Genomic DNA, 112,788 nt, shown 5'->3' on the forward strand with positions numbered 1-112,788 from the left:
GAGGAAGCCATGGCACCCCACAGAGGATGGTAAGCTACGGGTCGTCATGGCAACAGAGGAGCTGGAACTGGGTGTGAGCGCCCCAGCTGCGAGCCAGCGTACTGTCTCCTCCTCCTCTACCGGGGTCCTTGCTTGGCGAGTCCTTCTTACCGTTGGATCGGTTTCCTGGGTGCGGGTTTTGGCTGGAGAAGAACAAGCAGATGGAAGGGGGCTGCCGGGCAGGGGAGAGGGTAGTAGAAATACTACAGATTCGGATAGAAAGAAAAGCTGAAAAGGGGACCGCTCATTGGCCCCTCCTCGTGTGCCAGGCACTGTGCTATACATTACAGCGGCTTCTCAGCCGATTCTCGCGATACCACCGTGTCCTTCCCCCATCAAAGACGCAAGGAAACAGGTTCAGAGCTAAGGTGGGAATCTGGGTCTGTCTGATTCCCACGCCTGGGGGAGAAACGCCCACGTTGAGAAAAGCCAAAAGGGAGTAGTTCCAAACGGCAGGTGCAGTGTACCTGGGGGTGTGGCCACAATCCAGATTCCTAGGTGTGGCCCCAGACCTGCTGAATCAAAATGTCTGGGGGTGGGGTCCAGGAATCAGAGCACCCATGGATCTTGGAGGCTGCCTGGTCTGAGAGAGGCTTAGGGAGGACGTGACTTGCCCTCTGTCCCAGGGCTAGTTAGGACCAGGATCCCGGTCTTCTTTGCCCGCCTGGAGGTGTGGAGGGGGCGTGTTCACAGGGAACCAGAAGAGGGTCCGGTGGGCCCAACCACTGAAAGTTACCCTTCACTTATGATGACGAGGCTCCATCTAACCGATGCTCCAATCAAGAAAAAGAGAAGAGAAAGAGAGAAGCCCTAACTGGTGCTTATTATATTTTCTTTCCAGCATTTCTGCCTGCAAGGCCAACCCACTTCGTCGCCCGGTCACCAGGGTAACCATCACTCCCACCTTGACAGTCAAGTGCGCACACGGCTTCTAGCACCCACATCCAGGGCCGCGGGACCCAGCCCTATAATCAGCCGCCCGCCGCCTCTGTAGACAGCCAGCAGCAGCAGCTCCCTGCTCTCTGGGCCCATCACCCCATCGCAGTTCTGCAGACACCCCTCCCCACGCTCACACGCCGAGTTCTGCTTCCCTCGCCCACTGCCTCCCAGGAGACAAATGTGCAATCTGCTCTCAGCGTGTATCATCACCTCTGGAGGGAGGAATCTGCCCTCGAGTTGGGACACAACCCAACACACGCGGCCCACACAGGAGGAAAAACACCCCCTCCGGGAGAAAGGGAGCGGTGGCAGTGAACGCCCTCTCTCCCTCCAGAGACAGTGGAGGGGGCAGCTGGAGTTTGGCAATGGTTTGTGAAGTGATGATCAGAAGAGGGGCCGCAATGGCTAGGGGGGAGGACTGGGGGGAGGCTGGGTGGCAGATCCCGCGGCTAAGGGAGCAGCTCCCCGCCTGCTGAGACCAAGGGCTCCCTGCCCAGGACATCAGAGCCCCTGTGTCATCACAGACACCTGGAGTCTGAATCGCAGGCGATGAGTTTGCAAGCCCGTCTTCAAAGACCCCATCAGAACAGTTCCATGAGGCTGGACTGCTGGGACCATGGGATCCCTGTCAGGACTTTAAAGGGACCAGTGGTTTCCCTCCTCACTTACTCCTTCCCTCGGCCCTCCTGTCTCCCCTGTCTCCTCGGCCCTGAGCCGCTTGCTGAGCCCTCGGGACCAAGGATTGCTGTCCTGCTCACTCTCCTTTCTGCTTTCCCTGCAGCCTGAGGCCAACGCCTTCAGACACCTGCTTCATTTCCTGACTGGGCTGAAGCCTTCCTCCTGAGGGCCTGGGCTCTGGCTCCCCCAGAGCCTGCTGGAAGAGTCCACTGAGACCATTCAAGTGCAAGAGTGTTCACTCCCCAAGGAGCCACCTTTGACCCGTGGGAAGTCAAAGGCATGAGGAAGGCTTACTGCCTCCTTCCCATGGACGGTTCCCAGGCCTGGGCTTCTTCATAGCCTGTCTGGAGAGGTCCCGTATGGGACCTGGCCGGGCCTCTCCCTGAACTGGGGGCCCTCCTGGTAGCACGGTGCTGTCTGTGTGCTCGCTTCCTCTGCTGCCCCACCTCACCTCACCGTCTCTCACTCTGGCTGCCCTGGGGTTGTACCGCTTAAGGACGTGTTAGCACTTAAGCGTCCCCTCAGACTTTTCTAGAGAATCTGGGCTAAGTTGGCACTAAGATTCAAACAGAGCAGCATTCTTGTTCTATATCAGCTAGCCCGATTCCCTCATTTGTCAGAGGGAGCTGAGGCCCAGAGAAGTTAAGTGATTTCAGCAAGGTTACAGCTGGTTAGTGGAGATTTGTGACGCCATTATTCCTTCATGCCTATTCATTATTTTAGCAAATAATTAATGAGCACCTACTATATACCAGGCATTATACTAGGCACTGGGAATACAGGGGTGAATAAAATAGGCAAAATCTTTGCCTTTATGGAACACAGCATTTGAATGGAGGATTGGAGAAGAAAAAGCCTATAAATGAGATGAACAGGTAAAATATTCAGAATGTTAGACTTATCAGTGCTGGTGGTGGGACTAGTAGGTGTTATGGGCTGAGTGGCGTCCCCCCAGCAAATTCATATGTTGAAGCCCTAACCCCCAGGACCTCACAATGTGACCGTATTTGGAGAGAGGGCCATTAGGGGTGCTGAAATTAAAATGATGCATTTGAGTGGGCCCTAATCCAAGATGACTGGTGTCCTTATAAAAAGAGGAAATTCAGACACACAGAGAGACCCCAAGGATGGGCACACAGGGGAAAGACCATGTGAGGACAGAGCAGGAGGGCCGCCGTGTGCAAGCCCCAGGAGAAACCAACCCTGCCTACACCTGATCTTGCTATCCAGCCTCCAGAACCCTGAGACAATACATTTCTGCTTTTGTCTAAGTCATGAATCTGTGGTATTTTGTGATGGCCGCCCTAGCAGACTACCACAGTGGGATTTTAATTTCATAAAAGGCATCCCGAGCTGGCCTCACTGAGAAGGTGACATTTGAGTAACATCCTGAAGGATGTGATAGAGGGAGTTACCTGACAATCCAATGGAAGAACATTCCAGGCAGAGGGAAGGGCAGGCTCCACGGCTCTGACTCGGATCAGACCTCAAGTGTTCAAGGAATAGCAAGGAGGCCAGTGGGCCTGGCGAGAGCAGAGTGAGTGGGGGAGAAAACGGGAGGATGAGGTGGGAGAGGTGAGGGGGTGTGGGAGGGCGTCCTCTGTGCGAGGTGGGGAGTTACTGCAGAGTTTAGAGCAGTGGTTCCCAACGAGGGGGGGGGGGAGGGCATTTTGCTCCCAGGGGGCATTTGGCAATGTCTGAAGACATTTCCATTTTCAACTGGGTGGGGGGGGCGGGGGGGAGGTGAGGAGAGGTCAGGATAGGATACGGGAATCTAGTGAGGAGAGGCCAGGGGTGTGACTAAATAGCCTGCCAGGCACAGGGCAGCATTTCTCTCCCCTTCCCCGACAAAGAATTCCCAGGGCCCATGGAGTAACAAGGTTGAAAAGCCCTGTTTTAGAGCATGAGGTGACTGCGTGTGACTTTCTAGTTAACAGGATCACTCTGGCTGTGTGTATAAGGCCTTTAAAAGTCGTAGGGCAGAAGCAGAGGCTCTGTTATCCAGATGAGAAATAATGGTGGCTTGGACCACAGTGGTTGACCTCCTCTGATGCCAGTTTAGTGCCCGTGTTCCAGCCTCCCTGCCTCCTGCCTCTTTCTGTGTCTCAGCAAACATTAACAGAGCCCTTCCTGGGTGCTGACCAACCTGTCAGGTGCTGGATAGATTCTGGCAGACGTGGCCCAGTAGCTCACCCAGAGCCAAGCTGAAGAGGAGGGAGCTACAGGGAGCAGCTGCTGACTTGGGGGGCAGACGCTGGCCAGTCCACTTGGGGCTGTAGGTGGAGCTCTGCTCTGTGGCCGTCGTCAGAAGTTGATTTCTACTCAGACACTGAAGAAGGCACAGAGCGAGCACTGGGTGGGTGATGTCTCCATCCATCCAGCTGCACAAGCCAAAAACATGGAACTCATCCTCGCTACCTGTGCCTCCTTGAGCTCCGCCCATGCCCCAGTGCATCATGGGTGGAGCAGCCCCGGAATATGTGAACCTGTTCACATCACTCCATTTCTGTCATGGTGACTCTAGTCCAAGTTACTATCATTCCCCACCTGGTCTCTCTCTTGTCACTCTTGTGTCCCTAGGCTCTTGTTAATCAGTGTAGGTGGGTCATGCCGCAGGAACAGAAGACACTTAGGCAAAAGTGGGGGGGGGGGTCCTTCTCTGTCAGTATCCCAGCTCCTGTATTTTGTCCATAGCAGTTATCATAGCTTGTAATCAGATATTTAATCACAGTAGATGATTATTGGATCAATGTCCATTGTTCTCCTTAGGATGTGAGCTCTGTGGTGGAAGGGCCTGTACCTGGCTTGCTTCGTATCTGTAGACCTAGCCTAGACCAATGTTTTATCATATAGCCAGAGTTCTTGAAATATGTTTTAAATGAATGGATGGATAGGAATGCTAAATTAGAGTTGGAAACCACATAATCTCCTTGACGTAAAAACTTCTAAAACATTTCATGCATAAAACATTATACGGAATACATATGTATAGTTGAAGCCTAACAATAAAACAAATATGTATCACTACCCAGTTCAAAAAAGAACACAACACCTATGACTTCTGTGTGCCCCTCCCTGCTCACGTCTTGGTTCTAGAAATTAATAGTACACTATTTTTTTAAAGACTTTATTTATTTGAGAGAGAGAGAGAGAGAGGGTGCAAGCGTGAGTGGGAGGGGCAGAGGGAGAGGGAGGGAGAGAATCTCAAGCAGACTCCATGCTGAGCGTGGAGCCCGACGCGGGGCTCGATCTCACAACCCTGAGATCATGACCTGAGTGGAAGTCAGGAGTTGGAGGCTTAAATGACTGAGCCACCTAGGTGTCCCAATAATACACTATGCTTTTGTGTTTATCGTGTCCTTTTCTTTTCTTGGCCATTTTAACCACATTGGGATATTATATACATATTACTGATTTTGAACATTATGTAAGAGTTTCATGCTGCAGATAATCTTGGGCAATTTGCATTTATTGTTCAATATGTTCATGAGATTTATCTTTATTGAATTATGTACTCATGGTTCATTTTCACTGTCATAGTTTTCCATTGATTTGAGTATGCAATAATTAATGTATCTATTCTCCCGTAGAGAGGCATTTGAGTTGCTACTGGGATTTTGCTATCATGATTTGTACTGCTGTGGACCTTCTCCTACAGGTCTCTTTGTGCAGGTGTGCTAGGGTATATGCCTTGAAGAGATTTTTTCCATTTGGCAAATTAATGCCAAATTATTTTCCAAAGTGGTTGCATCAATTTGCACGAGCACCAAACACTTGATGTGGTCAGACTTCAAAATTTTTGCTCCCTTGCTGGGTGTGTCCATTTACCATTCCCTGATTATTAAAATAAGGTAGAGTTTCTTTTCATCGGTTTATTGGTGATTCCCCTTCTGTAAGGTGGTTGTGTATTTGCCCATTTTTCTACTTAGTTGTCTTCCTACTGATTTTTTTAGAGTTCTTAATTCCGGACAGCAATCCTTCTTTGATTAATTTGTTACAAATATCTTTTCCCAGTCGAGTGTTTGTCTTGTCACCCTGTCTTTGTGGTGTCTTTTGGTGAATACCAGTTCTGAATTTTCAAGTAGATAGATTTATCAATCTTTGTATTTAATAGTCTATGTTTTTTGTTTTGTTTAAGAAAACTCTCCGTCTTCGGATGTCATATAACTGTCCTCATGTATTTTCTTGGAAAAGTGTGGAACATCTGTCTTTCATGTTTTGGTTTTGCTGTTGCTGTCGTGGTGACATAATGAACTCGCTTAGGCTAGTGCTGGACCTTCAACGGGTCTTGTAACTGATCACGTCTCTGCGACGGCAGAAGAGGTGCGGTAGGTCCAGGTACCACTGACTACCACTTTCATGCAGGAACCACAGGGCCAGATCCCCACAGCTCGTCTCTCTGTCTTGATTTTGCCACAGAAGGAAAGAGTGCATTCGGTGTGCTAGCTCATTTCTATTTTCTTCACCATTTTCTTGAGGGAGGTGCCCTCGTGGCTCCTGTATATTTACTGACACTTCTGACCTTCTTGGTGCATTTAGCTCTGTCGCTACCCATAAGTACAAGCCCAGAGAGCCACGTTTAGGTTTTTGATTCACGTGATTGATTTTTATCTGAGGTCTGAGGCAGTCCTCTAATTAAAAGATTTTTCTCATATAGATAATTGCTTAGTTTTAGTTTTGCTGTTGCAGTAAATTACCACCCATCTAGCAGCTTAAAAGCACACAAATTTATTATCTTACAGTTCCGGAAGTTAGATCTGGGTTTCAGTGGGCTAAAATCAAGGTGTCATTGGGGCTACATTCCCATCGAAGGGCCCTAGGAGAGTTTATTTATTTCTCGTATTCCTTTTCCGGCTTGTAAAGGCTGTCTTCTTGTGGGCCCCTTCTGTTTTCTGAGCTCGCAATGGCTGGTCAAGTTTTCTCAAGGTCTGATGCTGACTTTTCTGCCTCCCTCTTTCACTTGTGAGGACCCTTATGATTACACTGGGCTTACCTGGATCATCCAAGATAATCTCCCCATCTCGAGATCCTTAAATGAGGCACATCTTCAGAGCCTCTTTTGCCAAGTAAGGTAACATAGTTACAGGTTCCAGTGATGAGGACCTGGACTTCTTTGGGAGAATATTATTCTAGAATCACAGATTCAACCACAAGAATCAACAGATTCAACACACAGTGTATTACATCTCTTCTCAGCCCGGGGACAGGAACACTGGTCTGATGGTAATAATGCTTGCTATGTGTTGGGAATTCCTCTAAGTACTGTGTGCATATTATCTCATTCAAGTCATTTAAGACGTTGTGCTGAGTACTACTGCTATTCTGATCTTAGACTGAGTAAAGTGGGGGACAGAGTGGGGAAAAGACTTGCCCATAGTAGGAAGTAGCAGAGCCAGGATTCTAGACGGTTGCCCAGAGCCAATCTAGGCAGTTGGACTCCGAAGTCCATGCACTTAACCACCATGCTTTTGTTGAATGAATACATGAAATGAATAAATTCAGCTTCTCTTAGCTGTGTGCTCGTGCCTAAAGTCATGTAACCTCTCGGCGCCTCAATTTCAGTATCTGTAATATTGGAATAGTGGTGCATCTCGTCTGTACTTCACAGGGCTGCTTCTGGCACACATGGAGACAAGTCATAAGAAAACAATTCAGATAAGAAAAACAGGGCTCCAAGACTCCTTCCATTGCATGTCACTGGCAGAGCTGGGACTGGGACTGGGACTAAGGTTTCCTGGCAGCCACGCTGGGGCAGGCTATTTCTACCACAGGGTAGTAACTACAGCCATTACAGATTCTAGTCACCAAACTGACTTCATCAGTCTCCTGCCCTGTAGCAGCCAACATCAAAGCTATGTCTGTGTATTCTATCCGTTTTTCATTTAAGAATATCATCAAGTCTCAAATGATGGTATTACAAAATCTAAACATGAGATAATACTTCTTAGCTGAAACAGGGTAAAGTTTACAAGTATTATTTAGTATCAGTTACAAACCAAGGGGAAAGGAGGACAATTTCAGAAATTGACAGACAAGGGAGGCTGCAAGGTATTGCTAAGGAAAACTGCCTCTTCTGTGTCTCTGCCTCTTCTCCATCCTGATCTCTCCAAGCTCCCTGCCTCTTCCATTTCTTCCTTAATGTGGAACAGCGATCAGAATACCTGAATTTTAGCTGTGGGGTAACCACTGACATTTTTGCTTTGAACTTCAGAGGCAATACTGAATAAAAAAAGAGCAGAGTGAGGGAGGACTCATGCTACCAGATATTAGGACATATAACAAAGACTTAGCAATGAAATCAGTGCAGCATAGGTATAAGAACAGATCTAGACCAACAGAGAAGTAGTGAGAGCCCAGAAATAGGGACGTGTGTCTGTTAAGAGTTGGTGTAGGACAGAGACGCCGTCACACAACAGTGGAGAAAAGACGGATTGGTTGGTGGGTACTGCTGGGCAAATTGGCTCACCATGCAGAGAAAATAATATTGTATTCCTGGTTATACCATATGCCAGGTGAACTGCAGATGAATTAAGACCTAACTGTGATAGATAAAGGTATGAAGTTATTAAAGAGGGGAAGGTGTGGGAGAATATTTTGAGTAGGAAAAGATTCTTCAAGGAGACCCAAAAAACCCCACTCCACAAGGCTAAAATTAGATGTACTTTTTTATATCAAAATAAGGACTTCCCCTACACTGGCCAAGCTACCAGGAGATGTGAAAGATCGGGAGAAATACTTACATTGTCCAAGACCGACATAAGATTAATATTTAGAATATATAGGAAACTCCTTTAATTCATTCAGAAAAATGATAGGAAATCTAGCCAAAAAATAGGCAGAGGATGTACATCGTTAATTCACAGAAGGAAAAAAATCTCAATGGTTCTTCAGTATACGGACAAACGGGTAGCATCGGTGATCAACAACGAAATCATGAGATTACAATGTGATACTACTTTGCTATCAGATTGATAGGTTAGGACGTCAGATAATACCAAATATTAGCAAATGAAGCGGGAAAACAGGAATCTTTCTGTCTTAACGTACCACTGGTGGGAGAGCAAACTGGCAAAGCCACTCTAGAGGGCAGCTTGGCAGAGTGAAAACAACCATTGTAGGCTCCATGACCAGGCATTCCTTTTCTTTCTTACGATCCAACAGGGGCACGTCTAATATCGTTCCGGTATTGTCTGTGGTTACGAGGAACTGCTGGCAACCTAACTGTCCATTTTTTGAGGAACTCATAAGTAAAACGTGTTAGATGCACAAACTGAATACTATTAGTGGTCAGGACTAATGAACACCTAGAATATCTAGGTCGCCCCATGGTTACATCCCTAAGACTAAGTTATGTTGAGGGAAAAACAAGAAACAGAACGAGTTCTTAGCAGAGTACCTTCCAGGTATTTTAAAAATAATACAGAAACCAACAGTATCTCTGGAGGATATACCCATGAACTGGGACATATCTTAAACATAAAAGAGAGGGTGCGCATGGCGCATAGAGAAATGGGACTGTGGAGAGGGAACGAGTGGGAAATAACAAAATAAGATTAAAAAGACCTCTCCTAGGAGCTGAAGAGTATGGTCAACATAACTTTTGTCTCCGAGGCCCAAAAAAATCGCCCAATCCCCTTCCCATGGCTTCTTATTCTTAACAGAATCAAATGCAAAGGAGTCAGTGTGGCTGCCCAGAGCAGGGCCTTTCTCTAAAAATGACCTGCCTCTCCCTTCCACCCACCTCGCCACGCGCTTGCTTCCCCGCACTCCTAGCGGTATGTCCCACAATCAAAACAAGCCCAGATTTCAATTCGAAATAGGCGTACTCTTATTTCTCTAGGAAAGTCTGATTAAGATTCAATTTAAGTGTTTCCCCTCTGGCAGTCCTTTTCTGGCCGCTGCCCCACCCAAATGCTAGCTCCTCCAGGACTGTATTTCCATACACCCTTTCCCCCATCGCCCGCGCACACACCACGCTGTAATTGCTGATTGTGAGTACACATCCCACCCCCAGGGCTAGAGCTGAGCTAGGGTAGTCTCCACGTGCACAGCTCGCCTGCTGGGGTGGGCGAACACACGAATTATCAGAAGGCTATTCCTGCAGGTTAAATACGACAGCAGCCCACCTCCCTCTCCTTTGCTTCCCCTGTCATTGGTTCAGCCTCTCCGCTCCCGGCCCCCGCCCCCAGCCCGCCTCCGCAGGCTGCAGGAGGCGGAAGGTTCTGCGCACGCGCCATAGGGAGGGGCTCCCTCGGCAAGGGGCGGGGCAAGGGGAGAGGAGGGCGCAGAGGGGCGGAGGGGGCAGCCACAGCGGGCGCGGCAGTTGCGTCTGACTCGCGTGCGCGCGGAGCCTGGGGGGGCGGGGCTGAGGCGGACTTGTGGCACCGCCCCCGCCTCTGGCCCCGCCCCCGCGGGCCGCCCGCGCGCCTCGCCCCGCCCCCTCTCCTTGCCCGCCCCGCCCCCCCCGGCGGCCGCGCTCCTTCTCCCGCCGCCAGCTACCCTCCCGCCCGGCTCCGGCGGCCGAGAGCGGGAGAAAGTCCTGCGGGTGGGCGGCCGCGGGGCTGCGAGCGTCCGGCATCCCGGGGCCGCTCCGGCCCGGGCGGCGAGGGGGCCCGGCGGTCCATGCATCCGCCGCCGCCCGCCGCTGCCGCGATGGATTTCAGTCAGAACAGCCTGTTCGGCTACATGGAGGACCTGCAGGAGCTCACCATCATCGAGAGGCCGGTCCGCCGGAGCCTCAAGGTGCGCCCCGGGGAGGAGGAACTGCCCGCAGGGCGCCTGGCGACTGGTTCGGGCCCCGACCCCGTCCCGTCCCCTTCTCCTTCCTGAGGCGGCCCGGGACCCTCTCGGAGTCGGGCTGGACCCTCAGTCCTCCTCCGGTCGCCGTGTCACCCTAAACCGGTCTCTGTCGGTGCCCCTGCTTCGACGCAGCTACGATTCTCCCAGCTCGGACCCCCATCCCCGAGGGACTGGCCACTCGGACGCCCTGGGCTCCCTAGTCCCCCGGTCCAGCCCGGGCCCCTTCCCCAACCCGCCCCCAGGAACGGCCGGTCCAGCGTAGTCCCCCGAGCCGCCCCTCCCGGACGGCCGTGGCCCCTCTTCTTCCGCCCTGAGGGAGCTGCCCCTCGAGGCCGCCGCCGCCTTGTCCCCTCCTGAGTGCCCACCCCCGACCCCGTCCCACTCCTCAGTCAACACAGCTCCGCCCCCCCTCCCGGAGACACGCCGGATCCCACTTTCCCCTTCCTCCATCCGAGCAAGCTCGAGTACCTCTGCCCCTTAGTCGGCCAGGCCTCCCTTCACCTCCCACCCAGCACCCCGGCTACGGTCGTCCCGCTACGGATCTTCAAAGCCCCCTCGACCCTTCGCCCCCATCCTGAGTCACCGCACGTCCTTTCTTCCCAGCCCCTCCAGGACTCCAGCTGGGACCCTGATCCCCACTCCCCGCCTTGAGGGAGTCAACCTTCAGTTCGCTCCCCCACCCCGCAGAGTCATCTTCGTCCCAGCCTCCAACCCTCACTGCCTGCAAACCTAGTTTACGGACCCCCCCCCCCCCCCAGCTGTCCTCTCAAACGCTCTGTTGAGCTCTTCTCACTCCCACCTGCCGCAAGATCGCGAATCTTTGATTTCCTTCCAGCCCGAGTTTATTCCCTTCCCTTCCCCCACTCCACATTTCGTCTTTCTCATTCTCTCTCGGCTGCTGTTTGCCTCCATCCCCCTTGTAGCATTTCCTGGGGTGGAAAATGCTGGAGAAACAGCTTTAGGGTATTAGAGATTTAAAAGTACGTAGGTATTTTATATATGCATATAAAATCGAGTTCGGCAATGTTACGAAGCCACAATGTAATTCTCAAGCCAGAACAGTTTAAAAAAGAAGAAGAAAAAAAAAAAAAAAAGCAACTCCAAACCCCCAAATTCCATTACCCCAGCAATTCGAGACGGAGACCTCTGTGGTTGAGGTCCGCACCCAGAGTCTTCAGACTCTTGATTGTTTTCAATGATACTGCTTAATTGTGAAACTTTTTCATCAGTCTGTACTCATATGGGGTTCCCGGAGGGTCACTGGGGGGCAAGACTAATCCACGTTTGTGTGCATAATTTGTATTTTACACTTGACAGACACCGGAAGAAATAGAAAGATTGACAGTTGATGAAGACCTCAGTGATATTGAAAGGGCTGTTTATCTGCTCAGGTATTGCTCGAAGTCTTTCTGTGAATTTGTTGCTCGTTCCCTGTAGCAGCATGGATGAACGCGTTGTGAAATGTTACAGTTACGTTCAGATTTACTGAACCGCTTGAGCAGAGTACTCTGGCATGCGTAGCACTTAATTATAAGTTAAGATTTGGGTATGGACTTACATGTTTGAGAACTGAAATCAAGTAAGACAACCAACTTAAAGAATATTTCTTGGAGGAGGAAGAACAGAACAGCTAAGGATTTGAATTGGATCTCATTCTTTTTTTATTTTCCAGTTTTGGTTGTTCTCCCAAAGATCCAGTAAATTTAGATGAGCCTTAAAGAGTGTCCAGTGTTTAATTTTAAGCTAATCATAGAGTTTGAACTTATATGCTATTTACTATATAGAACCCCCCCCCCCCCCCAGATAGAGTAGCTCAGTTTGATGCTCAGGATATCCTGTTTGTATTACTTTTGCTGTGTAAGCCTTGTAATTTTGTCTGAAAGATTTTAAAATTTAATTGAGCCTATTCTCGTTTAAGTTTAATCTCACAAGCTCTGCAGAATTAATGCAAGTGGTTATTGCATACATTTATAAAATTTCTTTCAACTAAAAAAACTTCAGATTTAACTTCTTAAAAGCTAATGCAGTGAACATTAATGAACTTATCTGTGAAAATACTTCCGAAGCAGAAATTTTCCTAAGGCATTTTGTGTATATTTGTTTAAAAATTTCTCTTTAACTTATAGCCACATGTTTTTCCTTTGGCAAATTAGTTTTCACTTGTGTTTTTTTGAACAGATTTTGAAAACTGGTGTTATTTACTTCCTGAGATATTTATCATCCTTGTTTCCTTAGTTTGGGTCAGCTTTGCCAGTTTCAAGTGCTGTCAAGTTTCCTGTTCTCCTTTCTAATTTATAGGTCATGCTTCTAGTTCCAGGTTATTCAGTGGAGGATCCTGTAAAAAAAAAAAAATCCCTCCCCATGACTTTTTTTTAGCCTATTCATGACCTCTTGGGTTTCTGTTCTTAGTGTAGTCAGAATTGTAGCATGCTTATAATTTAGACCATTCTAGTAATTCTATCACTTGAAAATGTTTCTGGGTGTTAGACCTTATGTTAGTGTTCTTTCCCCTCCTTTGGTGATCTTTGGCAGTATGCTGTCGTTATTTCTCCCTGTTTATTTAAAAGAAAACTTTTATTTATGTATGAATTAACAGTAATGTGTTCTTGATGTTTACATAGAGAATAATTCAGGTTTAACCTTTTTTGATACTTCATTATGTTATATTTGAAGTACTTTATTCCTTAGTAATTAACATGTCTAATACAGTGAACAATAGCTGTAAACTTCTGCCTTTTCCCTGAGTTCTTTTGTTTGGAGTAGACAATTGAGGAGAGTTTAGATAAGTTTTGTTTTAACATACAGCAGTTGATGATTTGTAATAAGTTCCTACTCGATACTTCCACTGAATTCTCTTCTTTTGCATAAACGCTGGCTTACAATCAGGAAATTAGGAAATGGAGAGTCTTGTTCTACTTACCTGCGACCGCAGATACCTTACTCTAGATATCAGTGACAAGGCTTCTTTTTTAAGGAGAGCTTACTTGTTTTCTATTTTGCTTTTATTGTTTGGTAGTGAACCGGCTCATCTAAGTTGTCTGTATTTCTCAGACACAGAACACACGTTTCATCCAGTTCTGGAATTTACAAAGCCCTTCAGAAACAGATGGGTCCTCTCATTCTTAGATGAGAGGTTTTTTTTTTTTTTTTTAAAGAGATCTGATATCTCCTTTAGTTTCTTGTGCCTCATCTACCTTGAAGGAGGTTTGCAAGGTGACTCAGAAGGCGAACACTAGTTCGGTTGTGCATAGGCTCTCCAGTGGAGTTCTTTGTATTCCTACCATCTCACCACCTCCTGGGGGAAACTGGGATTTCACCTTTAGGCTAGCTTCCGAAGGGATAAACGGCACACTGCCTGAAAGGTTCTTTCTTTGTTGGAATTCCGGGGAAGATGTGGGATTGTCTAATAGATGAGCTCCAAACTTTGCCTCTGTTACAACCTCTTCTGCCCTTATATCAAACCTTTTATTTTAAATGTACGGTGTGCCTTTTTTTTCCATCGTACTTCCTAATGCTATAGAACCTCATACTGAGACCTGTTTTTTTTTTTTTAAGATTTTATTTATTTATTTATTTATTTATTTATTTATTTGAGAGAGGGAGTGCAGGGTGGGAGGGGGAGGGAGAAAGAGAGAGGGAGGAACAGAGGGGGAGGGAGAGGGATAAGCAGACTGGGCTGAGCAGGGAGCGCAGATCCTGTGGGTTAGATCCCAGGACCCTGAGATCATGACCTGAGTGGAAACCAAGAGTCAGATGTCAACCCACTGAGCCACCCAGGTGCCCCCTGATTTTTTTATCTGCTTTTCAGATTGATTTTTGAGTGCTTTGCCTTTTCCTTTGTATTGGATATTTAATATCCAGATGCCAGCCCCCCCCCCAATGTCAGATTTATCTCTTTAGTTTTCTTATTTTGTATAGTAAATCTCTTTTGGAATCTTAGGGTAAATTAGAATTCAGACAAATGTGTTTGCATCACACATGCTTTATACCAGTGGGGTTCTGATAGCTTTTAAATTGAATCTAATATATAAAACATTATCTGTAGGGTACTGTCATCCAATGAAAAACAAATTACACGGTTCATCATCTCACTCTAAAATATGGCAGATCAATTGTTAATGTAGTTTTCATAATTAAGCTTAGAACATTACGGTATTTGAAGACATGACACAGATGAATTTGTGGTTTTGCATAAATACGATGCTGATACCAGCCATCTGTGGCATTTAGTGCAGAAGCAAAACAGCTTTCCTAATAGTCACAGCTTGTGGCTTCGTCAAAATCCCATCGCATCATCTTTTTCCTCTTCTCTGTCGTCTTTGTGATTTTGGCATATATTTTAGGAAAGTACTTAAAATATGTGAATAATTTTGTTAGAGAAGAGCCCTAAATTTGTATACTATGCTTTCATTAGGTAAGTCTTTCTTACCTATCTCTAATTGCCTACCACATAAATTCCAGACCCTCAAAACTTGGCATAAGGGACTCCATCTTAGCTGTGCAGTGTGATATTCCCCCAGGCCCTCAACTCTTTTTTTTTTTTTTTAAATGGCTTGATTGAGCTGTAGTTTCTTTGCCATACACTTCACCCATTTAAAGTGTGCCGGTCAGTGGATTTTAGTGTATTCACAGAGTTGTGCAGCCATCGCCATGATCAATTTTAGCACATTTTCATCATCCCCCAAAGAAACCCTGTACCTATAAGCAGTCACTCCTCACTTCTTTCCACCCCTTCCAGCCTTTGGGAATCACTAGTCTGCTTTCTGTCTCTACGGATTTGCCTATTCTCTGGACATTTCATGTAAATGAAATTATACAGTATGTGGCCTTTTGTGACTGACTTCTTTGATTTAGCATAGTGTTTTCAAGGTCCATCCATGTTGTAACATGTGTCAGTGCTTGCTTTCTGTTGTTGAGTCTTATTGCACTTCGTGGGTGTATCATGTTTTGGTTATTCATTCATCAGTTGATAGACACTTGGGTTGTTTCCACTTAGTCCTTTACTTCTTGAAGCAGTCCTGCTGGCCCCTTCACTGTTACTCACATTCATCGTGTTCATCCTTACCTCTGCTTTTCCCGGTCCTGGAGGGCCTTTCATTACACCTGTTCAACATTTTCCATCTCCAGGATCCAGGTATGATCTTGCATCTTTCATAAAGCCTTTCTCAACTGCTGAAACCGCGTGGATCCCAGGCTTCTCTGAGCTCCCATATCACTTATGGATGGCCTCCCTCAAGGAGTGATTAATCACTACACTGTATTCCTTTTTTTTTTTTTTTAAAGATTTTATTTATTTATTTGACAGAGATAGAGACAGCCAGCGAGAGAGGGAACACAAGCAGGGGGAGTGGGAGAGGAAGAAGCAGGCTCATAGCAGAGGAGCCTGATGTGGGGCTCGATCCCATAACGCCGGGATCACGCCCTGAGCCAAAGGCAGACGCTTAACCGCTGTGCCACCCAGGCGCCCCATTACACTGTATTCCTTAACCTGTGTGTGCGTGGGAACATTTTCTTTAATTGTAAGCTCCTGGAGGGCAAGCATCTGTTATGTTGTGGCTGTTTTGGTCTTTCTTGTTTTGTGCTGTGATATAAATATATACCTCTTAATAAAGTGTATTATTTAATTTAAGATGGCCAACATGCCAGATGAATTAAGATACTTCTGGTTTTTTTGTATTATAGGCAATATAGAATCAGACAGATTTAGGTTACAGCCTATTCTGCTGTTTATTATCTGTGTAACCAGAAACACATTATTTATGATTGTTAAGCTCTCTTTTTTCATCTGTAAAATGGAAATAGCAATTCCTGTTTCCCAAGGTTGTGTTATGGGTGGAGCTCTACCACAGCATAGGTACCCAATTCATGTTAATTTCCTTCTGTCTCCTTCCCCCAGTCCCTACTTCCTTGTTACTTAGGTTCTCAGGGTACCTTTCACACTTTTAAAAGAGGATAGCAATATTAATTTTACCTTCCAATAATTTAGGAAAGTAACTGGCAAGTAAAGTATGTCAACTGAAGTTTATGAAAGATACCTATTAACTTTCTGTGCTAGTAGTATTTATCAGAAACCAGAATCTTCACAAATTATAATTAAGCATTTTAAAACTTGAGTGATAAGGTCGACCTGTTTTATGGATTTATATTTTCTTACCGAATGACCTTATCTTAAGCAATATTTGCTCTTAACGTTATGCATGCGTTGTGTGGGTTGGTTAGTGTTAACCTCACTTTTGTGTCGAATGCTTTTATAGTCACTTTATACTGTGAATTTTTTTAAAGAGTTATTTATTTATTTTAGAGAGAGAGTGCATGAGATAGGGATCACATGAGCTCGCATGAGCCAGGTGAGGGGCAGAGGGAGAGGGAGAGGCAGAGAATCCCAAGCAGATTCCCCGCTGAGGGCAGAGCCCAGCGCAGGGCTTGGTCCCAGGACCCTAAGATCATGACCTGAGCTGAAATCAGGAGTTGGCTGGGTAACCAACTGAGCCACCCAGGCACCCCTACGCTGTGAGTTTTAAAACATTTTGCACCTTGCCTTCCAGGGACGGTCAGGTAAAATGCATCTTAAATTAGGAATTTTTACCCTCTGCCCCCAACCCCCAATTTTTTTTTAAAGAAGTAAATACTCCCCCTGGTGATGTCACAGAGGGAGATTTCTGTAGCCAAATCTGGAAATGAACAAAAGTACTGTAAACTGTGGCTTCTGGAGACCCTTGCATTCAAGACTAGAACAGGACGGCAGTAAGATAGCGGGGAAGAACTTCCCTGATAAGCTTGGCTACCTGGCTAGGTTTTGATTGTTTTGTCTTTCAAAATACCTATCACGTTGTGAAAAGTTGTGTGAAAACCTCCTTTGTATGCCCTTCTTTCTAAGATCGTCTATATTCCCATGCTTCTTTTATTTTCACTATTGTCTTGATTTCTTTTTTTGATGCCTTCTGCCTTTTAATACTATTTCAGTTAAGTGGGTATATAAGGGATGTTTATGAGTGTGTGTATGTATGTGGGGGATGCTTGAGTGTCTAGTATTACTTTGCCTAGTTTTCTTGAATGATGTACAGAAGAGCCTTTTTAATCCCTCACAAGTGGAATGGATAGTTGGTTAATCCAAAAAAATTGGTCAGCATGGGGAATCATAAAAATGATACCTACATTCAACATTTTATTTTCCTGTAAAAAAAATATGTATTTGTTTGCTAGTCTTTTGTTGTAGGTCCACTGCCTTTTCTTTGAGTAGAGGTCTGCTGATTACAGTTCAGGATCTGCTTTCTTGCATCGATTACCCCCATAATGCCCTTATAATGTCAAGTTTATGTTTCTTTAAAGCTGAGTGAGAATTGGAAGATGGTTTAGGAAGCATTTGGACAGCATGGTCCTAGAGTTTTTGATTTTCTACTCATCTTTTGCAAATTGTCTTGTTCTTCCTATTTCAATGGCAATTTTCTTTGGTAAGTTATCTTTATTGAGTGTTTTAAAACTCTCAATTTAGTTTTCATAAAAATGACTCCCTTTTTGCATCATGTTTCTGCAGTATTTAATTAAATTATGTAATTGCAATAGCCAGTGAAAATGGGATAAACTGGTCTGAGAACAAATCTAGCCAGCTCTTGGTTACAAATCCACTAGACCAGAAGCCTGTGAGCATTCTAGAAAGTAGCCTATTAGCTTTGAGCTTTCAGCCCGCCTTTGGCAAAGAAGTGGAGAGTGTTGTTTAGTTGGAAGAGTCTTTTAACACCATGTCGAGGGAGATACTATCCTTTTCAAAGCATGCGCTGTGATGACCTTTCTTCGTCCTTGGTTACCCATGATATTTCTCTCTTGTTTCTGCATTGAGTTTGTACCATGGTCTGGTCTGTTATTCCTTTACTTTTGTATACTTAAAAAAAAAAATTAATGAATTAGGAATCTCAGTTAAAGAGTTTCTTTCTTTCTTTCTTTCTTTCTTTCTTTCTTTCTTTCTTTCTTTCTTTCTTTCTTTCTTTCTTTCTTTCGAGGTGGGGGGGAAGGTGGAGGAGCAGAGGGCGAGGGAGAGAATCTTAAGCAGGCTTCACACCCAGCGTGGGGCTCAGTCTCACGACCCTGAGATCATGACCTGATCTGAAATCAAGAGCCAGATGCTTAACTGACTGAGCCACTTAGGCGCCCCAAAGAGGTGCTTTTATAGGCATATTTTTAGTCTTGTTTTTTAAAACAAGCTTTTTGAACATCTGCAGAAATGTGCACAAATCCTAAATACATAGCTTGTTGAATTTTCATGAGTGAATACACCCATGTAATCAGCACACAGATTAAGAAATAGAACACAATCTACCGTATTAGCCTAGTACCTCCCTTCTACCCCTGTCTAGTTTCTCCTGCTCCCTGCAAAGGGTAACTACCATCCTGACTTTTAACATCATAGATTAGTTTGCCTGATTTTGAACTTTGTATAGTAGGAACCATGGAATGTACTGTTTTGTGCTTAGCTTTTATTGAACCTTTCAAAAAGAGATTTGTCGATATTGTTGCATGGAGAAATAGATTGTTCATTTTTATTGCTGTATAGTATTCCATTATAAGTCACAATTTATTTATTCGTTCTACTGTTGATGGACATTTGGCTTGTTTCCAGTTTTATGCTCTTAGGAATAATGCTGCTAGGAACATGATGTATGTGTCTTTTGGTGAATATGTGTGTGCATTTCTTTTAGTTATCTTCATAGAAGTAGAATTATTGGTCATTAGTATATGCATATGTCCGGCTTCAAAGATACGGCTAAACAATTTTCCAAATTGTGCCAATTTAAACTTCTATCAGCAGTGTGTGAGTGGTCCAACCTTTATTTTTAAGGAAACAAAGTGACAAACCTTCTAGTTTGTAAATTTCTTAGCATAGTGATGATGAACAGCCAACAAATAGCCTGAAGAGGTTTCTGTTTTCGTGTGCCTGATTTACTTATACCACTGAACATTATTCTTTTTCTATAAGAATGTTCCCTATGAGAGGTCCCATTTAAAAAAATTGCCCAAATGATCATCCTCTGTGAAGGTGATGCTTGAATGCCTTTCTGCATACAACTAGGGAGCACCTTCATTTTCATGTTTTAGGATAGAGGGACCAGTGCCTCACCTATAAAGCAGAGTATATAATGGATTCCAGCTGTATATCTTACATTATTGCTCAGGCCAAATTACTTAAGAAGTCCTTGGCAAACCTTGAATTCCGTTTTGGAAAAGTACTAGGTCACTGAATGTAAGGGGTTTGGTGATTATTTCCACCTCCTTTTCCTTGCTTTTTTTAATGAGCATAACAATGGCATCTGCTTCTTTTTTCCTATTTACTGAAGCTTCAGAAGGCTCTCTCTGTGACATCAGTAGAAAGCAGAATGCTCTCATGGGGTATGTAGGAAAAGCTTAACGAAAGAGTAAACTATTTTCATCAATGTAAAAGTGACCCACATCATGTCGTTAGAAAGATCTGGAGCTCACTAACATGATGCAATTATGAGAGATTTGGGCACTTTTTATCTTGTTAAGTATAGTCAGAGATATTAATAATGGAAAAGATTTGTAATGCAACTAATGGTTACTTTAGAATAAATCTTACGAGTTTAAGTTAAAAGGTACAGAATATTTATTGAGTACTTGTGTGTGTTAGGCATCACCTGGGGAACAAATGACATTATACCAGCAGATACTTGTGTTCAAGGAAGTACTTGTTTAAGGAAGCAAAAGCATTTTTCTTGGAGTTCGGTAGAACAGAGTTCATCCCCTGTTAGCAAGTGTGTTGGGTGTTGAGAAGGCAGGACATTGTGTCAGAAATACTTTATGTTAAGACAAACCCAGATTTATTCTTAGAGGCGGGGGCTCACTCATTTACTTACTGAGAGACCTTGGGTAAGTTGCTTAGCTTCTCTGAGTCCAAGCCTCCTATTCTAAAATGAGAATAATAATACCTATACTAGAGGACTGTAAGATTGGAGGAGATGTATGTAGAGGGCCCAGTGCTTGGTGCAGAGTTGTTTTAGGAAAGGATAGTTGTTATTGGTCTTTTTATTTTTTATTTTATTTTTATTTAAATCCAGTGAATTAACATATAAGGTATTATTTGTTTCAGGGTTTATTGGTCTTTTCAATCACCTTTGCAATTCAGAACGTATTTTATAAGTGTATGTATAGAGTGTATGGGAAAATTCCCATCCGGAGACTTCCTGTAGTTGTAAAGTGTTCTCTCCAGATGGTGCCCCTTTGCAATTAATCTTCCACCGTGACCCTAGGCAACCAGTGATCTGCTTTTTGTCACTATAGATTGGTTTTTCCTGTTCTAGAACGTAGACATATGTTTTCATGTCTCTTGGGTGAATGCCTAAAAATAGAATGCTGGGTTATGTGGTGAATAAATATGTTTTTTCATTTTTTATAGTTTTATTGAGGTATAATTGATATTCAATAAACTGCACATATTTTAATTGTATGATTTGATGAATTTTGACATATATATGAATTTTGACATACATATATACACACACGCACACATACCCCCATAAAGCTATCATCCCAACTAAGATAATGAACATGTCCAGTTACACAAAGTAACTTTGTGTCCCTTTTTAATATCCTCTCCCTTTCCTCTGATCTTCCATCTAGTCAACCACTGATCTACTTTCTGTCACTATAGATTAGTTCGCAATTTATAGAATTTTATAGAAATGAATTATAACATCTAGTATTTTGTCTGGCACCTTTTACTCAACTTAAGTATTGTGAAGTTCATGTATAATGTTGCATGCGTCAATAGTTTATTTCTGTTTGGTATTGATAATTATTCCATTTTAAGGATATAACATATTTTGTTTACCCATTCATCTGCTAATGGCCATTTGGGTAATTTCCAGTTTTTGGCTACTACACACTTAAGTGGCTATAAATATTCATGTACAAATCTTTGGTGGACACGTGCTTTCTTCCTTCTCTGTCATACAGCTAGGAGTGCAATGGCTGGGTCACGTAGTAGATGTATATTTATGTTTTTAAGAAACTGCTAAACCATTTCCAAAGTGAACTTGTAATTTTACATTTCCAGGTAGTGTGTGAGAGCTTGAGTTGCTCCATATACTCGTTGACATTTGGTATGATCAGTCTTTTTAGTTTTAAGCCATTTAATGGCATTTCTAGTGGTCTAGTATAGTGGTGTTTCATTGTATTTGTAATTTGGATTTCCCAAATGATCAATGGCCGTTGAGCATTTTTACATAAGCCAGCCATATATCTTGTTTAGGGAAGTATCTGTTCAAAGCTTTTGCTCTATGGTTGGATATATGTTTTGCAGATATTTTCTCCCAGTCTGTGGCTTTTTAATTTTTATAAAAGTATTTTTCAGAGAACAAAGGGTATTTGCTTTGTTGTGGTCTAATTTTGATGAGGTCTAATTTATTGATTTTTTTCCTTTATAATTAGTACTTTCTGTGTCGTATTTAAGAGATTTTTGTCAACTTCAAGGTCATTAAGATTTTTTCCCCTTTGTTTTCTTTTAGGAGTTTTAAGGTGTTGGCTCTTATTTTTATGTCTCTGATCCATTTCCAGGCAAATTTTGCATATGGTGAAGGTAAAGTTTGAGGTGAATTTGTTTGCACATGGCTATAAAGTGCAATAGAAAGGGCCAGTTTGCGAGTGTAAAAATCAGGGGTCGTGGCATTTGTGTCTGTGATCACATTCAAGTCACTTAATTTCTTCAGGCACCGTTCCCCCCACTTCTCTCCATATAATACAATGGGTTGGGCCTGATAGAGTTTAAGGCTCCATCTTGCTTCAGCAGGGTGTCCCTCAATTCTAAGACAAAGAGATGTTGAATCCCAGTTTATTATTTCATCCACTAGGTGGTGCTAATGGTCATCCCTGTAGGACAGAAAGCCCTTGGGGAGGTGAAGTTTCACAGCTTTTTTAGAAAGTGTCATTTGCTAGGTAAATAGTCATAATTCAGAAAGTGCCCGTGTTTCATTAAGGATTGGATGCAATAATATTATGATTAAAGAAAAAATACTGTTCATTTTCCTGAACTAAAATCAGAAAATATTTTTTCTTTAAAGAGTTCTGTACATTATAGATTTGGTTTGAATATGCTTTCGGCAGAATGAGAGTAAAATGGCTAGCATAAAAATATTTACATGTTCATGCATGAAAAATCAGACTGAGAAGTCTGACTGGCTTAGAATTGTCATATAAATTCTCCTGGTAAAAAGTTTATAAACCGTGTTTGCTTAGAAATTCTCTTGGTAATAAAATTAAACTATATTTGCTTGAAAAGTAGGTAGTCTTGAAGAGGGAAAGGATTCACAAAAATACAGCCTGGGCTTGTGGGGGAGAGGACACCTCTCCTTGCAGCTCTGATAGTGGTGGGGAGGGAGGGGGATGGTTTGTACATGTGAATGGTATATATGCGTACCTCACATGATTTTACAGTTATCTGGGGGATTTTCCCAGATATCTTTCTGTTATTGGTTTCTAGTTTAATTCTGTAATGGTCACAGGACATACTTTACTTTGCTTGACCTCAGTTCTTTTAAATTTGCTGAGGTTTGTTTTATGGCCCAGAACATGGTTGATCTAGGTGAATTTCCATGTGTACTTGAAAAGCATGTGCATTCTGTCATTGGGTATAATGTTCTATACATGTGAATTAGGTCATGTGGGTTGATGGTCTTTTTCAGGTGTTCTATATCTCTGTTATTTTCAATGTACTTATTCTACTGATTACAAAGACTGGAGTATTGAAGTCTCTAACTATAAATGCGGATTTGTCTACCCCTTTCAAATCTGTCAGTTTTAGTAGTAGTTCAGGTATTTCGATTTCTGTATTTAGGTACATACAGTTAGGATTGTTATGTTTTCTTGGTGATTTAACCCCTTTATAGTTATGTAATATTTGTCTTTATCCCTAGAAATATTCTTTGTTTTGAAGTATATTTTATCTGAAATTAATATACTCACTCCAGCTTTCTTTTGGTTAGTGTTTACACAGTGTATCTTTTTCTGACCTTTTGCTTTTTTTAAGTTGAATTTAATTTTTTTTTAAAGATTTTATGTATTTATTTGACAGAGAGAGAGACAGCCAGCGAGAGAGGGAACACAAGCAGGGGGAGTGGGAGAGGAAGAAGCAGGCTCACAGCGGAGGAGCCTGATGTGGGGCTCAATCCCGTAACACCGGGATCATGCCCTGAGCCGAAGGCAAACGCTTAACCGCTGTGCCACCCAGGCGCCCCTAATTTTTAATTAATTTATTTATTTGAGAGAGAGAGAGAGCCCAGAAAGAGAGGGAGAAGCAGACCCCCCCCCCCCCCCGAGCAGAGAGCCTGACATGGGGCATGATCCTAGGACCCTGAGATCATGACCTGAGCCAAAGGCAGATGTTTAACTGACTGGGCCACTTGGGCACCCCTTACCTTTTGGTTTTTTTAAAAAGATAGTTTTGGAGGGAATTATTTTAGGTCTCCAGAAAAGTCACAAAAGTAGTTAAGAGGGCTCCCATATACGTTTCACCAGTTTTCTCTAAAGCTAGTATCTTACATAACCTTGGTACTTTTGTCAAAACTAAGAAATTAACATTGGTACATCACTATTAACTAAACTATAGACTATTTGGATTTTATCAGTTTTTTCACTAATGTTCTTTTCCTCCAGGATACCACATGGCATGTAGTTGCCATATCTCCTTAGTCTCCTCTTGGCTGTGTTGCTTTCCTAGTCTTCCCTTGCTTTTCAAGATCTTGATAGTTTCGATGAGTGGTCAGATATTCTGTAGAATGTCTCTCAAGTTGTATTTGTGTAATGTTTTTCTCATTATTAGATTGGGGCTATGGGCTTTTGGGAGGAATACCGTAGAGGGGAAATGCATTCTCATCTCATAATTTCAGGGGGGTACATGCTATCAACACGATTTATCACTGGTGATGATAATCTTGGTTACTTGGTTAAAGTAGTATCTCCCAGGTTCCTCCCCTGTAGGTGTGGTGAGAGAGGACCTCCCTTGTTTTTGATTTTAGGGGGAAGGCATTCAGTCTCTCACTATTAAATATGATGTAAGTATTCCTAATTTGCTGACAGTTTTTGTCATGAATGGGTGGTGAATCTTGTAAATATTATTTTTCTGAGTCTATTGATTTGATGTATGGCTTTTCTAACTTAGTTTTTTTAATATGCTGAATTACATTGATCAATTTTCAAATGATGAACCAACCTTGCATTCTTGGGATGAAATCTACTTGCTCATGATATATGAGTCTTTTTTCAGTGTTTCTGGGCTCTATTTGCTAGTATATTTTTGAGGATTTTACGTCTAATGTGATGAAAGATATTGATCCTGTAACTTTCTTTTCTATGGTTTTGGTTTTAGGAAGATGCTCATGAAATGACTTGGGAAGTGGTTTCCCATTTTCTGGAAGAGGTTGTGTAGAATTGGTATTATTTCTCCCTTAAATGTTTAAAAAAAATTTTTTTTAAGTAATCTCTATCCCCAACGTGGGGCTTGAACTCACAACCCTGAGATCAAGAATCACATGCTCTATCGGCTGAGCCAGCCAAGTGCCCCATATTTCTTCCTTAAATGTTAGGTAGAAGTCACCAATGAAACCATCTGGGCCTGGGATTTTCTTTTTTTTTTTTTTAAAGGTTTTTAACTAAAAATTCAATTATTTATTAGATATCGGGCTCTGTGGGTTGTCTATTTCTTCTTGAGTGGGTTTTGGTAGTTTTTGTCTTTCAAAGTACTTAACTGTATTCCATCTAAATTATTGGATTTATGGGCATTGAATTAGGCTATGCTAGTGTTCCCTTTTAATGTTTGTGGGATCTGTACTGATGTCCCCTCTTTGATTGCCTATACAGGTAATTTGTGTTTTCTCACTTTTTTTTCTTGTTTGCATTTGGGGTCTATCAATTTTGTTGATCTTTTAGAAGAACCAGCTTTTGGTTTTCTTTTTCTTTAATGTTTTTCTGTATTGTGATGTTTTCTGTATCAATTTCATTGATTTTTATTTTGTACTTAGTATTTCCTTCATTCTGCTTACTTTGCATTTAATTTTCCCTTCTTTCTCTAATTTCTTAAGGTGGAATCCTAGTTTATTGATTTTAGATTTTTATTTTAGTACATGCATTTTAATGCTATGTATCTCCCTGTAGGCACTGCTTTAACTGCATTCCACGAATTTTGATGTTTTGTGTCTTCATTGTCATTTAGTTGAAATAAAAATACTTTCTTTCTGGGGCACCTGGGTGGCTCAGTTGGTTAATCTTCCATGTCTGACTCTTGATTTCAGCTCAGGTCTTGATCTCAGGGTTTTGAGATCAAGCCCTGCCTTGCGCTCTAAGCCCAGCCTGGAGTCTGCTTGAGATTCTCCCCTTCCCTCTGCCCCTCCCCCTTGTTCATGCGGACACGTGCACACTCACTTTCTCTCTCTCTCTCCAAATAAAAGCTTTAAAAAAACCCCAACACACTTTCTTTCAAGACTTCTGTGACTCAGGAGTCACTGAGAAGTGTATTGTTTAATTTCCAAATATTGGGGGATTTTCCGGGTATCTTTTTGTTACTGATTTCTTGTTTAGTTCCATTACAGTTTGAGAATGTACTTTCCCTGATTTCTGTGACTACCTCTTCCTTCCCCATAACAGCGCTGATTTAATTTCTTACTATTCCCTTCTTTGCTTGGTGTGTACTGCAGGCATCTTTGCTATTCATTAAACATACCAGGTATATACCTACCTTGAATTTTGCACTTGCTCTTCCTTCTGCTCTTAATATGTTTTCTTCAGATATCTGCATTGCTAGGTCTATTATTTCCTTCACATCTTTACTCATATGTGGGTTGCTTGTTTATCTCAGATAAATGGCACCATCATCTGCTTCATGTCACAGGTTAAAAACCTGTGAGTATTGTCCATCTTTCCTGTTCCTCATCTTTGATATTTAAGCAGATTAAATCTTCTTTTACAAAATAGGAATGTTCACAACGTTTCTGTAGTTTTCTGATATAGGCATTAAAAAGCTCCCACATTTCTTTATTCAAGATGGTTTTTAAATACTGGATTAGCAGAAACCTGCTGAAGGATCAGAATTCCAGTGTTTTAGTCATTTCTTTTGGTACCTTGGTGGGTAAATAGATGTGGCCTCTTTTTTTTCTTTTTCAGGAAAAAATTTTCTTAATGTTCCAAAACAACATATATTTTATTAGCTCTAGTTTCTTATTTGTTATATGGAATCTATATATGTTTATATATATATTTACATATATATATAAAATTAGTTGAGACTAATTTTGTTTCTTTTTATTAGGCAGTGAGAGCTGTAAAACTTGTGTTTTTCTTCTAATCCTTGTTGCTAAGAGACAGAGCACAGCGACTAACCAGCTGTGTGACCTTGGGAACATCATTTAGCATCTCTATTCTGTTAGTAAAGTGAGGGAGATGTACTTAGTCATGCTGTTAAGACCCTTTCTGGCACTATGACTGTACACTTAATTCGGCGTTCACTGCAGTTATCAGCTTACCTTCATTTCTCTATTCCTTCAAAAATATTTACTTATTTGTAGTTTAAAAAAAGCTCAGGATAGGGGCACCTGGGTGGCTCAGTTGGTTAAGCGTCAGACTCTTGGTTTCAGCTCAGGTCATGATCTCAGGGTCCTCAGACTGAGCCCCGCATCTGGCTTGGCACTGTGCTGGGTCTGCTTGTCCCTCTCCCTCTGCTGCTCGCCCCCCTCCCTTTAAATCTTTAAAAAACAAAAAAAGCTCAGGGTATACAAATCAACTCTGATTCTTTTGACTAGTGTTTTTAAAAAATATTAAAGTGTTCAGTATTTTGCATATTTAAATGTGTGCTTCTCTAAATCCTTTTGTGTAGGTAAAGAGTTATAAATAAGAATAAAATGACTTGTTATTTCATCAAATCATTATTTTATAGTAAAAATCATTACATATTGTGATTTAAAAACTCCATTTACTGCTTAGTGTCTTTATGATTTCCACATAAGTAGCACATGGACCTAGTCTTATGGACAACATATTAAAATAATTTAGGTAAGATATATATCATTTTTTACTCATATATATGAGTGAATTTACTCATGTGTATCCATACTTACTCATTGAATTACATGTGGTATAATTAGCAATTATATTTCCTTAGACAGTATTTTTCTTTTAAAATAATTAGAGGACTGGTGATTCATATATTGCTAGAAGAAATGATAGGAATGTCTATAAACTAATTCTTTAAGGGGCAGCAGGGATAAAATTGACTTTGTTTCTCTTGAAGAAGAAAATATATGCATGAAATTAACTAGTTAATTAAATTTTTTATTATTTATTTATTTATTTATAAAATATTTTATTTATTTACTTGAGAGAGAGGGAGAGAGAGAGAGCAAGCATGACTGAGCCAGAGGGGTAGAGGGACAGGGAGAAGCAGACTCCCTGATGAGCAGAGGGCCCAATGCAGGGCTCAATCCCAGGACTCTGGGAGCATGACCTGAGCCAAAGGCAGCTGCTTAACTGACTGAGCCACCCAGGTGCCCCAGTTCATTAAAATTTTTTAAAATAGATTTTATTTTTAAGTAATCTCTACACTCAACATGGGACTTGAATTTATAATCCCAGGATCAAGAGTCACATGTTCCACTGACTGAGCCAGCCAGGCCCCCATGAAATTAATGTAATAGTTATTTAGAACCTCATAAGAAATACTATAGGAGCAATAGTTTTGTTGTTTTATTTAAATTAGATTCTTGCTTTATGGAGATACTGTCCTGACCCTGACAGTAATTACCTGGTTAACTTGAACACCTTCCGTACTATATAGATGTTGGTTTCTTCATTGTCACGATGTGAGGAGGTGAATTATGTTTCCACAGATCCGGAAATTATGTCATGGAGATGATCGCTGCTTTAGGCCGTCTTCAACACACTCTGTTCTAACCTCTCCGTAGCAGTAGAGGGAAGGAGCCAATGACCTGAGCCATTTCAGGCAGATTTTGCATATTGATTTTGGGTTGACCGATGAGCTTTTCCATTTTATGATTGATTTGTGTGACGTTTCTTCTGATTTGGTGCTTCATTTGCAGCAGTACCAGTCCAGCAGACGGGAACCACTGTATGTTGTCTGGGACTCTCCTTCTGGGTCATATTATCCACCCCTAGATTTTCAGTGATGATCTCTATGACATACTTTGCAAATCTGTGGCTATGACCATGGGTTTTTCTTGTGAACGTTGGGCCAGGTCTGCCTGCTGGGTGTCTCCACTAGGATGTCTCTACCAGAATGCTTTGCTGGCTCTTTAAGCTTAGTGTGCCCCAAACCGAATTCTTCACTTTTTATCCAAATGTGCCTTCACTTGTCATTGGAGCTTGACCATCCTTTCAAATCATCCTGGAGGGAAATCTGGGAATGATTTTGTACTCTTCCTTTCTCCCTCGGTGATTGGTTTTATATCAAGTCCTATTGATTTTATTTCTGCAAGAAGCCATTTCTTCTTTTTCCACTCTAATTCAGATACACAGAATGAGAATGCTTTGTTTTTATTGTTTTCTTTCTACTTCCAGAGCACAGCGACTGGCAAATCATAAGTGTTCAGTACATCATTGTAAAATGATTGCATGAACCCCATCTGGCATGGAATCTTTGAACGCACTGTTCCTTCGACTCTCTCTTTTCACCTATTCCTACTCATTTTCAGGTCTCAGCTCTTCAAGGAAGCCCTCCCTTGGCCTCTAAATTAAGTGATTTTCTCAGATGTACTGTTCCTTGATAGGTCTGTGCACACTTGAGATGATTTAATTGATTGTCATGTAACGCTTGTCTTCTCTGCCTGTGAAGCCCTAATAAGGCAAGGGCCGCTTAGCTCACTGCCGAGGCTATAATAAGCACTTAGTCAGTCCTTGCCGTCTGACGAGGTCTGTGGCTGGGCATAAAGCGTCATTAGATTTCGTTGGAGAATCCAGAACCAGTGCCTCGCAGCAGCAGGTCCTGATTAAGTACTTCCTGACTAATGGAACTTACCAGTCCTCCCGTGTTCTGTAGATTAAGTAATCAGGTCTCTTCCCCTTCCTATGAGAGCAATTTGTCATCTTTTCTTCCTGTAGGTACCAGGGATTCAGCCTGCTTTTATCCCTTGTTTTACTCTTCTGTTTTCCCTCCTGGGTTCCTCTCTCACTGAGTTGGCAACGATGTAAACCGAAGCTTCTTAGCTATCCCTTCTCCCCCGCTATGTCCTGATATGTCTATATAGTCTTTAAAAGTAGTTTTAAAAAGATTTTTACTGCTGTGTTAATGGAGAAGTGGAAAGATGGATTACAAAAATAATCAGAGAGATTACAGTGTTCCCAGAAATCTTCCACGTTTGTACAGTTATTCCTGAACTTGTGTTTTGCATACCTTTCAACATTTCTGCTCTAGTTTATTTATGTAGGACAGACCTTGGTAATTTTTCCTTTTACTCTTCGCAGAATACTGTGGAACAATGATTTTCTACTGTTTTTTACCATGACCTATAGTAATTTTAAATTGTGACCTGTCACGTATCCAAAAGTTTGCCTGTGTGTGTGTGTGTGTGTGTATGTTGTGTATATATGTATATATACATATATTGTGTGTATATGTTGTGTATATATGTATATATACATATATTGTGTATATATGTATGTATATATATAACTGAAACTAACTTTTAATAATTATTATCCTTCTATGTATAATAAAATAAAAACATATCAAAGTTAGCCTCAAGTAGAATCTTGATATAGTTAATAATTGACCCATAGTAAGTTCATTCCACACCAGGTCAAGTGAGGATAATAGTGCTCGTCTTGTAAAACTGCTGTGAGATTTGCTGTGGGGTATGAGGGAGAAAGGGAAGGTGAAAGTAATTCCAAGATGTATTCCTGGAGAGTCAGAGGGCTGTTTGTTCCTCTGTTGGTAGACTGAAGGGGAAAGGAGCTCACTAGTTGGTCTATGAAGTAGGAGAGCCACTCAAAAGGAGATGCTCTCTGTATAACTGAGTTCAATCAGGAGAGGAGATTGTCTTTTCGTCACAACGAACGCACACCTTCTGCATACTATATTGATGTGACACTGTGATAGTAAAAGATATAGAGTGGAAATTGTCAGCTAAAGAATTTATTGTAACATGAGTATTACTAAATAAATCATGTGCAGATTTTTCTCTTGCAGCATTGCCAACTTAGAGACATTTTTAGGCTGACAGCTTAGCCACTTCTTATGATGTGACGTTATCCTGGGTATAGCGGCCCTAGGTTAGCTATGGGCTTAGAAGTCATAGCTGGAATCCTGTCTGGCTCTAATCTTTAGTAGTTGGTTGGCTTTGGGTTAGTTGCACTTAATTTTTCCGGGCCTCAGTTTCCTCAATTGTAAAGTCAGGATAGAAATATATTGCTCATATATTGTGAAGATTAATGTGATTATGTGAAGTGTCTTGCCTGGCACATTGTAGATCCTTAAATGTTAAGCTTTCTTTTACCCTTCCTTTGGTACTATTCAAAAATGTACTACGTTTCTCTGTGATTCTGAGCATAATGACTAAGCAGGGTCGAATGGTTCCCTAACTACATACAAGGTGGAACTTGGAAGACTTAACATTATCCAGGACTTGATTTTATAGTACTGACATGGGAAATATGCCACATTGGAGAGGTGACTGCTATTGTGGGCCGGCATTCTGTATCTTCTGCATTAGATTCCTGAGTCATCTTTGTCTCCAAAGAAGGTTTTGTCTTTCTTGGAAGTTTAATTCTCTGAGCTTATCATTTAATTTATTTTGCTCCATTCATTAAAGTAAACTGTTTAATAATTTACTTTGAGTGAAGAAATACTTAGATGTCAACTACACGAAGTTTACTTTTTATTGTGAACTCAAAACAAGGCCTGTGTGGCTCCTGCTTCATTGTTACAAATTCAAACACAGCATCAGCAGCTTCTGTGTTACATTTTCGAGTTTGAAATGAGAGCTGCTAGGATTAGGATCACAGACTGTGTATACACAAATCATTTGTGTTTAACAGCAGCAAAGCTAGAGTTCTCAGGTTAATTTCTCTGGTAGCGACTGACCATGTTATGTCATCATTTTTGGATGGTATCTGTTTCTTCCCCTCCCCCATTCCCCAGTGGTTTAAGATCAGATAAACAACGAGGTTGGCCAGCTAGGGAAAGACAGGACTTTTTGCTATACAGTCAGAATTCTTAGTGTGTACATCTGTCTTCCTCACTAGAGTTTGAGCTCTTCAAAGGTTGAAGCAAGATACAAGGGTAGAGAAAAGCAGCACTGTCCGTCTCCAGATCTGTTCTAACATGCAGCTCTCTTCTTTGTGGGAAGGGCATAGGTTTTATAAACTAGCACAGACAGCCTCATTTTTGGAGACCCAAGATAATTTTTCTGGAAGTGCTTTGGGCAATATGATATACTAAGAATTTCTGGCCCTTTTCCTGATTTACCACAAATTGATTATCATTTTGTTTCTCCCAGCGTCATTGAGGACCAGCTGTTTTTGAAATCATGTTTTTAAAAGCATTACATGCATAGTTATACAGTTTTCTCTCATAATTCTCCATAGCTTAGGAGCAGGAGTGGGATGGAAAGCATAATTGGATGGGCTTGGTATTGGCTGGGTACACAGGTTGGAAGAGAGGCAGGGTCATGCATGGGTTTTGGAGTTATACAGTCTGGGTGACTGGGCACTAATCTTTCTAAGCCTAGTTAACCTCATCTATAAAATGGAGCTAATGAAAGTATCTACTCTACCTCATAAGACTGTGAGCAGTAAATAATGACTACAAGTAAGGTGCTCATTTAGCGCAATGCCTGGCGTGCAGTCTGTTAGATACTATTTTTGTTGTTGTTGCTGTCAAGGAGGAGGAGAATTGAAGGGGGTGATTGGTGAGAGTGTGGTTGGAGGAACAGCCAGGCAGATTCAGGCTGCTGAGAAAGAAAGAGACACTAGGAGGAATATTAGAAACTGGAGAATAAGAAGGAATTGACAGGTTAGAAATGGGATAGGGGTAAAAAAATGGATTTAATGATAGAGAAATAGAAAGATAAGAGTTTATGGCCAGCCAGTGAGATCCCAGAGTTTGAGATTCTAGAGACGAGCATTTCCAGGTAAGGGTGAGATCTAGCCTGTGACAGTGGTTGGTGATGTAGAGACAAATTCGGTTTAAATCAAATATTTATGGAGCTTTTCCTGCATGTGAGATATTGTGCTAAGATTGGGGAATGTAAAATTTGGCAAAACATCACTGGATTAGACGGTTCAGGAGCTGGCTCTTCGCTGTTCACCTGAATGCTGAGGTTGCCCATGACAATGGTAGGATCTCGGGCAAGAAGGAAGACTGAAACTTTATTACAGTGAAGAATGCTTGAGTGGATTGACTTGTTTTTCATTGGTTGGAGATATTACTATAAATGGCTCTTTAAAATAGGTGCATCTCCCAATGGGAATAAAATAATTAGTAACATTAATTTAGAATTTAGAAGATAGCTGTCCTAAATTCATTTATTTATCTAGTCCTTTTTTCCCTTCCTCTTTCCTTTTTAGCCGCTAGTGTACATATTAGATGATTAACCCAGTTCTTTTTAGTTTTAGAGGAATGGTTTGCTGAGTCGGCTTGTGTCCTTTTGTTTCTCAGCGAGTACCCTAGAAAGGGAACATGTCCCGAAGAAGAGCACAGCGGCACAAAAAGGGACAGCGCATCTTGTAGCCAGGATGTTGATGGTTCCTTGTGCCTTTCAGTTGAAAGGTGTAGGTTTTGAACTCTAGGAAGCTTCCTTTATTTAAAAAAAAAAAAGGTATGACATTGAGTCAACATTTATTTTACAATTACATTTACTATATCAAATAGCAATAAAGTGAATTTTATACTGTCGGTGTAAACCTATGCCGATCGTTTTTGGGTTCATTCCAGTCAGGGATGCTCGCATAGATCCACGCGTGGTTGGTTTATTTACCAAACAGGAGATAGCAGCAGGGCCACAGAACCCAGGAAATTTCCAGGTACGCAGGCTCAGTATCTCACTTGAATGCCTGGCCACGTCTACTCGTGTCAGTGTCTCTTTAGTCTGATGCACAACCCCTTCCCACGCTGCTCCTCCTGCTTTTCTCTAATGTGCATTTGAGCAGACTACGTGTTATTCCACCTCTGCTGACTGTTCTTTGCCACATCACTTTGAACATTGTTTCTGTGAAGAGGAACCCTGTTGCCAGGACTAACAGCAGTAGCGAACAGATGCATTCAACATCAGATGGACCTTCTGCTTCATTTGGGCAAACTGCTACTGTGCACTGGGCTCATTTCACTCGTGTAGTCCTAAAAATGGGAAGAATTTTGCACTCTCCTCTTTTCTTTTTTCTTTCTTTCTTTTTCTTTTCTTTTTTCTTTTATCTTTCTTTCTTTTCTTTCTCTTTCTCTCTTCTTTTCCCTTTTCTTTTCTTTTCTTTTCTTTTTTCTTTTCTTTTCTTTTCTTTTCATTCTGTCTCTATCATGGTAGCTCTCATGGTATTGTCTCCAGACCCACAGCATTAGGGTCACCTGGGAACTTGTTAGAAATCAGGTTCTCAGGCCTCACCAAGATCTGAACCCAAATCTCTGAAAGTAGGGCGTAGTTTTAGCAGGTGCTCCCGGGTAATTCTGGTACATGGTAAAGCTTGAGGACCACTGCTTTAGCATATTGGGGTTACCAACCTGTAAAGGTTGGTACACTTCCTTGAAGTCTTTGACTTCATATATGTCTGCTAAGCTCAGTGTATAAATTGAAAATGTGAAATTGCCGTTGTTGTAGGTTAACAGTTATCTAATGTTGGCAATCTCGTATGGTTCAGCTAACAGCTACTTTGTGTAAACCATTGCGTAAACCAACTAAAATGTTCTTAGATGTTTTTTGTTGAGTTGTCGATGCTCTCAGCGGGGGACAGCGGTCCTGTGCGTTGTAGAAGGCTTAGCAGCATCGCTGGATTCTACCTACTGGATTATGGTAGCATCTGCCAAGTTGTGATGATCAAAAAGTTCTCCAGACATTGTCATATGTGTCCTAGTGCTCGGTGGGTCGGGGATCGCTCCCCATCGAGAACCACTGGCTAACCCAGTTGCTTTCCCTTCTAAGCAGTAATACTCAACACATTACCCATAATATATACATTTTTCTCCCTGGGAGAAGGGCCGGACATAGACTAATTATAGAAATTAAATTTAGATTTTATGTTTGATAGAGATGATGGTGATTACAATTTAGGTTCACTTTCTTTTATGTTTCTTCATGTCCTGTTTATCGTAAACAGTATTATTATTATAGTATTATTATTATTATAATAAAACAGTAGACTATTATTTGGTTTTCTTTTTTTTTTTTTAAGATTTTATTTATTTATTCATTCGACAGAGATAGAGACAGCCAGCGAGAGAGGGAACACAAGCAGGGGGAGTGGGAGAGGAAGAAGCAGGCTCATAGCGGAGGAGCCTGATGTGGGGCTCGATCCCATAACGCCGGGATCACACCCTGAGCCGAAGGCAGACGCTTAACCGCTGTGCCACCCAGGCGCCCCTATTATTTGGTTTTCTAATATCTTACTGCTGTCAAAGTCTAATGGCATTCTGATTTTGTTTCTGAGTAATTTGCTGATTTGCCAAGGGATTGTCTTTTTCTGTAAAGTCCAGTATATCTCAGTGTGGGTTATGCTAGATTGGTTTTCTCAAGTATATGGTGTGCTCTTTTAAATCTTTTTTTTTTTTTTAATTTAAAAGAAGTTTTCATTTTTTAACTTTTTCTTTTTCAAACACTTCCCTTGCTTTGGATTTTTTCTTTGGGGACTCCTATTAAAAGTAGGAGCTGGTCTTTTTTGCCTATCTTTTGTATCACTTTCTCTCAAATCTTTTTGATCTTTTTTTATTTAAAAATTTTCCTTCTTTTCACCTTTTATTTTTCTTAAGACATTATTTTTTTCTTAAAAGATTTTATTTATTTATTCGACAGAGATAGAGACAGCCAGCGAGAGAGGGAACACAAGCAGGGGGAGTGGGAGAGGAAGAAGCAGGCTCACAGTGGAAGAGCCTGATGTGGGGCTCGATCCCATAACGCCGGGATCACGCCCTGAGCCGAAGGCAGACGCCCAACCACTGTGCCACCCAGGCGCCCCTCTTAAGGCATTATTTATCGTATTCATTCACCCTTGTGTTCTTTCTAGTTTAGTGGTTTTTGAAATATTTTCTTCATTTCTTTCCTGAGTTCTATCACCTTATTTCTGAGTTTTCATAATTATGATTGATGTGGTTTTTTCAGTATCTTTTTTCCTTTCTTTCTTTCTTTCGTTCTTTCGTTCTTTCTCTCCTTCCTTCCTTCCTTCCTTCCTTCCTTCCTTCCTTCCTTCCTTCCTTCCTTCCTTCCTTCTTTCGCTTGTGGATAAATAGTAGTTTTAGTTCGCTGTTGTGTGGGCATGCCTGTCTTTCATTGTCTTTAGGGATATTAGTACACTCTTTATTCTCTTTTTCTTTTGGTGGCTATATATGGAATTAAATCATGATCCTTCTGTGTTTCTCCTTTTTATGTGAAACTAGTTTCATAAACCCTTGAAGGCAGTGTGGTTCAGGGTAGCTTTTCTAATTTCAGGATTCTAGATCTCCCTCTTATTTTTTACCTCATGTTTAAAATAGGATGCTTTACTTTCTGAAGTTTCTGGGCTCTATTTCTCTACATTGATTTGGACCTTGTCTTCCCTTTGTGGTCTTTTGTTTCTATCCTGTTCAATTCAGAATCTATTTCCTAGAATTTTTCTTCAGTGCGGGCCTTTGTTCTAGATGTTTCGAGAATTCGTAGGGATAAGACTAGTTTAGCTCCCTGAGATGTTATTATGGACACATTGAGCTCATCAAGAGTGAGAGTGTGGAAAATCATTTATAGTTTTAGCTGCTGTCCATACATGCACGATCTTGGGTTTATGTGGGAAATCTTATCACTATGTTGTTGTTGTTGTTACATGAGTTTTTTATTTTACTCTCCTAGTTGCTCTGTTTTTATGGGGAATTCAGGAAGTTTCAAAAACTACGTGTCTGCTGTTGCTGCCTTCCTAGATGCATTTCGTACATATTTATTGAGGTATTATTGGCATACAAGGAACCCGCACATATTTAAAATGCAGTCTCCTGAGTTTTGACATACATATATGGCCATGAATCCTCACCATGATCAAGATAATAAACCTACTAATCACCCCTGAAACTTTTCTGATGCCCCTTTGCAATCCTAACTTCATTTTTTCCCCTCTTCTCCAGGCAACGGCTGATGTGCTTTCTGTCACTATAGTTTAGTGTGCATTCCCTGTAATTTTAGATGAGTGGAATCATACAGTAGAATGGCTTCTTTCATTCATCATAATTATTTTGAAATTCACTTATGTTGTTGTGTGTCTCAATAGTTCCTTCCTTTTTATTGCTAATAAATAGTATTCCGCTGTATAAATATGTCACAATTTGGTTATCTACCCACCTGTTAGTAAACATTCGGGTTGTTTCTGTTTTTGTCGATTAGAAACAAAGCTGTGATAAGTATTTGTGTTCAGGTGTTTCTGTGAACATATGCTTTTGTTTCTTTTGAGTAAACAAGAGTGGAATGTCTAGGTTGTTTGGTAGGTGTCTTTGTAAGTTTTTAAGAGATTATCAAACTTTTTCAAAGTATTGTTCCGTTTTCCATTTCCACCAGTAGTATGTGAGAGTGGTGTGTTCAGTCCTTATAAAGTCAGTCATCCCAATGGGTGTGTAGTGCTATCTTATTGTGGTTGTGATTTGAAGTTACCCAATGATAAATTTTGTTGACCATCCTTTTCATGTGTGTGTTTGCCATTTCAATATATTCTTTGGTGATGTTTTGAAATCTTTTGTCCATTTTTTGTTGGATGTTCTTATTTAGTTTGAGTGCTTTATATATTCTAGATACAAGTTGTGTGTTGAATATATATCTTGCAAATATTTTATGCCAGTCTGTGGCTTGCCTTTTTGTTTCTGTAGCAGTACCTTTGGAAAGCAAATGTTTTAAATTTTTTTTTTTTAATTTTTAAAAAATTTTTAAAAATTTTATTTCAACTCTAGTTAACATGTAGTGTAATACTGGTTGCAGGAGCAGAATTTGGTGATTCCTCACTTACCTATAACACCCAGTGCTCATCACACCAAGTGCCGTCCTTAATGCCCAGCAAATGTTTTTAATTTTGATGAAGTTCTTTTTGTTATATTTTTTCTTTTATAATTTATGTCTTTTCTGTCCTACTTAAGAAATATTTGTCAAACCCAAGGTCACTAAGATTTTCTGCTAAGTTTTCCTCTGAAGTTTTATAGTATTGGCTCTTACATTCAGGCCTGTAATCTACTTGGAGTTAATTTGTTGTATCTGGCTTCAGGTTGGGGAAAGATTCATTATGTTTTGCATATGGCTATCCATTTGTTCCAGCACCATTTGTTGAAAAGATGATCACTTCCTCATTGAATTATCTTGTCACGAATCAATCGTGTATTTATGTTTGAGTCGATTTCCTGGACACTTGACTCTTTTTCATTGATCTATAGGACTATTTTTATGCTGGTGCCACACTTTTTTTTTTTTTTTTTTTTAGATTTTATTTATTTATTTGACAGAGGTAGAGACAGCCAGCGAGAGAGGGAACACAAGCAGGGGGAGTGGGAGAGGAAGAAGCAGGCTCATAGCAGAGGAGCCTGATGTGGGGCTTGATATCATAATGCTGGGATCACGCCCTGAGCCGAAGGCAGACGCTTAACCGCTGTGCCACCCAGGTGCCCCCACACTTTCTTATTGTAGCTTTATAATAAGTTGTAAAATAAGATAATATTTACTCTACTGTAGCCTTATTTGTGTTCAAATTTGTTTTGGCTGTTCTGTATCTTTTGCATTTCCATATAAATTTTATTTTTGCTGTAGGCAATAGTGTTGTCTGTGACTAAAGCCAATTTGACTTTTTCCTTTGCAATCCATAAGCCTTTAATTTCTTTTTATTGCTTATTGCCCTGGCACAAACCAAGCCTCCAACACAATGTTGAATATAAGTCGTAATGGTGAACATCTTTGTCTTGTTTCTGATTAGGGAGAATGCGTTCATTCTTTTACCATTAAATATGAGAAAGCTGTAAGTTTTTCATAGATGCCCTTTATCTGAAGGGCATTCTTTATCTAGGAATTTTTGGTTTGCTGATAGTTTTAAATCATGAATGAATGCTAGATTTGTCAGATTTCTACATCTATTGAGATGCTCATATGTGCTTTTAAAGAATTCTGTCATATTGATTGATTTTTTAAAAATTAAACTTTTTATTTTGAGATAATTATAGATTCACATACAGTAGTGTGAATATACACGTATAATTATAATTTGTATATAATTTGTATAAAATACACGTATAATTATAAATTATACGTGTATATTATAATTATATTTATAATTATATTTATATATATATAAATATATATATCTCAAATTTATATTTATATTTTTATTTATAATTATACACGTATAATTTATTTTGAGATAATTATAGATTCACATACAGTAGTGTGAATATACACATATAATTATAGATTCACATACAGTAGTGTGAATATACACACATATACACCCTTTACCTAGTTTGCCCCTAAAGTAACATCTTGAAAAACTATAATACAATATTACAACCAGGATATTGATAAGATCAAGATAGGTAAGATTTCCATCACTGCCTAGTCACGTTCATTTCCCTCCCCGCAACCATCTTTAACAAACCCTGGAAACCACTAATCTGGTTCTCCGTTTGTATAATTTTTGTCTTTTCAAGAATTCTAGTTCCTTTGCCTTTCCATATAAATTTTAGAAAAATATTGCCTGTGTCTCCCAAAAATCTTGTTTAGATTTTTGATATGAATTGTGTTAATCTACGTTTGTATTTCATTTTTCAAGTGGTATTGTATTTGTAATTTCAGTGTTCATGTGTTGAATATGGTCAAATGTTTTTTTCTGCATTGATTGATATGATCATGGATATTTTTCTTCTTTAACCTGTTAATATGATGGATTACACTGATTCTGAATATTGAACCAGCCTCATATCCCTGGAGTAAACCCCATTTGATCATGGTGTATAACTTTTCCTTTTACATGTAATTGTATTTTATTTGCTAACATTTTGTTAAGAATTTTTGCATCTAAAAAAAAGAATTTTTGCATCTGTATTTATGAAGGATATTGTTTTGTAGTTTTTCTTTTTGGTCTTTGCCTGGTTTTGGTATTTCTGTAATATTAGCTTCGTAAAGTAATTTAGGAAATGTTCCCCCATCTTCTATTTTCTGAAAGAGATTGTGTAGAATGGTGTTAATTCTTCCTTAAATGTTTGGTAGAATTCTCCAGCGAAATTATCTGGACTTGGAGATTTCTTTAAGGAGTTTTGACATAAGAATTCAATGTCCTTAATGGTTGTAGGACTATTCAAATGATCTATTTTGAATTGGGTTAGTTATGATGGTTTGTGGGGTTTTTTTGAGGAACTGGTTCATTTGGTCTAAGTTCTCAAATTTATATAGGTCAAATTATTTGTGGCATTCTCTTATTATCCTTTTGGTGTCTGTAGGGTTTGTAGTGATATGTTGTTTCAATCCTGATATTGATAATTTGTGTCTTCTCTCATTTTTAATTTGTCAGTCTTACTAGAAGGTAGTCAGTCTTATTAATCCTTTATTCCTTTTTTGGGGGGAGGAGGGGGAGAGAGAGAGAACGAATGTGGGGGTAGGGCAGAGGGAGAGAGGGAGAGAGAGAATCTTAAGCCCAGCACGGAGCCTGATGCAGGGCTCAGTCTCATGACCTTGAGATCATGACCTGAGCCGAAATTAAGAGTCTGATGCTTAACTGAATGAGCCACCCAGGTGCCCCAATTTTATTGAGCCTTTAAAAGAATGAGGTCTTTATTTATTTTCTGCATTTATGTCATTACTTTCTTTTGTTTACTACTTCCTTCTGTTTGTATTGTGGTTCCTTTGTTCTTCTAGGTTCTCATGGTAGAAAGTTAGATTATTATTCTAGATTTTGCCTCTTTTCTAATGTATGCATTTAGTGTTATAAATTTCCCTCTCTGCACTGTTTTCTCTGTGTCCCACGAGTTTTGATATGTTGTACTTTCATTTTCATTCAGGTCAATGTATTTTTTTTATTTTCCTGGGACCCCCTCTTTGACCCATGCATCATGCAGAAGTGTGTTAGTTTCCAAGAATTTTAGATTTTTAAATAATCTATTATTGATTTCTAGTTTGATTCCGTTGTGGTCAGAGAAAACTCTGTATGATTTCAATTTTTTTTAAAGTTTTTATTTTATTTTATTTTGTTGAGAGAGATAGAGGGAGCATGAGCAGGGGGAGGAGCAAAGGGAAAGGGAGAAGCAGACTCCCCACTGAGCACTGAGCAGGGAGCCCGCCACCGGCCTGGATCCCAGGACCCTGAGACCATGACCTGAACCGAAGGCAGATACTTAACCAGCTGAGCCACTCAAGCGCCCCTGATTTCAAGTTTTAAATATTTGTTGAGGATTTTATGGCTCAGGATGTGGTCCTTTTAGACATATGTCCTTTGGGCGCTTGAACGTGTCAGCTCTTGTCGGATAGCGTGTTCTATAAATATGTTAGATCTTGTTGACCGATGCTGTTGTTGAGTTCTCCTATGGCCTTGATAATTTTCTGTCTCTTTGCTCCATCGGTTGTTGAAAGAGGCTTGTGGAAATGTCCATCTACCTGTGTAATGTGTCTATTTCTCTTTTCAGTTGTGTAGGTTTTTGTTTCACATATTTTGCAATTCTATTTGGCGCACACACGTTTAGGTTTGCTGTGTCTTCCTGGTGGATGGTCTCTGTTACCATAATGTAACGTTGATGTTTCTGGTGGTCTTGTTTCCTCTGAGATTTACTTTATCTGGTACTAATCTCGCCACTCCTGCTTTCTTCTGTTTCATGTTTCTGTCCTTTATTTTCAACCTGCTGCTATTACTGTATTTGCGATTAGTTTCTTGTAGGCTGCATTTAGTTGAGTCATGTTTTTAAATCCACTCTGCCAATTCCTGTCCTTTAATTGAATTTAGACTTTTACATTTTATGTAATTACTGATATTTTGTGCTTAAATCTGCCATTTATTTTTTGTTTTCTGTTTGTTTTTATGTTTCCTCAGTGCAACATTTGGTCTTCACATCTATTAGATTTCTAATACCATGTTGTTTTTTTGCCTAATTGCAAAATTAGTGAATCAAATTCACCAATGTTCTGTTCAATATTAAATATTCCTGGCATCAGTTCATCTAATGAGTCATCCATTCATCCATCCTTTCAAGAGACACTGAACCTCTGCTCTGGGCCAGGAATTGTCTTATGAAACATTACTTTCTCAGATATTTCTCTTCTCTCCCAGTTCTTTAGTGGTGTGTTTCCTGTGGCTGCCGTGGGAGATCACCACTATCTGGATGGCCTAAAACAACAGAAGTTTATTCTCTCACTGTTTTGGAGGCCGGAAGTCTGAAGTCAGTATCACCAAGTGGAAGTGAAGGTGTCAGCAGGACTCTAAGGGGGAATCTGTTCTTTGCCTCTTCCAGCTTCTGGTGAGGGTTGGCATTCCCTGGGCGGCATTGTTCCCATCTCTGCTCTGTGATCAGATTCCCTTCTTCTGTTTGGTCTGTCTTCTTCCTTGAGTGTCTCTTTGAAGGACGCTTGTTATTGGGTTTATAGCCTACTTGGATAAGCCAGGATGATCTCTTGGTCTCAAGATCCATTGTCAAATTAATAGAACGTTCCCAGGTTCCGGAATTAGGATGCGGACGTATCTTATGGAGGGCCACCATTTGACCCACTAGAAGTACAGTTGATCCTTGAACAACACATGTTTGAACTGCACAGGTTGACTTATATGGAATTTTTTCCAGCAAATACATTATAGTACTGTACATGTATTTTTCTCTTATGAATTTATTCATAGCATTTTATTTTCTTTAGCTTACTTTATTTGTAAGATTACAGTATATGATATGTATACAAAATATGTGTTAGTTGACTATGTTATCAGTTAGGCTTTCGATCAATAGTAGTTATGTTCTGGGGGAGTGGAAAGTTACATGCAGGTTTTTGACTGTGGGGGGGGATGGCACCCCTAACCTCATGTTGTTCAAGGGCCACCTATGGTATATGCAACTTTAATTTCCCTTTTTTTGATCTTCTTCCCATCTTGGCATGGGTCCCTTCTTTCACTCTCTTCTCATTTCCTTTTTGGTTTTGTCTTTTCAAGTATTCACATTGAGAGTGTCAAGGATGTGAAATGATTGTACTGACCTATATTTCACTGCCATATTGCAACAGGGGAAAAGCCTTTCTTCACAATGGGGCAGCTCCATTTAGAATCAGGATATGCTTCTTATTAATAGAACTTATTAAACTCTGCAGCCAATAAATGCAATACCTTAAGAAATTCTTAAAGAAACCATGTTAAGATCTTATGTACAGATAATCACAAAAGTTTTATTTGAAGTGATAAAAATAATTTTAATTAAAATAAATAGTATTGTGTCGGCAATTAACAGTTAAATTGGTATCAGTTAAGAAAAAGTAGAATTTCCATCTGAGGTGGTACCACATTGACTAGCATCTTTTTAATATATGTTTCAAGTATGTGCCCATGTTGCTTATCTACTGCTTTCAAATAAAGACTTTTCTGTGTGGCAATAGTTTTTGAGAAGAATCTGAACACCTATTACAAGGTAGTTAGGCCTCTAGAGTGTCACTGAGATTATTGTAAGTCTTACTGACCTAATGAATGTTATATCAAAAAGGTACCTTGTAAATATACCTCACCGACCTTTGAGTATATCTTAAAGAAGTTTCTAGCAACTTTGAGAGTCCAGCTAGTACAACAGTGGTTTCATTATACCAGAAGAAAGTTGTATGATTCTGTGGTACTTGATTTTGTTGCTGTCCCTGCTGTTGTTATGGTTATTAATATTTTACCATAGTGAAATTTTACAACATCTATATTTTTTTTTAAAGTACAGGAAACTGGCAGATCACAGGAAAAAAAATGAGGTAGAGTTTTAAAAGAAGTATTTAAAAATTGCCTTGAGACTTTCAGACATAAGACATGTATATAGAGAATCTTATTTTAGTGTAAGCATAGTTAATATCTTCCTGCATTTGTTATAAGATTTACTTAATGAAATTTCAGTCTGGTTTTATTTTTATATCTAAATGATGTGTAAAGTTTAAAACTTTGTCAGATGTCTGAGCATTTATCATTAAAAGCAGATTAATCCCTGCTTTTTATAGTTGTAAACTAGGCACTCAGCTTGTAATGACAAATTCTAAATTTGTGTTTTCTTTGTAAGTGCTGGCCAAGATATCCAAGGAACAAGTGTGATTGCAAATCTTCCATTTTTGATGCGACAGAATCCTGCTGAGACACTTCGGAGAGTCTTGCCGAAAGTTAGAGTAAGTTGGTACAAAATAAGATTTGAATTTACCATTTTTCCAGTAGCACATTGTCATTATTAGGAGGAGATTTCAGAGTTTTGGATGACTGATCTTTTGTACGTAATTGTGGAGTGGAGGAAGTATTATGGTACACATTTTGAATTATAATGGAAATATTTAGGAAAATTAGCTGATGAAAATGGGAAAATCCAGAATTTAATTTGTAGTTGTTTCTTTAGTTATTTTCTCAGTAGAGACATTTTATTTATTTATTTTTTAAAAAAAGATGTATTTTAGAGAGAGAGCTCGTGCACGCATGGGGGGAGGGAGGAGAGAGGAGGGGCAGAAGGAGAAGGAGAGAGAGTCTTGAGCAGACTTCTTGCCAAGTGTGGAGCCCTACGCGGGGCTCGATCAGACGACCCTGAGATCACGACCTGAGCCTAAACCAAGAGTTGGACACTTCGTCGGCTGCACCGCCCAGGTGGCCCAAGACATTTTACTTAATAAAGTTAGCTTTTCAGTAGCTCAAAAAAAAAAATCTTCATTAGTCTTACGAAATCATAGCTATCTTATTTGGTATTCTGTTGACTTAAATTTATATTAATGATATTTCTATAACACTGATAATAAAATTTAATTAATATTCCTAATAATCACCTTCTGAAGACTTCTAAAGAATCACCAAATAAAGATTGAATTGTAGCCATCACAGTTTTAGTTTGATATTTACTTATTTCTACCTGGATTCCTTTGGAATTAGTTTTCCTGCTTTAAACAAAGATCTTTGATTTATGAGAACATTCTTTTATTTGGCTATTTAATATTGACTGATTATTAATATAGAATATTAAATATTTGATACATAGTATTTGTTATTTATCTGTGGCTGTGTGCAAAGTGTTGTTCTTATTTGTAAGAACTTGAATGAGCAAAACGGACAAAAGCCTGTGGGTCCTCAGGGAACTTACTTACTATTTAGGGTCAGGGAGGGTACATACTAGTGGGGACTATGTTTGCTGATAGTGAGTTTTGTATACTTTGCTTTGGCTTTCTGGTTGGTTATAGCTTGTTCATAATTTTTTATTACTTTATATGTGTTTAAAATACTATAATTATTAGTGTGCTCTTGAGTTTCATTTTTAGGCATATGCGTCATGGTTCTGTCACTATGATTTAGGTCAAGGGTATAGCATGGTATTTTTCCAGGATGCCCACATTTCTGTGCAGGCATTATGAATTTCTTTTTACTGGTTATAATAGTGAATTGAGAAAATGTTTATTTTGGCTTTGCATGTGATTCGAAAGTTTTTCATAGCTATTTTTCCCGGAATCATGCTGTATTTTCAATGGAATGAAGTCTCCACTATCACATTCAATTTCAGTGATAGTAACTGACCTAAGCTTCTTGGCACGACACCTGGAAATGCCAGTTAAATGATAGCAGAAGGGAACAAGTGGTTAGGTCCCCTTGACTAAGGAGTTATTGTAGGTAAGTGAATTCGATTTAGAGCTAAAAATACCAAGCGTGCTATACGTGCTGTGTTGAGCAGGCGGAATCTGGTTCACGGACAGCCTAATGAGCATCCGCACTTTCTTAAAGCGCGAATAAAAGATGAAGGGTGGAGAATAGTGGCCTTTAGAGGTTACAAAATTATTTTGAAAAAATCCCTTTGTTAATGAGTTCACAAGAAAGTCAATTAAGTAATAACTCCTGAAAAATCTTAATTTTATGGGCATGTATAAAGAATATTATACACTCATACGTACAGCATATTTATACAAAGAATCAAATGTATTTGCTAAAACTATATAACTGAGTTATGGAAGATAAGATTTTAATAAGCTTTTAAGGTAATTAAAGTTAATCCATAATATAGAAGGTTAACTGAATAAATGGATATAAAGAAAATGTCTACTAATGAATATGTACTAAGAAAGCCTTTATTTAGTGTTGAAAGATTTCATTCATCAACAAACACCTATTTATTTGGGACTCTAATTTATCCTGTCTTGTCCTAAAAAAGATACCAAAAGGGTAGAAGACCGTTCCAGATTAGATTCTATGTCAGGATGGCCTAGAGACTATGGGAAACAATTAAAGAACAATCATCGGAGAGTATTTAATTGTGTGATTCTGACTTTGTGTAAAAATAGTGAAGAATTAAGTATATTGGAAAGACTTTATGGGGGTAATAATAATGACTTTTATAGAGGGTTTAAAATATAATGCAGGCAGCTAAACATTTAAGCAACTCCATTTCAAATGATAAAACCTATATTATATGCAAATCATTTTTCAATCACCGTGTTCAGATATTATGAAGATTTATTGGTACTCATAGTTAGCACCCCCAGTTCTGCCTTGCTTCTCTGAATGGTTACATTCAAGTGGTAAAACTGTGACAAAAATCACACATAGCCACTCTGTTCTCTTTTGCTATGGCCATAATTCCTTAGTTGATTTTATACATATAAAAAAACCAATCTTATATTCCAAAGTGAGCATTTAGTCGTGATGGCATTCCCATTCATTCCTGAATGTTGACTGAGCCAGGCGCTGTTGTAAGCAGTGAGAAGATAGAGGTGAACAAAACAGAGAACTTGCCCTCAAAGAGGGTCCAGTCCAGAGTAGGGGAAACAGACATGAAACAAGTGACTTGAAGAACAGGATAGAGGGGCAGGCTTACCTGCTGTGCCTTGGGAGGTCAAGGAAAAGCCTCTTTGAGGAGCTGAAAACCAAAGGCATGGGGGGAAGCAGCCATTTGAAGAGTCAGGAGTGAGTGGTCCAGGCAGAGGAAGTAGCAGAGAGCTCTCTTAGATGAAAGAGCTGATTGAACTGGATGAGGCATGTGTGGTTGGAATGCAGCAGGCAGGGGTGGAGTGTGACTGGAAAAGAGGTTAGAGAGATGGGCAATGACAGAGCACGCAAGAGGGGTTCTGTCTTAGGACAGTGGAAAGCCGTTGAGCAGAGCAGTGGCTTATCCCATTTACCTTTTACAATGATCATTTTGATAATAGTGTGGCGAGTGCCTTGGAGCGGGACAATTAGGAAAGTACAGCCCTTGTCCTTGTGATATGTGAAGGTGGCTTGGGTTAGGCCAGCCAGCTGGGACACAGGGGAGTAGTGGCTGGATGAGAGATACAGTTACCGAGGCGAAATGAAGAACTCCTATGAATTGGATGTGGGAAGTGAGAGCTGTCTTCCAGGTTTCTGGCTTGAGCATGTTTGGTTCTGCTGGTTTTGAGTGTCTTGGTTGGTGGTTTATTAAATCCACGGGGAGCAATAGTTTGCGTACGTACTAATCTTCTGTGGGTGGTTTACTTCTGGAGAGTTTAAAGATATGAACAATAAATATTCTGTGTGTAAGAAACTAATCATTCCTGAGATTATTAGCACATTCACAAGAGTAGGATAAGCAGCTTTTAGAGCTCGCCCTTTAGCTTATCTTCACCTTAAAGAGCATCAGACACGGTGATCAGGAAGCTCTTCCTGGCCTTATGCAGTATAAAGTTTCACCAGTGATATTTTTATTTTTTTGTTGTTGTTGTATCACATTTGCATTTCATCTTTACAATAATATATTCACTGAACAACGGCTTTTAAAATGGGCTGCCATTTTCACTGTCTTAGAGATGAAGGAATTCAAGATTAAAAACGTCGGAAACAGAGTCAGGATTAGAATTGAGCTAATCCATAGTATTTCTACAATTCACTTGTAAATTTTATCCGAAGTGTACAATGAATGATAATGCTATCAGGTCATTCATCTCAAGGTTAAGTTTAAATAAGAGTCTAGAAAGGAAATATTTTGACCTCCAACTTAAATTTCCTAGATTGGAGACACTTTTAAATATAGTTGTTAAAATATATTCATGTTCTATGACTTCATCTTAGGGTATCTTTTGAAAAAGAAATAATTTTTTTCCTGTGGGCTTTATTGATTAAGTTTGAATTCTTTTCCACAATATAATAAATTGGGATCTTAGATGTTAGATTTCAATATTTGACTTGAACTTCTAGTTAGCTAGAAGTGAAAGACTTTGACTGTCAAGATAAATTTCTAATATACAATGGTCCTTTATAAAATTTGAAGTGGTAGTAATAGAATTACACCATGTAACATTAGTGACTCCTTTTATAATTAATTGTGAAAAATGTCTCTGCCTGTTGAGTTATTGAATTCTATTGTGTTTCCACTTATTTTGGGAACCTCACATCAGTGACATAAAATGATATATTAGAAAATGTACAATGTCGGAATAGATGAAAATAAATATACCTAACATTTGTTGAGGTCTTACTATGTGTCAGGCACTGTGAAACGCTTTGTGCATTTTTATTTTTTGAAGGCTCACGGCAGTTCTATAAGGGTCCCTGGATAGAGGAAGAAACAATTTAGTTGAATAACTTGCCAAAGGTCACAGAGCTAGCAAGTGGCATAATTGGGTTTGAAAAGGAAGTCTGGCTCCTGTGTCCTCCCTCTTAGCTATTTTGCAGCCTCCTCATTAGCTGATCATGACTGCAGCAGATACATAATGTATCATTTTACTTCTCCAGCCTTAGCCATCTCTCTCTGGTTACACAACAGCCTCCTTGCTGGACCTGTCGTTTCTCCTTTGCCCCCTATGAGCCCACTCAGCCAGAGAGATCTTTTATTTATTAAGGAACGGTCTACAGTTTTTTTGAAAAAAAAAATTGTGTATAAAGTGTACAACATAATGATATAATATATTTATACATTGTGAAATGAGTACCAGAATCAAGTTAATTAATACCTCCATCATCATGATAGTTATCTCTTTTTTTTTTTCTTCAGAGAGATCTTTTAAAAGCATTGGTAATATCTTCTTGCATGAAAATTACTCAAGTGGCGTGGCAGGCAAGATACAGCTTCCCAAAGAGATCAGGTCCTGATCCTTGGGACCTATACATGTTCCCTTATTTAGAAAAAGAGTTGTTGCAGACGTAGTTAAGGGTCTGGAGAGAGGAAGATTATCCTGGATTGTCTGGGTAGGTCCTAAATGTCATCACATGTATCCTTACAAGAGGAAAGCAGAAGTAGATTTGACCCAGGCATAGAGGAGGAGAAGGCCATGTGAAGAAGGAGGCAGAGACTGGAGTGATGTGGCCACAAGACAAAGAATACCAGCAACCACTAGAAGCTGCAAGAGCAAGGAATGGATTCTACCCTCGTGCCTCCAGAAGGAGCGTGGCCTTGCCAGCATTTTGGTCTTGGATAATTAATGCTGGTTTAGGACTTATGGCCTTCAGAACTGTGAGAGGCTACATTTCTTTTTCTTTTTCTTTTTTTTAAGATTTTATTTATTTATTTGACAGAGAGACAGCCAGCTAGAGAGGGAACACAAGCAGGGGGAGTGGGAGAAGGAGAAGCAGGCTCCCAGCAGATGAGCCTGATGTGGGGCTCGATCCCAGGGCTCCGGGATCACGCCCTGAGCCGAAGGCAGAGGCTTAATGACTGAGCCACCCAGGCGCCCCGAGAGACTACATTTCTGTTGTTTTAAGCCACTCAGTTTATTGTAATTTATTACAGCCACAAGAAACTAATAAAAGTAACTTTCCGTTTCAGATAGAATAAAACTCCTTACCATGCCCTTAAGGGACCTTGTTTAGTTTTCTGAACTCATCCCTTACCATTCTTTTCTCTTTCTGCCTTAAGGGTGGAATCTCTGATGGTTGCATTGATCACAGTATCCCCAGAACCTAGAACAGTGCTTGGCAAATAATAGGCACTCAGCCATGATTTAAAAATGGGCATTGATTGAACTTAGTATTTTGAGACCGTAAGCGTCTGCCTAAAAGACCAATGACACATTGGCCTGATCCACTGATGACATTCCTGGATGAGAAGTAAAAACAGAATATCAGTGGAGTGATATGATGCTGATTTATGGTCCTAGAGACACCTTTTCTGGGGAGTGGGAGAAAGATGCGTAATAAGGAAAGAATAAAAGAGACATAATCAGTCAATATGCAGTTTAGTCATTTGAGATGAGCAGATGTGGTCTACCAGTCTGATTCTGAAAAACTTCATTCGTTTTACTTTTATTAATTTTACATGGCATTATTTTCATTAATGGAAATAATAGAAAAATATTATAAGTTTCTGCCAATGTGATTATTCGAGTATTTTATATCTACTGAATATAGGTGGAATTTTTTTAAAAAAAGATTTCATTTTCAGATTTTTAAAGAAAACCTTTACTGTGTATGTATAGATATATGTGAATAAAAAGCTTAGCTTTACTTAGTTTTAAAGTCTTATTTCAAGTGGTACAGATGTGTGGTTAACCAATCATACATAACGTAAGAAACACTTTCTGTGGGCCAGGTACTGTGCTCACTGCTTTATCACACCCTTTTAAACATCTCATCACAACTCTACAGAATGTATTTATTCTCATTTCACGGTTGAGAAGATCCAGGCTTAAAAAATTCAGTGTTTGACTGAATATTTTGTTGGGAGCTTTCTAGGAAGCATGAAATTACATAACTGATTTTGTGCAGGTCACCAAGAAAAAGAGAAATAGTCTTAACTAAAAGAAAGAGCATAAACAGGTGATACAAATTGCTTTTTTCTTTGATTTACTAAAAGCTCAAAAGTAAAAGTACTTGTCTTCCTCACTGTAGGTGATGTTTTCTGGGATAAGTTAAAAGTTACGTCCTGAGAAAAGCAAAAGGATTTTGTGAAAGCAACACATTTGTACATAATAAACAGAACATGGTGTTCCAGACACCCTACAGGTCCTAAAAAGTGCACAGCGTGGTAGTGCATTGACAGGCTAAGCATTTAGGGACACTCTAATGTAAAGGAAGAGAATGAAATAATGCCTAAAATGTAAGCTAATGGGAAACAACCATCAGGGTTAGAATTGACCTTACTAGGAGGTTTTGTGGGCTAGGAAGCATAAAATTACATAACATTTTTTTTAGTTCACTTAAAAAAAAAAAGAAAGAAAAAAGAGAGAGGGAGTATTAACCAAAGGAATTAGGGAACATGAGCAGACGATACAAATTACTCTTTCTTCTGCGGTTTATAGTTCAAAAATAAAAGTACGTTGACCCACACACATTTTGAGAATAATGTTTATGTTGTGTCTTTTTATCTATTTGTGCTTAAGGATAAAATAGATTAACTTCATTAATTATTTCACAGTAATTATATTCAGTGGAAGCATTTACTGAGTATATAGTTTTTCTGAGCATATAAAAAATGTTGTATTAGCTAATATTCCTAATAAACCTAAAAATATTGCCTTTCAGTAAATTCTGTTGGAGACTGGTGTTCTCACATGAGTTTCTTAGTCATTCATTTGCTATTTTTACCTTGATTACCATAAAAATAAACTAGAACTTTTAAAATTCTTAATTAAGAAATCCTTTATTTCTGTGATAGTGGGACCACTGTTACTACTTGAATATTGCTTCTGATTTAAGGCATTTGAGTGATATTTAGGGTCATTTGTACATATTTTTATTCACAATCCTTGGAAAGGTATAAAACCTAGAAAATATTTACATACTATACTGTAATACAGATATGTAATGTTTGATTAAAACTTTATGGATTAACTAACCTTTTGGCAGTGGCAAACCAAATATCCTAGAAGTTTCTCAAATTAGAACATCTGGAAGTTCTAGATAAAGTACAGCAAGCATTCTTTTAAATGTTTAGTTAAGCTTATAAAGGAGGAAGGACTATTCAGGGCTCAAAAACAAAGCAGTCAGTTCCACTTCTACTTAGGATGTTGAAATGTGCAAGAAAACATTACTCCTGTCCTAACAACAGTAGGTTAGTCACAGAATCCATATAGTCATCACCATATGGATTGGCAACCAAGAAAGCTGAATTCAGAAGAGCAACAGCCCCTCTGAGGAAAGATGGGGTACAGGGACACTGACTTTTGATGGAATATAGGAGGAAGAACTGGCCACCACATAAGGTTGTTAGAAAACAATCAGCCAAAATTGTGACAAGTTTTTAAAGGTTGATTGTGGGCTAGCTTATCAGTTTAGAATAACTTGGAGCTCCAGACACAAGGGAACTTTGCACCCACTAGGAGGCTGTTTTCCACAAGCCTCCTTGCCTTGCAGGACAGGAGACTGGAGAGACTCTCCCTTGCTGATGCAGGTTTGCTGCTGCCTGGGGACGGGAACACAACACGGCCCATTTCCTCAGACTGATCTTCATGGACATAGAGGGAATTTCAGCAGAGAAATGGAAGCTATAAAATGATCAGCTGAAAATGCTAGAAATAAAAAGGATGACATCAGAGATGAAGCCTTCCTTCAATGGGCTTATCAGCAGTTTGGACACAGATGGGGAAAGAATCAGTGAACTTGTAGGTAGAAAGTATCCAAACTGAAACACAAAGGTAAAACAGAGTGAAAAAATAGGAGAGAGCATCAAATGGCTTTGAGACAATGTCAAGTGATCTAATATATGTGCAGTTGGAGTCTCAGAATGAGAAAAGAGAGAACAGGGAAGAAGAACTATTTGAAGAAATGATGGCCAAGACTTTTCTGAAGTTAATGAACAACAATAAACACACAAACACATGCACCCCTAGGCACATCATGATCATACTGCTGAATATATTAAAAATAATAAAGCAAGAAACAATCTTGGGAGCAGCCAGAGATGAAAGAAACATTACAAACACAGGAATAAAGGTGAGAGTAAAGCAGACTTCTGGTCAGAAATAATGCAGATTAGAGGACCGTGGAATGTTAGAAGTACTAAAAGCAAGAAAAAAATGTCAGCAAGAAATCTGCATCCAGTGAAAATATCTTTCAAGAATGAAAGCAAAATGCTATTTTCTTTAGGCAAATAGAAATCAAAAGGATTTTTGTACCAGACTTATTCTACAAGAAATGCTAAGGGAAGTTTTTTAGGCAAAAGTAATGTGATAAGAGATGGACGTTGAATTTACCTGAAGAAATAAAGAGCACCAGAAATGGTAAAAATTTGGGTAAATGTAAATGAAGTAACAGTTCTGCACAAAGTCTTCAGAAAATAGAGGAAGTAAGAATAAGTCATCCTATGAGGCCAACATTACCCTGATACCCAAATGAGACATAGACATTACAAGACCAAAAAACTATAGATGCATAACCCTCATGAGCTTACATGCAAACATCTGAAAAACAGCAAATAAAATTCAGCAACATAATAAAAGGATAATACATCATGACCAGTTGGGATTTATCTCAGGAATTTAGAGTTGGTTCAAAATTCAAAAATGAATCGGTGTGAGTTATATCAACAAACTAAAAAAAGGAAAAAATGAAAAAATACACCACCATTCAATCCTTTCAGTAGATTTAGGAAAAGCATTGATAAAAATCTAACCCTCATTCCTGAAAAACAAAACAAAATGAAACAAAACTCAGCAAACTAGGGATAGAGAGAAGATTTCTCTGAAAAATGTATAGGTAACATTATACTTAAAGGTGAAAGACTGAATGCTTTCCCCTAAGATCAGGAATAAGCCAAGAGTGTCCACTCTTACCACCTTGTTCAATGTTATACTGGACATTTTGGGCAATGTAGTATGGCAACAAATTTAATGAAAGGCACTCACATTGCAGAGAAAGAAGTAATTATGGTCTTTTTTTTTTAAATAATAACATCATTATCTATGATGGAATCTACGAAAGAAAAATAGTAGAACTAAATGAGTATAGTAAGTTTGGAGGATACAAGATCAATATACAAATCAATTGTATTTCTACACTAGCAGCAAACAACTGGACATTGAAGTTTTTCTTAAACTATCACAGTAGCATTAAAGTATGTAATACCTGGGGATCAGTGTGATAAATGATATGTAAAAACTGTATACCGAAAACTGTAGAACATTGCTGAGAGAAATAATGTAAGAACTAAGTGAATGGAAACACCATGTTCATGGATCAGAAGACTCCATATTGTTAAAATGTCAGTTCTTCTCATATCAATCTATATATTTAATGTAAAATAATAAAAATTCCAGCAGGTTAGGTTTTTGTTTTATTTATTTGTTTTTGGTAGGAAATGACAAGCTAATTCTAAGATGCACGTGAAAATACACAGGACCAAAAATAGCCAAAACAACTTTGAAAAAGAGAAGCAAAGTTGGAGGACTTTTGCTGCCTGATTTTGAGGCATATTATACACCTACAGCAATTAAGAGTATGTGATAATTATATAAAGTTAAATCAGTAGGACACATACAGAGGAAGAACAAATCCCATGTATGCATTGCCAGTGAATTTCAGTAGAGGTGCAAAGACTCAGTGTAGAGAGTCTAGTCTTCTCAAGAAACGACACTGGGTTAATTGGGGAAAAAGTCCATACCTCACACCATGGACAAAAATTTAATTCAAAATAGATCATAAACCTAACTGTTAAACACTAAAATTGTAAAAACTTCTAGAAGAAAACAAAATCTTTGTGATCTTGGGTCAGTCAGAGGTTTCTTACATATGACACTATAAGCATGATCCATAGAAGAAAAAATTGATACGTTTGACCTCATGAAAATTTTAAGCTTCTGCTCTTCAGAAGACACTGTTAAGAGAATAAAAAGAGAAGACCTAGAATGGGAGAAAATACTCATGGATCACATATCTGATAAAGGATATGTGTTCAGGATACACAACTCTCCAAACTCAAGATTAAGGGGGGGAGGACCCTAATTTTAAAAAATGGGCAAAAAATTTGAACAGATACTTCACCAAAGAAGATTTGCGGATGGCCAGTATGCATAAGAAAAGGGCTCAGTCTCATTAGTCATTAGATACATGCAAAAAATCTATACACTTATTAGAATATTTACATTAAAAACCCTGACCATTATCTTTTCAGACATTTTTCTAATATGCTTCTGCCTAATCCTCTCTCTGTTCTTCTATGACTCGAATTTTGCAAATATTAGACCTTTTCATGGTATCTTCTATGTCTTTTACCTTCTTGTCCATTCTTTTCTCTTTGTGACTCAGTCCAAGTGATTTATCCTGACCCATAGTTCAGTTTACCAATTCATTTGCATCTGATCTGAATTTGATTATTATACTTTTCTGGTCTAGAATTTCTAATTAGCTCTTTTAAAAATCGGCCACGTCCCCTTGAACCACATATGTGTCAGATAACCGGAGTGCTTTTTGGTGTATTTCTGTTTTCTGCTTCGGGTTCTCATTCATATAATCTTATCTCTTCATGTATCTGCATATTATTGATTGTGTGTTTGATCTTGTATTTGATAAATTGTTTGTAGAAATAGATTGAGCCTCAGTGTGATATCTTCCTCTAGAAAGGAATATGTTTTCTTCTGAGAGCCACTTACCTGCACTAACAATAAAGTCTCAGTTAATCCAGTGTCCGGCATTGGATGGTTTGAAGCTGAGCTACTCGTCCTTCAAATGCCAGTCTGCTTCAGGATCATCCTTATCCTATCCCAGGGGGCCTGTCCCACTGGGGCCTCCACAAGACTCAAAAAAGTCACTTAAGCTCTTAGCCTCTCAGGAACCTTTTCTAGGATTATCAAGTGACCGCAGAGGAAAAACAGGCCCCAAATTACATGCTTACCTTTCTGGAATGCCATTGTCTCTTAGATCTTGGGTGGGTAATTATTCCAGTGATGAGTAATCTAGGATGGGTAACTTTTTAGTTTTGGATGGGTAGCCTTTTTAGTTTCCATATGCCTTTATGCAGATGAATTTTGTGTTTTGTCCGGTTTTTTACTAATTATCGTCATCAGGAGAGCTGATTAGAATGATCTAGTCTGCCATTACGAAGTTCTCTTTCCTTTTATTTTATTCTTCTTGGTTTAATCTTGGAATGATATTAACCCAAAATGTTTCTGTTTGTATACCTGCATATACCTTTCCACCACGACCTGCCATCACCCTTATACCACACAAAACGATTGTTTTCTAGTGACGTGTTAGGAATAATCTTACACTTTAAATATCCCGCCAAAACATTTGTGTTGGGTCTCTTTCTTTAAACTTTGAGTTCTTCAGTCCCCTTATTTTGTGGGGGTGAAATTATGTTACAGTTAGCAGATCTCCACTTTCAGCCTGTTTTCTGTGTATGCAATCTAATCTACACTCAAGTCTTTATAATTATCTATATAAGTTGTACCTATCCTATGTAAATTCTCTTATTCACAGCAACCTTTCAGAGCAACGGATCTGTATGTGCTAATTTTCTTTTTGTAATCCCTACTTGGATGCTTCAAAAGCCTCTCAGAGTTAACAAGTCCAATACTCAGCTCCTGCCATTTCCCCTCACCACCTGGGGTTCCTCCAGTGTCCCCTGTCCTAATGTGTAACACTGTTATCCCCCTGGTTTTCAAGGAGGAATTTTGGGAGTCATCCTTGATACCATCTCTTCTTTCACTACTCGCTTATGCAGTCCTGTTTATGTTATGTCTTCAATATTCTGTTGAATCCACCCACCTCTCTCCAACCACACCAGCTCCACCCTCGTCCAAGCTACTATGATGGTTTGCTTGGATGAGGGTGATAGTTTCGCAAGTGATCCCTGCCCACCACCTCCCTCCCATTCCACCCTATCTTACTACTTTCTGACTCATTTTCATCTTAATAGTCAGCATGCTATTTCAAAGCATTTAAGACTATAATTTGCTGAATGCTAGAGAGGCCCTACATAATTGAGGCTAAGGCCCTACATAATTGGGGCTCTTTCTACTTTACTAGCGTCAGCCCCTCCTCTCACTCTGTGTTCTAGGCACACTGATCTTTGAGTTTCTGAATCTACCATGCACCTTTTTACTTCTCAGTGCCGGGAGTGCTTGCTTTCTTACTCTTCTTGCTTTCTTACCTCTCTTTATCCCAACTTTTGTCTGATTATCTCTTTCTTTTCTTACAAGTCAGTTGTCACTCCTCAGTGATCCCCTCTCAGAAATCAGGTCACCTGTTAGATGTTCTTATACCATCTGTGCTTCTCATCCTTAGCTCTTTTTTTTTTTAAAGATTTTATTTATTTATTCGACAGAGATAGAGACAGCCAGCGAGAGAGGGAACACAAGCAGGGGGAGTGGGAGAGGAAGAAGCAGGCTCATAGTGGAGGAGCCTGATGTGGGGCTCGATCCCATAACGCCAGGATCACGCCCTGAGCCGAAGGCAGACGCTTAACTGCTGTGCCACCCAGGCGCCCCTCATCCTTAGCTCTTACCACAGTTTTAACTACAGTATTAACAGGTACAATGCTAGCCCTGCTCATTGCTAAGTCTCCAGCACCTGGCATAGTGCCTTGAATGTCACTAAATATTTGTTGAATGTTTGAATATATAGAAGCAAGAGGAGTCCCTCAAAGGTAGGGGCACAATATTTGACTTTTATCCAATTTCCCAGAATACCTTGTGTGATGCTTAATAAATAGTTATGAATGAAGTTATAATTATACTATCAGAATTAGATCTTCATCGGGCTACTTTAAGAGAAAGATTAGAAGGGGCTAGATTAGGATAGACTACAAGAAAGAAAGCCCTACTTCCACTTGCTTATAGACATTTGCCACTTTTCAGTGCTGCTTCCCCCCTCCAAGAAAACAGCTTTTACTTTTATCAAAATATATTCGACTAATTAAATATGGCTGCAATGGATCATTTGATATGGTTACTGACAGTACTGTATCCAGCAAATAGATATTTCTTTGATAAGCACATCTTTTCTTTGCAGTGTTATATAGCTCTTTTTTTTTTTTTTAAGATTTTATTTATTTATTAGGGAAAGAGAGAGAACAAATAAGCAGGGGGAGGAGCAGAGGGTGGGAGAAGCAGACTCCTCACCGAGGAGGGATCCTGATGTGGGGCTCGCTCCCAGGACCCTGGGATCATGACCTGAGCTGAAGGCAGACACTTAGCTGATTGAGCCACCCAGGGACCCATATATAGCTCTGTATTTACATTCTAGGCCTAAATTGTGAGATTACATGATCCTAATTTATTATATGTAAAAATGACTTGGCAGAGTAGCCCAATTAGGAGTTCAGTTTCAAAACCACTGCCATGAAATGTATTTCTTTGTTTGGTGTTGTCATGATTTTGCACGAAAGGGATACTTGATCACACATCTACAGTAGTGATATGAGAGTTACTGTTGGCATTGGCATTTCCTTTATGGAAAGAGATCTTTGGGATATTGTTATGTGTACCTCCTCATGAACCTTGCTAATCACTGAAACACAGATTTAAAGAAGGGTAAAACACATCCCTCTTAGTGGGGGTGAAATTATGTCTCCACTTTATTTTCCCATTTTCCCTCTCAGATTCTGAGCTAGTTCTCCCTTTATTTTAGTGAAGAGCATGGCAGCCAGTTACAGGGAAAATAAAAAGAGGTATAGTGAATTGTTAAAGGTATCTGAGTTGGCATGTTCCAATTATTCATATTTAACTCAGTTTTAAAGTCATATAAATATTATCATTTCATAGTGAAAAGAGCTGTTTACCATTACTGTTAGTCACTAAAAGTTCTCACAATTATGACCCTCATAACCCCAGATATTTTGTATGTCCCAAGTCTTCATTGTTTTCATATTTAGATTCCTATTATTTAATTTCAAAACAAACAATGATATTCTCTCTAAAAATATACAAAGATACTTTGTAGTGTTAAGGCTCCTTACCTTTAGCCAAGCACCATTTGTGGTAAATATATTTACCAGTTTAATTCAGTAAGTTTATTTTCCAAATGTGTGAATCCAAAATATTTGTTCTTTTGGAATACGCTAGTGATTTATCTAATGTTTCTCTATGTCGTGTATTGTAAAGAGAAATATCTTCCTGATGTATACAACGTGGGTTTATTGGAGACAGAGCAGTAGTCCTCTAGGCAAGGACTGTATTATAGCTATTTTACAAAACGCTCTCTTGTACTATTCATGCTAATAACTATGGAATGAATTTAAACAGAGAAGTGTCTAGGACATTCTCCTTCCTTGAGTGGGAATAGTTTTTTAAATTTGGAGATATACCATGTACTCATCTATCAAATGTCTCATTTCATTTTTGAGGAATTTAGGTTGGAATGCCAGCCATACAATAGTATGTAAGAGGAGCATAACTGGCATTAAGGCATGCACTTAAGCAATAGAGGAATTTCCTTTTCAGTGTCTTCCAAGGTCCATGAGGATGCACACTTATTTACCCAGAGAGTATGGATCTCACTATGTTTGTCCAGAGGGTGTGACTCTGTGGAGGAGAACACTTACTGGTAAGTGTCAAACTCTTATTGTATTATATTTCAGAAAAATATGTTTAGAAATCAACTGATTTTTAGCAGTGATAAAATCTCTTAGTCTGTGCTGGTTTCTTAACAGTGGACAGTCCCAGATGTTGAAGTCAGCACAACAAGAGAAAAAGCCAAATCCTGATAAGACTTGAGGATTTTTCGAAAATTAAATGCAGAATAGTTGGGGTGTTGCTGCGGGAGTCAAGACTAAGTAATGCAGTAAGAAGATATGAAGTTGGAGAGCTTCTCATGTTCTTCTTTTGCATAAAGTTTGCATACATACAAAACCCAAGACTCTAATGACTTTCAGAGGGGGCAGAATTACATCTCTTGGAACTTAAAACCGCAGACTCCTGTGACCCGGAATGTATACTGGCCCACACAATATAGTTCAATTTTTCCCTGCAAAATACATTCTGTTTCTAAATAAAAGCTGTGTGTTCCGAAACCTGTAAGTGATGTATCCTGGCCACATCAGATCTTTTAATTAAGAGTGTTTCCCAAATCCAAGATGCTTAGTGTGGAACAGGTGTTTGTTCTGGAAACAGTAAAACAGGGAGATACAGGAGGACTGATTTCGTAGACCAGTTGCTGCCTTGCTTTATGCCTGTCATTCCTTCTCCTTTTCTTTCAGCCAAGAACTCTTAAGATATGTAATTAGTGATTGGTTGAAAAACCTTGTGAAATAACATTTGTGTGTGTGATACAAAAGTCTGAATGTGTAGTAGGTTTTCTGGGAATTAACCATGCCGCTTAAACATTTGCCACAGTAAAGCCACTGCCAGATCTCCCACACTACTGCATGTAAGGCTTGGGGTTGATTTAAGCCATGCCTTAAATGACGACTGGAAGTGTAGAATCCATGAGGAAGAATTTCAGTACTTAGCTTTGGCATCAGGCAGACAAGGGTTAAGTCTTAAGAGTTGCCAATCACTAGCTCGCTGGCCTTCAGCAGAACATGGACAATGCCGAGTCTGTTTCTTCTGCTATAAAATGACTTGTTATCTCCCAGAATGATGACTGGCCGTGGTCCCACCATACGAATCGAGAAGTCTGAGTACTTGGTGTGCATCATGGTTGCAGAGGTGCTGGTGGAGAGAATGGCAGGAATGTCTCCTTACTGATGTGATAGAGAGAGGATTGAGAATGCATTTGTATGGGATCCTTTTTTGCTTTGCTTGTGTCTAATTCTACCAATCCCTAATCTTTAGGACTCACCTCCAAATCTCTTGAAGCCACCTTTTAGGAGATGTGAAAAATGTATGTGAAGGGAGAGAGCATCAGGAGCAGAAAGTTTAGGTCAAAGGGTAAGAGATACTCAGTCATCTGGCAGTTACTTACTGGGTGCCTGCTGTGTGCTAGGAGGTGGGGTGCAGCTGTGAGCACAACAGCCAGAAACTCTTGCAGTCGTGAAGCTCGTGTTTAGGGGTGGGAGATGGACCATAAGCACGTGAGCATGTTGGATAGCGGAGATAATACACCTATAATATAAAGGAGATGGTGAGAGCTGGAGTGGGGAGGTCCTTGGAAAGGTGATACTTGAATAGAGGCTTGGGAGAGATCAGGGAGCCAATTAAGTGGAAATCTGGGAAAAGTGGGAAGTGGGAACAGATCTGGGAAGTCATTGCAAGGGCTGACTTTTATTTTGAGTGTGATGGAAAGCCCCTGGAGAGTGTTGAGCTGAAAAGTGCCATGATCCAACTTTTTTTTTTTTTTTTTTTTTGGTAAGAATTTCTCTGGCTACTGTACAGGGACTAGACAGTAGAGGGGCAGTTAGGGACTAGTTAACAGGTTACTGGGATAATCCGGGCTGGAGGTGATGGTGGCTTGGATCAGGGTGGTAGTGGTGGAGATGGCAAGTGGTCAGATTGGATCAGGATTGGTTGGCCATCAGTGGTGAGTGAGGGACCGAGAGGAGCTAAGGACTGGCCCCAGAGTTTCTGCACTGGCAACCAGAAGGGCAGGGCTGTCGTTCACTGTTTACCAAGGTGAAGACTGGAGGAGGAGCAGGTTTTGGGGAGAGATCAGTTTAGGTGCGGACAAGATGAGAATCCTATTAGATAGCCTCGTAGAGGAGACTGGTGGATGGCCAGTGGTCATTATTTAAATGCCCATTTGCACAAATTGGTACATCTTTAAAGCTCTGCTTAAATGATTTAAATCTCTGAGAAGATGGTACTATTCACATTTTATAGATTAGGAAATAATACAGAGAGATTAATTTTCTTAAGGTCACAGATATGAAACTGTGTTATGGCTGAAAGTTCCATGTTGTTCTACCAACTTTATTATGTTAGTTATAAAATAGGCATTCAAGGGTAATTCCCATAATCGACATAACTGATTAAGCAAAGTAATTCTTTTAGCTACCTTTACGTTACACACACACACACACACGCACACACACACACGCACACACACACACACTCCTAGAGTAGTAGAGGTAATATCTTTGATGAGGTTTATATGAAAGATTTTTTTTTTACTTTTTGATGTATTGAAAACTAATAGATCATGTAGTTTTTAACTTTGAATATATGTTAAATTTTTTAAAATTGTGAATGGAGATGGCTATGAATATAATTAATTTTTAGAAACATTCTTATATTTAAAAAATTCCTTTTAAAAACAGTTTACTGCCTGGTCATTTATGTACTTGTCAAGAGTTTCAAGGGGAAAATACATTTGTATAATCTTAAGTGTATTCCTTTTTTATAGTAAAATGCATTATGTTTATTTTTTGAAGCAGAAATACAAGTAACAAAAACACATGTGATTGTCTGACCTTTGACATTATTATTCTAGGTATGATGGCAAACTACAATACAATAGCAAGAATAGAAATTGAGAGCTATCAAAAATCCCTATTCTATTATTTAGAGGTTTATTTATATTTATAATTTTCATTTAACAAAGCAATGGAATCTTATTTTATTTTGAATATGCCTAAGACATTTAAACTTTTTTGTGGTGTAATAAGTTAAACAATAAGGAGCAAATTAATAGAGTTTTCTTAAAGTAATCAGAGGAAGTACATACCCTTAAAGGTCAGATAGAGTTATTTCGTGGATTATGACCATGTTTGGTTTCTCTGACCCTAGATTTTTAGAACTTAGAGTTTCTGATCTCTCATCTCTGTAATAGCAAACTCTTTCTGATTACGCAGGAAGTCCTGCATGTTGCGGGAGTGGAAATGCAGTTGACAGCTGCGGTGTCGTTCTTGACCATTCTGCAGGAAGAATCGGTGTCAGTTCATACCTATACCCACTCCTTCCTCCAAGTCATCCTGCTCCATCTGGAGCACAGGGACGCAGGTCAGCAGCCTGGCAGGCTTCTTCTGTACCTATTATTGTGTGTTGGACGTGGCCATGATGTTTTCTGATCTTGTTAGCCGGATGAGGATAACCGAATGAGGCCATGCTGGTCGTTAGTGTGACTAAAAACAGCCATGGCTCTTTCCTTATAAAACCCTCAAAGTTCAGTGTCCTTGTACGGTGAAGACTCACTAATTCTTCTTATGATCTATACTTTCTTCTTAGAATTTGTGGATTTTACAATTTTTATGTGTATAATATTATACAGCAAAAAAAATATACATTTTGGCTGAAAAATATCCCCGCATATTATTTTTTAAGATGTAAATGTTTTCTAGATGTTGGCTAAGGCAAAAAAAAAATAGAGCAACTTTTTCAAATAGTAATAAAAATAAACATCCCATTTTATCATTAAATATTGTTGTAACTTAATGGCTGAGTTGAAACTAAATTTGTGAGACATTTAATTTGGCGAGTTTTTTCTGTGTTGATCAGGTGTGAGCAATGCATGGCTGGAGACTCTTCTGTCTGTGATAGAAGTATTGCCCAAAGAAACCCTAAGACATGAGGTAACATTTTCTTTCTTTTCTTTTTTTTTTTGATAAATACTATTAAGTTTTGGTTTTGTTTTTGATAAAAAAGTGGTATTTAAAAAGAAAAATAAGGTTATTTCCCACTCTGAAAGCAACACATGTTCATTATAGAAAGTATGAGTAATATAGAAAATAGTAGCAAGAAAAATCACGGTTCTGGACTTAGCCAAAATCTGAAAAATCATTTAGCATTATTTTCCTGTTATTTTACACTCATTGGTAGTAGATACAAAATATTTTACTTGTTAAACATTTAAGCCAGCTTTCAGTATTTTATTATTAAGATAAGGCATTAATGAGCATCTCTGTAGAGCTTTTTAAGTTTTTCAGATAATTTTCTTAACTGTAGCTTCCAAAAAAGTGGAATTAGGAGGTCAGAGGGCATTCATATTCTTTTTTTTAAAATTTTAATTTTTTTTATTATATTATGTTAGTCACCATACAGTACATCCCCAGTTTCCGATGTAAAGTTCAATGATTCATTAGTTGCGTATAACACCCAGTGCACCATACAATACGTGCCCTCCTTACTACCCATCACCAGTCTATCCCATTCCCCCACCCCCCTCCCCTCTGAGGCCCTCAGTTTGTTTCTCATAGTCCATAGTCTCTCATGCTTCATTCCCCCTTCTGATTACCTGCCCTTTCTTTATCCCTTTCTTCCCCTACCGATCATCCTAGTTCTTATGTTCCATAGATGAGAGAAACCATACGATAATTGTCTTTCTCCGCTTGACTTATTTCACTTAGCATTATCTCCTCCAGTGCCGTCCATGTTGCAGCAAATGTTGAGAAATCGTTCTTTCTGATAGCTGAGTAATATTCCGTTGTATATATGGACCACAACTTCTTAATCCAGTCATCTGTTGAAGGGCATCTCGGTTCCTTCCACGCCTTGGCTATTGTGGACAATGCTGCTATGAACATTGGGGTGCATATGGCCCTTCTCTTCACTACGTCTGTATCTTTGGGGTAAATACCCAGTAGTGCAACGGCTGGGTCATAGGGTAGCTCAATTTTTAACTTTTTAAGGGACCTCCACACTGTTTTCCAGAGTGACTGTACCAACTTGCATTCCCACCAACAGTGTAGGAGGGATCCCCTTTCTCCACATCCTCTTCAACAATTGTTTCTTGCCTTGTCTATTTTTGCCATTCTAACTGGCGTAAGGTGGTATCTTAGTGTGGTTTTGATTTGAATTTCCCTGATGGCTAATGATTTTGAACATTTTTTCATGTGTCTGTTAGCCATTTGTATGTCTTCATTGGAAAAGTGTCTGTTCATATCTTCTGCCCATTTTTTGATTTGTTTATTTGTTTCTTGTGTATTGAGTTTGAGAAGTTCTTTGTAGATCTTGGATACCAGTCTTTTATCTGTAGTGTCATTTGCAAATATATTCTCCCATTCTGTGGGCTGCCTCTTAGTTTTTTGACTGTTTCCTTGGCTGTGCAGAAGCTTTTTATCTTGATGAAGTCCCACAAGTTCATTTTATCTTTTGTTTCTCTTGCCTTTGGAGATGTGTCATGAAAAAGGTTGCTTTGGCCGATGTCGTAGAGGTTGCTGCCTATGTTCTCCTCTAGGATTTTGATGGATTCCTGTCTCACATGGAGGTCTTTCATCCATTTGGAGTTTATTTTTGTGTATGGTGTGAGAGAGTGGTCAAGTTTCATTCTTTTGCATGTAGCTGTCCAATTTTCCCAGCACCATTTATTGAAGAGACTGTCTTTTTTCCACCGGATGTTTTTTCCTGCTTTATCAAATATTAGTTGCCCAAAGAGCCGAGGGTCCATTTCTGGGTTCTCTATTCTGTTCCATTGGTCTATGTGTCTCTTTTTGTGCCATTACCATGCTGTCTTTGTGATCACAGCTTTGTAGTACAGCTCGAAATCCGGCATTGTGATGCCCCCAGCTTTGTTTTTCCTTTTCAACAGTTCCTTGGAGATTCGGGGCCTTTTCTGGTTCCATACAAATTTAAGGACTATTTGTTCCAGTTCTTTGAAAAATGTCCTCGGTATTTTGATCGGGATAGCATTGGAAGTGTAGATTGCTCTGGGTAGCATGGACATTTTAACTATGTTAATTCTTCCGATCCATGAGCATGGAATATGTTTCCATCTTTTTGTGTCTTCCTCAATGTTTTTCAAGAGTGATTTATAGTTTCTAGAATATAGATCCTTTACATCTCTGGTTAAGTTAATTCCAAGGTAACGTATGGTTTTTGGTGCTATTGTAAATGGGATGGATTCCCTGATTCCTCTTTCTTCAGTCTCATTATTCGTGTATAGAAATGCAACTGATTTCTGAGGATTGATTTTGTATCCCGCCACATTACTGAATTGCTCTATAACTTGTAATAGTTTGGGAGTGGATTCTTTTGGGTTTTCCATATAGAGTATAATGTCATCTGCGAAGAGAGACATTTTGACTTCTTCTTTGCTGATTTGGATACCTTTTATCCCTTTTTGTTGTCTGATTGCTGTTGCAAGGACTTCTAGTACTATGGTGAATAATAGTGGCGAGAGTGGGCATCCTTGTCGTGTTCCTGATCTTAAGGGAAAGGCTTCCAGCTTCTCCCCATTGAGAATAATATTTGCTGTAGGCTTTTCATAGATGGCTTTAATGAGATTGAGAAATGTACCCTCTATTCCTACACTCTGAAGGGTTTTAATCAGGAAAGGATACTGTATTTTGTCAAATGCTTTTTCTGCATCAATTGAGAGGATCATATGGTTCCTGAGTCTTTTCTTGTTGATATGATGTATCATGCTGATTGATTTGCGAATGTTGCCACGCTTGCATCCCAGGTATGAATCCCACTTGGTCATGATGGATAATCCTTTTAATGTACTGTTGGATTCTAGTAGCCAGGATCTTGTTGAGGACTTTGGCATCCATATTCATTAGGGAAATCTGTCTGTAATTCTCGTTTTTGATGGGGTCTTTGCCTGGTTTGGGGATCAAGGTAATATTGGCCTCATAGAATGAGTTTGGTAGCTTTCCTTCTGTTTCTGTTTTTTGAAATAGCTTTAGGAGAATACGTATTATTTCTTCTTTGAATGTTTGGTACAATTCCCCAGGAAAACCATCCGGGCCTGGACTTTTGTTATTTGGAAGGTTGTTTATCACTGATTCAATCTCTTCATAATTAATTGGCCTGTTTAAAAAATCAATTTCTTCCTGTTTCAGTCTTGGTAGTTTATAGGTTTCCAGGAAGGCCTCTATCTCTTCCAGATTGCTTAATTTATTGGCATATAGCTGTTGATAAAAGTTTCTAATAATCCTTCCAATTTCATTGGTGTTGGTCGTGACCTGTCCTTTTTCATTCATAATTTTATTAATTTGGGTCCTTTCTCTATTCTTTTGGATAAGTCTTGCCAGCGGTTTGTCAATTTTATTGATTCTCTCAAAGAACCAGCTTCTAGTCCTGTTGATCTGCTCTACTGTACTTCTGGTTTCTAATTCATTGATTTCTGCTCTAATCTTGGTCAAGTGCTTCCTCGTGGATTAGGCCTGTCCCTCTGTTGCTGTTCCAGCTTCTTGAGGTGAGAATATAAAAACTGCATTTTAGATTTTTCTATTCTTTTGAGTGAGGTTTGGATGGCTATGTATTTCCCCCTTAGGACTGCCTTTGCAGTATCCCATAGGTTTTGGACCGTTGTGTTTTCATTCTCGTTGGTCTCCATAAATTGTTTAAATTGATTTTTGATTTCCTGGTTTATCGAGTCATTCCTGAGCAGGATGGTTCTTAGTCTCCAAGTGTTTGAGTTTCTTCCAAATTTTTCCTTGTGGTTGAGTTCCAATTTCAGAGCGTTGTGGTCTGAGAATATGCAGGGAATAATTTCAGTCTTTTGGTATCAGTTGAGACGTTTTATGACCCAGAACATGGTCTATTCTTGAGAATGTTCCATGGGTATTAGAATAGAATGAGTATTCTTTGGTTCTGGGGTGTAGTATTCTATATATATCTATGAGGTCCACCTCGTCGAGTATGGCATTCAAAGCTCTTGTTTCTATGTTGGTTTTCTGCTCCGGTGCTCTGTCTATTGCTGATAGTGGAGTGTTGAGGTCCCCTACTATTAACGTATTTTTATCTATATGTCTCTTTATTCTGGTTAAGAGTTGGCTTGTGTATCTTGCTGCTCCCCTGTTGGGGGCATATGTATTTATAATTGTCATATCCACTTGTTGGATACATCCTTTAAGAATAATATAGTGCCCTTCTGTGTCTCTAACTATAGTCTTTAGTTTAAAATCCAATCTGTCTGATATGAGAATTGCTACCCCAGCTTTCTTTTGAGGTCCCAATGGATTGAAAGATGGTATTCCATCCCTTTACTTTCAGTCTGAATGTATCTTTAGGTTCAAAATGAGTCTCTTGTAGACAGCAAATGGACGGGTCATGTCTTTTTATCCAATCAGCAACCCTGTGGCGTTTATGGGAGCATTTAGGCCATTTACATTGAGACTGATTATTGAAAGATAGGATTTTAATGATGCCATATTGCTCTTAAAGTCTTTGTTTCTATAGATTGTGACTTTCTGTTCTGTATCACTCTTGGGGCCTTTTTACTTTTATAGAACCCCCTTAATATCTCCTGTAGGACTGGTTTCGTGGTTACGAAATTGGTCAATGACTGGCGATTCTGGAAGATCTTTATTTCTCCATCAATTCTGAATGACAGCCTTGCTGGATAAAGGATCCTTGGCTGCATGTTTTTCTCTGAAAGAGCTTTAAAAATGCCCCCCCCCAACCCTTTCTCTCATTCCAGGTCTGTGTAAACAGGTCTGACGTAATTCTGATACCTGTGCCTTGGTATGTGAGAAATTTCTTTGCCCTGGCCGCTTTCAATACTGTATCCTTGGATCTAATATTTGCGAATTGCACTATGACGTGACGTGGTGTAGGTTTGTCTGGTTGAGCTTGGGAGGGGTCCTCTCTGCCTCTCGGACACAAATGTTTGTTTCCCTTGCTAGATTAGGGAAGTTTTCAGCTACAATTTGTTCAAATATCTCTTCTAGACCTCTGTTTTTCTCCACCCCCTCGGGGATGCCGATGATTCTGACATTGGAACGTTTCATTGAGTCAGTAATCTCCTGTAACCTACATTCCTGTGCATGGATTTTTTTGAGTCCAGATTCTATTTTAGCTTTTTCTTCTACTAACCCATCCTCCAATTCGCTAATATGTTCTTCTGCCTCATTCACCCTGGCCGTCAGAGCCTCTAGTTTTGACTACATTTGGCTCATAGGATTTTTAATTTCTGCCAAATTCGCTCTCATTTCCGCCCTTAGAGATTCTATATTCTCATTAACATTTTCGTTAATACTTTTTTCAAGTCTACACATCATCTTGACCATTGTTACTCTGAATTCCATTTCTGATAATTTGGTTATATCCATGTCCATTAGTTCTGTGGCCGAGGCCACAGACTCATTGTCTTTTCTTTGCTGGGGGGATTTCTCCTTCTTGTCATTCTGATGAGGAGAGGTTGCGGGGTTGTCCAGAGCCCAAATTATTGACCAGGACCCAAGCTGTGCGCCCTTGTTTTATAGGGATCTTAGGGATGTGGGCTTCTTGATTTTTCAGCCTACCTTCTGTGTTCTGGGGGAGGGGCCGGCTGCGCCGATACTCAGGCAACCCTGTTTGGGTAGAGTCTCCGTGTCCCCTGCGAGGGGGGATGGGGATGGGCACACTGTGAGCCGGTATTTCCAGGCTTTTGTTCTCTGGCGGCTTTCCCTGACGATTTGCTGTGCCTCTTCTGAGAGTCAGAGCAGCAGTGGCCGAATCTCAGCCTCTGTCTCAGAACAGAGGCATCGCGGACCGTTCTCTACTGATGGTCTGGCCACTTTAACTCTGTTACTGTTGGTGCTGCTCAACCCTGCAGCGTCCAGGGATGTGCGCCCCACACCCGGCGTCCCAGCCCTCACTTCCCCGGGCCGGCTTGTCTCTGCCCTTTGTGTTTGTAATACCGCCAGCCACCAGCCGCCCCTGCACGCTCCGGAGCTCCTGGTCTCCGTCTGGTTGCAGTGAGCGCACCGGAGCTCCGTTTCAATCTGGTGGCGCGCATTCCCCGGCTCATGGTCTCAGTCTGCTCTCTCGTGGGTGCCAGTCCGCGAGTCCGCCCGCTCCCCCATGCAGGTGGCTACCGCTTCCCGGCACCCTAACAAGGTGGCTCCCTCCCCCTTCCATTTATCTTCCGATATCTGTGCGCGGTTTCACGACTCCCCGCTTCGTACCTCAATACTCAGCGCTGGAGGTGTTCCTTTGTAGAGATCCAGATGTATCTTCCTGTGTCTCAGGCTGATTCCATGGATGTTCAGGCTGGTCTGGTACCTATCCAGCTCGACTCAGGGGACCGGCTGAAAAAGGGGTCCCCTACTCCTCTGTCATCTTAACTGCTCAAGGGCATTCATATTCTTAAGACTCTTCCTAGCAATATGTGGAAATACCTGTTTCCCTCGATTTTACTCAGCAATAGTGTTCCAATTTTATTTATTTATTTATTTATTTATTTATTTATAAGAATTTTTTATTTATTCATTTGAGAGACAGCGAGAGTAGGAGCAAGGAGGAGGGTGAAAGAAGGTGGGTTAGAGGGAGAGGGAGAAACAGACTCCCCACTGAGCAGGGAGCCCAACACAGGGCTCAATCCCAGGACCCTGAGATCATGACCTCAGCCGAAGGCAGACGCTTAAACTGATGAGCCACCCAGGTTCTCCATATTTGTGTTCCAATTTAGTTTAATGGGCCAAAAAATGGAATTACATTTTAATTGGAATTTTTTGATTATCATGCAAATATTTATATATTTTTCATATATTTATATCAATTCTGTTCTTTTGGAATTGTCTGATCATATCCTTAATTATATCCTTTATATGTGCTGTTTATCAAGGTTGCCAATCTTTTGTTATGTTTGTTGCAGATATTGTTACTAATTTATTATTTGCTTTTAAATTTTTAACACTGTTCAATATACGCATCTCTAAGAGTTTTAGTAAATTAAAATGAGAGAATGAGAAAATTAGGAAAGAAATTTATTCTCTAATGAAGTGATTTTTCATTCTTTGAACAACATCCCTATATTCTTTTCAAATATGTCGTGATTGAAAGAAGTAGTTATCCGCTAATGAAATGTCCTGTATATATTTCATGAAGTGTTTTTGTCCTTCTTTGCCCTCATACAGTTTGTGGTCCTGTCTCAATGCCAAAATACTTGGTTGAGAATGGGAAGATTTACCCATTGAGGATGTTTGTCAACTTAATGCCAAACATCTAGGTGGTTACCCATATTTAAGCGTTGAACTTAATGTTCACATCTGTTATTTATACTTTTTGAAGAGTGCTATATAGTAGAATGCAGTTTTTACGTTAGAATACCATGTATTATTTTATGTGATTTTTAAGACTTTAAATACACAGTTTATTTTATTTTACATCTTCCAGTTTCAAATGATATTTATCATTATGTATCCAGCACATCTGGCTACTTTGTTGAGAGGAAAAAACCGGTTGACTTTTTTATTAGAGGCATAGAGTTTTAGAACTTGGAGGGTTCTTAGTACGACATATTCTAATTTCCATTTTAAGTAGATGAGCTACCTTGGGACCAGAAATAGCAGGATGACTTGGACAAATTAAAGAGCGGGGGCCAGAATGAGGATCTGATCTTCACAGTTCTTTACAGTCCGTCGTGCTGTTGCGTTTTTGAGTGCTCAGTATGCACATAATACAATATCCGAATTGCATTCAAATGACAGAAGTACTTAATAGAATCTATTTGAAGCTATATTGTTTTGCATCCCTTTAGATAAATATAAAAATTCTATATGGATTAAAAATAAATTTCAGACTATGTGATAATTTGCTTTTTTTTCTTTTGAAAATGTACATTTCATAATGATTTTTATGTGCATACAGATCACTGCAGAATTCACCATAAGCTTTAATTCAGTTTTTGTGTGCCTGATTGATTTTTAATTATGTAATTTATCGTTAACTTTACCTTAGTAAGCCAGAAGGTAAACAAGGTGATTCAGGTTCTGAGCACCTTACGTTATAATTCAGGTTTCTTAAAAACACTTGACCCTAAAATATTCCTTGAGGAAAATAGCTGACATTAGTGGCAAGAATATATAAAACTTTGTGAATTTGTTCTCTAAATCTTTTCTCTTTAGATTTTGAACCCACTTGTTTCCAAGGCACAACTTTCCCAAACAGTCCAGTCTCGTTTAGTTAGTTGTAAAATTTTAGGAAAATTGACCAACAAATTTGATGCCCATACGTGAGTATTTGTATATAATTTTCATCTTCTTTATTAAATTAAATTGATTTAAAATGTATGATGGTCATATGATTAACAATTAAATTAGACTTCTTTCATTCCATACTACATACAAGCTTAGCTGTCTTAACTTTATAGAATTGTTGAATGTCTAGTTATTCAGATGCATTTCTTCTGATCTCACGACATTTCAAGATCAATATGATTAACTTTTTTCTATTTCTCATCTTAGTCTTCTCTGTCATACACCTAGTGTAGTTTTGAGCATAAAATGGTATTATTCTATAGACTTCAAAAATTGTCAAATCTGACCTAAAGATAGACTTTCTGATTTCTTCCCTTATTGTTATGAATTCATCATTTTGAATAATTTATTGTATTTTGAGGCTTTATGGAGAACATTTATAATTTGTATGTTATTGTCTGCGCAGATGATAAATACCAAGTGGAAAGAATGAAATGTTGTATAATTATGACACAAGAGTAAAATATAAAATTGAAGAATATTTTGGTCGATGGTTGTTAGACATTCTGTTTGCCTGTAGCCTTTCATCTTAGCTAAGATGTTTAACTGTCAGTCCAAAATTAACCATTACTTTAAAAAGATCCAGGCATGTATATAATTTACAAATAACAAAAGATAACATCCAAATGTAATGACATATGTGAAAATACCATGTAAACTATAAAGCTTTCTATTAACATATATTTGTTGTTATTAAGCTAAGCTAAGATTTTGATAATAATTGTTTGACAATTTTAATTATTCTAAAACACCATTTGCATGTTCCTTTCCTTCCTTTCTAAGCATTAAAAGAGAAATACTCCCTCTGGTAAAATCACTCTGTCAAGATGTAGAATATGAAGTTCGGTCTTGTATGTGTCGGCAATTAGAAAACATAGCTCAGGGTATTGGGTAAGTACACTTTCAATTCCTTATGTCATATTCGTACTTCTGGATTGTCAGATATTCATATCCTGTTCCTGTGTTCCATGAAAGCATGGTGTTGAAAGGCTAAACTTTATATGATCTTTAAAAGTGATTGTAACAAGTACCTCCTGATATGTCTGGATTAAGAGAGATTGAAGTGAAGATGCTTAGCATTCATTTCATGTTAATTTCTTTCTTACCTTTAGTTGCTTGTTAGCATCCCAGATTCAGGAAGGCTGATGTCCCGAAATAAACCATGCTTGGACTATTGCAGTAGCATTTCTTTGGGCTAGCAGCATAGTATTGGGTCATCTCAGATGGGATTACTCAGTTGAAGTCTTTGTTTCCAATACACTCTGCACTTCCACTGTCTCCTTTGTTGAGCTTCTTGCCTTTTGGGTGTGTGAAGCTTAGGAAGGAGACACATTGGGCAGATAGTCTCTTCTCTTCTCCATAAAAACTGATCTCATGTCAAGGTATATTAAATGAAGTTTTATCTAAGAACCATCTTGGGAAATAGTTTTTTTTTTTTAAAGGATCCTAAATTGATACAAAAAACATTGGGACCTCTCATTTTTATTACAAGTTGCACTGTTTTCATCTGGTTATTTGTTTCACAAGCAAGGACAATCAGGTTGTTGCCATTTGCACAATTGTTAATAAAAAAAATTGGCGACCGGCATTTAAGGCTTTAGGTTGACTTCAGAACATCACACAGATTCAGGTCCTCCGTCCTGCCTACCTTGCTGTGTTGGATTTCAGTGTTGTGTTGGAAGCTTAGTATTTCAACAGAGTAATCATTTCTCTCATTTTCAGTGCAGAATCAGCTTCTTTCTGATAGATCTTCTAAGGCTAGGCTGACTCTGGATCATTGTGGACCATAAATAATTCAGTCTTCCCCAGTTCTGTGTTCCTTAACCAGGATCAGAACCTATCAGGGGAATGTACCATTGTCTTTTTGTGTTCCATTTTTGTCATCTGACATTTTGCCAGTGTTAAAAACAGCCTGGTCACTTGGGTGCCTGGGTGACTTAGTCAAGTGTCTGACTCTTGATTTTGACTCAGGTCATGATCTCAGAGCCCTGAGATTGAGCTCTGCATCTGTCTCCATGCTCAGTGGAGAGTCTGCTTGGGGTTCTTTCTCTCCCTCTGCCCCTCCTCTAGCTCATGCTATCTTTCTCTAAAATAAATAAATAAAATCTTTACAAACAAAAAACAAAACAAAACAAAACCCCCATCCTGGTCAAGTGTGTTCCAATTAGTCTTCTGAAAATTAATATCGGATTATTGCTTAAGGTTTAATTTACAAAAGCAAAACTAGAATCTCCCTAGCTTGTTAGTGTAGAATTCACGTAATAAACTAATTTGCCTGATTAAATGCATATTCATTTAATTTTGAATTCTCACATACTATTAGAATGTAGTCATAGGACTTTCATGGTATATGATGGCTGAATACTACTAAGATCTGATTCATACTCTTTATTCTCCCTTTGATAAATACATAAAACTAAAGAGAGGTACACTGTTTTTTTCTTTTGGCGTTGGAAATCAGGATTATTGATAAGATCTGATAACCACCAGCAGGAAATTCCTACACTCAAGGCTAGAAGAATCCCTGAGATGGGTGAAAGGTGGTGGGAACAGATATTTCAGAGATTGCTACTGAGTTAAGAAAGACGCTGCCACTACTGCACTGGGAGTTGTGTTCTAAGGCATTTGGGAATGAGAAGTGTTGGGAAGAGGCCTGAGAACAGTACAAACTTGGGTTTGTAATTTTGTATTTGCTGTGGCTGGCAAGGGAACAATTACTGACCACTTTAGTTTAATCAGAAATGAACACCAGAAATTGTTATTCATTAATAAGATAATCAGGAAGCAACATTAAGAGATTCTTGTCAAGCTAGCATATCCATATGAAATAAAGGCTGCACAGCACTAGAAAGCTAGCTATGGATTGTGCACCAGCTTAGGGTCAAAGAGGACAGTTCTTAGAATAATCAGGTTAATAATGAAGAGTATAATGAAGAGGTCATGCTCATTTGTTTGTAGGAACACAACTGTATGGAATAGACCTTTCTTTGTATAGGGATGACTAAAGAGAAAAAAAGAAACAAATGTGGGACCTACAAAAAGATCCTTCAGTGTTAGAGGGGAAGAACATACACAGTGCTCAGATTGGAAAGGAAGAACGTACTTTTGAAGAAGTTGATCAAACTTCTAATTCTGTTGATACGGCAAATAAGGTAACCTTGAAAATGCTCCCTTAATGCATATCTGACAAAATTCAACATCCATTCATGATAAAAGCTTTCAGGAAGCTAGGGGTGACGTGAACTTCTCTAATTGGATACAGGGCACGTATGAAAAAGTTACAGCTAACATCATAGTTAATGGTAGGTATTGAATGCTTTTCCCTTAAGAACTAGTCAAGGATAGTTTTTATCACTTCTGTCTCACACTATACTGGAGGTTCTAGCTATTGAAATAAGGCAAGAAAACAAAACCCTAAAAGGTCTAGAAATCTGGAAGGAAGAAGTAAAATGATTTCTCCTTATAGATGACATCACCATTTACATAGAAAATCCTCAGTAATTTACAAAACAATGAGCAGAACTAACAAATGGATTTAAGGATATTTCAGGATACATACAAAAATATAAATCAATGGAACAGAAGAGAGTCCAGAAATAGACCCACATATATGTGGCCAGTTGACTTTCAGCAGAGTGCCAAAGTAGTTCAAGGAAGCAAATCTTTTCAAAATACAGTACTGGGATAACTGGATATTCATGAGAGAAAACAGTGAACATTGATTCTCCCCTCACACCCTACATAAAGACTAATTTGAAATTTATCACACTCCTGAATATAATCAAATCAACAGCAATATAATATTGCTGATTTGGCATTTACTTAAAAATTAAACATCTTCTATATGACCTAGTCATTCTACTTTGAATTATTTACCCAAGACAAGTAAAAATATATATCCACAACAAGAATTATATTATATACACATGTTTATAGCAGCTTTATTTGTTTTTTTTTTAAAGATTTTATTTATTTATTTGACAGAGAGAGACAGTCAGCGAGAGAGGGAACACAAACAGGGGGAGTGGGAGAGGACGAAGCGGGCTCCCAGCGGAGCAGGGAGTCCTGTGCAGGGCTGCAGGGCTCGATCTCAGGACTCCGGGATCATGCCCTAAGCCGAAGGCAGACACATAATGACTGAGCCACCCAAGCGCCCCTATAGCAGCTTTATTTGTAATAACCCAAATTGGAACAACACGAATGTCTACCTGTAGGTGAAGGGTAAAAATAAAATGTGGTATGTCCATACAATGAAATACTATTTAGCAAGAAAAAGGAACGCAGTGCTGATACACGCAATACGAAATCATGGATATGTCTCACAATCCATATGTTAAGGGAAATAAATCAGATGCAAAAGAGTGTATACCATATGATAAATACAAACTATAGTGACAGAAAGCAGATCCATGATTGCCTTTGTCAGCGGCAGATTGTAGAATTTGGATATAATGGGATTGATGATTGGTTTTTGCCCTCTGCCCATGATTTTTGTCTTTTGTCAGATTGGAAGGTCATTGATGGAAGGGAAGCCATGTAGGGGAAGGCTAAGCAAGAACACTAGAAGCAACTTCATCTTCTTAACAAAGAGATGGAGATGATTGGGTCCCCAGTATTTCTTTAAGCCTAGGCTTCTTAAAACAGGCCAGTGGAAAAGGCACAAACAGATGAGGAGTTTCCTTGAATTACTGTTGCTGTCCTGGCCCACCATGGAACTTAGGATTGTCTTCATCAGTATTTAGCTTGAGGAGACAAGCTACCATCAGATGACACTGACTCAGGGCCAGAACCTGGGTCGATTGGTATCACACAGCCAGACCCCAGAGGTTGGCTGTCTGGGCAAGCTTGCTTGTTTCATTCATCTTATTATCCCTCACCCTGTATTTTACGCATCTCCTGTTGACATCGTGGAAGAGTTAGATTGTAATTGCCAGTATCTTGGCTGATAAAACTGGACTCCTACACAAATAATAGGATCAGGCTGTCCCCAAATTTTTGTTCTGAAAACTTAAATGCCAGAAGGGTTTTTAGTAGAAAGGATAGTGACCTAGAATTCTGCCCTAGCTGGGGTGGAATTTACATATATAGTCAAGAAGAAGATACTCTCATAAATATACTAGCACGGGCAGTGTACAACCCACATGTACTTCCTGAAAAAGTTACTCAGCTATAATCCAGTTTGTTTAGAAGAACTAATGAGAGAGAATATTTGCATCTTAGTGTGGGTCTGCCATGATGCCTTATTTTCACTTAACTTTTATAATGTCACAAATGGGCAAAGAAAACAAATGTATACTTCATAAAGAAGAAATACAAGTGTCTAATAAAGAGATTCAACCTCATTGTTCAAGCTCATTAATTGTAGAGCAATGTAATCATTTAATGAATATACATTGAGCACCTACCGTAAGCGCTGGGTTACATATGGGGATGTAATAGTGAAAAAGATACAGTCCTGTCTTCAGGTGCTTAGAATTTGATAAGAGATGTAGTCAAGTAGACAGACAGGTACTGAATAATATGTGATATTTACAAAAACAATCGTGAAATACTACTTTTGCCAATGAAATTGAAAAAGTTGATGATAAGTCTTTAATATTAGCAAAGGCACAGGGAACATTTGCATGTCCTACTGGGAGAAGCATAAACTTAGAGTCCTTTTGAATTCTACAATATAGGAAAAAAATTGTGCTTATCTTTTACCTGTATGATTGGATTTTGAGAGATGAGTCTAAGGAACTAGTTTATATTGAAATTTATGCATAATAGAAGTATACACTTAGATAATATTTACTATGTGTGAGGTACTGTTCTAAGCACTCCACATATATGAACTTAATATCCTCACAACCATCTCTTGGATGGATTGTATCGTTGTTCCTTTTTTACAAATGGGGAAGCTAAAGCCCAAAGAGGATGTTATATAATATGAACAGGCTAGAAGTCTGGAAGGCCATACAATATCAGAAACTTCCAAAGTTAGTCTAAGTAGAGGGTTATGTTATTTTATTTTTAAACTTCTTATGTTTTTTATAATTTTGATAATGAACATATAAAAGTGCTATTTTAATACATAGCACAGTAGTTTTTAGTGGTTTTAACATAGTTGGAAATGAGAAATCCCCATCTCTTCTGGTAGGTTGAAATCAAAATGTTCCTATTAACCACTAATGAAATACAGATTTGATTTATTCTCTTTGCCTTTTCAACATTAAGAAATCATTGTACAGCTATTAAAGACCTCTTGTCGCTGAGTAGTTTTATTTTTAACACTCAGATTGTTGGGCTGGAATTGCATCAGTGTAGTACTTTGGGGGAGAAAAGAAAAGCCTGTTAAAAGATTGAATGGAAATAACTTTTGACTGTAAACAGGGATAAAATCTTTATCTTAAACTATTGTCTTTCATTCTTAATAAATTCAAGGTTTTCAGTGGTATACAAATACATTCTGAGGAAGATTTGTATGAAATGAATTTTTATGACCTTTGGGCCAGAATGTATTCTCTCCTCTTTTCCTCCTTCACCTCCCATCTACTTCCTGTGTTTGATGAATGTTTGTGAACTGGTAATGCTAACATCTGCACCTGTGATCTAGATTCATTTCTTTTTTTTTTCTTTCTCCTTGCTTTATGTTAAAGAAATGGGTATTGGTGATTTTCTTGGCAATTTACTCAAAATCTCACATGAGTATTTTATATATGAAGAATAAGTATTATTTAGAAAAAAATTATTGAGGTTTAATTGACATACAATGTTAGTTTCATGTGTAAACATAATGATTTGCTATTTGTATACATTGCAAATGATTATCATAGTAAGTCTAGTTACCAACTGTCACCTTACATAGTTACAGAATATTCTTTTCTTAGGATGAGGACTTTTAAGATTTACTCTCTTAGCAACTTTCAAATATGCAATACAGTATTGTTAACTATAGTCACTATGTTGTACATTTCATTCCCATGACTTATTTATTTAATAACTGGAAGTTTGCACCTTTTTTTTAAAAATGATTTTTTATTATATTATGTTAGTCACCATACAGTGCATCTCCTGTTTCCGATGTAAGGCTCGATGATTCATTAGTTGTGTGTAACACCCAGTGCACCATGCAATACGTGCCCTCCTTACTACCCATCACCGGTCTATCCCATTCCCCCACCCCCCTCCCCTCTGAGGCCCTCAGTTTGTTTCTCATAGTCCATAGTCTCTCATGTTTCATTCCCCCTTCTGATTACCCCCCCCTTTCTTTATCCCTTTCTTCCCCTACCGATCTTCCTAGTTCTTATGTTCCATAGATGAGAGAAATCATATGAGAGTTGTCTTTCTCTGCTTGACTTATTTCACTTAGCATTATCTCCTCCAGTGCCGTCCATGTTGCAGCAAATGTTGAGAACTCGTTCTTTCTGATAGCTGAGTAATATTCTATTGTATATATGGACCACAACTTGACCACTATCTCACACCATACACAAAAATAAACTCCAAATGGAAGTTTGCACCTTTTGACCACCTTCCCCCCTTTCACAGATTAATTTCTTAAAAACAGTTTTTGGCCCTCTGATCACTCAAGTCCTTAGAGCTGTACTGTCCAGCATAGTAGCCACTAGCCATGTTTGGCTATTTAAATTAAGTAAAATAACATTAAAACTTCAGTTCCTCAGTTACACCGACCTTATTTTAAATGCTCAGTGGCCATGCGTGGCTACTATGCAGATTATAAACATTTCCATCATAGCAGAACCTTCTGCTTGACAGGGATGTTTTAGAGTCTTTGTGTTCCGCCCTGAATTTTTTAAGGTTTTCTGTAGCTCTTATTGACTTTTTTGTATTTTATCAAATTATAATTCATACCATCTTCTATCATGTATCCAAGAAAGCTGGCCACATTATATGCCTCCCCTTTATCAGTGTGTGTCGTTGTAATAACATCTTATCGTGGGGAATAAGCAGAAACTTCAAGTCTTGAATAAGAACCACTTGTGATTGTGTTATAAATGTTGTATATGCCCTGAAAGCATGTATATTGTGTTTCATTCTTTTAGAGGGAGCATCTAGTATCATATATCATTCTTCTATATAGAAAGTAGTTCCTGTAATGTTACATTTTAGGGGAATGAAAAAGTAATTTATCCCTTGAAATCTAGAGAAAAAGATTTTGTTAAGGTTTCTACAGTCACTACTGTTAAGTTTTTCTGATTAGTCCAGATCATTGGCTGGTTGCTTAATATGGAAAACTATGTTAAAATTTATAAAATTTAATATAAACTTCTAGTCATTAAGATCTTGTAGGTAATAATATTATCCTGGTGGAACTAGAATTGATTTAAGTAATTATGCAATTACTATTAACGTTTCTTATGTTTATATCATGCTTTCCAACCAGACTGCGAGCGTCTGGAGAGCAGGAACCCCGTCTTTATGATTTTTCCTATTATCTACAGCGCCTGGCACCATGACTTGTTCTTAATCAGTTCTTGCTATAATTTATTGAATTGATTTGTTTTCTTCTGTTGCTTATTGTGCAGGACAGAACTTACAAAAAGCGTGGTGCTCCCTGAACTGATAGAACTCTCTAGGGATGAAGGCAGCAGTGTGCGTCTTGCAGCTTTCGAAACTTTGGTTAATCTGCTTGATGTGTTTGATACAGGTAAATCTTCATGTGGACACATCTTTGCTTCTGAAAGCAGTGTTTTTCCCTGTTTTGTATCACTGATAGGGCATAAAGGAAGATAAAGGACAGAATTTCTGACATTAGGTTTTGTGATGAACATTAAGCCTCCCTTCTAAGAATTTGGCTTGGTAATTAGCCTCTAACTTGTTCAACTAATTGACCCTAGGAAAGATGCTGACTGAAACAATGTCTAAATTAATTTCCCCACCTTAATATCTGAATCCTAGAAATCCCATGGCCATAGGAGGAGAAATACAATAAATGTTTGTCTAATAAATATTATTTAATTAAAACAGTAGTTGTGGTACTGAACTGTGGTGATAGTAACAGGAATAATAATACTAATAAGCCCGTTGCTGCATTTACTTTTACTGACAGGAAGTCAGACCCTTAATACAGTAGTGGTGCCTTTCTGAAAGTTTAAGGGAACTATGGGAAATTCAGAGTATGTAGAATTAAGATAAAAATATTGCTAATATATCAGCAATTTATAGCCAGCAGATGTATTTAAAAGTATTAATTAACTTCTGAGGCACCTGGGTGGCTCAGTCAATTGGGTGTCCAACTCTTGATTTCAGCTCAGATCTTAATCTCAGAGTTGTGAGTTCAAGCCCTGCATCGGGCTCCATTCTGGGTGTGGAGCCTACTTAAAAAAAAAATTCATTAGCTTCTTAAGGAGGTGTCTTCTAAGAAGTAAAAGTGAAGAAATTCAGTAAACAGGCGCACTGAAACTCTGAGCCCCTCTGCCTGGCGTTGAAGTTTTTGATGATCTCAACTCTCCTCTCACTGCTTCTGTCCCCCACACCTCCACCACCGTTGCTGATAGATATTTTCTGTTACTATGTGGCTAACATGGTAATTTTTCTTTCTGGGATCTGTGTGTGTGTATTAATTTCTACATGTGCAGTATGGGTGACTAGATCTGAAGTATGTTTTATTTTGTTTTGTTTTCCAGATGACAGAAGTCAAACTATACTTCCCTTAGTGAAATCATTTTGTGAAAAATCTTTCAAAGCTGATGAATCAATTCTTATTTCCTTATCTTTCCATTTAGGAAAACTATGCCATGGACTATATGGTATGATATATCTTAAGAATTTCAAGATTGTAGATAATTTTTTCCTTTTTCTTCTACCTCAGCCGCTAAACTTCAGCTCTCCAGTTGTAAAACCTATCCTTTAAGTGTGTAAAATCTTAAGAGGCCTTAGATTTTTGATAGCATAATTTAGAATACATTTAAAAATGACTTTCCCCCCAATAGAACCTATTTGAAAGAACAGCGACAGAATGAAATAGGCATTCTTTTAAATTTCTGAATATTTTATATTGATGTATCAGTTGGCATATGATAATAGAAGCTCACTTATATTAACTATTGGTACATAGTAAGTATACCCTAATTAACTATTTCCTGGATAATTAATATATCATGTGAGCATTTCAACTTAGAATCAGCATAATACAACTTGGCATTTTGAACATATTACTCAGTTCTTAGCTTACTATAATAATGTTAGCATAAATTAAGTTATAACCATCTGGCATAGTAAAACATTTTTAAAAATGTGTATTGTAGACTTTTAACAGGCTGTTGAAAATAAGTACTACAGTGTATGATGAGTTCCTAGCTCCCTGACATAGTTTATGAACGTGGAACCAGTCCACTGATCAAAAATATTTTGAGTTTCCTTTGCCATCTTTTAGATTGAGTTTTTAAGCGCCTTCTCTGCAGAAACATATACATGTCTTTTCTGCAGATAGTTTTAGAATATTTATGATAAATGAATAGCAGTGATGGCCCTGATATATTATCATTGTAGTGACTTGTTAGTGGTCTGTGGTATGGTAGATACTGCAGAAATTAATGCAGTTGTAATTCCTGCATTGTGTAGGCTATACTATCAAAATTAAAATTAAAATATTATTAAAATTAACAGAAGGTGAAACAATTGACCTGTTGGATTTCTTCATAATAGGTACTCTTCCCTCACTGTTGCTTTTATTTATGATCTTTAGCCATCTACTTGACTATTTGGCTCCAATTATGTATGTATTGTACTTTGCTTTTCTCTCTTTATTTTTGTTTTCAATTAAAATGTTGAACAAAGGTTTTACATTTGTTTTAGGAATTTTTACTCCAGATCAACACTTGAGATTTTTGGAGTTTTATAAGAAACTCTGTACATTGGGTTTGCAACAAGAAAATGGACACAATGAAAATCAGATTCCACCCCAAATCCTAGAGCAGGAGAAGAAATATATTTCAGTCCGGAAGAACTGTGCTTATAACTTTCCGGTAATAAATTATGTATTTGTACTGACTAAGCATTTTGATTATAACTTTAAAATTTATGAATAGATAGCATTAAAAAATATGGCCATATCTGACACCTGCTTAGCCTTATGTCTGGTATATACAGTGGGTACTAAGTAGTATTGGTGTAACGTATATTTATCTTTATGTATAAATTAGAACTGTATGTATGCATTTGGATCTCCCAAATATAACCTCTATCTAAATTATTATTCAGAGGACATGATTTCAATATAAATGAAACGATCGTAATATTAGGTATTGATGCATGTTTTTCTCTCCTTCCCACTCATCTTCTCCCTTCCACCTCCACCAGGCCATGATTGTTTTTGTTGATCCTAAAAACTTCCACATGGAACTCTATTCTACATTCTTCTGCCTTTGTCATGACCCTGAAGTACCAGTCAGATACACTATTGCTATTTGCTTTTATGAAGTAAGTCTGAAGAAGCGATATGACTTTGCGACTTTATGTTTGTTGTTAATTACACCGATGTACGCTAGTTGATTTTTTGGTATTGTGTACACTTCTGTTTACAAAGGTTTTTAACAAGATATAGGCTCCATATGTCTTTCATATTATGGTCCTAAATGTTATTTTAAAATTCCCATAATTCTCTTAGTATGTTTATAGACTTCATTTACATAAGCACATTATAATCATTTATCACTTACTAATCCATTCACTCTGTATATCTATGCTAAGTGCTTACTTTAAGCCAGACATTGTGGTGTGAACATGGGTATTGCAACTTTGCTACTAAAATCAGTTTTTATATGCTTTACAATATTTATATTTAACTTTGTGTCTAAACTCAAGAACTTGAGAATAAATGGAAAATTGAGAAACAGATTATTTAAATTTTTGGGTTTTTTACAGATTTTATTTATTTATTTGAGAGAGCGAGAGAGCATGAGCAGTGGGAGGGGTGGAGGGAGAGGGAGAAGCAGACTCTCTGCTGAGCAGGGGGACTCAATCCCAGGACCCTGGGATCATACCTGAGCCAAAGGCCAATGCTTAACTGACTGAGCCACCCAGGCGCCCTAAATTTATGGTTTTTACTGCAAATGGATCATGTTTCATGAACATAGTTGTTAGGTTCAGCTATTACAACTCTCTGTAAGAGCAAAAGTGAATTTAAACTTTTGTGATGAATGTCATGAACTGTTCAACACTTGAGGTTGAAATTTCTGTACGTGTCTTAGGTGATCCCAGTAAGCACATGTATGCTGTAGTTGCAGTAAAGATGTATAAACTATACCTTATCAACTTCAAAACATAGATATCTCTTTATAAGTGCCATAATAAAATACTTCCTTTCTTTATAAGAGGTATCTAAATATTCTTAGTCTCAATGAGAAGATGTCAGCCCCTTCCTCGCACTGTGTTCCTACAGCAGAGTGTTGCGAGGTTATCTGAAAGTGCCCGAGGTATCCATAGCATCATTATTATTTTGCTTAAGACTCTTGGCTGTTGGCTGATAGTCTTTGCTTCATTTAAATAACATTTTTTTCTGGTATGAATGAAATGTTCATTGTGCAAAACCTAGGAAAAGTTCCTTTAAATGGTACAATTAATTAAAATAATTCCAGTGTTGCACAATTAAGTCATCTTTGTAAACATAGCTATAGAAATATGCTTTTGGAGGAGGGGAAAGAACAGAGGGCACTGCTAGCTGAGTAAAGTCTCTGTCTCCACTGTGCGTTAAGGGGGCACGTAGTCTTGGTTACTGTGCGTGCCTGCTTTAGATGAATGGTCTCTAGAGATGGTTTCATAAGGTTAGCATCTGAGAACACAGTATTTATATAATATTAGAGTTTTTACTTATGTTTATTTTTATCTCATCCCTTTCATATTTCATTGTTTGTGTTTTATAGTGGACATAATATGTTAACACCCTATAGATAAACATCTTGAAATGTGTCCATAAAAATACTTCACTGGTAGGAGTGAGTTTGGAGATTGTTCATGTAGCTCTTTACTGGGTGGCAGGTTGCCGTGTTCTCTCAATCACACTGTGTAGGTAGGCCGTTACTAATGCTCCATAAAATAGATGGTTAGTCTAGGTTTATCCTTTGGAGTAGTGAAAATCTACTGGTGGATTTAAATTTTTCTCACTCTGCTATTGTTAAATTCTAATAGTTCTTTTACTATGTCCTAACTTTAATCTTGTTTTTCAGAAATATATTATTTTGAAAATATTTTGAACAACTCAGAAACAACCCTGTAGAGCAAAGTTTTTAAAACACTTTCTTTATCCAGGAAGCTCACCCCCACCCACCAAATAAAATCTTACCCAGAAGCCCAATATGTAAAAACAAACAAGCAAACAAAACACCAAACCCAAAAAAGAAAAGGAAAAAAAAAAAAAGATAAAGTAGTAACTGGTGAATTTACCATTGTGGGTTCTGAGTTTGCCTGGAGGAAGAAAAGCAGATTTATTCACAGGGGAGCTAGAAGAGACCCTTCCAGCTCCTCTTGTGCTGATTGAAGACTTTGATGGGCAAAATCTTCAGTGTCTTGCTTGCTTAGGGTCCCTTCCATGCCCGTGTCACACTGACCTCCTGTAGTGCTTACCCTCTCCGGGAGGCGCTGGACCAGAATGCGTGCTCATGTGGCCGCGATGTCCTGTCAGACCCTGCTCGCTGCTGTAAGACTTTAAAATATGGGCTAGAGGTGTCCACGGGCTTACTGCTTGTGATACGAAAATTGTGACTCTGATAAATCCATCCCGTACTTTCTACGCCCATGTGGGCACTGACTTTCCCAGCCTCATGTGACTACACTCCAGAGTGTTACAAAGCAGACCAAAAAGCTGGTTTTCTATGCAGGTAATTTTTCTAGAAATCTAATTTTCGTATTTCTGTTGTAACCTAGTTTCGTTTTAGAAGAAGTGTCTAACAGGGATGTATTTTGTAAAATCATTATTATAACCTTTAGATGTCTAGTAGTTTTAAGTCTGAGAGACTTTATCGCTCCATTTCAGGTATCTAAACTTCTGAATTCTGGAGTATATTTAATACATAAAGAACTAATAACATTATTACAAGATGAATCACTGGAGGTAATATCTTCTTACTCTTTGGTTTTTATTTCTTTTCTGTTAAGTCTGAATATTATCATTGCCCTTTTTCACCCTACTTCTTAGGAATTGTGTGAATTCTTTGGGCTGACTAGCCCCCAAAGCGTCAAGACAATGTGTCATTGTATCATAGACTGAATGTTGAGATCTTCAAAAATAAAATACTTGGTTTTAAAATATGTACATATATTTGTTTATTAAGAAAAATTTAGAATGTACCAAAAAGTAGACAGACAAAAAGATACCTTTCGTTCCAATCAGTGTTTCTGTTTTATTTTTAAGTTTTTCTTTTTTTTTTTTGGCCATGAAAAGGTTTTTATTTTACATAAATGCAATCCTATTTTATATCACTTTTTATATCTTTTTTTCCCTCAACATTGTTTGGGGAGTATACTTGGGGAAACTGAAATACTTTACTCTTTATTTTATTTATTTATTTATTTATTTGTCTATTTATTTATTTATTTTAAAGATTTTGTTTATTTGACAGAGACACAGTGGGAGAGGGAACACAAGAGAGTGAGTGTGAGAGGGAGAAGCAGGTTTCTCACTGAGCAGGGAGCCCGATGCCAGGCTTGATCCCAGGACCCTGGGGTCATGACCTGAGCTGAAGGCAGACGCTCAACGACTGAGCCCCCCAGGCGCCCCTGAAATACTTTATTTTGATGCTACATTTATATATCCCGTTGTTCCAAATGACTACTAGCTTGCCAAAGCTCAACTCATCAATATGTACACATTGCTGAGGGTATTATTTGACTTAAATTGCTTTTTAAAAGTTGAGAGGCAGTTTCTCAGCATATTGGTTGTATAGAAGTAGCTGTCTCAGATCTAGATCATTCGAACAAAGTATCAAGGGGCGGATATACTAAACTCTTTTCAAAGGTAGTGTTAATCAAGACAGTTGATTGTTTCTAAGACGTTCCAGCAAGAAGAGGGCAATGTAGGAAAATAGAAACTCCCTAAATGTCGTTCGGTAAATAGTACTATTTCTGCACAGAAATTGACATAGGAGGCTAATCTAGATTAGAAAAACGGTAGCTGCCGTAACAAAATCACTATCTCTGTTAAAAGGTACTAGATGCTCTTATAGATCATCTTCCAGAAATCCTTGAGCTTATGTCTACTGGTGGAGAAAGCAGTGTGCACGACAATAAGGTAAATCCCATATATCAAAGAAATGCCTGAATGTTTTAAATATGATCTTACTCTACAGAGTTGTTGTGGGGAATCAATGAGAGAATGTGTGGAAAACACCTAAAGTAGTGCTTGCCCCACAATAGCAGGTGCTTAGTAAATGTCTGTGGGAGCTTCAACTGCCTGAATTTCCCCTACAGTTCTTCCATTACCATGATTCTTATTTATTGTCCTTGGAGTTTACATTCATAGTTTCAGTTTTTATTAGCATTAACTATAATTCCAAGAATAGCATCTGGTGAGGACAAAAGAGTAGGAATGTAGAAGGTCAAAATTTTCCAACAGCCAAATATGATAAATTTTACTTAAGAAGGATTGAGTCCCATTCTCTATTTGAAAATTTTGTTTTCAGTAACCATAAATTTTACTTGTGGATTTTTTAAAACTTATTTGATTTTGCCAGATAATTATCTCCCTGTGACAACTGAGATCCTCCTAGGTTCTGAAATGAGTGAGAGTATTTCTCTCCCCAATGTATTATAAGACTGAGTAGTTTGACTGAATGCTGCAATTGATTTATTATCATCAGTCTTCTGATGTTGCTTTTTTTCAGTTATCATCTCTGCCTGACTTGATCCCAGCCCTCACAGCCGCTGAGCAGCGAGCGGCAGCCTCCTTGAAATGGAGAACTCATGAGAAGCTACTACAGAAATATGCCTGTCTGCCACATATCATATCAAGTGATCAGATTTATTATCGTTTCTTACAAAGAATGTTCACAATCGTGATGACAAATGTGAGCCCAGCACCTTTTATCTAATTCTTTTAAACTCACACCTGATTTTGGAATAACCAAATTCTTCCCATTCTCAAAATAGGACAACAAGCTCTGTTTATTCCATTTTGCCCTGGAAGGATGTTATCTTCCCAGATCCCCGAGGGGGAAACTCAGATTTCTCTGCGCTTCCTCACTAATGCTTGTTTTTGAACATTGTCTGCGTAGCTGGATTGAAGAATGAACACGTGGTACCTTTACTTACCCCTTTTTCCGTATGTTGCCAAGGAGAGTGTAAACAGACTCACTTCAAGCTTGATAAAGTTCTTCTCAAAAGGCAGGTTGTCAGGAGTCTGTGATCTCGACTGCTGAGTCCCTTTTGCTCTGACATACGCCTTTTCTGTGTCCTGGCCTCAGAGCCTACCCCGACTCTGCCATGTTGCCAAGACATCCTGTAAGCCCCTCAATCTTTGTGAAGTTGCTTTTTCTTTTAAAGTAACTCTAAGAAGTGGCTGTGTAACAGACAAAACTTATATTAAAGACATAATAGTCTACTATGGATAACCTTAAAATTAGAGTCAAAAGCAGGAAAAAAAGGGAAAAGGTTTGTACTCAAATCCCCCAGAGAGTAAGTTGTCTACCTCTTTCACAAAAATTTCAGAGGTGTTTTTTTAGCCCACAGTTCACTGTGCATTTAATATGATGTCTTCCTACCATTTTTGAAGTATGAAAAAGTTCCCCTATAACGTGTACGTTTTAGAAACTGTTGAAAAAGTGCTTTATATTCTCATTGTTCTCAATAAAAGGGAGATAATGAAATCTAATAGCCGTTTCAGAAAACCAAAATTAAGTTTAGCTTCAAAGGATAAAAAGAAAAAAAATAACATTATAGGTGTCATTTATAACGTAAGTAAAAAAACAAACAAACTGGGCATACATTTCATGAACTAACACTTCTACAGGTTAATTTCATTCACTAAAACATAACCGACAGGGTGAAGGTCACATTATAGCTGTAACAGTCTTCAGAAATGATTTTGACATCAATGACTCCCTTATCAGAGGACAGTGCGTGAGTGTGCCACACAGGAAATTTCACATAAAGTTGAGCAGAATTGATGAATTATTTTATTCAGAAATCACCTATTTGAGTGGCTGCTATGTGTCAGGAACTGTTTCTGGAGTTAGGGATGTAGGAGTGGATAAGACAGACGGACTCCTGCTCTTAACTCCTGTTCTAAAGGGTGGTGGCGGGATAGTTGACACAACAGGAGGAATGATGTGTTTACAGTGCTGTGGGCTTTGATCTTAATTGTTTATCTCAGCCTGATGATTTAGTAGGCATGCTGTGTTTACAAAGCTAAAAATACATAATCCGTATTTTTAACTCTACTTATCAAGAAAGAGAAATGATTTACGACATAGAGTGTGAACTAAGTACTTGTAAGCCTAAGAGATTGTTTTACTGTTTTCTTTTACGAGGCAGTAATTCCACACTTAAAAGGAGATACGTGATTATTACAGCACATTTTCCATGATCAGAGAGGATGCTGTGGAGAAAGAGAAAGATTTATATTTTTAATTCCATACCCAGTGGTCCTAATACTCATTCATTCATTCAGCAAAATTTATTGAGTGCTTACCATGTGCCAAGCACTGTATTCTGGGTACCAGGATACAACAGTGGACAAAAGAGGCAAAGGGCGTATTATCACAGAACCGGAACACCAGTCGTTCATCAGCCTCACACCTGTTAGGTTTAGCGTCTACTGATGATCCTTCCTGAATCTGTTTTTATTAGAACTTGCAGAAGAGTGATTTTTAAAGATTCTATCCCTTCTACATTTTTCATGGCATTCTTCTATGAAGAGATGCTTTACTTATCCATATGGGTAATTTGATGACGCTGAAGCACATTTCCTCATGTGATCCTTAGTGTTTTCCTTCTCTGATCAATTTTCAGAGCTAGGAGTTGGTGCAGGAGCCACTTCCAGTGGTGACAGCTGGGTTTTGTTTTGTTTTGTTTTTCTCTCTTTCAGGCTCATTCTCTAATATTAAATATTGTTGTAATCAACTGCAGTCATTATTGGTGTGCTCCGATTGTCACAAGTTAGTCAGGCTGGCTCTTAACTTGTTTTTGATATGATTACATTTATCTTTGATTTCTGGCCCAAAAAATAACTTATGTTTTACTGTGAGGTACAAAATATACATATTTTCATATGACTGGTATTTATGTGTTTGAAATTCTCTTAGTATGTACAAAATGAAAGGAAAGAGTAACATGTTTTTATTTAGTTCGTTTACCTAAAATTCATTTTTTTAAATTCCAGTGGTGCTTGTTTATGTACATTTCTTAAACTTTTTGTTCTAATTCATAGTGAATATTCTCCCTTTACATTTAACACATTAAAAACACCACACAAAATAGTACTTAATAGAAAGAAATAGCTTGTATAAAATACAGAAGGAGGTTGCAGGAAGTACAGTCCCAGCAATGTAAAGTTTTATGTTACTTGAATTTCAAGGATTCCTACTATAATACTCTGAATCTTCAAGAATTAAATGTTATTGTATTTATATGTGAGCCAAGATGATGAACATGAATTTTATACTGGACACAATGTATCTGGTTGAGAGATTTTTCTCTAATGTATAATTTGAACCCAAACCCAGTAAAGATAGATGATTGAATTCATTTAAAATTAATGAATTCTGTTTAGTGGTGTGACAGAAATTCAAAAGACAAAGGAGCATAGAACACTAATAAGAGTTACTGACATGGTGTCCCTTGGATTCTAAGTTCTATCTGTGGTATGGACCAGGGAGTTCAATGAATGACATTGAGCTTGAAGAGGCAGAAGCAAGCCGGAAGGATTGAAGAGAATACCTGACCATGAAATCTCTAGATTTTTATTTTAGAAGTGGCACGTTTTTGGTGATGTATCTGACACAGGGCACGTTCTTGCAAATACTTGTTGAATAAACGAATGACAAGGTCCAGGGAATGGCTAAGAGGATGGGTGGCTGAATTGCACTACTGGGTGTTTACTCCAAAGATACAGACGTAGTGAAGAGAAGGGCCATATGCACCCCAATGTTCATAGCAGCATTGTCCACAATAGCTCAATTGTGGAAGGAACCGAGATGCCCTTCAACAGATGACTGAATTAAGAAGTTGTGGTCCATATATACAATGGAATATTACTCAACTATCAAAAAGAACGATTTCTCAACATTTGCTGCAACATGGACGGCACTGGAGGAGATAATTCTAAGTGAAATAAGTCAAGCAGAGAAAGACAGTTATCATATGATTTCTCTCATCCATGGAACATAAGAACTAGGAAGATCGGTAGGGGAAGAAAGGGATAAAGAAAGGGGGGGTAATCAGAAGGGGGAATGAAGCATAAGAGACTATGGACTCTGAGAAACAAACTGAGGGCTTCAGAGGGGAGAGGGGTGGGGGAATGGGATAGGCTGGTGATGGGTAGTAAGGAGGGCACGTATTGCATGGTGCACTGGGTGTTATACGCAACTAATGAATCATTGAACTTTACATCAGAAACCAGGGATGTACTGTATGGTGACTAACATAATATAGTAAAAAAACATTAAAAAAAAAAAAAAGAGGATGGGTGGCTGAGACGTATTTGGGGAGAATGTCACTTAAGCTGAAGTGGCAGAGAAAGGAGAGTCAAATATAAATCAGATCTGGACGATTTGGAAATGACCATGCCAAACTACATTAACTTTGTAATGTGATACTTTAGTTGATTTGCCTGAGTGATATTAACATTAAATTACGAAGATACTTCCACAGTGATTTGAGAGGGCAACACTGCTCTTGCTTTTGGCCAAAACGGAGAATTGATTTGTGGAGCAAAATTATGCTATTAGATTGGTTTAATTGTCTTTCTTACCTATTTCTTTAAGAATGTCTTGCCTGTCCAAAAGGCAGCTTCACGAACCCTGTGCATTTTTCTACGCTATAATCGTAAACAAGAACAGAGACACGAGGTCATTCAAAAATTAATTGAACGTAAGTAATCATTGCCTCTCATTTTGAAAAACAGAAAGTAAACTGGCCTTAGTTAGCTCTGCCTGACTTTATCATTTTGCCATGAATAGTTAGGCTGATACTGGTAAATATCTAAGTGTGTTTGTATTTGAGTTTTGTGGGTTACTTATTTATTTATTTTTTTGGTTTTAGAAATCTATATGACGGGATCAGTCTGTGATGAATGGGAGTAATAATTAGTCTGGGCCTTCTTTAGTGAGTTTCCACGCTTGAGAAATTAAAATAATGTATATTTATGTTGAAAGTCTAGTTTCTACCTTGATGAAATAGCATTTGGAACTAAAATATGAATAGAATATCCATGAATGTAATAATTTATGTTTTTATTTTAAATATTAACAGAATGAGGGGGTTTTGGTTTGTTTCCTTGAACAGGGTTGATAGTACACGTAAATTTGAATCTGGTAAGCCTAGGTGGTTCATAATGTCTTCAAAAAGTTAAGTCAATTAACAAATGCAAATTTATTTTAATTTACGAAGGGCTAAAATCAAGATAAAAACCTTTGGTTGAAGTGTTAATTCTAGAAATAGTGGCATACACTTATATATCCTTTTTAATTACTATATACTTGCTTTGACCATGATGTCTTAATGCTTTTATTAAACTCTGTTATCCAGCATAGGTGGATAATGGGATTTTCTGGTTATTGAAGTTTACCATTTTAAGTATGGATCATCACTTTTCAAAAAATTAGAGTGTATATAATTCTATTTAAGAAAAATTATGCTCAGTATACTTAAATCTTTCTCTTTTTTACTCTGGTTTAATGTAATTTTCATTTTTCAGTGGTAGCACCTCACATTTAGAATCAGTTTTATTTTGTAAGGAGATTCTGTTTGGTTTTAAATATTAAGTATTTTGTTTTTGAACATTTGCGTAATAAGGGAGAAAATAATCCTTTAAATGTTAACCTGAGTTATTTTAATTCAGTGTTTACATATGACTTTAACCACTTCAAAGCATTCTTATGGAAATGAGACAAAACAGTTAATTTGATTGATCAAATATAACTTCAAAGTTTGAAATTCTACAAACTTGCATTTGAATTCCAGCTCTGAACCTACCAGCTCTGTGACTTTAATCTCTGAATCTCCTCACAGGAGAATAAATCTATGCTTATCCCATTGGATTGCTTTTCAGGATTAAATGTGCACTCATGTAAAGTACTCAGCACATAATGGGTGATCAAAAATAGTATATATATTCAATACTTAAAAATTACATTTTTTCTGGTTTTTGAGATGTCATTATTTTGGGAGTCTACAAATCTGGATTGGATAATATGTTTTTTTTTTTCTCTTACCTCTTGTATTTGCTAAACAAATTATGGATACAAAGAACTTGTCATGGATTTTGTGTGTTTGATTTTGTCACATATAATTTCATGTAGGAAAAATTAAACTTCTCTTTTTTGTTATTGTTTCTAGAACTGGGCCAAGGAAAAAGTTATTGGAATAGACTTCGATTTTTGGATACCTGTGAATTTATTATAGAGATCTTTTCCAAATCATTTTTCTGTAAATATTTCTTTCTACCTGCTATTGAACTGACCCATGATCCTGTGGCAAATGTGAGGTATGGTACCAATCCAAGGAAATGCTTGAAAAAATTGTACTTTTAAATGTATCTACTATAATATATCTACTTATCTACTATAATGAACTTGCAAAATCTTTTCCGTAGTCAATTAAAAAAAACAAGTAAATAATTTGTACTTATTTTGAAATTCCTAGTAGTCCTAATTGATGAGCCTCAATAGGACTTGGAAGCATAATCTTTTTTTTTTTTTTTAAAGATTTTATTTATTTATTTGACAGATAGAGACAGCCAGCGAGAGAGGGAACACAAGCAGGGGGAGTGGGAGAGGAAGAAGCAGGCTCCTAGCGGAAGAGCCTGATATGGGGCTCGATCCCACAACGCCGGGATCACGCCCTGAGCCGAAGGCAGACGCTTAACCGCTGTGCCACCCAGGCGCCCCCATAATCTTTTTTTTAACTGTCCCAGTCTTTTGTTTATTGAGAGAGCGCAGTAGTCAAAGCCAGACTGGCAGGCTTCCCCTGCCACTTGGATACACACCTTGGCATCAGGAGAAGGTTGAGTAGATAGTCTTAATTTATGGATCTTCTAAGACTAAAGAAAAAATAACAAAGTTGGCTTGGCGAAGTTCTGTCCATTTTTAGGGGCAATCAAGAAATTGGTTTTTGTTGTATATTTTTAGTGTAAGAAAATACAGAAAATGCCACTGCATTGGCTTCAGTATTTTGTGCATCTCATCTGTGCTAAGTAACTAATGAATCTAACTACGTGGTTAACATGTTGCAAATTAAAGTCCTGACTCTAGAAAAGCACCTCCCAGTGTGTGAATTATCACTTATCAAGCAGTTGACAAAACTTATTTGAAAGGACATGAAATCATCACCACCTAGGTCAATATGACTTTTAAGCATAGCATTGACCCTAAGAGAAAGCAAGCTGCCAATTCAAAAACCAAATGAAGATTAATTGAACATTGCTCCATGAATATTGCTTATTTTGAGGGGTAAGAGATCATTGCATGGCAGTTTTTCTTGGTTTCCGCTCTTCTGCCTGGGCAGCTGCCAACCAAACAAATGGGTCCAGCAACATCATACACCGATTGGCTTTTGGATACAAAAGTGATTGCCCAACTCTATAGAGATGTGTAGGTAGAAGGAAAGCCATCACAGGCAGGAGCGGTGGGGTCGTACGGTTAGGAGGAGGGTTTCTGGAGCCATACCGCCCGAGCTGATTCCCAGCTCTGTCTAGCTGTGTGTCTTTGGGCAAGTTACATAATCTCTCTGTGCACCAGTTTCCTTAGTTACCCAATTCATAAGGTGTTCTGAAGGATAAATACCTGAGATTGTCTAAGTAAAGAATTTAGCTGACCGGAAAGCTGTGATACCTAATCTTAAAATCGTTATCATCTCATGGGCCCAGGATTCTCACAGAGATAAATCAGCACTATGGCTTCTGTACCGTCTGTTGAATATAGGTTTTCTAGACCTGCCTTGAGTTATGAAGAATGAAGTATGCATAGTCTGCTGTTTTTGTTTTTCCTTAAGTGAATGTTTAAAATTTGAATTCACTGAGTCTAGACCATATGAAGGCTGGAAAGACTACTGATATTCAAAGGAGCCTTCCCCTTTGCCAGAAATGGAAAAAAAAAATTCTCTTTCGGGAAGCTGGTACCTCTTAATTTAGAGAAAGCATCACCAGGATCCATGGTGAGCTCTGAATCAGTTTGAGACCATTATTGCTATGGATGGAGCTGGAAATTCTGGAGAAAGAGACTCTTTCACGTTTTTGCTTGAATGTAAAGCAAATTTTATTGTATATGAAGAATTGTCAACTGTAAGCTTAGCTGACAAAGGGTCCTGCAGACTCTAGAAATGGGACTTGGTTGTCTCAGGTTTGGCATAAGAGTAAGAGAACAATATCTGGAGAGCACTCAGATGAATGAATGAATGAATACGGCAGGCAAAACATAGGCAACCGCCTAGCATCCCTCTCTAAAACCAGCCCAGGCAGAGCAGTAGAACAGTAGCTTAGCAAAGCAGAGCATTTTTTGCACTGCCTTCTCTCTACTTCCCTGGATTGCCTCTCCCCTCTCTGGCGCTCTTCAGTCTGCATGCTGCTTCCTTATCCATGTGGTGTAGACCGGGATGGGGCCTAGACTCTGTCCTTTTATCTTTTCTTCTCCAACTGCACTTATGGGCCGTGGTGATCCGTCCAGTCTCACGGCTTGCATATCATTCGTGTGCTGAAGATTCCTGACTATACGTCTCCAGCATGGACGTCCATCCTGGACAGGAGCCATGTTGAGCTAGCTGCCCACTGAGCATTTCCATGGCATGTCCAACAAGCACCTCAGACTCAGTCTGTCCAAAAGTAAATCGCCGTCTCGTGCACCCACACCCCACCTTGCTCTTTCTGCAGTCGTCTCCATCTGAGTGAATAACCACTGCATCTTGCTACCTGCTCAGGTTAAAACCTTACCCCCTTTCTGCCACCCCAGCTGCAGTCCCTCAGCACCTCCTGCTGCTTGCAAATACACGGAGTCCAACCACTTCTCACCACCTGACTGCAACCACTCTACTTTGGGCGGCCACCCTCTCCTGCCTGAACTACCGCTCGGGCCTCCCTGTTGTTTTCCCTCTGTCTCCAGCCGTCTACTGTCTCCTCTCGCTCAGCCCAGTAATCAGATGATCGTTCCAACACGTTAAGTCAGATCACTTCACTCCTCTGTGCCAAATTACCCATGGCTTCTTATGGTGCTCAAAGGAAAAGCCAGTCTCCATGAGGTGGCCTATAAGGCCCTGAACGAGCTTGCCTCCTGTTGCCAGTTTGGGCCAATTTGGGGTGACACCCAAGGCAAGCTCCCCCTATAGGGCATTTGCATGTACTGCAGGGCCCTGTTTGTAATGCTCTTCTCCAGATGTTCACATTACTTATCCCCTCATTTTCTTTAAGTATTTGCTTAAATAATATCTTTTCAGCGAAACCTTCACTGAAACCCTCTCTGACCACGTGTTTAGGAATTGTAACGCCCCTCCTCTGGTACTCCCTCATCTTTCCCTGCTTTCTGCCTGATGGACATTTTACTTATTTCCTTATTCTTTCTTCCCTGCCCCATTCTACAGTGTAAGCTCCATGAAAGCAGAGGATTTGTTGGTTTATTCACTGTTGTGTCTCCGCACCCAGAATAATGCATGCTTGACTCATCACGGGCACTCCATAAACATTTGTTACATGATAGATAAACTCCCAGGCTATCCGGAGTTTGAATTTTCTCTCAATTTCGTGTTCCTATTATTCTTAGTTATTAAGTGTGTTCAAAAGCAAACACTATTTAATCTATTGTAGAATGAAACTTTGCTACTTGTTGCCCAAAGTGAAGTCTACCCTGAAGATCCCTGCAGATAAGCATCTACTTCAGCAGTTAGAGATGTGTGTGAGGAAGCTCCTCTGCCAAGAAAAAGATAAGGATGTTCTGGCCATTGTAAAAAGAGTAAGTGTCACTCTTACCACCATGTCTGCATGTCTTGCATGAAGATAGCGTCAATCTGAGCTTCCCTGTTTTAGCTTGATAGGATGGCAGTATGTTAAAATACTTACATCGTTGCTAGAGTAGTATTAGTGACTGGCTTGACTGACCGGTGCTACAGCTGGTAGTGTTCCTTCCAAAGGGCACTCAGACACTCAGCTTCTAGTACTCGTAATACAAGCGCCACGAGAGAGAGCTTGGGACATTTGAGGTACTTAAACACTGGTCAAGCAAATGCTTCATCTACCAGACTTGATTTATAAGGGATTATAATCCAGGAAAGCTTTGTTGGTAAAATCGGGAAATTCACACTTTATAGAAATTTAGCCCTGGAAGGGCCTTCATGATCTGTTTGATTTGAAAAGCTCTATGCCTAGAGATAGTAAATGTCTGCTTCAGATCATATTAGCAAGAGGCAGAGCTGGGGCCAGAATATAGATCTCTTACCCTGAGTGCTTTCCTTTTTCAGTAATGTAACATTGTGTCTTATGGGTTTTTTGTTTGTTTTGTTTTAGCACGGGATCTTATATAGGGTGTTTGGGGATGTTAGAAACTAAAACAGTAAAAATTTGGGTTAGTGAAGTCAAACCTGAAAATACTTTATGGTCTTCAGAAACTTTTTGCTGAATGTCTAACTAATATTTTTCATAAGATTAAGTTGAATTAAAGTGGTTACTTCTATGAATCTGAATGTGAACTTCAGCTTTCTGATTTGTACTGAGAGGAATTAATTTATTAATATCTTTAACTTAGCATCGATGATGAGGAAAAACAGTGAATCCTTTGATTTTTTTTTCTATTGTTTCTAGAAATCATCGCCAGATGTCACATGAGGAACTTTTTAATAAAATGATTTGACAGCTTAGTATTAATTAGTATGCTCTTGTTTTACTGAAATGTGAATTCCTCTTTTACCAATGAAACTAACCAGGAATACCCAGAGTCTGGACATGCATCTACATCTAAAAACATATTACATACTCTCTCTATATATAATGTGTTATATATATAACATGTATTTGTTTATACCAGATATTTCTGTCCTTACCATTTAATTACAAAAGTTTAGGCAATAGGGTTAACTTTCAAAATAATAAACATAAGAGGGTTAGTTACTTTTTTGAAAGAATTTATTAACTCAAAAAATAATATAGACACCCTATAAGTAGGGAGAAAAGTGATTAATGAGTGGATTATTAATCTAATGTGGATAACTAATCTAATTAATCTAAAGACTAGAGCTCTTCAGATATATGTCACATGAGGAAGTCAATCAATCCCATGAAAATTCTATAGTATAATGTTTATCAGACTGAAATCTTGGCATGGGAACCTCAGAGGGAGCTATACAGAGCTTTGGGATAAAAATGGCATGGCTTTCTGCCAGTAGTTTTTTAAGATGGGAAGTAATTGTATTTAAAAGGGACATTTCATGGCATGAAGTGTAATATTTTCACAAATTTCAGCATAAAAATAAGGCTTCAAATAGATACTACATTTGCAATGGCTGGGTTTGGGCCTAGGAATATATAAACGTACTTTATTTGAGCCATCAGAGTTACTCCTGGAGAGAAGTACTGTCCTCTTTCAGAGTCAGAATCCTGGGTTAAATGGACCGTTATTTGATTGAAACAATTTGTTTTAGACTAATGTGTTCCGAAAGAGAAATACTAAATTGAGAAACACTTTCAGGGCAGTCTTTCTTAATAGTTAGAATGTTATAATGGTCGAAAGTTTCTGCGGAAAGTAACTGAGGGTTTTAAGCCAAATGAAAGTTTGCTTCATATGTAGTTAGCTAAAAGTTTTTTTAAAAAATTTAAAAATTATCTTGTATTTCTGAAAATTCAGAGAACAGCGGCCCTAGGAGTTATTAGAAGTTTGTTAATTTGCGTGTGGTTAGTGTGTGTTCACAGTGTCCCTGGAGACTTGCTCTTCTTTAGGTCAGAGTCTTTTATGAGTCTGAATGGATCTTGCACTTCAGAGGCTGCTTAAAAATACAGTGTAAAATTGGGAAGAACTTCAGAGATTTTCTAATTTAACCTTCCACAGAGTAGAGAAACCTTCTCTTTGAACCTCCCTCTGGAAGGGGAGTCTTTTTGAGAAATGATTGGTTAGTTTAATTTAATTACTGCTGAATAATTTTCACAACTTTGCTTACAGACCGTGTTAGAGCTGGACAGAATGGAAATGTCCATGGATGCGGTAAGCACACACCTTACCTTATGCTGAAAGAGTATTTTAAAATTGTCAGAAACTCATCATAATGTCTCAAAATTTCATTTTAAACTTTAAACTTAGTTTCAGAAAAAGTTTTATGAAAAAGATTTGTTGGATCAAGAGAAGGAAAGAGAAGAACTGCTTCTTATGGAAATGGTATGTTTTTTTCGCATGCACACACATACTTATTCCTGACCGGTAGTAGCTGGGCTTTGTTATGAATTACTTATTAGTAATCACGCTGCTCTTTTTCTTCCTAAATGACTAAAGAAGATCTTTTAAAATCTCTTTTATGAACTAGAAGGAAAACTACATTGGAGAGCCCTTAAAAAAACAACTACTTTATTGAAGCATATAATTGGCATACAATGAACTGCAAATATTTTAAAGTGTTCAATTTCATGAATTTTGACATATGGATAATCCATGAACCCATTGCCATAATCAAAATGCCAAACATTTCCATTCCCTCAGAAGTTTCCTCATGCCCCTTTGCAATCCCTATCCTTCTACTCTGGTCCCCGAAGACCACTCATCTAGTTTCTGTCACTATAAATTAGCTTGTAACTAGAATTTATATAAATTTGTTCATACATAATATTTTCTGCTCGTGCTTCTTCCCACCGTCATAATTGTTTTGACTTTCATCTATGCTGTCGTCTGTATCGATAGGTCATTCCTTCTTAACTTCTGAGTAGTAGTCCATGTTACAGACATACCACAGTTTGCTTAGCTACCCCTTAAAGAGCACTTAGGTTTCTTCTAGTTCGGGGATGTTAGAAATAAAGCTGCTATGACCATTTATGAAGAAGTCTTTGGATGGACATATGTTTTCATTCTTTTGGGGAAATACCTAGGAATGGAATGGCTGGATCATATGGTAGGGCATGCTTGACTTAAAAACAAACAAAAACTGTGCCACTGTACATACCCATCGCTGTGGTGGAGGGCTTCAGTTACCCCATATCCTCTCCGCTTGATAGGGTGGGTATGTAAATCCTGTCGCGCTTGTGCTTTCAAATTGTATCTCCCTGATGCCTAATGATGTTGAACATCTTTTCGTTTGTTTGTTGGCCATCCTTATCTCTAATTTGATGAGGTCCGTTTTCAGATTTTTATTAAATTTTTAAAAAATATTTAATTTGTTTATTTGAGAGAGAGAACACGAGCAGGGGGGAGAGAGAGAAGCATGCTCTCCGCCGAGCAGGTGGCCCGAGCTGGGATCATGACCTGAGCCGAAGGCAGACATTTAACTGACTGAGCCACCCAGGCGCCCCTGTTTTCAGACTTTAAAGTGTGTTGTTTTTCTTCAGTTATTGAGATGTAAGGGTTCTTTATATACTCTGAATACTACTTCTTTGTCAGATATACATTTTATGAGTATTTTCTTGGAGTTGTGGCTTATCTTTCACCTAATGGTGTCTTTTGAAGGGCACTTTTTAATTTTGAGGAGGTCCAGCTTATCAGTATTTTCCCTTATTGTTTATGCTTGTTTGTTACAAGAATCCTTTGTCTATCGCAAAATTACAAAGACTTCTTCCTATGTTTTCTTCTAGAAATTTTAGTTTTAGGTTTTATAGTTAGGTCTGTTATCCATTTCAGTTAGTTTTATATATTTTTTCCATCTGAATATTCAATTATTCTAGCATCATTTGTTGAAAACTTCTCTAATCGAATTGCCTTAGCATCTTTAAAAAAAAAAACAATTGTCCACATATGTATGTGTTTATTTCTTGATTCCCTGTTCTGTTCCACTGATTTATATGTTTATCTTTTTGGCAATTCCAAACTGTCTTTATCACTATAACATTATAGTAATTCTTGAAATCAGATCAGGTAAGTTTTTCAACTTTGCTCTTTTTTAAATTGCTTTGGCCAGTCTAGACCTTTTTCATTTTGATATAAAGTTTAGAATCAGTTGTCCGTTTATATAAAAAAAAATCTGCGGGAATTTTTGTTAGGTTGTGTGTTAATTAGGATTGATCTATAGATCAGTTTGGATAATTGCCATCTTAACAATGAATTTTCTAGTCCATGAACATTGTATACCATTCCATTTATTTAATCTTCTTTACTTTTTTCTACATAATTGGTAGTGTTAAGTGTAGAGTTAAGGAAGTCTTTTGTTAGATTTATTTCCAGGTATATTATGGTTTTTGGAATTATTATAAATGGAATTGTAATTTTTAATTTCACTTTCTAGAATTTTATTGCTGTCAATTACTGTTGATTTTTGCATATTAGTCTTGTATTTGTTCTAGAGTTTTTTAGATTTAATAGGATTGTCTACACGAGCCATTACAGCGTCTTTAAGTATAGCAAGATTACTTCTTCCTATTCAGTGTTTATGCCTTTTATTTCTTATGTCTAGTTGCAAGGTCTAGGACTTCCAGTATAGTAAAACACTTCCATTTGAATAGAAGTGATGGAAGCAGTCATCCTTGTCATTTTACTGATATAGCTCAATCTCTCACCATTAAGTATGATATTACCAAGAGGTTTTATGTGGGTGCCCTTTGTCAAATTGTGGAAGTTCCCTCCTATTCCTAGTCTGCTGAGAGTTTTTATGAATGACTATTGAATTTTGTCAAGTGCTCTTTCTGCATATTTAGAAATACTTGTTTTTTCTACTTCATCCTGTATTACCTTGATTTTTTCAATGCTTAAATCAATCTTATATTTTAGGGATAAACTCTACCTGGTGATGATATGTTGTCCTTTTTCTCTTTTGTTGGATTCTTGGCTAATTTTTAATATTCATCTGTATTCATAGTGAAACTGGTCTATAATTTCCTTTTTTGTCATTTTGGGGTCTTTTAAATTTGGTATTAAGAGTTATTCTGGCCTTATAAAATGAAATGTGTAGTATTACCACTTCCTCTATTTTCTGTTGGAGTTTGTATAAAATTGGTCTTATTTTTTTCCTTGAGTGTTTGATAGAATTCACTAGTGAAACAGTTAAGGCCCAAAGTGTTCATTTTAGAAAGGATTTTGATAATCCTTTCTTGAAAGGATTCAACTAGTTTAATAGATATAAAACTGTTCAGATTTTCTATTTCTTCTTTTGTAAATTTGATAAGTTGCTTCCCACACCCCAAATTCTCTGTCATCTAAGCTGTCAAATTTGTTGCCATAAAGTTGTTTATATTCTTATATTCTTCTAATATATATATCAGATAACCCCTGTTTCATTTCTTTTTTTATAATAATATTTTTTTATTATATTATGTTAGTCACCATACAGTACATCCCTGGTTTTTTGATGTAAAGTTCGATGATTCATTAGTTGCGTATAACACCCAGTGCACCATGCAATACATGCCCTCCTTACTACCCATCACCAGCCTATCCCATTCCCCCACCCCCTCCCCTCTGAAGCCCTCAGTTTGTTTCTCAGAGTCCATAGTCTCTCATGCTTCATTCCCCCTTCTGATTACCTGCCCTTTCTTTATCCCTTTCTTCCCCTACCGATCTTCCTAGTTCTTATGTTCCATAAATGAGAGAAACCATACGATAATTGTCTTTCTCTGCTTGACTTATTTCACTTAGCATTATCTCCTCCCGTGCCGTCCATGATGCAACAAATGTTGAGAAATCGTTCTTTTTGATAGCTGAGTAATATTCCATTGTATATATGGACCACAACTTCTTAATCCAGTCATCTGTTGAAGGGCATCTCGGTTCCTTCCACGATTTAGCTATTGTGGACAATGCTGCTATGAACATTGGGGTGCATATGGCCCTTCTCTTCACTACATCTGTATCTTTGGGGTAAATACCCAGTAGTGCAACGGCTGGATCATAGGGTAGCTCAATTTTTAACTTTTTAAGGGACCTCTACACTGTTTTCCAGAGTGGCTGTACCAACTTGCATTCCCACCAACAATGTAGGAGGGATCCCCTTTCTCCACATCCTCTCCAGCAATGGTTGTTTCTTGCCTTGTCAATTTTTGCCATTCTAACTGGCGTAAGGTGGTATCTTAGTGTGGTTTTGATTTGAATTTCCCTGATGGCTAATGATTTTGAACATTTTTTCATGTGTCTGTTAGCCATTTGTATGTGTTCATTGGAAAAGTGTCTATTCATATCTTCTGCCCATTTTATGATTCTTTTTTATGCAGACCAGTTCTATATGGAAAATTTTTAAATCTGTTGTCTATTTTCTCCCCGTTTTTCTTTACATGTGCAACTAAAAGGAATGTACGTTCTCCAGTTGTCAAATATAGTGGGGTTTTTTTTTGTTTTTTAGTTTGTTTTTAAATTTGAAGTAGGCTCCATGACCAATGTGGGGCTTGAACTCATGACCCTGAGATCAAGAGTTGCATATTCTACTGACCGAACCAGCTAGGCGCCCTGAATATGGTGTTTTATATGTGTCAGTTATGCTAAGTTTGCTCAGATCTTGGTATGTTTATTGATTTTCTTGCCGACTTGTTCTGTTTGTTGGGATAAAGGACTCCTTTGAGTTTTGGTAACATTTCGTTTCTGGATCTGGAAGCTGGTTATACAGGTGTGTTCATTTTGGGAAAATTCGTTGAGCTTATGCACTTACAATTTATGCACTTCATGTATGTTACACTTCAGTGAGACATTTAAAAATACCCAAAAGAACACTTCTTTTTCTCCCAGTCCTTTTAAAGAAAAATGTTACTTTGCCACTTACAAATCAGAAATGGAAATGACTAATACAGAAATGGAAATGACTAATAGTAACAAATATTTTGCCGGTGAGAATTGGCAAATGTCTCCTAGGATATAAAGGCTTATTACAACAATGACACTAACCTCATTGTTTTAGCTTGACAAATCCCCAAGGGCACCATTGTGTAGATGTTAACACAAATTCGAAAGAACCTTGACTTCTTTTGACAGTCATTTGGAAAAAATAATTCTTTTCTAAGGCATTTTTGTGAACTGTATTTGTATCTGTAAAGCTTAGAGTAATTTCTCATTAGAAGAGTCTTCTAAATCTATTTATGCTGACTTTTAATGCTAACATACTGTTTTCATAATAGGAACAATTAGAGAAAGAGAAGCAACAGAATGATGGGAGGCCCATGAGTGATAAAACCTTTGAAAAGAAACGTAAGTAGTTTTCCTGTGTCTTCACCTCTAAGTCATACAATTAATCTTGCATCCTGGCATTCTGAAAGCCCATGCTGATTTTCAGATTTGATACGGGAAATTGCTTTTCTTTCTTTCATTTTCCAAAAGTTGTTTTTAAAAATTGGCTGCTTCACATGGTACTGACTTAGGAATACGTGATAAGTGGCGGAAGTCAGTGTGGAGGTTCGGCTTCTTCAAAGGAAACCTGAAAGTCTGATAACAGCAACAAGACTGTGAAGTTGGTCACTGAATAGCTAAGATTGAAATGTGTGAATATATAAAGTAAGAATATTTGGGAAAGAGCATGCTGCTTAGCTAGGGACAGTCACTCATGTTCTTCGTGTTGTCCTGTGTGTATGGAGATTAGGAGCTCAGAGGAAATCACAGAATTTAACACAGAGTTGGTTTTAGGTAGAGACACCAAGACACCAACAACTCTTCCAAAGAACATCCCTATTTCTGTTCCTGGACCGTCTGGAACAAGCACCCCATCGACAAGTAAGAAACAACTTCTTCTTATGTCTCCCTTTTCCCTTTTCGAATTTTCTGAAAATTAATTACAGGGAAAGTCACTCCATGAGATGAAATTCTAAAATGCCTTTTACCTTTCATCATTCATTATTTCGGGAGTTCTTGGTGGGCAGTGGGGGTAAGAGATGCTCCAGTTAGCTCAAACTCAGGAAAGGAAGCTGGACACATTTGTGCCTCATGAAAGTAGGGGTGGGGGTTGGCGAGGCGATGGGCTTGGCAGAGCTAAATGTGAGCTGAACAGCTGCACTTTCCTTGTGCTTATTCCTCCAGGCAAAGAAATCAAGAAATCCAAACTGATTCGAAGCCAGTCTTTTAATAATCAAGCTTTTCATGCAAAATATGGCAACTTAGACAAGTGTCCTAGGTATGATCTGTCCACTATTCACGTTTTAACCCAATTTTTATTTTACAGTTCCACATCTTTATTTTTGTGAAAATATTTACATTGTAAAAAATCAGGATTAATTTTGGGTTTGTATAGGTCAATAAATTGTAAGTTTTCTTCTGTAAAGATTCTCTATGAAAAAAATTGGAGTTTACCAATTTGTGTAAGAACAGGTATTCTGGCATTCCATGAATACGACCCCCATGGTGCTGTGTAATGACGTCACAGAATCCATATGCTGTTTCATGAGGGAGGTGGTGCTCTGTCGCATACACCCCTCAGCCTCTAAGTGGGTACGGACATGCCCCATTTGCTAAGTGGCTGTGGATATCCACATGCCATTGATACTGTTTCTTTCTATATAGAGAAGCCATTGGCGGGTTTCTGTGCTAACGTGATCACAGCAATTCTTCTTCCAACAGATGAGTGTATGGTTTCCCCTTTGGTCCCGCAGACTGAATTATAAACAGTTAAGACGAGGAGAGAATCAGCATATATTCAATGACCACAATTGTTGTACAACTATAGTATATAAGAGCTGCATACCAGTCAACAAAACTAATTTTAAGTAAACATAATTGTCTTTCAAAGTATTTATTGAGAAAAAGAACACGGAATGGGAAAAATACATTTTTCTTTTGTTAAAGATCACTGACTCTAGATTTTCAGCTTTATTTTTGGACATTCTCAATAGATCTATCTGGAGTTCCTAGTCAGCAGGGCGATCTTGAGATGGACAAAAGAGATTAGAACTAAAGAGAAGTTATTTCCAGGAAAATTTTATCCATATTCTCTGTCTTAGCTGAGCATCAAGAGAAAAACTTTAAGTTGAAGGAAATGCTTTTAAGTTAAAGACAAAGGAATTGTCGGGAGGCATCGAATGTGAACAACAAATGAGAAGCAGTAGTAGCCAATGTGCTTCATCAGAAGTAGCGGAATGCATTAAAAAAGATTAGAAAAGACTGGAGTCAAAGAAGCCTATTCTTGTATTTTAAACTAAATCCCGTTCTTTTCTAGTAAAAGTTCTGCAGTAGGCTATACACCTTCTGTCTCAGGGTTGGGGAAGACTTCTGTGATTTCACTGACTGGTAAGTAGAAATCGGAGCTCTTCAGAAAATCGCTAAATATAATGAAATGGTATTTTCCTTAAACGACCTACTTCTTTATTTCTAGATACAGTGTTTTCCCTAACCTTACATCTTTATCAAATGCCCAAATAATTAAACTTTTCCCTCGCACCTGAGAAAATACTTGACTCTGCCATTTTGTTTTCACTGTCAAGACTCAGCGTTAGATGCTTTTGAAAGACAGAAAGGACAGTAATAGGGTAGGTTTTTCCATAGTCCGAGGGCCTCCTGGGGCACAGATGAAAAGTTTTTGCAATAATTTTTGAGGAAGTTAAAAACAGTTAGGGCTTCATGGTGGCTCATATGCAGCCAAACGTTTACAATATTATATATTTGAATGTTTATACCAGGGGTCAGCAAGCTTTTCCTGTAAAGGGCCGGATAGTAAATGTTTTAGGCTTTTTTGGTCAAATTGGTTTCTGTCACAATTATTCAACTCTGCTGTTGAGCAGAAAGCAGCCATAGACAGTATATAATGAATAGATATGGTTAGGGTCCAATAAAATTTTATTTACAAAAACAGGCAGCAGGCAAGATTTGGCTCACAGACTGATAGTTTGCTGACCTCTGGCTTATATAATAGAACACAGAATTACACTATGAATAAGGGAAAATTTATTGCTAAAAACTGCTAGTGGTTCTAAGTATATTTTTAAGTTTTTGTCTTAGAATATTGGCTAAAAATTATAGTATTGATCTATGGTCAGTTTTTAGTGTAAAGAATAGCAAATCTAAGCAATGAATCGTGGAACACTACATCAGAAACTAAGGTTGTACTGGATGGTGACTGACATAACGTAATAAAAAATTAGAAAAAAAAGAATAGCAAATCTACCCAAAGGTCTGGAATTTTTTGAAGTTTGGTGACATTTCCTTTTCTGGTTATGGTTTGAGTATTCTGTCTTTCCTTTTACCTCTTATCGTGTTCTTACTCTCTTGAAGAGTAGACATACACTCACTGGCTGTTCTGTAAGCAGCATGTTTTCATTTGCTAGATCAGAAAAATCTTTCTAATACTCAAGCATTGACATTCATACGCCATGTACAGAGTGGTCCTACAAGGTACACTATGAGTAGCATAAGAAACCTGAAAGAATTTGATAATAGGAAGTTTTCAAACAACAACTCTTGAAGTGAGGGCTATAAATAATAAAACTATTGATTACTTTTATCATAGCAAATCAATGAATCTTTGAGGAGATACTAAGGGAACATTCAGGGTTTGCGAACTTTATAATACAGAGTGTCTTTACGAATTGTAAATATATATGGAAAGTCAGTTTGAATTAGCTCAGCTTGGAGCTAAATGGTGCCGATGATTATTGATACCCGTAAGTGGTTCTTCAGACTTGCATGGATCCAACCTGGCCTCTTGGAGATGACTTCAGATGAGCGCATTTTATTCACGAACTTGTAACAATTCTTGCCAAGAAAATTCTTTGCTTAAGTCATTAAGAATATTGATTCAGAATGGTTTTTTATAAGTTTCGATAAATCTAAATTGAAATGCACAGAATTGCAGATAGCCAAAACCAATTTGAAAAAGAAAAACAAATTTAGAGCTTAAACTACCTGATTTCCATACTTGCTAGAAAGCGCCAGTAGTCAAGACGGAGTGTCTACACTGACATACGTAGGCAGTTGAGTTTCCACAAAGCCTCCAAGATAAATCAGTGGTAATGGGATAGCATTTTCAAAAAAATGATGCTGGAACAATTGGATATCTATATTTTTTAAATTAGTTTCAGAGGTAGAATTTAGTGATTGATCAGTTGCATATAACACCCAGTGCTCATTACGTCAAGTGCCCTCCTTGATGCCTGTCACGCAATTATCCCTTCTCCCCACCCACCTCCCCTCCAGTGACCCTCAGTTTGTTTCCTAGACTTCAGTGTCTCTTAGGGTTTGCCTCGCTCTCAATCTTCATCTTATTTTATTTTTCCTTCCCTTCCCCTACATTCATTTGTTTTGCCTGTTAAATTCCACATATGAGTAAAATCATATGGTATGTGTTGTTCTCTCCCTGACTTATTTCGTTTAGCTGGTATCTCAAAATAATTATGCTGAGTGAAAGAAGACAGACATACTGTATGATTCCATTTACATAAAATTCTAGAAAATGCGAACTAATTTTTCGTGACTTGAGGTAGATCGCCTGGAGTGGGGGAGGGGAGGGGTCTCCAGGGTGCAGGAGGGAGGGTTGGGTGCCTTCACTCTTGATGGTGGTGATGGCTTCATGGGTGTATACATACGTCAGACTTTAAATTTGTGCAGTTTACTGTACATAAACTATACCTTAATAAAATGGACTTTAAAAGAAAAAAGCTATCATTAACCTTTCTTCTCTTCACATTGGATATGTCTGACTGTACTTGCATTCCTTTCAGATGACTCGTTCCGCACGCGCAATGCCAGTAGCGCTCCGACTTCCTTTTCTCCCAGTCCTTCCCTACCGAGCACCTCCCGTGGGACAGGGAACTCCGTTGATCCAAAGAGCAGTGGAAGTAAAGACACGCAACCACGAAAGGCTACCTTGTAAGTAATCCAGTGATGTGCCGAGTGGATCATTCTACTCTCTTCTCAGGCACTCTCCTTCCCCTCAAATCCTTTCCAAAGAAGAGATGATGTCCGTAATGACGAAATGGTATAAATTAAAAGGAATTATTTTCACCTGTGCCTCTGTGATGTCAGCTGCTTTATAGAAGATGATATGGATGTGACAAAGGCCCTGGAACTCTAGGGAACCAACAAGAAACTTTAAATGGCTCCCGTTAATACCCGAGATCCATTTATTGTTCTGAGAAGTGTTTGCATTCAGGGCCTTTGTCTCTGAGAAGACACTGGGTGTCATTGTATCCCTTTTAAACACCCAGCTCACGTACACAGGATGTGATCACCCAGTGCTTAGAAAGAGGGTCCAACCAATGCCCCTGAAGAAATATTACCGCAGCCCGTAATCCAGGGTTGTGGGTCCAGCAACCTGGAGATTTCTACAGACCGTACTTGAGCTTACGATGTGGTTATAAAGGGCCTCTATCCTGCTTTTCCCTTGTGGTTCCTTTTTGTGCGCTATTTATACCCTGTTTGAATTGTTAAAGCCTTTGGTATTTGTGGTGGGGACATGTAACAGGGTAGACACTCCGCATCTCCATGGTGAGAGATCACGTCAGGGTGGAACGGACTGAGCCAGGATGCCCAAACTGTAGTGACCGGTTTATGCTTTCATGGAGGAACCTGAGCCTTCTCATTAGAATGGAGTCTAAACAGGACTCAGGTTTTCTTTTAAACATATTTCTCTGAAGTCCTGAGTATTTTCTCTTGAAGTTTCTCAAATGCATCTTTTTTGCAGAAACTGCATGCTTTTGTCCCTTTTAAGAAGTCAACTATATCGTAATTTATTCTAAATTTTAATTGGCCATTGGTATATGTAAATAGAGATATATTCCAAATTCGTTTAAAAGTTAGAAAAAATTTATTGACTGGAGCTCAGGGAGAGAGTAGGACGATATAATAGCAAAAAGCGATAGCAAATTTATAAAAGGTAATAGTGATACTACAGCTTAGTCTCATTAATACAAAGGCACTTGCATTTGCAGAGAATGTTCTTTGCCCATACAATTATGGCTCAAGTGATTACACTTTGAAATTCCGTTTCAAAGTCCTGAGGATCGAGGGCAGGACGGGGTAATGGTCTATAGAGAGCCTGGCGCTGGAGCCTTGTGCCCGGGGCAGCCAAGCTCTGTGTCCAGTCTGTTCGGCGTCTGTGCCTCCTCGCGCCCATCTGTGCAATGACAGCGTGAAGTGATCCCTCAAGGGGCCTTCCTGTCTGTCACCCCTGGGCCCCCTTCCTCTCAAAAGCTGGCCCTGGAATTCTTTTATCGAAGAACATATTTAATAACATCAGAATGTAGTTCATTCTCTTCTCAACTTATTTCTCTAAATGTCATAGGCATTTTTTAAAGTAAAGATGGCTGAAACGTAGTATTTTGATGAGTTCTCCTTTATTTCAGATTACTGTCTTCTTCTGTTCTTACTTTGCTGAGTGTATTTTTCCTTTTTATAGACTGAATTTTCTCTTGCTCAATATATATCCTTTATATAACATATAATTTTATCCATAGTATTATATAATCAATTACATATGATTGAGGGTTAAAAAACAGAATCTAGAAACACTCTAAAAAAATCACATCATTTGTTTCTTCTTTTCTGAATATTCTGAAGGAGGAGGAATGTTGGTATTACAGATGTTGGATATTGAGTCCATAACTCTATTTCCATATGATGTGGTTCTAGCCTGGACTTTCTCATGAAAGCACACAGCCGCGTGACTGGAATAGCTGACTGAGATCTACGTTGGTCTTGTTTCTGTGAAGTATTATGCAACATTCCGTGACGTGCCGTATCCAAATGCAAATCTCTCCATTTTCCTTAAAATAAGCTTATGAAGTGATTTCAGAAAGTATTAACTCAGTGTTCCTTTTCCAAAACATTCCATGCAATACATTCTCCGGCTTTGCAGAGTCCTAGAGATGAGCCGTCTGGAATTTAGGAGTACCCGTGTCTTAAAGAGGTGTAGGAGGGCATCATAGCCTGTTGATGTATTGGGCCTATGTTCATTTCTATTGTCGTTACCCACAAGAGCGGGAAGCGTCGCGTGAGTTGGATCGAATGCTATGTTAGATGTACGAGGTATTGGTGACCACAGAGCTCCAAGTCATCCTTAATGTGTGATTTCTTTTTCACTTAATCAGAATCCTCGTATATTTGGTTTATTTAAAGTAGATTGTATTTCTTATTTACTTTGTAAGCATTAAATGGATAAAATTTTTCATGTTTTGTTTTTTCTTTTTCCCTTCTCTCTCTCTTTCCCTCCCTCTCCCTCCTTTCCTCCCCCCCCCCCTTTCTTGACAAAGAAAATCGAGAAAATCCAATCCTTAAGTCATCTGCCTGATGAAGGAAGCAAAACAAAGACAACTGGAAATAATGTGGTTCGTGGACAAAAGCTAGAGCAATGGCTGGGCTTTTTCCTTCTTCTTCTTCTTTCTTTCTTTCTTTTTTTCTTTTTTCTTTCTTTCTTTCTTTCTTTTTTTTTTTTTTTGTTAATGAATGGAAAAGAGACACATAATGGCAGCTGATGTTGATAAACTTTCCATATTTGAAATTAGATTCCCTAGGAGGTATATACTATGTATTTCTTGAGTAATAATGTGGTTACAGAATTCCAATGTCATAGTGAAGTGCAATGAAAAACAGCTTTAGCTCTATGCTTTTAGCCCTGCTGCAGAAGAGACCGGTCTGCCTTCATCTGGGCAGGAACCCATCTATTTCACTGTTCTAGAATTTTAGCATTCAAAAATTATATGAAAGTCCAAATCAACTGAAATTGCTTTAGCTAATCACTTGGAAGGGCCTGGGGAGTGAGAAAGGCATTGCATCTTCTCACAGATCTCCAAGCCCGATTGAAAAGTCACACTGAAAATGGTACGAACAGCTGTCCACAATTTTATCAGTCCTGCGATTGTGGTGACGTTGTACCTCGACATTCTAAATTTCAATTTGGCGATGAAAATTCTACCAAGATTTCTGATAACTTTTAGCTACAACTACCTTAAAAATAATAGATTGATGATTTCATTTCCTAGAAGAACTTATTTTATAAATACTTTGTTTACATTTTAGATTGTATTTGTCCTTACTTAATTTAAAATGATGAATCTAGTTTGAATCAGCTGTTATTCCAAGCTATCATGCTTAAGCTATGTCAACAGCATTTATTTGTACTAATGCTCATATTTCCATCAAAATTTGCCTGTGGAACATATACAATTCTTAATTTTAAAATGTCAGTTCTTGAGATATACTGTATGAAGCTATTGTCAGCTTCTCTATTTCAAAATGCAATCAGCATATAACTATATTGATATTAGAAAATATTTGTTTTTTAAAATATATTGATGTATGATAAAGATGATCTAATTTGTGAATGCATATGCGTGTGTGGTTACTTTTTATAATGTGAAATAATGAATAATGAATTTACTCAAAATAAAACATAGGTTAATGAGATACCAGTGTTTGTGAAAAAAGTTTTAAATACTTTCCTGCAGCTTTTATTCTACAGTTAAAGAGGAAGACAGTTCATTTTTAAGTAATGAACGAGCAGCACACCAACATCAACTATAACTTATTCAGGGGACAGCTACACAGCTTGAGACTTGTCCAAGACATCTGTTTCCTCTTTTCCTTTCATATGGCCTCTTCGGAGCTATTTTTAGTGATTCTTAGTGTACTGTTTCATTTAAGGACAGTCAGAGAAATGGAACTGTCGAACTACTCATTTTGTCAGTAGTTAAAACTTGGGTAGATTTGAGAAACTGGACAATATGGGCTCAGCGAACTCAGTATTCTTTGTGGATTTCATGTAACTGTCAGCATCACTCACGTGGAACTGAGTGCGTGATTAGGAGAGAATGTGTGTGGTGCGTCACGGCCCATCCAGCACCTTGCTTCATACTCAACATTGACTCTGTTGCTTTAAATAAAATGGAGAATTTCAGTTTATTTGTTTAGTAATAACTAATAATAATAGCAGAGTTAGGGGCTTCATTTTCCATCATGCGCGCGGGAGAAGAGTAAAGTGCTTAGTCACTACTGCGTGTAGAGTTCAGGAGTACGCGCAAGTCAGCTGCGGTCTTGTGCCTACTTACTAAACTGTCAGACGATCAATCAACGTAACTTTCGGGAGTTTTTTTTTTTTTTTTTCCCCACAGAGCATGATTTCTGAAACCGTTGACCTATTTGCTAAGATTATACTTCCAAGGACGGATATATACAAACAGTAAAGAACAAACTGGTGACAGTTATGGATTT

The 112,788-nt window shown here is 38.5% G+C and overlaps 1 protein-coding gene across 3 annotated transcripts; it reads left to right on the forward strand.

The window, feature by feature from the left end:
• Nucleotides 1–10,159: 10,159 nt before the first annotated feature.
• PPP4R4 (protein phosphatase 4 regulatory subunit 4) lies at nt 10,160–111,984 on the forward strand. Of its 3 annotated transcripts, XM_045815792.2 has the most exons (25): nt 10,160–10,398; nt 11,773–11,846; nt 43,862–43,964; nt 62,372–62,519; nt 63,015–63,088; nt 71,291–71,397; nt 72,206–72,313; nt 79,951–80,072; nt 81,052–81,174; nt 82,223–82,392; nt 82,727–82,846; nt 85,398–85,475; nt 86,568–86,651; nt 87,244–87,426; nt 91,342–91,447; nt 92,915–93,062; nt 96,369–96,513; nt 98,710–98,751; nt 98,848–98,922; nt 103,782–103,851; nt 104,284–104,370; nt 104,674–104,767; nt 105,806–105,876; nt 108,303–108,450; nt 110,832–111,984. In XM_045815792.2, exons 1-25 carry the CDS (start codon nt 10,279–10,281, stop codon nt 110,854–110,856), a joined length of 2,625 nt encoding a protein of 874 aa, XP_045671748.2. In that variant the 5' UTR covers nt 10,160–10,278; the 3' UTR covers nt 110,857–111,984. The 3 variants fall into 3 exon arrangements, with proteins under 3 accessions (XP_045671748.2, XP_087712324.1, XP_087712325.1); XM_087856198.1 differs by lacking the exon at nt 11,773–11,846 and having other exon boundaries at nt 10,289–10,398; XM_087856199.1 differs by lacking the exons at nt 10,160–10,398; nt 11,773–11,846; nt 43,862–43,964 and adding an exon at nt 59,091–59,187.
• The last annotated feature ends 804 nt before the right edge of the window (nt 111,985–112,788 follow it).

Source organism: Ursus americanus, chromosome 26 (assembly GCF_024610735.1).
Source record: "Ursus americanus isolate L20-20 chromosome 26, mUrsAme1.1.p, whole genome shotgun sequence".
NCBI classification, from domain to species: Eukaryota; Metazoa; Chordata; class Mammalia; order Carnivora; family Ursidae; genus Ursus; species Ursus americanus.

Coding starts and splice junctions, on each gene's coding strand:
- PPP4R4 (XM_045815792.2), top strand. CDS start 10,279: ATGCATCCGCCGCCGCCCGCCGCTGCCGCGATGGATTTCAGTCAGAAC. Junction 80,073..81,051: donor GCTTGATGTGTTTGATACAG/GTAAATCTTCAT, acceptor TTTGTTTTCCAG/ATGACAGAAGTCAAACTATA. Junction 87,427..91,341: donor TCACAATCGTGATGACAAAT/GTGAGCCCAGCA, acceptor TATTTCTTTAAG/AATGTCTTGCCTGTCCAAAA.